Genomic DNA, 144,179 nt, shown 5'->3' with positions numbered 1-144,179 from the left:
CTACTACAGGACAGAGCATATTTTCCACATTTTATCAAGACCCAGATTCACAACTTCCTCTGTATGTAATAGGAGTTAAGCAAACTGAAAAACCTGTGGGAAGCCTGTAGGTTTTACTGGAAATTTTTTTTGGCTAAAACTGAGGTGCTGTCAACAGTAGATGTGATCTTCCACATGAAACTTGAATTTCAAGAACAGGCACCATGCAAAGGTGCAAAGACTAAAATGTTTCTATTGAGGAATAACAATAAGATGCAAAAGTATCCATAGTTGAATTCTGGTTGCATGAAGAGTGACTGAATATTTTTACCACTAACTGTATAAGCAGAGAATTGGCAGATGCCATCTCAGCTCAAGAAGTTACAAAGAAGTCCAAGTAACAACTTCCTCAAGTTTTAGTCAAGCAACTGTGAGGTGTCTGGCAAAATACTTCCCCAGTTTTCATATGATCTACACCAAAAAGTGGTTTGAATGTTTTGGCTGGATGGTTTAACTTGACTTCTTTCCTCGGGAGGTAATCAAGATATCATCATATAAGGTACTCAGTTTCTTACACTGCAGGTATCAAATTTATGTAAAAATCAAATGGAAAAGAAATTAAGGGCTGTAAGTACCTTACGGAATTTGCATTAACAACAACAACAAAAAATAAACATAAAACCCTCAACAAACCAAAACACACAGTAACTAAAATCTTGCTTAAATTCAAGAGGGTCCTTTTCCTCCACTTTTTATGATTTGGGACTCCAGAGTTTATGGGAAACTGAATGCTAAATCATTCCTACACACTAAGCAAGGCTCATGACTAATAGTCCAGCAGGGGATAATATCAGAATTAGATGAGTAGCTGTGTTCTTCCTTTTTCAAAACTAAAAAAAAGAGAAAAATTCTCACATCACACTAGGACAAAAAGATTATGTACATTTTCACAGGAGTTTAGATGTTTTTCATAAAAATGGAGTGAATCAAAGCAGAGACTTTTTATGCAACATTTGCTTAGCCCAGAAGACATAGGCAGAGCCAACGTTTAAGTCCTCCATCTGAATCAGGCAGGTTTTTTACATTGTATATGAATGTCCTGAACATTTTTCTCCAGTAATGTAATGTATTACTCTGTGTGACTTGAATTTTTTTTTAAAAACTGGCACACATTTCAAAGTTTCAAGTTCAGTATTTTTTTAAGACTAACAGTCCACCTGAAAACTTCTGATTAGTTCTAATGAATGTATTTTTTCTCTGAAAATTTTCAATCTCTTGGTTTGTGTTCAGTAATCTTAATATTGTTAATGCCCTTTCAGTAAGTATCTTGTTCAAGTTAAAGGATCCTGCTGATAAGTTACAGAACTTTACCCCTGTGCTCCAGTCCTTTCAATTGGCTTTTAGTCAAATTGAAAACATAGTTCTAGTCAGCAATAAATTGCTGTATCTAATTTGGCTTAAGCCTGTATGAGAACAAGTCCTGTCATAGTAAGCACAAAGATACTGTTTCACCAATCTTCTATTTTATCCTAAAATCACTTTTAACACACTTACTTTTCAGGACTGTGGAAGTACTAAGGGTCATTAGGCATTTGAATTAAGGGGTCTTATCATTCAATTAATTAACTTCTGCAGTGGGAGGCTGTATCTTCTGTTTATATTCAAGGAAATGAATGTCAAAGATTGCCATGTGTGTGGTGTAAATAAGAAAGGCCACCAGTGTAGAGCTTCCATTTTTGTGATGAGAACATAAAAGTCAGTTGCTTCTGTTCCAGTGGTGTTATTTTACTTAGACATCTGCTCTGTTTGCAGAAAGAAGGCAAAACATCTTTTGTTACTGATTTGCAGACTGAGAGGGTTTGGACATCAATTAAATGTAAGCCTTTTGAAAGTCCTATAAACCTTCATGTTTTACTGGTAGACTGAGAAGTTCTTTGTTAAATTAAAATTTACTTAAGAGACAGAGGAAGTAAAGCAAATAGAGGGTGAAATTTCACTTATCATGAAAAATTATTTCATATTATTTCACTCATCATGAAAATAATTGCACTACATCCCTGGACCATTTTGCTGCTCAATTTTCTTAGGCTGTAATTCTACTATGAAAATTTTGCCATGGGGAATTATAACATGCTCTCAAGAGTATTAACCATAAAAGAAAGTAATTTTTGTATATGTTCACTGATGGAAAAATACTGTGAGTCTGGCTGCTCAGAGTAGCCAAGGGTGATAGAATTTTATGGGAAATTATTTAAGGGATTTTGCATGATTCATTCCTCTTGACATCTTCAAAACAATATCCTTATTCTTTGCAACAAGTTTTGAATTAATAAAAGCAAGGCAAGAGTTGAATATTGGGATTTTTATTATAATTGTGTGGCTCAAGTAACTGGCAATAAAGACAAAAATGTTATATTTAGTTATTATATATTTACCCTACACCACCATCATGCAAATAATCTACAGAGTAAAGATTCTTTATGTAAAATCTATTTTAATCTCTGAACTTACATTTAGTGGCTAAATTGTCACGATTTACAAGGAAGTGGTAGACGCTTGTGTTCATTTGAACACAGACTTTCTAAAAAGTCCAAAAAGCAGTCATTTTTGCAAGAAACAGTTCACAAGAATACTTGAATTTCAGCACTTTGTTACACCAGTCATCAGGAGAATAAAAGCAACAAGCCAGATGGACTTTTTTCAGGACTGCAAGAATATTCTCTGCAACTGTACTTAACTCCACTGTCAGTATCAGGACCACAGGTAACTTCATTAACAATTGTTTAATTAGTATGTTCTCCATGTCCCTGCTACTAATTCTGCATGTATCACCGAGATCAGCCTTGCTCTTTCATTCTTGAATCTTTGAGCAGTGGCTCTAAGGTACTATGAAAATACAATTTTTATCCTAGCATAATCATTACCATTGAAGGGATGCAATTACGCAATGCATGATCCAGACTCAAGCTCTTTAAAATTTCCCTCTTTGCATTTGGTGCCATTTTTTATGTTGTTATGATTAAAAAAACCCAATCCATTACACTATAGAAAATTCAGAGAGTTGAAACAATTTGTAAAAGATTATTTAAGTCCCAGATATTTTATTCTGTTCATATCTCTTAATTTAAACAGTTCATTGAGGAAAGAAACACAAAATACAGAGAGAAGGCCCCTCAAAAAGAAAAGAAAAACAAGAAAAATCATTTGACTTTGCAAAAGGAGGACATGCTAGAATAAAAAATAAAATTAAGGTCCTGGGACAATGACTTTGGAGGCCTCAATTACTGTTTCCATTTTCTAATTTTGTGTGTATAAGCATAATGTGTGCCCCACTTGGTATTTTAATGCAAATCAATAAAAAATTGAAACGTGTAGTTTTATGCTGTGATGAACTTATAGCAATGTAATCTTGATAGGTAATTAGTAATACTTTCTGGTAAACTATCTCACCTAAACAAAGATGGCTATAAATGGCCTGCTGCAGTAAACGCACAACTATGTGTTTAAAATAGATGATGTGTTTGACATCTTTAAAAGTGATGAGTATTACTTAGTAAAAACAAAAAAGCTCAGCATGTCATGCTCAACAAGCATGTGGGAAACATTTTCATTGTCCTTTTGAGGCATTTTGTAGGCATTCTTCAAAAAGGAGAGCAGCAGAAAATTACTTTTGATTTCTTTAAAGAATAAAACTAATTTTGCTTTCAATTTGAATTAGATAGAAACAAGAAATAATTATTACATGGATAAAATTAATATTCTTCTGTTCATAAAGCTATCATACACACTTCCCCTTGAGAAATTCTCCTTTATGGAAAATTAAAGCTACCTGAATTTCCTCTTCAAAATAGTAGGTAGACTGAAGTGTTTGCATTGCACCTAAAATAGGTGGCAAATTCAAAAGGATTTTCAGAAATTCTCAAGAATTCTACTGGAGATTAAACCAGTATGGCCCTATAGTCCTATACGAAATATGTAAGTGGATAAATAGCCCTTTTTTCCCTATGCAACAATAACATGTAACTTAACGTCTAAGTACAGAGTGCATTATTATTAAAGACAGTGCAAGTGGCAGAATATTCCACTGTGAAGTTTTTTTACAATGTTGCAAATAAGGATAAATAGTTTAATTTGTGACCTAAGTTTAATATGGAAATTACTAGGAAAGAATTGGCAAATAATGTTTAAGACATTTTCATATTTTCCTATTTTCTCCTTTTCCACTTGAAAGTGCTCAGCTGAGTCTGAATTTGAACTTTAAATGTCAAAGTGGTTTCATAGTAGATGCTGCAACGAATGGACAGTTCATGAGCTAGTTTTGTAAAGCTTTAACATTAGGCTTGGTTCCTAAATTCTTGAACCAAACCAAAAGAGATTAAGAGTTGTGTTTCTCTTTCCAGCTTTTTAAAGTGGGTTAGGGGCCTTTTTCTACTTTGGAGCCATTTCTAGTTACTCTGTGTTATTACTGCAACATTAATACTGCTGAGGATTGGGTTCAACTGACATTCAAGTTCACAGTCCACATTGTGGTTGCTTGGAACTCTTTTTCCCTTCAAGGATTATTTTTATTTAATTGCTAAAAGCCCACAAACTAACCATTTCAAAGGATGAGATCTTTCTAATATGGAACAGTAAATTCCCCCATAAAAATGGAGTAAAAACAGCCTTATGTGTCCATAAGAACCTGAGAACAGTTTAGGACCAAAGTAACTCCCAGGCTTCACACTGCAATGTTTTGCTTTCTTCATGCAGAAGAAAGGGGAAAAGGTGCCATGAATTACAGAGTTACTGTGTCTCTGCACACTTACAAAGTGCAGGGAAAGGCAATTACCTAGAACGACCCAGAAATGTTTAGAGCATTTCATCTAAAGCACGACAGATCCTGAACACACCTAATACAGTACAACTTTATGTTTTACTCAAGAGTGAACTGTCTTACTCAGTCAGCTAGAGAAAATTAAACTGTTAGTACCTGGCGGAAAAAAAATGGTTTAGAGACTTTCAGCAGCGTCTACAGAGAGGGCAAAGTTCCCCCATCTGAATTATTCTGAAACCAGACAGCAAAGTGCTGTTTTACCAGCAAGACTGGTTTGCTGTGAACACAAGGACCAGCATGCTACCTGCTGCAAAATCACCAGCTGTTTATTTCTATGTTTAAAAGGTTTGGGGAATTTTTCAAAAAACTGTGAGTCCTGCCTTTCTACTCTGGCCTCAGAGAGTCTAGTGGCACAATTTGCCTAATTTACACAATTTACAGAAGTCATTCATGGGATAAGACGACTGAGTCCTAGGGGCTCAAATACATGCCCTAAAATAAACATAACTGTCACACTTAACATTTTCATTTAAATTTAAGTGAATGTTTTTGTTATGATGCTCATTTCCAAAACAATAAACCAGAAACTGTTCAAATATATTCGAAGTTGATTCTGAAGTTCATGTTTACACAGGTAAAAATTTGTATCTGTATTCTGTAAAAAAGTTGTTACATCTTATCATTACCCCTCATTGGGCAGCACATCTCACTCTTTTGAAACTTTTGAGTGAGACCACCATTTTTGTAGCTCTCACTATGACTAACTTGTGCTTAGCCAGGCAGAGTGTTTTAAGCACTCTAGTTCCCAAACCATCCATGAAATATAATGAGGAAGAGGAGAAAATAAAAAGCACAAGCTGCATGGTAGGAGTTTCCATATATTGTCTTTGTGAATGTACATTGATCTCAAATATTGAGGTCTGAGATGTTCCTTTCATGTGTAACACAGAAACTAAGCATCCTGTGAACTGAAAAATGAGGGTTCAGAGGAAAAATGTTAAATGGCTCTCAATGGATGTGGGTGCCTGCTTTTAATTCCATGAAGGCAGAAGAGAATATTAATGTTGTCTATATTGAAATAATTAAGAAAAAAAGATGTTATTATAGTTGGTCTTAAATGCAGCAACTCTAGCTTGAGTCTGCATTATTTCTGCGAGGCCCTGTAGTTGGAGTCCTGCTACTGGGAAATCTCCCAGCAGTTCGAATGGCTACTGTTTTACTTTGCTTGGCTCAAAAGAAAGGAAAAAAAGCTGTGTGGAAAAATCATGGATCGTAGGAGGAATTGCACTGCCTCTGCAAACTCATGAAATGTGGGGCAAGGTAATTACCTAGAAAGGCTGAGAAACATCAGCCAGTAAAGCAGAGCAGCTACTGGACATTCCCTTGTAGGAGCTCTGCTATACATACCACCAAGATATGTAGTGGGTGACTGCCACTTGAGGGAACAGGACACTTCGTTTCATGTCTTACAGAGTGGGACAAGAGCCTCTGATCACTGGTGGTTACCACCTGCAATGTCACAAAGAAGCCACCTGCTATGTGCAAGGTTTTCCAGGCACTTCAGACCTATGGGGTAACATACATCTGAGTATGTGTGAGTAGTGGCTTGTGTGTGTTTGGTTTAACAGTTCTCTGATCAGAAGACCTCTGGTAGCTGACTGTCACAAAGTGGATGGATTCTTACCATGAAACTGAATGAAGGGAAGTAAACATTTGAAACCAAAGCTTCAAAGCAGTTTAACGGTTACAGTCACATTTTTCTCAGACTTTAAGGCCATGCTGTTTTCAGATCCTGTCCAGATAAACATCCTTATCTCATAGTCAGGATTAACTGCTTTCAAACTTAATGTTCTTTTCATAGGAAAGTTATTAAAATTACTTAATAGTCAGCTAAATTTCCATTGTTTTGGTTAGAACTGGTTATCAAAGACCATGGCTAGATTTATGTCTCTTTGGTGTCTAAGGTTTCCTTTGTTGCAATCCGTAGATACTGTGAAGCATTTCAGGTTTCTTAAAGGGTAATTTCAGTGTGTATTTTTAACGTGTATGGCCCACTGTTAGACATAGTCATGACAAACATAGGCATGGACCTCATATGCATATTCAAGGAGCCTGCCAATATACCAATATACATATACCAATGTATATGATTTGTATTTTGAAACAAGATTAAGCTTTTATATAAATAGAGGCATAGATGGAGGAATATAAATGAGAGATTTTTCCCATATCCCTTTTAGTAAACCTCTATAGAGAACACCACGTTACATATAGTTCAAGTGTTTAGTATCTGTTTTAGCTCAACATGTTGAAAATATTTCTCATCCTCATTCGAAAAATTAGATTATTCCAGGAAAAGTGCACTTAAAAACTGCATCTCTCTAGCAGAATATCAGACACAAGTTCAAATCAACCTACTTCCCAAAAGCATGTCAGCAGAAGGGAGATTTTGTTTTCCGCAATAACACCATATAACACCTGCTGGCCTTCAGCTTTCCCAGTTGGGAAATGCTTATTGGTCAGCAGCAGCTAAAAGTAATTAAGAGCTGATGAACATGGCTTTAGCTTGTGTTGGAAGTAGTGTCAGCAAAAGCTTACACTGCTGGTGTGATGCTCCTTTAATTTGAAGACTACCACAGAAGGATTATGTGTTTTCAAGACACATACTGTTCTGTATTAGAAGACAAGGAAGGGAATTTTTCACAACTCTTTTCTTTGCCCAAAATGATTTGGTTACTGATCCAACAAAAGGATCAGAATATACTACTGATATATATAGTAGTATATATAATATACTACTCTAAGTAGTATATTTTCTTCCATTTATCTTTTTTATTGCTTTCACTATATTTTCAAAGACTATGAAACATACTCCCTATTCACTATATTTTCAAAGACTGTGAAACATACTCCTTATGCAAATCCTAAAAAAAAAAAAAAAAAGCCCAAATGAATTATTCATAGCAAAAAGTTCTGAGACATTAAGTGTTTTTCCCCCTTTCAAAATGTTTGCATAAAAAACCAAAGCAAAACTAACTCACAAAAAGCTCAGAACTCTTACAAAGCTTTTTAGTACAGCAAATCTCTCACCAGATTTAATGAGATGTCACTGTATGGTTTGCTTTGGATTAATTCAAAAGAGATAGTGCAGGCAAATCATAACCAAAGTAGATTCCCAAAGAACATCTTGATGGTATAGTCAAAATTCATCATAGTTGTGCATGCAACAGAATACACAAAAGTTTTGCCAGCCTGTGGGAAGAGTAAACACCTTCTCACACTGAGGTTTATGGCAAAGTCAGATACTTAGGAACACAGCACATTAACCACTGCTGTGCCAAATTAGTCAGTACCTTGCCTGCTCTGGAGCCCACTGTCCTAGCTTTGAGTGTCTGGGTTTCCTAAGCCATGCTTAAAATAAGAGAGAAGGATGTCTAATCATTGAACCAGCAATATCCACCATGCTGTACAGAGAATAGGACCTTCCATCATATTCTGCTAAAGATGCTCCAGTATCAGGTAGAACAATTAAACAAGACCTGAAGCCAAGGATGAAGCAAACAGAATTTCTCTGTCTTCTTGTAGCGTAAGAGACATATTGTTATGCCATTCCAAACTGCAAAGTTTCTCTAACCCAGGGACAGAGGGTGATGGAGATAAATGCAGGAAACCATCAAGAGGTACAACACAAGTAGACCAGTGCTCTGTAAAACAGGACGTGTCATACAAACTGCTCACTTCAGCTTAGTCTTGACAGAAATGAAACTGTCACATAAACTTAAGAAAAAGTTATAACGGAAAAATCACTGTAAAATAATAAAAGATATCTGTGACTTCATACAACATAAGATCTTATTTTCCCTCTAAATTTTCAGAATCTTAAGTGAAGGGAGAAGTAGTGAAATTGATACAAATGCTGAAGGAGAACTGATGGTACTAGGATGTCCTTATTCTAAAAAGTCCATGAGAAATTGGTTGGAAAACAGCTTGTTGACTTGTACAAAGTCAACTCAAGAAAAATTAAATTCGTGACCTACTAATGCTGATTCCTGCAATGATATCTGGTTGCATATGAAGAACAAGAATTTAACACACTACCTTTGATTTGAGAGGAAAGAGAAGTCTCTTTATGACTCAATAATACCATAAGTATTGTCTCACTTGTACCCAGGACCTACCACAGAATCTTTGACCAAGAATATCTCAGGCGATTTTTAGTGTAAGGGAACTCGTTTCTCAGAAAATTAGAAGTTAAAAATCCCATGCAATAGGATAGAATTTGTGTAGGAATTAAAATAATGGCTAAGATCTGTGTACAGGTAGTACAGAGAAATTAGTTTGCACTTCATAGCAGCTGCTGGATTCTGTTTTCAGTGATCAATATTTTCAACTCTAGATAAGATGTTGTAATAACTCATTTAGCTTTCTTTCTACTAGTAGGCATTTATGAGTCTCAGCCATCACATGTTTGAAAACAGAAGTTTTTTCTCCTCTTTGGGTTTTCTTCCTTCCTGTCAGCAGTAGAAAGGCTTGACTCATTTGCTGGTTCCTTACTTCAGTGTTGGCTAGTTTTTCTTCTGTGTTTTCCATGCCCACAGGGAGCAGCTGGTGTGGTCTGCACTGTGAGATATTGCAAAAACCTAAACATCCTTTCCAAGAGAAAATTTTGCATTATTTTTTTCTAAAATTTTTCTAAATTTTTTATCTAAAATTTTTTTCTTAAATTTTCTAAAATTTTTCTAAATTTTTTTCTAAAATTTTCTAAAGATTTTATAACTGTGAATTTTTTTCCTTGGAATTATCAAAATAAGATTTTATTCTCTCAGATCCTGAGCAGAGAATCTTTCATTTGAATACTTCACTTTTTTAGTCTCAGCCATATTGGAGAACAAAGTTTGCTAGATAGTCAAGGCATGCACTCGGTTCATGTCAATTAAGACCAAAGGGCTTGAAAAAACCTTGAGTTAGGAGGAGTGCTGCATTTAAGTTGAAGGGTTATCTAAGTTGAGTAGGTTTGAATAAAATTTTGTTTTCAGGGTGATATTTAGAATATTGTTAATGAGATTTTGCAAAAGCTTATTAATAAAAGGATAATGTTTGTCATGTATATTTAGATCATGCTGTTATACCTCTGAATGCATGAAGGTCACATATATTCAGATGAAAAATTCTGAGGAAATTATTAGGTTTTGCTTGTATATGACTCACTAGGTAACTTGCAGCTATTTGTGCATTCTCAAAGATTTCCATACTTTTTAAAGTCATTTTTGCTTAATGTGTAAAACTGTTTTGTTTGTGCAAAATAAACTAGACTTCTAAGCTGTTTCTTTCTAAGCTTATGCTTCTTAAGTAATCACTTGCCCCCGAAGCCAGAGCCCTGGAAAAATGTAAAGAGCAGAGGCAGAAGTGGTGGCTTAAAATCTGGGAACCAACTAATAAAGAGCATAGATCTTGCTGGTAGCAAACTCTTCTGTCTTGTGACTGATGGTAGCCATCTCGGTATGCATTTAGTCAGCCTGTAAAGGGATATGTTGTCTTTTTCATGTAATACTGCTTGCTGCCCAGCACCTCCTATGCCTCCTCCTGATGAGGTTTCTTGAGTATCTTTTCTGAATATAATTTCTCTGCTGAAAACATCACATTTTGGTAGCACCTATGCATAGCCCCCAAAGACTGTGACAAATTTCTTCACACTAGTATACTTCCATGGACATTTGTTAATTTACTATGCTTATGCAGGCTTTTAATTGTTGTCGGATGTTTTTCCAGTACTAATGATACTAAAAATTCTGTGGCTCTGTTCACAAATTTAAAGAGGGAGACAGAAGTGGTTTAATATTGCCTAATGATTTCAGCCTTCATTTCTTAGTCTATATTGTCCAGTCCACTCCCAATCTCTGCTATCCATATATCTTGCCCACATTTTTCAAACAATTTTCAAACAAAACTTTCTTTCGAGTTAAGCACATTCAATATTTGTAATAAAATAAACCAAATTTAAATGAAAAAAAATTTGAATCTTAGAATGCTTTTTTTAAGAAAGGATTTTTAACATAATCTAGCCCCAGCACCTCTGCCATGGCCAGAAACACCTTATACCAGATTACTCAGAGTCACATCCAGCCAAGTTCTTGAACACCTCCAGGAATGGTGACTCCACAACCTCTCTGGATGACCTGTTCCAGTGTCTGACCACACTCAAAGTAAAGAATTTCTTTCTAATATCTAATGTAATCTTGCCATCTTTCAGTTTGAAGCCATTACCCCTTGTTCTATCACTACATTTCTTAGTGAAAAGTGCCTCCCCAGCCTTTTTGCAGACCACTTATAGGTACTGAAAGGTCAAAATGAGGTTGAACAACACAGTCCCTCTGAGTCTGACTTCATAAGAGGGGTGTTCCAGGTCTCTGATCACCCTTGTGTCCTTCCTATGGAATTGGTCCCACAGGTCAAAAGCCTTCCTGTTCTGGGGTCCCTGGAGCTGGACACAGTACCCCAGATAGAATAGAGGGAGAATAGAGGGGAAGAATCACCTCCCTTGACCTGATGGCCACCCCTTTTGATGCAGCTCAGGATGCAGCTGCCCATCTGGGCTGCGTTGCTGGGTCATGTCACCATTCTTGTAAACCAACACTCCAAAGTCTTTCTCTGCATAGCTGCTCTCAATTCACTTCCTGTGCACACTGTATTGATGCTTGGGATTGCCCTGACACAGGGGCAGGACCCTGCACTTGGCTTTGTTGACCCTCATGAGATTTACACAGGCCCACTTCTCAAGCCTACTGAGGTCCCTCTGGATGGCACGGCTTCCCTGCAGCATGGCTGTATCACACAGCTTGGTGTTGTCAGCACCCTTGCTAAGGGTGCACCCAATCCCATTGTCTGTGTCACTGACAAAGTGGCTGAACAGTGCCTGTCCCAATACTGACCCTTGAGGACACCACTCATCATGGCTCTCCACTCTCTAGTCCTGGAGTGAGATCATCCATGTTCTTAACCATCAAATGGTCCATCCACCAATTCCGGGTCTTTCAATTTTAGAGAGGAGGACGTAATGTGAGAAAGTGCCCAGTGTTTTGCTCAAGGCCAGACAGATACTTGTTTCTCTTCCCTATTGCTCGCTTACTCTGTAACACCGTCATATGCAGCCTCCAAATTTGTCAGACATGATTTGCCCTTAGTGCATCCATGTTTGCTGTCACAAATCACAAATTCACATGCGTCTTGACATAGTTTCTGGGGGGATCTGCTCCATAGTCTTGCTCGACCTTAAGGTGAAACTGCCCAGCCTGCAGCTCTGCACGTCTTTTGTTCTTCCCTTTTGAAAATGGGTCTTAGTTTTCGTCTTTTTCAGTCAGTGAGAACTTCACTATACTGTTATGACTTCTCAAATATGATGGATAGTGACTAAGCCACTGCTTTGGCCAGCTCCCTCAGGACTCTCAGAAATATCTCATTGGGTCCTGTTGACTTGTGAAACTTTAGGTTTCTTAGATGTTTTTGAACCTGATCTTCTCCTAAAGCACACAGTTCTTCATTCTCCCACTCCCTGGGACTTGTCTTTCCATGACTTGAGCAATGCAACTGGTTTACTTGCCAGTGAATATTGAGGCAAAATAATCATTGAGTACATCAGTCTTATCAGTATCATGAGTAACCAGGTCTACTGTTTCCCTCTGGAGAGGAAACACATTTTCCCTAGTCTACATTTTATCACCAATGTGCCTATAGGAGCTTTACTTGTTCCCCTTGACATCCCTGGCCACATTTACTTTTATCAGAGTTTAAGCTTCCTAACCTGATCCTTGTCTGGAATTATTCCGGACAGTTTCTGTGCATTCCTCACACAATGCTTCCACTGTCTATAGGCTTCCTTTTTATATTTGATTTTGTCCAGGAGCTCTTCATTCATCCACACAGGTCCTTTAGCAATTTTACTTTATTTCCTCTTTGTTGGAATGCATTGCTCTTGAGCTTAGAGAAAATGATTGTTAGCAGCATCCAGCTCTCTTGGGCTCCTCTTACCTCCAAGGCTCAATCCCACAGGACTGTAGCAAGAAGGTCCTTCTAGAGGCCAAAGTCAGCTCTACTGAAATCCAGCAGAGTGAGCTCTCTGCCTGCACTCCTTGTTTCCCTAAGGATCTTGAACTCCACAGTTTCACAGTCACTGCAGCCCAGCCTGCCCTTGGGCTTTACATTTCGCACCAGGCCCTCCTTGAGTTGGTGAGAGTAAGGTCCAGCTTAGTGCCTCTCCTTGGCTCTTCTATCATTTGGAGAATGAAATTGCCATCAATTCATTCCAGAAACCTCCTGGACACAGCCTACACTCTGCTGTGTTCTCCCTCCTAACAGGGGCTTGAAGGCTCATGAAGATCAGGGTTTGCAGACATGAGGCTGCTCTTGTACATCTGTAGATGCCTCATCTACAGATCTGCCTCATCGGCTGTGTCCTTGGTCAGGCAGCCTGTAGTAGACTCCCTCAATAAAATCCCCAGCCCCTGTCCCCCCTTTAGCCAGAAGCTAAAGCTGTCAGTTACCTCATCCTCCATTCCCAGATGGAGCTGCAAGCACCCCAGACATTCATTGACAGTGGCTGACACCTCCTCTTCATCTCCCCATATGAGCCTACCAAGAGCAGCTTATCAGAGGGCAACAGGACTGCATTGATCCATACGGGAAGTAAACCCAGAATTCAGAGCTACAGCAAGGCAGGTAGGGTGGCAGCTTTTCAGGCAAGGGGTCAGAACAAGGGGAGCAGAGAAAGTCTGATTCTGGAAACCACATCAGCAATTAGTCCAATGATCCCTGAGCAAGTTTGCAGTGACAAGGAAGCAGGTCTCAAGTCAAACCCTGAAGAAAAGTCTGGACAGTGTCTGAAAAAGCAAAATACATGGCTGAGCCCTGGCACAGCTGCAGTGGAGTTCAATGATCAACAGCCTGAACTTATCTGCAGCTCCCAGGCAAAGTAGCCCCTGTGCTGCTTTTCACCACTTTTTCACAGGACTTTTTAAAACAACCTCAGCCCAGGCTACACAGAAAGGGTGTCAGAACCAGCCTTGAGCAGAGGCAGCCAAATATGTAACAGGGATAAAATAGCTAGGATACCAGGCCTCAGTAAAGCCTTTTGAAGGTGTGCTGGACTCCCATAGGGAAAGTTTGGGGGTTTTTCATTTAATTAATTTTGTAATTTGTTCACAGAGTTTATTCATCCCTATCTCCCACTTTGTCACTTTACAACAATGTAGCATGAACATATAAGAACTAGCAACTTAAAAGACTGATTTGAGATTCAGAACTGGAAAAGAGCAGAACTGACCACAGAGCAGTTCTGGCTCAGTACATTTTCAGTGGCTTACTTGGTTGTTTGAAGTGCAGATTTTATTTATCAGAACCAAGAGAAACAAAGGATCAGATGCTGCAGTGGAAAGGGAATTTACTTCTGGAGTTATCACATGGACAGGAGAAAGGAAAGGTTTCTTTTTGTACACTTACAAGGTTTTACTTCTTTCTACTTTTTGACTAAACCTCATCAGGTAGGAGGAAGGAAAATCAACACAGAAAAAACCCTGTGTCGGGCTGCCCCAAGGTAGGACAGCAATCCTCATGTCTGGGGAAAAAGAACATATTTCATATTTTCATAAGAGAGAAATCCTCAGGTTTATCTCTTCTCTCAGGATGCACAACTTGGATTTCTTCCATAGTTTTCTGAAGCTGGAGCACAGGTAGGAAAAGGTGGGATGAGCTAAGAACAGTTCTGTCCCTCACAGTGGTGTTTAAGATACCTAAATTTCAACCTTGCAACTAGGCCAGTAGAAAACCTGTGAATGGGACATTCTTTTCAAAGTGATGAGGAGCAGGTTCTGAGAATGTGTAACATTTGTTAGGATAATTGTTTTGCAAGTATGTAGAGAAATTCAGCAATGAAGAAGTCAGAAGTCTGTAGAAGTTATATTCAGTCTCAATTATTTTAATTTTTTCTCTTGAATAATAGCATTATTGTATTTCTGAAAATGTCAAAAACTTACTCAGTATATTACATGCCATCAGAAACATGGGGAACAAGATAGATATAAGCCTCAGGGTAATCTTACTTCAGTATTTCTACTGCCATGATAGCGGCTATCTCTGCAAATATAAACTAGTCTGCAGTGTGTAATTCTCTCCTTTGAAATGTCATTTATTTAAGTATTTCTCTGTGCTGTATCGACATACAGTTCTGTTCCGATAATATGAAGCAACTAGATGATCTACAATAGATAGAAGCACAAGCTAGAAATTTTGCTTGGCTTTAATGTAAAAGTGGAGTTCATCTGTCCCAAAACTTTATGACAAAAAGATTTTTGAATATCTTACAAGCATGGATAAGTAACTAGCACAGTGTCCTCCTCTCCCTCTCAATTTCTATGATATAATCACTCTACACTAACATTTTGCTGAGAAAAATTCAAACAGCCAGTTCAATAAACCAGGTGCAGTCATGGGATGTGACTATTCTTTGTTAGACACATTTCCAGAATAGTTTTTAAACCAGCCAATGAGACTGGAAACAGACCTGGATGCATAAAATGAAAAATTCAAAGCTGAGTCTATAAACAGCTCTGTGTTTTTTATTTAGCTAATTTAATTACATGAACTTAAAACAGACCAAACAGCAACATTCTTCTGTAACTTGATGTATTTTAGATGCTGTGAGTGTTTTCTTGTGGGAGAGAAAAGAGAGGCACAGAGAGCTCTCTCTGAAAGCAATTAAATGCTAATAACAGAGAGTGACATCATGCTGCATGACTTCTTCAATTAGAACACCAAGTCATTTCTGACTTAATCATTCCCACTTGTTAATTCGTTCTCTAGAAGTCTTAGCAGACCTGCTTCTTGTCTCAATTTATAATAGGATTTCTGATTCTTGCACCTTTTTAGCAGAATCCCAGTTGGATGCAGCCTTCTATTAAAACAGAATCTTGTATTTTTTCCTACAGCAGAACAGGGCATCAATAACTCACATGATAAACTAATAAAAAGTAAATAAATTTCCGTAAGTGCCTTCATTTGCTATTTAGCAAGAGTAGGGACTGAATCATCCTTTTACTGAGACTAAAAACAAGTTTTGCCATTGACTGCAGGAGAAAGCAAGTTTAGACCGGTTTATGTAAATTACTGTACACCTTCCCAAGGGCTCACCATACAGTTTGCAAGAAAATTGTGATTTTATGTCTAATCTTGTATTTAAAGTACTTGGGGAAAATAAGGAGAATTTGTAGCAATAAATATTTAAAGAATATTACCAAAGTAGGAATAATTAGGGATATTCCTGTTATTAGAAGACAGTAAGTATATGATTCGGGTCTCACTATGTATAATTAATTTTGGTTCTCTAATCTGAAGATATTTCCCATTCTGTATTCTTATATATAGTATCAACATGTTGTTGAACCCTTCAAATCTTTTGTGCTCTAAATCTAAATGGCTGACATTTCAACTACCTCTTTCAAAGTAGTACAGCAACAGCTTACTCCCTCTTTCCTTAAAAGTCATTAATAATTTTAGAAAGATAAATGTGAGAACAAACTCTTTCCATCCTCAAAGCAGGTTTGACTTATAGATAATTTTCCATTGAAGTCATTGTACACTATTGATTCCAACACCCTTTCTTATAATAAACAGGCCTCTCTAATAGTTATTACAGCTCTTAATCTTGCCTATGATTTTGACTGAATTGCCAGTGTTTGTCAGGGTAATTGTTTACAAGGCTGTCAGAACTATAACTGGGCCTGTGAGGTGTACTGATGATTGTCTGAGCTGAATGTGTCCTGGGCAGTGTACACAGAATGCAACACCATGTTGATATATGTAAAAAATTATAAATATTATTATTTTTTGCAAAACATGTACAGAGAGAGGGAAAACAAGAAAGGAGGGAAAATATAGGTGGTGAATAAACAACAAACATCAGCAAAAGAAAAAAAAATCAAGATCTGCAACAGTTTTGGAGGGAATAAAATATATCATTGCATTGGAAAGGGATGATATGATTTTAAATATCTTTTTTCATGAAATTTTACAAGCTCAGTATCTTTGAAATGAAATTCAGATAAATGCAAGTAAAACACTAGAATTTCAAGACCTCACCTGAACTGAAGCTTCTATCTACATTTTTAAGGACATGTTCATTTCTTTCCTCTGTGAAATACTTCAGAAATTTAAGCAAATAAACCCTCCATATAGCCCTGCAAAATATACAGTATCCCTGTTTTACAGGTGAAGAAAGACTAAGTAGCTTGGATTAGGCCACAGGAAAATTATGCTTCAGAGCTAAATTAGAGAGTTATAATTTCTAGTTTTGGGCTCCGACCATTAAATCACATCTCTCCATCCAGCCATGACTATTAACAAACTGACTTCCAAATTAACAATGAAACATGATCTTGCAGTCCTTCTGCAACATCCATCTTCTTGCTTCTTCCTTTTTCAGCAGAGTTTATTTCCCAGTGAAACTGAAATACTGGGACCTACTTGAGGTATGATATTAATGTGGAAAAGTCCCCATGTGACAAAAGTGATCCAGAGCTTTCTGCAGTGCAGAAGGTCGTGCATCTGGCATCTGCCCCTGGTGAAAAGCTATTCAAAAGAAAACAGTGGAGCCATTTTCCAACAGCTACATGTGTGCTTCCCACAGCGAGCTGCAGCTTCTGGCTCAGGATATGGACAGGAACTCTGTTACCACTCTGTGCTTTTTCAACAAGAGAAACTTGAAAACTAATAACAATTTAGGTGCCTCTTTGTTACTAAGTATATTGGCCTGCTGTACATCGCCTTTCCTCCCAGTAAACAATGGGCAAAAACCCTAGTAATCCTCTTCATTTATTACTTTTCATTTCCCAGCAGTGTGTGGGCATAGAAGTGAAAAACTTTCCAGTTAGATCAGTAAGTACCATATTTTTCAGATTACTAAAACCCAATAATTCGATGCACAGCTTCTAAAGACGTCACTAGATACTTGTTTCTTTCTTCTATTTTTCTCTATCTAATCACTTATTTTTGTGTAACCATTTTATTTCCATTTGACCAATGTGGGGTAAATCCTCATACCTTTGCTGTCAAAGGCAACAGTGAATATCTCCCTTTGCATCCAGATTTTACCATGCATGTGATACATGTGCAATGCACAGTATTAAAGCTTCTCACTGTTATAGAATATTCCAAATATACTGTCCTTCTACATGAGAGACACACATCTGTTATATAGTTCACAGCAGTAAATTTTCTAGGATAGATGGAGAAATAGGTCTTTATATAATTCCAGTGGAGTGATTAGGGTGACACACAACACAGCATCTGTTTCAGGAGCTGAGAGCCACCCTGCCAGGATGTGAAGATATAAAGACTATACCACAGGAAGAAAATTGACTTTTTTGACTCCTTTCCTAGGCTTGGTATATCCTGCTAGGAATATAGTTTGTGCATCACAACTGAATGTTACCATTTGGAAGAAAGTACAGTCTCACTGAGCAGAGATATACAAGGTACTGTAATGTGAGGATGATACAAATCCTGACATTTAAAAGCTCAGAATATAGGGGAGAGGAGTAGGGAAGGAGAGAGGTGTATAGACAGATAGATTGACTGTAATAAAAAATTACATTAGAGCCACTGTTTTGAAAGACTTTCTGTGAACCAAAAGTTGTTCTGACAAGTAGATGTCCTTGCAGAATATGGAGAAAATTTTTCTAGACAAACACCACTATTGGGCAGGTGAGGTGAAGTCAAGTATAGCCTACCTCCAAGCCTCAAGGTCCGGATCCTCTCCCACTCATCACAGCTGCTGCTGGATTGAGGAGAAAGAGAAGGGCAGGTATTTAATTCCTGTTAATATAGTACATTAGAAAAATTGGATCCAGCTTTGCTGCCAAGGCAGAACCACAAGAAGTTTGCCAGCTGTGCCAACTGGTTTCAGTCCCATCCTTCTCATCCTTAAGTTACAAGACAGTAAGATAGAGGACTGGGTTTGAAAAAGATATTGGAAAAGCCCGAATCACCCAGAGCTTTGCCTGAGTTTGAAGTGTGAGTGCTGCAGTCATGTTGAGCGCTACTGGGTGACACATCAGCTGACTTATCAGTTGATGCTATAGCACTGTTCCTCAGCCTAGCAGTGCACAGTGAAGGAGTGTATATGCGTATTTGCCTCGAGATTACCCTTGTCTTACCTTTGACATGACAAAATTTGGGAATCTAGAGTAGAGAGGAGGAACTGCCTTCAGAGTCACTGACGTGCTGGTGTCATGAAAAGACTTTTTGCCAAGTAGTGTGGGCTGTATGCTTACGTAATTTAAAATAAAATTATGATCTCTGAATTTCATCATATGCTTGTGTGCATTTTTTCTTCTGCTTTTGCACCTGAGGTGCTGCAGCAAAATACAGGCTGCAAAACATGACATCTTTGAGGGCTTTGTGGATGTGTATTGATTGGCAGTCTCTTCTGTATCCACAAACTTAGGGAAATTTTGTAGACAAGCCTTCTGAGGCTGGAAGGCATAAATATGTCAGCTTAACCAAAAACATTTTCAAGTACATCCAACAGCAGCCAGATTACTGAGGCTTTTGTGGCTTCCTGTGTGACACAGGGAATGTGCAAACCCTGATAGGGAAGGAAGGATAAGCTCTGCCCACCCTTACTAGATCAGGTAACTATTTTATTCACAGGCATGTAAGTTGCCAGTTGCAAGTAAAGAATGAGAGAACTTGTGAGTTGCAAACCTCATTAATGAAATAATGAATTAGTGAATTAATATATTGGACTAGTCTACAAAGGGGATAGAGCCCTTATTTAACATTTGTATGTTTCTTTCCAAGAAAAAATTCTAATTTATTAAACACCTTGTCCAGTAAATTTGAGATATTTGTGACAGTTCTTATGCTTTTCCATAACTGTTCATACAACTGTTCTATACATCTATGAAAATATTAGCTAAATTATTCAGAATAATAGAATCATACCACATCTCAAGTTCTAAGGAATCCTTAAGTATCATCAAGTCCAATACCCTATTCCTCACACCACTATCTAAAAGTGAATTGTATTATCAAAAACATTTTCCAGACTCTCCTTGAACTCTGATAGGCTTGGTGCCATGACCTCTTTCCTGGGGAGCTTGTTCCTACTATCTCTTCTTCAGGCACAGAATCTCTCCCTAATGTCCAGTCTAAATTTCCCCTGATTCAGCTTTGTTGCCGGCAGCAAGAGAGAGGAAATAATTTCCTCTTATTCCACTGCCCCTCTGAGGAAGCTTTACACTGTAATGGGATCACACCTCTGCCTTTTCCTCTCCAAGATGAACAATCCAAGTGACCTCAGCCGCTCCTCATAAGTCTTGGCTCTAGACTTTTGCAGCATCTCAGTCACCATCCTCTGGATATAGTTTTATTTCCCTATGTTGTGACACTCACAACTGCCCCTAGTACACGTGGTGAGGCTGCCCCAGCTCAGAGCAGAGCAGGACAATCCCCTCCCTGGCCCAACTGGTGATGCTGTGCCTGATGCCCCCCAGGACAGGGCTGGCCCTCCTGGCTGCCAGGGGACTGCTGGCTCATGTTCAACTTGCTATCAATCCTTGACCCAGGATCTCTTTCTCTGGGGCTTCCCTCTAGCCTCTGATCCCCTAATTTGTAAGTATAATGTAAATTCCCCCACTCCAAGTGGAGAATCCAACACTTGTTAAATTGCATTCAGTTAATTATTACACAGGCCTTTTTTCTATCCAGTTCTCTCTCTGCTCTCAATAGAGTGTACAGCTCCTCCTAATTTCCTGTCACTGGCAATCTTACTTAATGCACATACGACTCCTCTGTCCAGATCATCTATAAAAACACTGGGGAGCACTGCCCCTAAACTTGAGCTCTTGCAAACCCACAGGTGACTTATATATGAGACTATTAAAACCTCCTTCACTACAACAATTCTGACCAGACTCATTTACCAATTGTTCACCTATCCTGTTAGGGACTTGTCTAGTTTATGTACTTTGTGAGACAGTACCCAAATCTTTGCTGAAATCCCAAACCACCCATCTACCAGCTTCCCTTGGCCAGCTAGATGGGTGGCCTAGTCACAAGGAAATTTAGTTGGTTAAGTAAGACTTTCCCTTTGTGAGTTTGTGCTAGCTATGACCACTGAAGACTGCATTGTCTCTCAAATGTGTGTCTATAAATCCCAGGAAAACCTTCTCCGTAATTTTACCAGGCAATAAAGTGAAGCTGACAGGACTGTATTTACTAGGGCCTTCCTTCTTACATTTATACTTCCTTCTTGAAAATTGGGACACTTTATAGAATGATAGAATTGCAGAATGGTTTGGGTTGAAAGGGACCTAAGATCATCTAGTCCAAAATCCCTGTCATGGAAGGGGTATCTTCCGCTCAAGCAGGCTGCTCAAAGCACTATCCAGCCTGACGTTAAATACTTCTAGAGATGAGGCATCCACCACTTCTCTGGGTGACAAGTTCCATTGCTTCACCACCCCCACAACTACTTCACATTTGCCAGTTGACTCTTCAGACTGTTGGAAAGTAGTGGAGTCTTGTGATGACATCAGCCAGATCTTTCAGTACTCTGGGATAAGATCCATCAGGCTCCATAGACTTATGTGCATCCAGCTGGATCAGCAAGTCACAAACAAGTTCAGAGTTAACTGGAAGTTTGTATTTCCTCCAGTTACTATCTTCCAATTCTCCAGGCTCTGGGACCCAGGGACAATTAGTGCTATTAAGGACAGTCAAAGAAAGCGTTAAACCTCTCTGCTTTGTCCACATCCCAATTTGTGAGGTGACCAGCCAAATCAAGTAATGGGTCCGTATTATCTCTCCTTCTCTCACTGTTAACATATATTAAAAAGCTATTTTTGTTGTGCTTCACTGTGCCAGCCAGCTGGAACTCTAATTGTGCTTTGGCCACATGCATTTTCTCCCTACAGTGACAAACAACATCTCAGTAGTCCTCCCATGTTGCCTGTCCTGGTGTCCAGTGTCCATACACTTTCATTTTCCTCCGAAGTTCTAGAAGATCCCTCCTGGCCCAAGCCAGTCTCATGACCCACTTGTTTGACTTCTGACACTTTGGAATTGCCTGCTTCTGCTCTCTTAAGGGCTCTTAAAACTTACCAGCGCTCATGGACTCCAACACTTTCAGTCTTTGGTTATTGTGCAGTGCATTTTGTGTATCCTTTGACAGGGCAGGAAGAGTGTTTTGAACCAGTGTGGATCCTCATACCCAGTATGCCTGTACACTAGCCAGATCTGTAAAATGCAGGTGGAGTTTCCATTATCAGGGCTTACAATCTGTGTGGATCCCTCACACCATGCTCCGACAATCACAGAGTTGTTCATGTTAACAGCGAAGTTCCTATTGATGTTATCTGTGTCCAAGCATGTCCAGTCAAACCTACCTGGCTGGCATGGCATTTCACATAAGGTGTTGCCAGGAGTAGCCCAGTAGTGGTAGCCAGGACAAGACACAGCAGCAGATCTCCCAGCTAAATTTTCTGATCTTGAACTTAGTCATGGTGAAATCAGCTGCAACAGGTACCACTTCTCAGAGAATAGTGTGAGATGTTTGTCCTTCACCAAGGCATTATCTTTGCCAGAGCTGGCTAATTTGTTTCTTCTGTGGGGTCACCTGTCACAGATACAGACCTCAGGCAGAGCTCAAGCTGAGCATTTTTCTCTCCTCACATAAAATTCTCCTGAGTACATAAAAATATTGTTTTGCTGTACTTCCGAATATAGCATTACCTAGTAATTAATAAAAGACTGGTTTTCTTATGTTGGCCTTCAAACTGAGTGAGTGTTTCTCTCTCATTCTTTTACAAAAAGGAGTATTTTCTCAGCATTAAGTCAGACTCCAGACTGTGATTCATTTAGGGTTTTCAGAAGAAACCAGTGAGAAAAGACATATCTTAGAGTCACTGTAAATACATTTCCCAGATGTCTTACACTTCAATTGGGATTTGTACAAATGGCCTTTGAGACTAAATGAAACCCACTAATCTGCAGTGTTAAGCTGCCTCTATTGCATTTTCTGTTTGTTACCATAAGGAGTAGGATGACAGTTTGATGACATTTATGATGTTCAGGGAGCCAGGACTTCCCTTCTGTTACCAGAAGAAGAGAAATCACTTGCTTTGAAACAAAAGAGCCTGAAAGTTCATTTTTTGAGCCTTAAACAATAATTCTTAATGCATGTTTTATTTTAGAGATTAGAGGAAATTATTTCAGACTAAAGGTATGTGGTTATGCATTACCATGAAAAAAAGTGGTATTCCACACTAGCACACCATTCAAGGACTGCAGTCAAAACTGAAAGGAGTAAATGTCACTAAGCCATAATTTCTGTTCAAACTGCAGACTGATTGAAATGCGTGAAGTTCTTGAGCAAGTGAGAGTCAGCCTTTCTCCAGAGGACACAGCAAATCCAAGTAGTGGGACTCATACAGCATGTAATTCGAGTAAGCAGTAATGAACTTAAAAGGAAATGTAATTGAAATAATGGCTGCAATGTATTTTAAAATTAGAGTCTACCTTCACTGCAGTTTCAGAGCTCCCACTGAAGTATCTAAAGTAGGGAGTAAGTAACAGAAATATGGGCTTGATCTTCAAGTGACTGCTACAGAAGGGACAAAATCTCTAGCTAAATTCACAGTGAAATGAGTATGCTCAGCAGGACCTTTTCTGGAAAATGAATTAAGCACATAATTTTGTACTGATTTTAAGTGGTTAATCATAACAATTCTTTTGAATAGTCCTGCTTATTATTCAGATTAATAATTTTTGGTAAAAATAATTAGTTCTGCTGGAATCAAAACAAAAATTCTCTTCAGGAAAGTTAAGGCTGTGTCCATTATTAGCTTACTCCAGACAACCCCATTGATTTTATTTAGTATTTGCTGCCTCGTGTCAAAATTTCCTCATGTCTGTGAAAAGAGAGGCAAGACTTGGAATGGTTAGAAGGGACTTTGGAGGTGATAATCTTTATGAAGATTCTTGAATCTTTTCCACACTTAATAAATCCAACAGCATCATCTCATAATGTCTTTTACTTTATGTCTTTGAGGGTTTATCAAGAGACCCTGCTGTTCATGATGGATACACTCTTTGCAAACACACTAAAACTATATACATGTATTAAAGAGCAGCTAAATTATAACATAATTCCCAGAGCAGGTAAGGATTTATTTGGTAATGCCAGTGACATCTGTCCACTGATTTCCTCTCTTAATTTAATTCACAAAGTACTTCTTCCTTCAGAACTCATAAATGTGTGTTCAGCAGTCTGGTACTTATTTTATTAAGAAAAATAAGTTACTTTCAATTGTGATAAAGCTACCAATCTCAGAAAAAAGGCTCCCCTTACAATAAAATCCTTAAAACAACAATATGTTTTAAAACAATGTCTATTAACCCTGTTTTGCATTTGCTAGAGTAGAGAGGAGGAAAGAACATGCAAAGGCACATCAGTTTTACATTAAGCTAATTTTGGTTTCTACAGTCCTGGGTCACAGCTGGCTACTGGCTTAGGTGCAGAGAAGTATCAGTCATTCACAGGTGTCTTAGCAAATATAGACTTACAAATCTTAATGAAACAATACATAAAGCATTGTAAGAGAAAAAAAAGCTAAAAGTTTCCTGGAAATTGTGAGGCAATGTTGTTGCTTCTTCAGGCAAAACCAAAAAAGACCAATTGTTTATTGCATATTTTTGCATATATTTTTCATTGGAATCCCAAGTAACTAACTATTGCAAATCTACCTATTTCTGTCACTCAGAATTTAATTTCCACAGGTATTAATTATTTTGTTTCTTTGACTTATTTCCAAGCAAAAAGAAACAGGATCAAAATCATCATCACCTCCATGCGCAAATAATTGCCTCTGTTTTATATTTCAACTCTCTTTGTAGGTTAATAAATGGCATTTACTATTTCCAAGATCGTCTGTTTTAAAGATAACAAAGTATATGTCAATTTACTTAAGATTAAGCCAACAGATAATTTTCACCAGATCTAGTTATGGAAGTTAATGATGACTTCTCTCTCCCTTTTTTTTTTTTTTTTTTTTTTTTTTTTTTTTCTGTTTTATTCTAACATGTTTTGCCAGATTTTATGAAACCTGGCAAACATCAGCAGCCAAGCCACCAGCACCACTCACTCATTTCCCCATCAGCAGGGTCAGAGAGAGAACTGGAAGGGTGAAAGCCTTCATGGGCTGAGATAAATACAATTTAATGGGGAAAGCAATAGCCATGCAAACAAGCAAAGCAAAACAAGGAATTAATTACTGTTTCCCGTGGGCAAGCAGGTGTTCAGCCATCTCCAGGAGAGCAGGGCCCCATCACATATAATAGTGACTTGGTACAACAAATGCTATCACTCCAAAACCAGGCAGATGAACACCACCAATTTATGAAAACCTGGCCTATTAAATATGTGGTAGTGAAGGATTTGTGGTTATCATCAGTTACAACTGTTGTTTCTGTAATGAGTATTCAACCAGGAAATAAGAAAAATAGAAGGTTTAATATGTTTAAAGAAAAATGTTGTGCACACAAAATCCCATAATGATTTTTCTGTCCTGCAAAAGACATGCATTGCTTACTGAAATCAATGATTCCTGTGTTATTGCCATGCCATGTAAAAAAGATAGGTACTACAGTATCTCATCATAAATTGTGTCTATAATTTGGGTTATCATAATAAATTTTTTTATATGTCATCAACATAAATAATATTCAATAGAGTGGTGTAAAACTGTTGTCCTTATTGCAGAGTTTAAGTGTTTTTTTGCTTAATAGCCAAAACCAATGATAGTTGCCTTCTCTTTTCTAATTTTTTAAAATTTTATTTCAAGGTATTAAAATATTTTACAATATATATACTAACTGTGATCATTTGAGGGGTTTTTTTTGTTCAGCAATAAATCACACATTAAAGGCTGTGATGTTTTGCTGTCCTGATTAGTTTCAGCTAGTTCATACGACATTGTTGCTGGTCCCTTGACCATGCAGCAATATTTCTGACAAGAGCACTTAAATTTCCAAATTCAAACGTTCATCTCCATGAGTAGTTATGAATGGGACTTTTAAAGTTATGAATGTCTTTCAGACCAACGCAAGTTGGTTGAGTGATAATAGTAGGAAATAGAGATGAAGGGGAGATAATACAGACCTAAAGTAGGAGTTGCATGATTTTATATTTAACCATTTATTTCATTACTGTAGAACTATATGGCTATTTTCAAAATATTTGCTCCTTTTTCTTAGGATTGAAAACTCTATATAATGACAATCTGCAAAAAGGAGCAGTCAATCTGCAGTTTAGGAATATTGCCTAGAGCATGCAGAGTTGGTGCTATTCCCGGCTATGAGCCACAGTTCAGAGTTGGCTTGTGGAGTTGCAGCTGGCAAGAGGTGACAAGGAGAGATTCTATAACTACTTTATCAGTGCAAAAGTAAACTAGGAAAAAAATCTGGGTAAAGTCCTGTAAACTTGCTTTGGGCAGGCTAGACTGAATGTTCTCCAAAGGCCCCTTATAACCTGAATGAATCTGTGATGCTGTGAATGTGCAAACCAAACAGCAGTAGCCTTCCTCAAAACTGTTCTAGGCAATTTTACAACAAAACATTCTTCGTTCCAAACTGCTTTTGTCAAACAGGGAGGTTTTGTTCTTTGAAAACTTTTTGTGTTTGAAGTTGCCTTTTTAGCCAAATTCAACTTTTTGCTTTTGCAAACTCCATTCCTTGTAGACATCACGAGTAACCCTCTTGAAGGGTGAAACATTCTTAAAAGCATCCTCAGAAATGTTCCTAATTAGAGCATGCAGCAAATAACTTGAACATGTATATTATAATCTCACTAAATTTTAAACGTGAATAATCAACAGAAAAGTTCAGAAAGTGAAAGTTAAAATCATATTTAGGTGTTAGTTTGGATTATAGTTCAGGAAGACAAAGGGAAACAGCATCATTGGTCCCCCTTTGAGTCTAAGGAATTGCAGTCTTTATTGTAAGGTAAGCAGTTTGTGTAGTCTTAATACCTGAACGTTTGATAGTCACAGACTAGAAGTCCACAAAATGTTTGGAGGAACTTCTGCAAGGTTCTCCAAACAAGATACAATTCCTTGCTATCGAAGGTTATGGGCTTTCAGAAAATTAGGCATGAAAGTGCTTTAGGAACCTTGTTGGATGTTTTAAGTGAAAGAAAAAATCAGATGTGAAATTTACACTGCTAATACAAAATATAAGTTTACAGTGTCTTAGGACAAGAATGAATGGTTCCCAGGAAACTAAATGAAAAAGGCCAAAAGAAGATATAACTCCTCAGTCAATCCTTAAAATTTGAACAAATAAGATTAAGCCTGTGAGAAACCTTATCTGGAATCATTCAGCTCACATTCCTATAGTGGTACAGAAACTGATTCAGAGACCTGAAGTAATATTTTGGAGAATATAGCATATCAAAAACCCCAACTCAGCCTTCCTCAAGAGAAAAGGTATGTGTGGGACAAACTGCCATTCTCACAAAGTATTATTGTTTATCAGACTATCAAATTGTCTAAAAAGAACACGGCTATCGAGAAATCAACAGTGTTGTAAGCAGTTAATCCCAGCAGATCCCAAATTGCTCTTATGTCAGAAAGAGTAGAACTGTGATAGGGATTTAACAGTTTCTGCTCAACTTCCTGAACATTTTTGAGTTCTAAAAGCTGATAACACTTCAGTAGGGATGGATTTGGTCACTGAATATGTAAGATGAAATGTCTGTCTGTCCATCTTCAGTCCTAGACTACAGGGAAAGTTAGACACTATATTGTAGGAGGAAATCTAGGATAGACTCTTGAATCTTTATAAACATTTTTTTCACTTATAGACATACCAACAATTTCTTTAGTTTAATCTCCCACTTTTACATGAATAAAGCAAAATAGAAAGGAGAAGAAAAATAACAATTTCAGCTCATATACCATCCATATGGCAAAAACCCATCTGGCATTTATCTTTGTTATTAATTGACTTCACAGCTAAAGACTTCAAAGAGGAGTTGTGTGGGAACTGTAATAATGTTATTTCAAAGTTTGTTTTCATTTAAACTCAAATCAATGTGCTATATTTAGAAATTTCCTATAAAATGGATTTTAATAAATAATTTCATTCATGTAGTAATACTTTAAAAGGCTATCAAAATATTCCTTCTTAATTTTGATAAGTTTTTTCTGTTTTCTTGCTTAGTTGTTGGAGTTTTTTACAAATGGACTTGCAAGATTCTATTAAAAGAAAGAAATTCTAGTATTATCTTCAGACCTTTGAAATATTTCATACTGGTTTATTCCATTCTGCTTTCCCAGTCATTACATTCCCCATGTTTCAGTGCAGACTGAAAGCCACCCTCTTTCAGTGAAAAATTTTGTGAGATCTGTCTACAAGGAGTCAGCTTTCTAGAAGATACTGTCAAACAATCTCCAGAAAAATAAAGAGAAAGTCTACAGATATTTGTGCTGACTGCCTCTCAACATTATTGGTTGACATTACCACAATTTCTTGTCCATGTACTATGAATGCTTCATCTGATCTGTGCTCCTGCCTGCTCAGTTATATCTTCCTTAGGCACAAGTGATTCTATCCTGCAAGTTTCTGGAGCTTTTCTTTGAAACTGGTTGTACACTATCTACAAAATTCACTTTATTTTGTAAGGTGCTCACAAGATGATGGTACATGTATAGCTTGCCTTTGTAAGCTTGCCTGTACTAAAGTAAGCTAGTACTGCTTGTTTTCAATTGCTTTTGTCCCATTTTGTTTCAAAAAGTCAAAACATGCAACTGTAATAGTAACAACTATCATTTCCAAACCTTAAATTTTAGAAGAAATATGTTTTAGTTTTATTAGTTTTATTTAGAAATTTAGTTTTTACAAGGAAAGAAAAAAATCATCTTCAGGGAAAGCACAAAAAGTTTCCATGTCATAGCTTTACTGGAAGTTACAGCATGCAAAATTGCATTAGAAGTTACCATGCATTTCTAACCTTAGTGGCAGCTTTGCATTACAACTGCAAAATTCAAACATTTTATATGATATGTAGTCATTATATAGTAGTTTTGATTTTTTCACTTTACAGATTTGAAATGAAAAAATATTAGAATCCAGTTTGTTCCCATGACAAGAATTACTCACAGAGCTTGTGGAAGTGTATTCCGCGTGTGACTGTGATGCATTCCAGAAACAGTAAATGAATGTCATTAATGATGGCTCTGTTGTTATCTACAGTTACAGACACAAGAGGATGCTTTTGAAAGTTTGTGAAGGGCATACTTAGTGCTAAAGTTCTGTTTTAGCTAGAAGGAAAAGAGTAATAAATAGGTAACCCATAGGGATTTTAAACAAGTGACTGGGATGTAAACATAAGCTGGCATTCAGAAAAAAAACTTCAAAGGATTGCAGCATGTAGAGTAGCTGCTGCCAATACTGTGGTGCATGTATACAAACAAACACTGATATACAAACCTAGATTTTCAAGAGAATATTTAAGCTTGGGATCACATTTTTTTAATGTCATCTGACCCCAACTGTGGGTGAAAATGTGGCCTGTTGGCATGCAGACAGCGCACACACCACTCTGCATTTAAATGCAGCTTCCAGATTAATTGATAGTGAAGTGTTTGGTTTGTAATTATGCAGATCACACTCATTTTTAGCAAAGGTTAAGAAAAAGGCACTAGAAAAATCCAGCTGAGTCCCAGTGAATGTCTGAGACCAGTGTTCACAGCAAATGTGGGTGGGCAGTCCTGAGCTGTTTATACATGCTGGCCAAGAGACAGCACCAGGAATGCCAGCCGTTGGAAACAAGATGAGAAGGCATAGCCAGCTTAGTGGTACAGGGAGTGTTTTATCTGAAGAAAGCATTACAAGAAAAAGCTACAGGTCGAAGTCCCATCATATGAAACATTTTGAGACCTTTCCTGACCATTTGATTGCTTTCAAAAAGTGTGATTTGTTCAAAACTGTAGTTACTAACAAAGAAATTACAGCGCAGCTTGGCACAAAAGTAGAATAATTGGGGACTGAGGAAAGTCTCCCATTATTTTAAAATGTGCTCATAAAAATTTAAAGCAGAAAGGATAAAGGAGTTTGTTCTGGGACTAACACATTTCACAGTGTTTTCGAGTTGATAACTTTTCTCATATACGCCTTCAAAGAAAAAGGGGAGGGGCAGAAAATCTCATTGAAACTGTGTATTTCTTCACAAAAAGCAAATAACAAAACTTTTCTCAGAATTCACATGAAACCAACTCCTATTGGGTATCTTTGAAAATTTCTTCTCTGGCTAATTAGGCATGAAGAAAGGAAGTGAGCCAGCACTCTTTTGTTGATAGCATACCCACGCCAATGAGACTTTGCCACAGCCCCCCATCAAAGGCAGCTCTCTGGAAAGAGGACTCACAGGAGGGGACAAAGAATAAGGGATGGGTAGGAATTTACTCTGTCACAGTACTGACACACTGGTATTTAGGTTCTGACACAGAAAAAGTTTAACTTTCTAGAGAGCAGGAGAGACAAAAGAAAATCCATCTCCAGGACATTAAGATGGCAGTCATAATTGGATTTATTATCTGACAGGAGAATGAAGTTTCTTTCTTTCTTTTCTTTTTTTCTTTTCTTTTCTTTGCTGTGGGAAGATGTTGAATGGATAAGGAGTAAAAATCAGAAAGGGAGATATATTCGTGGAATCAAACTCTGGCCTCCCTGAGACAGGAGCAGCCACCAGAAATGGAATGACTTTCTCAGAAGACAGGGGAAGGATTACAGATATCACTTATCCAGACTTCTGTAAAGCCTTTTACATGGGTGCCCACAACATCCTTCTTTGCAAATCAAAGAGAGATGGACTTGATGGGTAGACTCTTGGATGGATAAGGAATTAGGTGAATGGTTACATCCAGAGGGTAATGGTCAACAGCTCAGACTCCTCATGGACACCAGTGACAAGTGGTGTCCCCCAGGGGTCTGTAATGGAATCAGTGGCATTTAATATCTTCATTAATGACAGACAAAGGGATCAAGTGCCCCTCAGCAAATCTGCAAGTTGAGTGGTGCTTTAGACACACCCAAAGGACAGAATGCCATCCAGAGGGACATGAAAAAGCTTGACAAGCAGGCCCATGGAAATCTCATGAGGTTTTGCAAGACCAAAGGCAAGATGCTGGGCCTGGGCTGGGGCAACCCCCAGTACCAGCACAGGCTGGGGCTGAAGAGGTCAAGAGCAGCCCTGGGGACAAGGACTTGGGAGTACTGGTGGGTGAGAGGCTGGACATGACCCAGCCATGGGCACTCTCAGCCCAGAAAGCCAAACGTGTCCTGGGCTGCATCCAAAGCAGCGTGGGCAGCAGGGGAGGGAGGGGATTCTGCCCCTCTGCTCTGCTCTGGTGAGACCCCAGCTGGAACCCTGCATCCAACTCTGGGGTCCCAGCACAGGAAGGAAATGGAACTGTTGGAGTGAGTCCAGAGGAGGGTCACAAATGTGATTAGAGGGATGGAGCACCTCTCCTGTAGGGAAAGGCTGAGAGAGTTGGGTTTGTTCAACCCAGAAAAAGAGAAGGTTTTGGTGTGAATTAATTGTAGCCTTACAGTTCCTAAAGGGAGCCTACAAGAAAGATGAAGGAGCACTACTTACAGGGTGTGCAGTGACAAGACAAGGAGCAATGGCTTCAAACTGAGAGTAGATTTACACTAGATATTAGGGTGAAATTCTGTTCTGTGGGAATGCTCAGACACTGGAATGAGTTGGTGAGAGAAGTTGTGGGTGCCTCATCCCTGGAAGTGTTTGAAGCCAGGCTGTATGGAGTTCTGAGACACCTGGTCTAGTGGAAGGTGTCTCTGTTCACACCAGTGGGGTTGGAACTAGATGATCTTTAAGGTCCTTCCAACCCAAGCCATTCTATGATCTTAAGTTCAACAAACTTTTAGAATGACTGTAAATTGTCCAGTTTGATGCCTTAAAAGAAAAATTTACCTCATGACTGGAAAAGAAAAAAGCATTTCAGCTGCCCTCAGAAGAATAGAACAACAGGAAGTTAGAAAGGAGGTCCGACAATTCAACTGAGAAAGGTGTCTGTGGGTATTGGAAAAGCGGTTTTAGTCAAAGCTCTGGAGAGAGAAGGGCCCCTGCAGTTTGTCCTCTCTTGCATATTGTCTTATAAATATCTGATTTACAATTCACTATACCCTCCCTTGGGTCAGTTTGTTTCTAAAGCATGGTAAGCACAAAATAATATACTGTAGTTATCCTTTCTGTGAGGGAAGGGAAGGGAAGGGAAGGGAAGGGAAGGGAAGGGAAGGGAAGGGAAGGGAAGGGAAGGGAAGGGAAGGGAAGGGAAGGGAAGGGAAGGGAAGGGAAGGGAAGGGAAGGGAAGGGAAGGGAAGGGAAGGGAAGGGAAGGGAAGGGAAGGGAAGGGAAGGGAAGGGAAGGGAAGGGAAGGGAAGGGAAGGGAAGGGAAGGGAAGGGAAGGGAAGGGAAGGGAAGGAAGGGAAGGGAAGGGAAGGGAAGGGAAGGGAAGGGAAGGGAAGGGAAGGGAAGGGAAGGGAAGGGAAGGAAGGGAAGGGAAGGGAAGGGAAGGGAAGGGAAGGGAAGGGAAGGGAAGGGAAGGGAAGGGAAGGGAAGGGAAGGGAAGGGAAGGGAAGGGAAGGGAAGGGAAGGGAAGGGAAGGGAAGGGAAGGGAAGGGAAGGGAAGGGAAGGGAAGGGAAGGGAAGGGAAGGGAGGGGAGGGGAGGGGAGGGGAGGGGAGGGGAGGGAGGGGAGGGGGAGGGGAGGGGAGGGGGGGGGAGGGGAGGGGAGGGGGGGGGGGGGGGGGGGGAGGATTCTCTGTTACTTTGAAATATCTCTTACAAAATTACTCTAATTAATTAAAAGGGGAATATCGTGTATAAGTGTCTGTCTATATATATATATATAGAGAGAGAGGAATAAATTTAAGGTAAACCGAAAATGTGTTATATAATTAACAATGAAAAAGGCCAGACAGCATGCCATTCTTAGAGAGGATATCTTTTTCACAGGTGATTAGTGACTATATTGGATCTATATCAGTATACATTTAGGCCAAGATCATACTAGTAGTCTCTGTCTTCAGACTCACTTGAAACTATTCCTCAGCTCCTCTCTCTTTGCCTTTAAAAGTAATAATTCGTAACAAAAAACTCTACTTGCAGAACCTGGGCTCCTGTGCTGACTGAAATTCAGTGCCAGATGGCTGGCTTGGCCAATGCATGATCAAAACAGATGACTTAGCTATGTTGATGCTGCAGTGGTAATTGCAGTAAAATGAAAAAGGTAAAAGTTTCCTCAAAAAAAGCAAATATGTATTTCCTGAAGCACTTACTAGAAAAGCAGATTTGTTAAATTAAGAAGATTTTTACTTTTTAATTTCAGAAGGCTCCTTAATTTCTGCATTTCTGCAGCCATATTTTGCTCATTTTAAAGAAATATTGTAATCAAAAAAGCCAACCAATATTTAAGAATTTGTAGGGAGACAGAACTCCACAATTCTGAACACAAAAAGGCTGATGTGGATTTCTACTCCAGGCAAGAGTAGAACCATCCTGTATCACCAAAATGTGTGTCAACAGCTACTTTTCAGAGAACTACTTTCTCAAAATTAACCTGCCTTTTAAGTGCTTTGGTTAGCCATCTTAGACTAATGAGCTGCATTGCAATAAAAAGGTAGTTTAAAATTATGAGGCATGCTACGATTTTGTGTGGTGCAAAAAAAAGTGATGAAAGAGGAAAGATGCTGTGAAGAGGACCATAGCAGGGTGTTAATCATCTATTGTAGTGGCAGCTCACTCTCAGTCTAATGGAAGTCTAATGGCGGCCACCAAGTGGAGAGGGGAAAAAAAGGTTTGTGATGAAAACTTAATGGAAATGATAGAAATTATATTTAATTTATAGAGCTAAGAAGATAAATTGAAATACATATATTTACTACTTAACTTTTGTAAACAGCAATAAAACATCACAACAGGGGTTTGACAAAGCCTACATATTTTGGTTTTGCCTTTCAAAAGGGTAGATTAATTTCAACATTTATTTTTATTTTCTTTTGTTGAAAAAGGCTTTAACAAGTGGCAGACTTTAAGCTCCCATAATTCTGGAACCAAGACATTCTTTGATAAGAAGCAAGTGTTCCCCCTCTTAATATTCTAATTCTTTAAAAATATGGCAAAAAACCTAATTGTAGCAGAATATGCAATGACCCTGATAAAAAAAAAGAGGCTAGAGGGGAAAGAGATCTCTCAATCATTCTGTTTCTTCAGTCTTAAAAAGAAATACTTAGCTTATGAACACCAGGTAGGAAGACTAGCCCAAATCCGTTACATAGAAGCCATCTTCCTAGAATCTTCAAGGAACACTGACTTCTGAAGAAATGTCAAGCTTCCAGCAAAAGTCGCGTACTTGTTTCATCACAAAACTCAAAAAGAATATCTAATTGGTGGCAAATAGCAAGCCCCCTCATAGTCTCTTACACCATGGGAATAATTCAGGCTCTGGAATCTGGAATCACACTACAGCTGCTGACTAAGCATCTAACCATAGATGCTGCAAGCTCATCTTTGCTAGTGATGCAGTTGTGCAGGCAAAATGTGTTGTTGAAACCAAGAGTGAAACATAAGATGAATGTTCTTATGCCAAAGGCTAACAAGAGGATAAGCTGAGCTGAGGGAAGACCATGGAAAGCTGAATGATGGCTTTTAGGATGAGAAGGGTATGTTAAGGCTGGAATTCATTGAGTGGTCTTTAAAAAGGAGTTGCCCCTCTCATGTGGAAAGTTATCCCCTGACTCAGACCTCTCTCTTGCAGCAGAAGTAATTAATTAACTTTTAAAGACTCAGAATTAATCCAAATTGTTCTTTCACTGCTCTTCATAACCTGCTACAATCTGCTACAATTCTTACCCTTAAATTCACAATGCCCTGATTCATTGGAAGAATGCACTTCAGAATTATGTCCTTCTGCTCCTTTATTTTTTTAAATAGAAGTTTTTTAAAAAAACTGTCTGTCTTCTAGAGTCTTCCCATGGAGACCGGGGGCTTACAGTCCTCATGGAACAGTTGTCTATACCTGCATCATACAGCAGAATCTACTTCTGTTGGATCTGCCAAAAGTATATGGTGTTTGCATCAGTCTTTCTGTTCCAGAAAAATAACGAAATCTAACCACGCTCTTATCATGGTGCCAGGGTTTTGCTTATTTTCAATAATAATGTCCAGGACAAAGTAGCTTTTAATAGCTTAATACTTCTATGCTGGGTGAAAGATATTGAAGTATTAAATATAAAGTGTATATGAGACTAGAGTACTAGCAGCATTTTGGTAATTGTTCTAAGCTCCAGATTTTTCTAATGTCCTTGATATTATATGCATATTTATGCACGATTCTGTATTGATTAAAAGCAGCACTACATATATCAGGGTGTCGTTTTCTTTCCTCTCCTCTTTAGATTTTCTCAATAGAGACTTCGATGAATTAAAAGTTCAAAGCCACTTTAAATGCATAGCCATATATGTAATTTCCTGTCTCCTGAGTAATTATCTATTGCAGCACCTCCCTTTCATAATTTTACATTAGACAGTATATTGTAATTATTTAGCTAAAAGTTAAAATCACTGCCAAGATGATGTTAGTGTCGTACATTACTTCCACATCTCTCTGCTGATATTGCTCTCACAAGGACAGTGTTTGGACCAAGCCTGTCCAACCCAAACATATGAATCTGTTTAACAATGTGAGCAGAAGCCAGGCTTCAACCACTTACTAAACAATTAGATGGATCACTATTTCATGCAGTGGCACAAAGGTAGTGTAGATTATCCTAGTAATTCAGTGCAATTCAAACCTCAGAAACACTAATGTAGTCTACAATCCAAGTACTAATTCAGTTCTGAAATAGTAATATTAAAGAAAAAAATATTATAATCTCACAATAAGATGAAGGTGCTTCCAAGGAAAAAGTCTGTTTAGAAATAGATATATCATAAAAGATGATAGGCAGATAATTATTTCAAAGGACCACAAAATCTAAGTTTCAGATTAAGCACAAGCCTAATTTCCTATCTAACAATTATCTCACTGTGATGGTTTAAGCAAAGAGTATTCCCTCTTTAACTAAATATCAAGCTGTGTTAACCCATCACACTCACCCGAAGCTGACTTAATAGCCTTAAAATATATAGCGTATGCATCTCATACAAGGGATACCACGCCTCATATATAGTCGTACCACATATATTCAAGCATATATTCAAGCATATATGAATATTTTTATACCACAAACCAATTTTGCAAAACTATTCTATCATAGTTTTCTTTAAGTTTGTTTTTATGTTATAATAATAAGGTCCCAGAGTCTCACCTTTAATTTGCACTGCAAGTTAAATGTTGGTTAAAAAGATGATACAATGAAAAGAGATATAAATCTACAGTTGCAAAAATCTAAACATTAATTCAGCGAAGAAAAAATGCATTTTCGGGATCAGAGACAGCTTTGAATGTACAGTAGTTCATCTGTTAATGAATGCAGAATAGCCAGGAAATAAGAGACCTGTTTCATTATGGCTGCCCCACAGTTACTCTAACCCTTATACTGCAAGAGCATGAAGAGAATAAAAACTCCTTAAGCTGGTTGTCCTTTACTCTGAGACAGGATAATCTTTGAGAAACATTTTACGGTGCACCTTTTGAAGAAAAGTGCATTAGTCTTACTGAAAAACATTGGTTGACCTTGAAAATAAAGCATTCATGAGAAGTATGAGCAGAAGTTTTCATTATTCCTTAAGCCCTTCCTTCAGAGAGACAAAAAATTCCTCCCTCCATTGCAGCGCCACAATACCCAGTTGCCAAGCAACTGATCTTTTATGGTGGATCTCCATGGCAACTGATGTAACAAAATCATAAATCCCATTACCTAAGTAATACTAAGGCTATGCTATAAAAGGAGAAATAATCATGCCGAAATTTAAAGACATAATATATGAGTGACAATGAGATATTAAAAAAAAAAAAAAAAAAAAAAGTGTTGCTGATATTACTGGTAATATAATATGGTCTTAACTAACTTTTTTTTTCTTTTTTTTTTTCATTTTCTGAAAGCCATTCCAAATAAATTTTCTCCTAATTTAATAAATGCATTTTCAACTTAATTATATTGCATGAGGAAACTACTACACTTAATTATATTTCATGAGGAAACTACTACATTTGACAAGTAAACCTGCAGTCACCATTAAGATCAGCCTATGCATGGAAGAATTGTGCTAACATTGTTATAGTGAATTGAAGAGCCTTTAGGTAGATAGAGCTGAAGTTGGTAAACTAGGGTGGATGAGCAGGCTCCACATTCTAGCCTATGAGAAAGTCAAAATAGAAGTTACAGCCCAAAGTTCATCTTTGCTGCCTGTGAGAAATTCAGGCTGGTCAGAACCAAGTCAGAATGGAACACAAGCTCATAGACTCCTGCAGATTCTCCCATAATTATTTTTTTTTTTTGCCACATTTTTAAAGAATAAGAATATTAAGAGGGGGAAAGTTGCTTCTTATCAAAGAAGATCTTGCAGCTATGACAAAGACCTGAACTGTGGCATGTGGTGTTTTCTTTAACAAAGTGGTTGTAGGTCTAACACCCATTTGGACACCCTCATGAATAAGTCATTTCAGCAGAGCCCTTTAAAGATTGAAACAATTAAATTTTGCATATTTGAGTGGAAATAAGCTTCATCTGCATTTATTTGTTCTACTTGGCCTCTATGTGTTTCCCTGTATGTGACAGACAGCAAACATCTGGGGCTTTTCTCTTCTTAAATACCTCCTTCTGGATACACTCTGTCTTTTAAATATCAATTTGGTATGTGCATCCACAATTTTCCCTAAGACGGCATCTAGTTAGATCACTGTCTTGGTTTGGAAAGACAGGCCTCTGCCAGGGAAAATCTGGAGATTCCCTTGGAACGGAGAATGTAAATGCCTTCCCTCCAAATTATTATAGTTGTGCAATTAAGGGCCTTCAGGCAAAGATTTGGGAGAAATAACAGTTCTTTACTAGGAAAATTTAAAAATAATACAAATGTAGTACAGCAAACAAACGATCAAAAAATCCTGGAAGCACTGACAGTCAGAATACGACCTGACAGTAGTATTCTGACCAAAGACACCCTGTTGGTTAGGGTGTTGGGAGCAGTCCAAATAAGTCCTCCTGGAGAGACAGATGTGGTTCAGTTGGAGTAGAGATGATCCTGTAGAAGGATCCAGTGTTGGTGAGATGGGTGTGGACTTTCTTCTGGGAATCCAGTGGAAAACAGGCTGTTCTGCTGTGCTGAATTTCAGTTTTTATCTAGGAAGGAATGCTTGGCTCCTCCCACTGGGTGGAGCATCTCACAATGGGATTATGTAATTTTATCAGTCATGTGCTGAGCCTTAATAGCCCACTAACAAAAGATATCTCTCTGGAGGGAGGATGGGTCACAGAAGGAATAAGGAACATTGCTCCACCGGGTTTTTACAGCTGGCCCATTACCAGAAGGCACCCACCCCTCCCCCCTGGAGTTAAGAGGAAAAAAACACCTCTTCAACTGGTTTCAACAGATTTGGAATAGAATACATGCTTTTGATTATATATTGCAACCCAAGACAATCACTGTGCTTTTTGTTACAAGTCATGCATTTAAAAAGTGATATAGCTGGCATTTTTGTGACTGATTCTACTTTAAAATGTGATCAGCTTGCAATACTTCCAAATACAACAAATCAACATACAAACAGATCTCTGTATTCTCTTTTAAATCTGACCATAACATTCTTTTCTTGAGCAGTGTGTGTTCAAGTTATGCATCCAAGAGGGTAAGAAATTTTTGTACCCAAAATATACATCACGATTTTCTTACCTGAATTTATAGTGCAGATGGACTAATCAATATTAGAAACAAGTATATTATTTGTGTTATATATTTAACAATTTTGTAAGTATACAGAAGTTAAAACTCACTGCTGCAAACTTATAATAGTGGCAAGGGTGTTACTGTTTTGAGTACATACAATTACTCTAAAATACTGACTATGCCTCATGAACATCTGTAGTCCTTGCAAAACTATATACATTAAAGGATTTTGCATGGAACCAGAAACAAAAGAAGGAAAATCATCATTTATGGACATCTTGACTGGAAAAGCTTGTGTATTTCTTCTGTCCATTATCAGCTCAAGGCAGTATCTTTTAAAATGGATTACTGAAAGATGCAGCAAGGACTGAAGAATCCACATGTTGAGCCTTAGGTGTGTACATTCCAGATCAAACAACATACTTTTCAGATACATGTTACTGTGCTATGGCATTCCACAACTCAATTGGACTAACCAGCATATTTCTTTTAGAAAAAAGGTTAAGTAGCTGTCATTCAACATTTCTTTTAGAGAGAAAAGCCTGTTAAGAATGTTTAGTGAAATTCACAATAGTCCTTGATGATAGCAACTCTCTAGCCTCTAAAAACTTGTTTTGGTAGAAAGATAGATGTACCAGAATTCCTCCAAGTACCTCTCTAGATCTGCCTATATGAAGAATCCAGGTCTTTTGTAAGAGTGTTGTGGGGTTTGTGTGGTCTCTTTTTCTCAGTTAAATTACTCTGTAATTGCTTTACAAATACACTTTGAGTTAGAAAAGGATTGGAACAGCAAATCCTTAGAATCATAGAAAAATAGGATCACAAAATCATAGAATCAGAGAATGGTTTGTGTTCAAGGGAACTTTAAAGATCATGTAGTTTCAATGCTCCTGCCATGGGCAGGGACACCTCCTACTTGACTAGGTTGTTGAAAGTCCTGTCCAGCCCAGCCCTGAGCACCTCCAATGATGGGGAGTCCACAACTTCCTTGAATAACCTGTTGCAATGCCTCACTACCCTCATAATAAGGAATTTCTTCCTAAGATAAATCTAAAACTGCCTTCTTTCAGCCTTAGGCCACTCCCCTTTGCCTTCTCACTGCATGCTCTTGTGAAAAATCCCTCTCCAGCCACCTTCTAGGACCCTTTTAGGTTTTGGAAGGCCGCCATAAAGGTCTCCCTGGAGCCCTCTCTTCTCCAGGTTCTCAACCTGTCTTCGCTGTCCAAGTGGAGAGCAGTGACAAGTGGTGTCATCAGAGGTCAGCATTGGGACTGGGACTGTTCCACATCTCTCTTGGTGGCACGGACAGTGGGGTTGAGTGTGCTTTCAGCAAGTCTGCTGATGACACCAAGCTGAGTGGTGCATTCAACACACTCAAGGGAAAGGATGTCATCCAGAGGAACCTTGACAGGCTTGAGAAGTGGGCCCATGCAAACCTCATGAGGTTCAGTAAGGCTCAGTTCAGGGCTCTGCACCTGTACTCTGTACCTGTACGAAGCCCAGGCTGCGAAGAGAATGGATCGAGCATCATTCCTGGTGCTGTTTGTAGAGGAAAGGCTCAAAATAATTTGCACATATGCATTTGCAGCCCAGAAAGCCAGTTGTATCCTGGGATGCCTCCAAAGCAGTGTGGTCAGCAGTGTGACGGAGGGGATTCTTTCCCTCTGCTCTGCTCTGGCGAAACCCCACTTGCAGTGCTGTGTCCAGTATAGGGGCCCTCAAAGCAAGAATGACAAGAACCTGTTGGTAAGGAGTCCAGAGGAGGTCACTAAGTTGATCAGAGTGTAGGAGCACCTCTCCTATGGAGACAGACAGAGAGTTGTGATTGTTTAGCCTGGAGAGGAGCAGATTACATGGAGACCTTACAGCAACCTTACAGTTGACTGCAAACCTTTGAATATGATCATCCAGCAAATTCCTAATTGACCAAGTGGTCCACATAACACTTCTACATTTTTTTAGAATTTTAAAGGATGTTTAAAGGATGAAATGTGAGACACTGCCCAGCGCTTAGCGTGAGGCCAGGTAGATGACATCTGTGTTGCTCTTCTTTCTTCCATCATTGGTGTAACCCTGTCATAGAATGCCACCAAATTTGTCAGGATATGTTGGCTGCCACTCCTTATTTTTCATGTGTTCTTGTCGCTTTTTTTAATGGGACTTATATTTCCCCCTTTTAAAGTCAATGTACACTTCATCAAACCACTGTGACTCTTCAACTATAATGAGCAGTAGCTTAGCTACTTCTAGAGCCAGTCCCCTCAGGACCCTCAGATGCATCTTATCAGGACCCAGAGACTTGTGCACCTTCAGGGTCCTTAGATGTTCTTGAGCCTGATATTCTCCTCTGCAGGGCAGTTCATTTTCCTAGTCCCTGCTCTTCCCTTCTGCATCTCAGGAGGTTTGGCTGGAGCGCTTGCTGCTGAAGACTGTGGCTAAAAGTCATTGAGGACTTCAGCCTCCCCCATATCCTGGGTAACCAGGTTTCCCATGTCCTTACTGAGAAGAGCTGCATTTCCCCCAGCCTTTCTTTCATTGCTCATATGTCTAAATAATCTTTTTTTGTTATCCTTGATTTCCTTGGCCAGATTTACATCTGCCAGTGGTTTGGCTTTCCTAACCATCTCCCTGTCTGTTCAGACAATTTTTTTGTATTACTCCCAGGCTACCTTGCCTGCTTTCATCCTCAGTAATCTACCTGTTTGTGTTTAAATTTGTGCAGGGTCTCCTTGTTCATCCATGAAGATCTTCAGGCCTTCTACCTGATTGTCTCTTCGTATGAGGGTTGCGCTGCTCTTGAGCTTGGAAGAGACAATCCTCTGATATCATCCAGCTCTCTTGGGCCCCTCTTGCCTTCCAGGTTCTGTTCCACAGCACTCTACCAAGGAAATCCATCAAGAGGCCAGAGTCAACACTCCTGAAATTCAGCATATTCATCTTGCTTCTTTCCCTCCTCATTGCCCCAGGAATCTCAAACTCCACAGTTTCATGGTCACTGCAGCCCAGCTGCCCTTGGGCTTCACATTCCCCACCAGGCCCTCTTTGTTGGTGAGCATAAGGTTCAGCTTAGTGCTTCTTCTCCTGGTTCCTCTGTCACTTGGAGAAGAAAATAGCCATCAGCACATTCCAGGAACCTCTTGGATTGCCTATGCTCTGCTGTGCTCTCCGTCCGACAGGGGTTGGGGTGGTTGAAGCCCCTTATGAGGACCAGGGCTTATGAATGTGAATCTGCTTCTATCCATCCATGGAGGGCCCCAATACCTCTGCCTCCCTGGTCAGGCAGCCTATAGCAGACCTCTACATAAAATCACCTGTCCCTGCCCTCCCTTCGCTCCTGAGCCATAAACTCTCAGTCAGCTCCTCATCCATCCCCGGGTGGAGGTCCGTGCACTCCAGATGATGCTCCATGCACTCTAGATAGTATCTGCTCACTCTACCTGGCTTTATAACCACAGCTGTGATGGATGAAGATTTTTCTGGCATTATGTAAAGAACCTTCCTCCTTTATAATCAAGAAGAAGAATTATAATAAATGGTATTTGGTCCTGTAGAGGAAATAGCCAAATACTTATGTTTCTGCTTGTCTTCATACTGTTTGGATGAGAATAATAATAAAGGCACAGAGCACCAATTGACAGTTCCCTACATTAAAACACCACAGAACTTGGCAAAATACAAGTTTCTGCTTCTGTGTGAGCCAGGACTGGAAATACATTGGTGCTCTAGATTACATATTTAACAGCAGACTGGGGTGCAACAAATGGCTATCCTTTTGCAGACTGGCCAGAACAAACGGATTACACCTTAAAGTAAGTGTGACATTCTACTAGTATTTTGAAAGGCAACAAATAGTTAGTTAGAGGTCTCTCAGCACTAAATTTAGGTTAGTGTTACACTCTAAACCAGCTTCTAGATAAATTAGAATATCTAGGAATGGAGTACTTGTATCAGTACCTCTGTACATCTCACCTATGCTGATGCACATGAATTAACAGAAGAGTAGGACAGGAGCTGGAAGATGTTATCTAAACAATGACAGGTTCAGAAGTGTTTAGAAATGTATGCCTTAGGTGGACAACCTCAGCATTAAAAACTTGGAAGGCCTTACCATTTTCAAAATTACGAATTACTGTTCTTCATAAAAAGGAGAAGTACGTTTGTTATTTTGGTTGACTCAGACTGCAGTCAGGAATGTCTTGATTTCTTCATATTTAGGACCTTATTGCATATGTCTGCTCATTTAATTGGTAAAAATACTGACTTCATATGAAGGATGCTTGAAGGAGGTTGTCACCTTTCTTGCTATTATCCCCTCCACCAAGAGAGATCATTGGATCCTATGAACAGGTGAGAAAGTAATATAGTGGCAGATCCTCCTGCCTTGCTGTAAGATCAAACCATGCCCTGCTAGCCACTCCCAAAGAACTCTTCCCGTTGGTAAACAGCACCCAGATTGCAACATAACAAAGAGCACCCATGTTCCCTAGGGACATTCACTGAAATTGCATGTGCTAATTCTTTTGGCAGATATAACTTTGTAAAACCCAAACCAAAACATGAAATATTTCAGCCTTCCAGCCGCACTGCAAAAGGCTGAGAAGGACAGTTAGGCTTTCTGCAGACGTGAATGGCTCAAGCCTTGTATGACTCCTGTGTGCTCAAGTGCAGACCTCACAGGCAGGCATGTGTGTGTGTGTGTGTGTGTGTGTGTGGTGTGTGTATTGAAGATTCAGAGGATTACACAACTTGACATCTGCACCTCAAACCTGGCTGTACCACTGCAAATATTTATGAAAACCCTAAATAAATAGCTTGCCTTCCAGAGAAGCCCCAGGTTCACCCCTGAAAATACAATGCACGTACAAGCATTTCCTTGCAACAAGCCAGCTCATCAGAAAATCCCACATGACCAACCAGAGACCAAATGAGCAAAAAATATTTGTAATAAATATTACTAAATAGTAATCTGTAATAAAGATTAAATTAACTAATACCCTTTGACTTGTTTATTGTACTTTCTCAAACTTTGTGTTTAAAATTGTTGTCAAAGTAATTTTAAAAGCTGAAATTATTTTTGTCTTTTTAATCAGTTCAGTCATATCAGAAATAAATTTTATAAGCACTGTTTATAGACAGATTTAAATTATAATGGTAAGCTCAATTACCAAATGCAACATGATCGACACCTGTATGTGATCATCCAACTTCCTGGATTTCAAGAAAGAGTTGAATTCTATTTTTAATCTTATGGTTAAATCAGCTTTGCTGCAGGTATGGAGCTTCTGCCTGCAAGTGTAACTATGGTCAGTAGCAGAAATACCATATTAAAAACAGTTAACTTCACACACTGTCTTCACAAAGCTTAAAAAACTCTCAACTTTTAATTCAGTATAGAGACTGTATATCTGTAGGGCATCACAAAATACAGTTTAGACTATCTCTGCAGGATTAATTGTGCCTCTCCAATGCGGTAGAATAGACTGCTTATTTTAATTTGTTGTTGTATGACATCAAGCTTACCTCTAGAAAATTTCCCCCTAGTGCCTTCTAAGAGCTTTCTTAATGCTCTTAAGTCTTTCCAAGTGTTGTTCCCCCTTTTAACATGGGCATTAGATGGAAATGGATGGAAATCCTTATGCTCTGTTATTGATCACACAGAACATGTGTTCTTTTATACTCAAATTGCAGTATCTATTATGACCAGTCTAGAGAACAAACACTTCCTTTATAAATATTAGATCCTATCTTTTATGTCTCAGAGATGGACAGAAGAGGGAGTGGTTTTCCATCATCCTTTTGTTTTCAAGAGATTTTTGCCTATTCTCAAAGAGTCCTTTTAGCAATGAGGTAAAGGTGCTTTTGATCACTCTTTCCTACAAAGCTCAAGAAAACAGAAAGTAAGGTAAAAGGAACGGACAAAATTCACAGGCCAATGTTTAATTCCAGAAATGAACCAACATGTGTCTGAAATTTACAGCATACAGGCAAGCTCTCAAATACTACTGAATTCATATGAGAAGAATATGGAGGGTATAGCACAGCCTAAAGGTGATTGTCACAGAGCAAGCATTAATCTCTAGAGAAATATATCACGTCTACCACCCAAATAAAACATGCAGACACAAAATAAATCCACATGGTTCCCTGTCAAGTGAGGTGAAAATAGGATGTGTTTCTTCCAGCACTTCAAGTGATTTGATGGAAAGGAGGTGGGCTATCTAACTAAGATGAATAACAGTGAATACTGGTAACAACCACATAAAATTAAGAAAACATTTTTCATTATCATAATTCAACTCCAGTCACTCAAAGGAGCTGTTCCAGTTTTTCTGGAAAATGGCACCTGTTCAGTAGAGGTATTGATTTTGTGGCGCTTCACAACCTTCCTGTTTCTCTTTCCCTGCTGTACAAGCATTAGCATATTTTTCCCTCCTTTCCAATGTATCACTCTACTATCTTATTTTCTGTCTGTGTTTGGTTCAAGCATCTTGCTCAGTGTTGTTCACAGCCCTTCTTGCTCAGGTACTATAATCAAGCAGCATTACCACAGTTAAATAAAAATTACACTGATTTTAATTTAGGGTAGACTTCCCTGCTTCTTCTCAGACTTCCTGGAGGTATACTGCTATGCTTTGTCTAGATTTTCCACCTGTAGCATGTCATCTAGCAAGATAAGACCATTTCCTATAGTGTTCCATGAAGAAAGTCTCTCTCTGTGCCAAGAACGAACAAAGTATATTGACTAGACTCATCTTAAACACATACAGCTCATATCAACATTTTCAAATGTAAAATTTTTTTACGTTTAAGAGAGAAGGCCTAAATAACTGACTAATTCAGTATATTATACCCCTGTATTTACTGTCAGATGCTTTTAAGGGCAAGAATTTTGCTTCTCTGTCCCTCCTGCACAACTGCATAGTTTCTTGGTGGTGGGAGGAATGTTTGGATATGGCAGAATACCAATTGAGTGTAAGGCTAAGAGCTTAGCAGGATTTAAGAAAGGGTTATACATTTATATGGATAATCAGACCATCCAAAGTTATTTTAAACAATGTAAAAATTAAAGGAATATATATTCATTTTAATTTCTGACAGCAACCGCTACCTATTTAGGGCCTATGTAAAGATTTTTGCCTGTAAGTAGCTTACAGCAGAGTTATGTGACTAGTGTGCTGTTGCAGTAATACAATTCCTATATTCCATTATTGATGTGCAATCAGGCCTGGTTTAGTTGCGCCAGTTCTGGATTGCAGTTTGCCACATAAAAAAATAGATACAATTCTATCTTGAAGAACTTTATACTTTGGAACTACTAAAACAGTAATGTTTTCTGCAGAAAAAGTGGCAAAATGGATGTGATAAGTATACTGAAAATATAACAATACTTGCATTTTATAAACGAGTCCTGACATTTTTGCAGTGCTAAATTCTAAAAGCATCCTGTTCTCTTCTGTAAAATGGCAGGTTAGAAATAACATAAAAAATAAAACAAGCAACAGAGTTAAGAGAAATTCATCATGGAAAAGAATTGTACTGTTTATTGGAGTCATAAATAACAAGAAATGTTTGATTTTGTTTTCAAAGATAGTTCAGCATCAAAGCTGTCATGTGATTTCTGACTGTTGAAACAAAATTAGATTACAAAATCTTTTTTCTTTTTCTGTACTCCCTCTCTAAAGAATAGGGAAACTGAACAAACGAAAACATGTCTCAAACACCTCCAGGAAATGCTTGCATAAGGCTTATTTATCTTTTAACTAACATTTATTAACCATGGATTAGTGGAGCAGCCTCTTGTAATTATGGTTGCTGTTCCATTTGTGGCTATCTTCATGAGGCCAGTAAATCTTTAAATTACAGTCTGACCACCCGGGAGCACAAGTATTGAGTCAGCCACCTCTCCATAGCCATCACATTTGGATGATTATCCCAAAAGATGATATGCTAACACACACATACACAACAAAGAAGGTTTATGCTCACAGCTTCAGAGTCACTTCAGTTGCTGTAGTGGCTTTGAGTTCAATAAAACCAGGGTGGCCCCTGACATAATGTGTTCCAATTTAGTATGGGGGAAATCTCTGTTGAAGACAGTCTTTGTTAAACACCAGTCATTCTGACAGCTACCACACCATCCGTCGGCTATAACTCAGACACTGAGCTGCAATAGGAGCTAGGAAGCCAGACCAAAGAAAAGAGGTTTGGTTTTCCTAAAGGTTCTTGTATACATTTGGTTTCCTGTATATTTGAAAGAGACATACATTTATGTTTCATGTATACACTTGTAGATACACACATACACCTACACACAAACATATATACAAGTGTATCAATTAGGAAGAGAAATAGACATGTTTTTTGTTCCTAGGAGTTCATGTAGTCAAAGAACAAACACAAACAAATGTGTGTTTGTTGTTTTCTTTATCAATAACTCAGAATCTACCATTCAAATCACCACTTCCAAGATAAAGGACTTCATGGTCTTTACTGCATGAAAATTCATCTTTCAGCCTTAATCTGTAGTCCCTTAGGATCAGATCACAGATCTAATCTCAAAAATCCAAGTCCAAAGAAATTCAGTCAGTCAGCAAAGAACTTAGAAAGACTATGCTGAACCAGCCTTCCTTTGCCTCCTATCTCCAAAGAGTTGTGCTGGCATCAGAGATGCACCCAGATGTTGTCTGAAGGACTTATAAAGAAAGTTATTCCATCTTAAACTGAAACGCATGGTAGCCATTTTATAAATACACACAAATTCTTTACTAAAGGCTTTCTGCAAGCCTTACAGCAGATCTGGATACTTTGCTGTTGCCCAGGGAATAATTACAGGCAGATAAGCAACACCATTCAAAACCAGCTCTCTTCTTCCAGAAAATTTGCTCTCATATATCCATTGTCCTATAAATAATTCTTTTTAAAATAAAATGTCAGAAAGAGACCCAGCATACTTCAAAAATCCCACCCTGTGTAATCTGAGTCAAGGAATCAGGCTTTTACTTAGTTTTTCTGTTCTTGTATACTGTTTAAATTATATGTGTGTAATATATGCACATTTATAGATGTATTTTGATGGCATCTAGGAATTCAAAGAGGATTTGGCTTCCCCTTGTACAGGTCATCATATAAACACTCTTTTATAAGGTAGTCCCTTCCCCAGAGGCCTTACGACATAATCTTAATGCTATGCCAATGGATGCTTCACTGTCAGTGCAAAGTCAGTTATGAAACAATTGTCAAATTACATGCAAGCAATGCACATCTGAACCAAAAATGTTTCAGTGTGGAGAGCTACGGGTAGAAAGTGTAGACCTGCTGTTATTTTGCAACTGCAGTGTGTGTCCCAAATTGCCTCTGGAATGAGTAAAATTTGTCTGCTGAGCTTTAAACAGAGTCCTCTGTACTGTGAGTGTGGATTTGACTCTTTGTTTATATAGTGTTTCTTCTGTTGAAGGGGAGAGGAAGGAGACCCTTTTTGCTATACTGTACAAAAATTGCCACAAGAACTTAAAACATAGAGGTACTATACATAGTGTAGAGTAGGTCACCCACGGTCATAGGGTAAACCTTGCCCAAAGCACACCTCCTGTTTGCCTCCTAACTCTGCATCAACTTGGGATCTGAGTGCATTAATACCACACAGTGCTCATTGGCTCTCTTTGGAATGAAATCCTAGATGGGAAACAGCCCTAGTTCATCTCAGTGAACCTCAGTGCTCTGGTTTGACCAGAGCTGGGACTGAGGAGCACTAGAGGATCATCCCTTCCCTGCCGCAAGGACATGGCCCAAGGCAGTAGTAGGTACCCCAGAGTCCTTTTTTTCAGCAGTAGCCCTGAGGGGACGAAGACTGGAGCCACGTGGGCGTGTCTGGGTTGTTATTTATACCCCTTCACATCACTTCTGGGGGGCAGCAGTACAGGATTCCCAGTTCCTGGAGGAAGGTGACATGGCCTTGAGGTAGGGAAAAAGGTATGGTGGCTGGAAGGCCTATCCACCATTTTTTTTTCCATTGTCCTGGGCTTCAGTAAGCAGTTTGCAATGTAATCATCCTCTCTATGAATAGTTTTATTATTCAGCATTATTGCTGTTACTTTTTGCTTTCTCATCTCATTGCTGATTGCAGCAAATTGTTCTTATTTCAGCCAGTAATCTCTGCCTGTTTTTTCCCTCACTAAAGGCCAGGAGGGGAGTACTCATGGTTTTCCTTTTAGTGGTAGTAATAAATTTGAGAATACCATCAGTAAAACAGGACAGCCTTAATTGGGGCCCAATGTGGCTCACAAAGGTTTAAGGTAACACAGATCTGCCCAGAGCAGGTTGGAAACAATTTTGATCTAAGGATTTGTTGATTTAGGTGCAGAGCCACTGGCCACAATGTTGCTTCTCTGTTCATGTGGGTGTGGAACAAACCCAGTACATGTTCCCATATGTGCTCCTCACAGTGGTCTTTTTCACATTTTCTTTTTGCAGAATTGCTTTGCTGGTATACTCTGTGATATTAGCTTATGACATGATAACATCAAGGGTAATGAGTCCAGAGTGACAAAAGATACTTCTAGGAAGGCCATTCAGAGATATGCCATGAGGGTGGATAGTCATGAGTGGCATGGAATGTGGAGAAAACGGGCCAGGTTTTAGGAAATTTTCTGTTCTAGTTGTTTGGAAGTTCACTCCTGAGTAACTACAGGACCCTGCTAAAGAATATTTTCATGGATAATGCTTTAGCAACTCCAGACAGGAGCAACTTACTGCAGTGTGTTGGACCACAGCTACTTCTTAATGGACACTGCTCATTGTAAGACAGACCTCACAGGAGTAGAAGAGGAAGCAGACCAACAGGCACCTGAGCAGCCAAACTGCAGCTGAACCAGAGGAACAACCCATCCCAGTAGTGGTCACACCTACACAGAAGAAATCCAAGAACAAATCAATTTGCTAATGAGGGATGAAGAGAAAGCAGGGCCTCAGAACAGGAGGAAGAGACAGGGCCAGAGATAATTACACTATTTCTATCTCTGGGTGACCTGTGAGATATGTTAATAGGTTTCACCTTCCAGTCAGATGAGATCCCAGTGACTGCTCTGATGCTGGATTCCTTACATTTTGGGATGGCTGCTGTGGAGACAGAGCAAATTGGAGAGCTGAATACCTTGCCTGGTCTCTCAGAGGACCCTTCTGCTGTGGGGCTGCTGAGGGGTCGAAGAAGAACACGTACTGATTGCTACCACATCACTGCACTGTCAGTGAAACTGCACCAGCTGGGACCCTGTGGTCCCCACCATGATGATTTGTGAGCTAGAGACCCAGGGAGTGGTCAGCAAGTCTCAGTCACACTTTAACAGCCCTATATGGCCAGTGTGTAAGTCCAGTGGAGAATGGAAACTGGCAGTGGACTGTCATGACCTGAATGAAGCCACGCCACCTTTGAGCACTTCTGTGCTGGATGTGCTGGCGCTTCAGTATGGTCTGGAGTCCAAGGCAGCAAAGTGGTGCTACCACGGACACGGCTAATGTGTTTTTCTCCATTCCTTTAGCAGCAGAGGTTTAGTCATGCCACAGTTCATTTTCAGCTGGAGGGGTGTGAACTTGGAATTGACTCAGGCACAGAAACACAGCCCCACTATTTGCCACGGATTGATCCAGGCTGCACCGAAAGAGGGTGAGGCTGCAGAACATTTGCAGTACACTGATGGCATCACAGTATGGGGCAACACAGCAGAGGAAGTTTTTGAGAAAGGGGAGAAAACAATCCAGAAGTCTGATTTTGCCATGAAACAAGGTCAAGAGACCTTCCTAGAAAATTCAATATTTAAGGGTAAAATGGCAAGTTGTACATTGAGATTCCAATGGGTATGGTCAACAAAATTGCAACCCCACCAACCAGCAAGAAGGAAACGCAAGCTTTCCTAGGCATTGTAGGTTTTTAGAGGATGTGTATTTCAGCCTACAGTCAAATTGTACACCTTCTCTGTCCTGTGATATGGAAGAAGAATGAAGGGGCCCAGTAGCCCCTGGGCCAGTCAGGACAGGACAAAGATGAGGAAAAATATGCTCTGCACTGTATATGGGGGAGGATAGTCCTTCCTGGAGCTGCTGGCAAAAATTACCTGGGGAGACTGAGGGGCAACTCCCAGGATTCTGGAGCTGGGGATAAAATGGGTCCAAGGCCTGCTGCACCCCAACTGAAAAAGAGATACAGTTTATGATCTCCTCCAGAAGTGAGTGACACCCAAGCACAGCTCCTACTGGCATCCTGACTGCCAGTGTTAGGCTGGATGCTCAAAGAGAAAGTCCCCTCCACACAACCATGACACTGATGCTCTGGGGAGTAAGTGATCACCCTGATCACACAGCAGCTCAATAGGAAAACCTGAATCACCCAGGATCTGTAAATCATCACTAACTGGCCTGAAGGTGAACATTTCAAACCATCATCAGAGGAGAAGGAGGAGAAAGAGAAGGAAAAAGGTGACATTCCTGAGGCAGCTCCCACCATACAGCCAGCTACCTGAAAATGAAAAGTGATACACTTCCTTCACTGCAGTTCCTGCCATATTGTAGGGATACATCGAAAATGGAAAGCAGCTGTATGGAGCCATGCACAGAGAGTCCCAGAAGTACTGAGGGGCAAGGCTCTGCTCATGTTGCAGAGCTAAAGCTGCCCAGCTGGCTTTAGACATCACTGAATGAGAGAAGTGGCCAGCACTGTATCTGTCCACTGACTCATGGATGATGTCAAGTGCTCTGTGGAGGTGGCTGGAATGACTGAAAAAAGACCAATTGAAAGTGCAGAGACAAATCCACCCAAGCTGCTGAACTGAGGCAAGATGTCATTGCCTGGATAGAGAAGTTGGCTGTAAAGGTAGATGGTGAGATGCACGTGTGCCCAAGAGTTGGGCTGCTGAAGAATATTGCAACCCAGGGACGGGTGGATTGAGCTGCCAAGATTAAACACCTCAGGAGGATCTGTACTGGCAACATAAGGGTGAATTATTTTTGGTCTGGTGGGCCCATGACACCTCTAGTCATCAGGAAGGCGATGCAACACCCAGATGGGCTTGTGACCTAGGGATGGGCTTAGCCATGGACTCGATATCCCAGGTTATCCATAACCGTGAAACATGTGCTGGGATCCAGCAGGGCCAAGTAAAGCCTCTGTGGTATGGTAGACAATGGTCAAGCAGCAATAAGGGGAAGGCCTGCCAGGGCAAGTGCCTATGTGCACTGGATAGCTGGAGAAGTATCCTGTGCCTCCCACCACTGCCTGGAACACCATCCTGGGCCTTGGAAAGCAAGTCCTGTGGCAAACCTGCCACCCCTGAAAGAACAGAGACAGAAAACAGGACTCTATTCCAAAACACCTCCTAGACAACCAGGCCAGGGAACAGAGTATTAAGTGGCTGTATCATATTCCCTATCACTCACACTAGATTCTGGGAAGAATCGAACAGTACAATGGACTGTTAAAAAACACATTGAAAGCAATGTGGTGGGATCTTCTTAGCTATCAGGCTCTACAGTTATCTAAGGCTGCCTGGTTAGTTAACACCCCAGGCTCTACCAGTAGATCTGTCCCTGCCCAACCAAAACCCCCATGTACTGTAGAACGGGATAAAGCCCCCAAAATTCATACAAGAAAAGGTTGTAGGGAATACAGTTTGGATTAGTCCTGCCTCAAACGAAGGTAAACTCATCCTGGATTATTTTTGCTCCTGGACCCAAGCCCCCTTGGTGGGTAATGCAGAGGGGACCAAGAAATGTGATGTGGTACCTCAAGGGGATTGAGTTTGAGGTGAGAAGAGTCTGTAATGTTGAATTGTATAATATTAGTTGCTGAATGACACTGCAGTGTATGCCAGAACTACCATGGACATGAGTATGGACTGCTCCAGCCGTCATGAGCTCCTTGCTGCAAGACTGGCAACCCCAAAGGTACAGCCACAATGGAGGACATCTAGGATGGGTAGAACTCACAGTTATGGACTAAATGAACTCAACAGACAACTTAGAGGGATGGCCCTTGACTATGGAAAGGATTTCTGTTCTCACTTGTGTGTATATAAATATTTGAAAGGTGTGTGTCTGGGTATAGAATAAAGGGTGAATAATGTCCTGATTTTCAGCCAGGACAAGTTAATTTTCATGATAGCTGTGACGGAGGAGAGCCTGGAGCCATGCATGTGTGTCCATGCATCTGAGTTGTTATTCTATACCACCTCAGGTCATTGCTGGGGGCAGAAGTATGAGACTCTTGCTTCCAGGAAGAAGGTGACTTGTGGTCACAAAAAAGTGTAGCTGCCAGAGGGCCTCTCTGCTATTGTTTTTCAACAATGTTTTCAGCATTGTTTTCATTGTACCAGGCTTTGGTGAGCATTTGCGCATGTAAATCCCCCTCTCTCTGAACATTTTTTAATTAGTATTATGTTATTATTACATTTCTGTTACTATTACCTTTCTTATATCATAGCTGTTTCCAGTAAATTGACCTTATTTCAACCCATAATCTCTGCCTTCATAGCAAGGAGGAGAGCAGCTCCCTGGTTTTCTCTCTAGTGCCAGAACTAATTTGAGAACACCATTCCTAAACCACAACACCCAGGACCTTCAGGAGAGTAGCAGAATTTATCATGGTTATTTAGCAGATTACAGCCAACGTTTTACTCACTGGCTGTTTTTCTAAGGGCAGCTGGGATGCAATGAGCAGCAATGAGCATTTGGTTCTCTGGAAGAATTGGATTCTCTGGGTTTCTCCCCTTCTCCCTTTGAGTAGTCTGTGAAAGCATTCCTGTGAAATGTCACTGCCTGCTCCATCATCTCATGTCAAGGATGCAAATAGATACAAAACAGTATTTCTCCTAACTTTTCCTCTGCTACCATTACAGTTGCATACCACCTGCCTGCTTTTCTGAACTGGGTCTGAGTTCAGGTGCAGTCATTCACACCAAATCATATTTCAATCCTACATGACCTTCCTGTAGAACTGATTTTCCTTGTTGGCAGTTAGTAAACAAAATATTGAGGGCTTGCAACTTCATCCTATTTATTCCTTGGTCTGTGTAGCCACAAGCATATTTATCTAGCAAGATTTTACTCCTTAGACTGTTTCACCTCTGGCAACAAAATGCTGTGTATGGAGAATGGCTCATTCTATTGTTTCCCTATCCAAAATAATTTGGGGAGGGATAAAAGACAAGGAACAGTTACAAGATGAGACAGTCACAGTTCTAATTATGCAGCAGTCTTTAAAGGCTAGTGTAATATTTAAAAGTAGTTTGCTTTGGATAACAAAATGGTTGAAAAACATTATCAAGGCATGATTTATGCCAAAAAATTACTTCTGTCTAAAAGGAGAAAGTAACAAGGGCCAAAACTAAGACTGCAGTAAGAGACAGAGGGAAGTTCATCGTATCAGTGGATGAGAAATTAAATTAACAACTGCCCCATTTATAAAATTGCATTTGAGTGTGTTGTTGGTTGATATGGTCAAAAATATCTCTTAACATAATTCAAAGGCAATTTATCTATCTTTTTGTCATGTGAGAGTGCACAAATGTATTAGTTTCACAGATTCACCCATACTACAGCTTCAGTTTGGATTATAGCCAAAGACCTAGGAAAAAAAGTCCACATTACAGTATTCCTGTGTTGTTGTTGTAGATATTTTGTCAGATGACTGAAAACCTAGGCTAACATCCATCTGCCATAAAAAGTAGCAGAAGGAGCTGCATCCTATTAACTTTTCATGTGGATTGGAATGGACCATTACATATGGTAAAATATGAAAAATCTGTATTATCTGTAATATGTAGTATCTAGCCTTGGCTCAGGGAGTCTCAAGAGCCTTTGTAGAGTGTAGTCCTGTGTCTCAGTGAGGTAGTGGTGTAGGCAAGCAGGACAGCAACTCTTTGTAGAAGCATATTTTTTGCTCTGCTTTTTCCCCATTTTGTAACTGAGAGAAGGATGGTTTGAGTGTCAGCAACTGGCAACTTCTCTGAAGTTGAAGCTTGAACTAAAATTAATCTTAGAACCACAAACTGTTCATAACATCTTTCATAATAACAAAATTTATTGCCTTATGATGCGAAGTCATTCCCTGTTTCTTCAGTCTGAAAAACCTCTGTTGTACTGGTTTCTTCCTGTTTCATTGAAGGGAACAGCTTGTATGAATCAATGACGAACCACTCTCCAGAGTTATGAATACCCAGACTATCAGTCTCTGTCTTGACTGTCCAGAAAGGCCAGAGCTGCATCTTCAATATCACACAGAATCACACAGAACACTAGGTTGGAAGAGACCCTCAAGATCACCGAGTCCAACCCAACCCTAACACCTCAACAAAACTGTGACACCAAGTGCCACCTCCAATCTTTTCTGACCCATCCAGGGAGGGTGACTCCACCACCTCCCCAGGCGAACCATTCCTGTACTTTATCACCTTCTGTAAAAAACTTTTCCCTAATATCCAACCCATATTTGCCTTGGTGCAGCTTAAGGACTGTGTCCTCTTGTTCTGTCAGTTGCTGCCTGGAGGAAGGGACCAACTCCCAGCTGGCTGCAACCACATTTCAGGAGGTTGTAGAGAGAGATGTCACCTCTGAGTTTCCTGTTCTCCAGGCTAAACAGCTCCCTCAGTCATTTCTCATAGCTTGTGTTCTAAGCTTTCCATTCTTCCACTCTTTTCCTTCTGTGTAAGGGAGACATGGCTGAAACCAGGGTATTAGCTAAGCTTGTATGCAATGGAGATTCACGCCTCCTAATGGAGGCCTGAATATGTCACAAACTGACAACACGTAGTTGTCAGTTTGTGTTCTATATTCTTTTAAAAAGCCATTTCTGCTTATGATGTTTTTAATTCTTTTAAAAGATATTTGAATTGAAAACTGAATTTTAAAGAAACTTCAAAGAAAATTTGATTTCCCATTGAATATGGTATAGTTGAGACACCCTTACCCATCATGGGATTTTTCACTGAAACTTCAAGGGTCATCTGAAGATACAGTTAAATCTTGCAATACACAAACATCAAAGATATGAAATTACATCTCAAGAAACAAGTGGAATGAGTAAGCTGATAGCAATTTTTTTCTCACTTATGAGTTACCAGTCTTTTAAGAGATTACTCAGTCTGTTTTCAGACTTTCTGGTTCATAAGTACTCTGGAAAATTTTGCCTGGATTAACAATGTTCCTAAATTCTTCAGTTCCTTCTTTGGTGGTGCAGACCTAGACCTCTTTGGCTCTTCTGATACTGAAAGAGCTAGTGAGTGAACCTTATCGCATAGCATAAATATGCAATTTAGAGCACATTTAAAAAAATGTAACTCATTACTAACATCACTTTTCCACTCAAACCAAAGTAAAACAAATAATGTTAAAGGGCGGATATGACAAGTTCATCTACAGAGTTTTCATAGTTGTTTACAGCCTAATGCTAAGAGCAAAGCATTTGTTATGGCAGCGCTGGGACACTGTAGGGTTTCCTTGTGAATCTGTGAGAGAATGACTGTTCAGCACTTGGATGGAGTACACAGCCAACTCAGATTACCACATGAGAAAACATGAGACATGAGAGAATATTGTTTTCCTGACCATGAAAAGACCACACAGAGAGTCCATGTGGAATGCACACTGGACTATCTTCAAAAACATAGAAGTTGCATTCTTTGTTATGCTCACAGACTGGTTTAATTAAATATAGGCATTAGCAGTAAATGTGTTGGCAGTTTCACACTGAAATGCTGCTGTTCTACAAGTGCTGTTCTACTTCCTCACTGTAGTTTATAATTTTAAAATACTACCATATTTTTTCATTCTTTCATTCTGATTAAGACTGTAGAGATTTGAAAGAGAATATATTTCTATAAATCAGAATATTTAAAAACACAACATGAAAATAATTAATTTGTTAATTTAATTAATAAATGTTTTAAAATGTAATTAAAAACATAGCTGTTTACAAGGCTTGAGCTTCAGAAGAGTTATGGGTCATATTATAAATTCAAGTGTTTATTGTTTTGTATTTCAACAATTAATTTTTCTGAGGGCAGTGTTTACTCTTTAATGCTATTACTTTTATATATACTTACATATTTATCTATATACTTACATAAATATCATCTATATTTTATTCAGCTTACAGTGTCAAAGCTAGACTGTGCCTAAATAACTTAGGTTAAATGTCTGTGAACAAAATGTAGCTAAATAAAATTTAATTGTTGAGCTTTAGGAACACAAACCTGAGCTACTTTACAGTGCATGAGTTTTTTAGTCTTTTTTTTTTAGTACTTTTTCTCGTTGTGAGTTAGATATCTGCCTAGCACAGCCCTATAAAGTCATGATCTATACAGCTTGTTGACTTGTATAGCTGCAAGCTTAAAATTATGTCAACCGTCTGTTTTGGCATAAGCATTTAGAAGTGACTATGAAGGTCATCTTCTCCATTTCTTCCCCTTAAAAAGCAGGAGATGCAAAATTGGCTGATGTTGTGTAGACTAAAGCCATAGCCCACTGGCTGGGTTTCCCATTGAAACAATGCCTTGACTTGAGAATCTCTAAATTCTCCTTGTTGAAGCTGCAGGCTATGTATGTAACCTCCTCATCAGTTAAGCTCACAGATTCTATTAAGATCAATAAAGATATATCTGGCTCAGACTCAGGAAGCAGGAAATTTGGTCTGGAAAAGATACTGATTCTTGTTGAAAAAACTTTGAATAAACTCTTTTATTCCTGTTTTAACCTGCCTGTGAAGATTGAATGGGCTTTATTTTATGGGTGCATATTAGCATGACCTAGCCAACAACACACTGTAGTGAGATGTAGGCACCAGGAAAGTGATTATGGACAAGAAAAGATTTGACATGAGCAAGGATGGAAGACTTTCGGGGCCCAGAATCGGTTTATAATCTCTGTAATGTAGGTAGCACCTGCTGGGCTGTGGAGTAGGACAAATCATAATTTCTTCTACCGTTTCTTCACCTTTGCCATTTGTAGCCCAAGAGTTTTTCTGTGAGTTGAAGTAATGAGAGGAGAGCTCTTCCCTAGTTATGTGTTCTTCTGATAGCAAATTTCATTACATCTTCTCTTTCAATATTTTCCTTTGGAAACAAAACCTCTGAATTTGGGTCAGGTCTTGATAGTAACCTGAACAAACAGTTAGCAGACGTCAGCTTCTAGAAGCAGCATTTACAGAAGGTGGTTTAGCTTGTTGTTGAGGTTGTAAGCATTTTGTAAGGGATGTGACTTGGGAGGGCGGGAATTGGTTATGTGTTATTTGCATTGTTCTGACTTTATTAGCTCTACTGTGGTTTTAAAAACTCAGAATAAAATTCCCCTAAATTCACTCTTTTGAAGCTGCTTCTTGGAGACAATTCCTATGAATTCCATATGGTTGCCAAACCGCATCCAATATCAATGTGCCTTCACTTAGAATGCCTACCTCTCTAAGACTTCCTGCTAGCATTATTGTATATATGAAGTGGCATTCTGGGGGACTGGTGTCCCTTCTACGGGCTGAACCCCCCCTTAGTGTATCCCAGAGATCCTGAACCTGTCATGAAAGACAGCACTGTGCCTAATAACTTATTTCCAGGCCACACTGGTAGATAAAGACATTGACCAGTTTGTGTGTGATTCTGTAGCTAGGTACCAGTTCTGGTCTGAAAGAGACATTCACCTTCCGTAGTAACTGTGGATATACATCACTGTGTAAATAAGTACTCCTTAGGAGGGACAGCACTGTTTGCTCCTGCTTTGAGAAAAAAGGTTATTTAAATGATGACACAGAGGGAGCCAAAATACTTTGAGGAATTGGATGACTATTTCAGTCTTTACAAGTTGCACCTCTCCTGGAGAACACTGACCATAGTTTGCATAGTCCTTGAGTTATGGTGTCCACTGCTTTTTTGTGATGTACAGGGACAGGGCCATTGAATAAGCAGCTTTTTTTCACAATTTGACAGCAATATATTTTTTCTGTTTTGAGCCTGCATCCCCGCACATCTCAAGTCAGCATTTAGTATTGAAAACATATGTTGTTCTAATCTGCTTTATGTCTTGTATCAGTAATAACAGCAGCAATATAACCCATTTATTTTGCCTAAATGAAAGAAGCCAAAAGCCACTCTTTTAATGATTTTTCCATTCCTGCTGTTTATATTTTTATAGTGCCTATTAATTGGAAACTATTAGTAAAACAATACTGTGCACACTGTTTAGGAGCCACTTTTAAAAAGAACTCATTAGCTGACAAGTTGTTACATAGAAATACTTTGGAGTTTAAAATAAATAAGTCAGTGCACTCCAGCCCAGTCTTCAGGGGCTGGCATTGAAAGGATTTCCCCCGTTTTCTGAAAGCCCTTCCATGGGCGAGAGTGAGCTTACTTCCTAAGGAAATTACTCTAGAGGTGTCTGTTAGAGAAAACCAGACACCACTTTGCAGCTCTACAATTGCAATGAGAGTAATCATGAATGAACACTGAGCCAAAAGAGTGATGCATGTTTACATTATGCTTACTATATTAAGCCTGCAAATGCATAAAAATGTAGCTGCCATGAACGACTGCCATGTATAGCACTTAGTACTCAGGAAAGCATTTGGTTCTGAGTATGGGCCTCTGTGTTGACCTTCTGCTTTAAAAAATCATCCTCCAGTCACTTTCAGGCTTGGAGAGGTGAATGATCTGGAATGTAATGTACGCGGCAGAAGAGGAGCAGTGCCTGTGGTGCGTTTCATTTAAAGAAACCCCACTGGCTCTTACACTGGGGCTTCAAACGGAGTCAACTTTGCTTCATGCCAGGCAGTTGTTTTGCCCTGCACCAGTGGCACCCGTGGACAGAGAGCAGGGGAGCCAACAGACTGCATATGTGTTTCCCTTGGCATCTGGAGAGGTTCCTCCTCCTCCTCCCTCTGGCCTCATCTGGCACAGGTTATGCTGATACTACTTTTTTGTGGTACTATATGAGTGAAATGAGTCAATGACTGTGTCAAGTTGAAAATTACACTTTAAAAAATCGGAAACAAAACAGTGGTTTTAACCTGGATGTATTACCTGATTATTTTATCTTATGGCTCCATGAGCACTCGAACTGACACCACTAAAAGAACAGAAAAATGAGCAAGTGGAAGATGCTTCCAAGATCTGGCCACTGAGAAACAGACATACGCATAGTGTGGAAAAGAAAATCAACCCACAGGTATTTGTGATTTTTTTTTGGGACCAGTTAATGTTTGGGGGTTTTATATCTTTAATTATCTTATTCTTTCTAGCAAGACATTCCAAGAGTGATAAAAGAACCATTGAAAGTTGGTTTAGGTGATGGCTAAAGAACCAAACATATTTATAATTCCTTTCAAAGTTAACAAATCAGCCTTGTAAGGTTGAAACTTGTGTTACCATAGGAATATGAAAGACTATTAAAAGCAGATGAGTTTTGAAGGAATTTTTTTAAATTATTTTTATTTTTTGCATAGCTCTGAAAAAATATAGTGTCTTCATTAGTTGATCTTGGAGAAAAAATATTTTCAGGATCAATTCCTTCATATTCACTTCTTGATTAGTGTATTAGTGTTCTAACAGTCATTACAGAGAATGTGCTGTGAGTGACTCCATGAAAAGCACCAGAAATACATTAAAGATGAAATTATTTTGAATTGCCTGACAAGAAAATATGTGTTATGAAAGGGTGGTGAAATGAAATTATTCAAGTAGTGCTGCATTCACAATTTAGTTCCTCGGGCCTGCCTATTTCCTTTGGACTTACTTTTAAAACTTTTCCAATTTCCCATCTGGGCTGATAGAGAACAAGTTTTCCTGATTGTGAAAATAGATGGCACTCAATCACACCTGTAAATTCTGGCACAGGTAGTACACCTACTATGAACATATGTGGTCAGACAAATAGGTGTCTGCAGGCAAACAGGAGTTCAGTAAGTGCTGTGCCAAATTTCTGTAATCATTGTGCAACTTGAGTAGCCAAATGTAACAGCATCTTGTGCCACTGCACAAATTTCTCCATCCACTGATGGCAGTGTGATGGAGGGAAAGGAAAAGCAAAAGAAATAACAGCTTCTACCAGCACCAAAACCTAACTAAACACCTGGTACCTGAAGCTTGGTTATGTTATACCATATTCCCAAGGAAACTTCAACTTTTCAAATACTCTGTATTTGTATCTTGTAGCTAATTGTAGCTAATAGCTAAATACCTGGGTCAAGTGGTTTTCAAATATTAGTGTTTTGCATCTAGCTGATCTGTATGATTTCAGCAGCTATCACTGACTAACCTCCTCTGTGTAGAAATTCAGAAAGAAATCATTGTAAGTTCTTTGCTGTCAACTCTCCTCACCATTTTAAACAATTTGTCCTGAGGATTTTGACTGACAGTACATTCAAAAAAATCTTCGTTTCAAGTTCAGTCTTGCACTTGGTACTGTATTTTATACTGTATGTTCCAGGCTGACATATCAATGATCAAGTTGTGAATCCAGTAAGCGTAACAGAAAGCCTGGTGGTATCAAGCTCCCTGTTTCCTTGGTCACATTCAGTGAATTAATGTGCCAGAGAAATTAGTGGATTGATGAAAACCTGCAGTTCATCAACAGATGATGATGTTCTCATCAGAGAAATTTTAGGAGCAGATAACTTTTTAAGTCTCACTTTGAGACAATAGGCAGAAAGAAAATAGTCAGGAGGTGTAAAGAGAAAAGGATCAACAAAGGTTTAGACAGCCTCAGATACTGAAGCTGACAGGCTGCATTAATTGCAAAAGGCAAGACAGGGAAGGAAGGATGAAATATATTGTTTATAGCTGTAATCTGCAATGTTCCTTGAAAGACAGACTGGTTAGAGATTTTCCTGCCAAACATTCAAGTCTGGATTCTCTTACATCTACATGGAATGTTGTAAGTGCCAGGTCTAGAGCTTGACAATTCAGCTCAGTGTTCACTTTCAGCCTTTTAGAGGTCCAGGATACCAGCTCTGAAAATCAAGTACATGGAAGCAAGGAACACTGAGGCAGTTTTCACATAAAAATGTGTGAAATCACTTTAGAGCAATCTGGTCAAAGAGCTATACTTGAAAGATTTAGTACTGAGGATTTTCCTAAACACAAAATCAGAACCAAAAAAGATTTTCAGCTATGAATGTGTGAGTTTTAACAGAGAGACAGCTTGGAAGAAATCTCAATATCATCATATTTTATTTTATTTTTTAACCATATCTTCCATATTTACTTCACAACAATGAGTCATGTTGCTCCACAAAACCTTCCGTCTGCTAACTAGAATTTTTCAGCTCACACTGTGTAGAGAAGAGCTGATCATGGAAAAAAATAATAGGCTATGACTCAGGCAAGACGGGGCTACTTTTGTCCACTTCATTATTTGGATGAGAAGTCATCAACACAGCCTTAGTTGTTCAGGAAGACAGATAGAGCCTTCTGCAATAAGGCAGCTTGTGAACAGAGAGCCATCCAGAAACTGAATGAACTATCTTCTGTGGCAAGGACTGCACTTGGGAGTTGTGCAAGTTGTGTAAAATCTAGTTCTGTCCATTAAACCACAGTGAGACCTGTGGTTACCACATCATGCACATACCAGTCCCATTTGCCACCTGTGGCTTGCTACCAGAGTCCACAGTGATATTGAGGATAGTAAGCCCAAAGAAACCAGGAGACTGGGAACAAATATCCAGAGGCCTTCAGTGCTGGCACACAGCAGTTCCAAACACCTGTGAATCCCCATTGGCAGAAGCAGCCACACAGTAAAATAATTCAGCTTTTCAGTGTGTGTAACTCTTTTTTCGTGTGTTTGTTATTGACTAATGCACCTCACACACCTCAGTAATCTACAGCTCAGGTACTGGAGAAGATGGTCTCAGTGAGTAGCAGTACTTCTGACTGTACAGATTGACCACAAAGGACAAACAACCATCCTGAGGCATCTTGTTGAATAACACAGAGCTTTTGCAGCTAAGGGGAAATGAATGCAAGAAGGATTAGTAAAATTTTGTGCAAACAATTGATCTACTAATTAGTCTTGTCAGAGACCAAACCACACAAAAACTAATGCTGTATCTGCAAAGCATTCTTCAATCCTGTCTCTTAAGGAAGATGACTACATGATTTTAATTTGGTTCTCTGAGGAAATTGGAAGAACAGAATTGTATGGCCTAGCTGTTCACTGATTTAACCAGATTTAAGCTTTACTGAGTTTTGCTAAAGAGTGGAATATGTCTGGAAAACCAAGATTCATTAGTACTCAATTGAATAGAGCAGACTGTTTATTTCCATATTCAAAGGCATGGCATTTGTCATCCAACTGATACAGTCAGAATGGAGAAGTTTTGATTCTCAGCTGTAGAGTGAGGCTCTGAAAAAGTATAGGGAAGGCAAGATAGCCTTTGCACAGGCTACACTACCCTTTCCATGATGGCAAATAAATAGAGTTTATCTAACTTAATTTTAATGGGCACTATGAACATGTATGTAACTGGTTGTTCTGATAAATGACACAGAAGCACCTGCAAAGTTTCTTGTTGAACTTAAGTTGCTTTTTCTACAGGAGAATTCTCCTCACTGTGTTCTGTCTACATGGTCTCCCACTTTCTTGTGTTAGAGTGAAACACTGTTGATTTTCACATAAAATACAATGCACTATAGCATTTAATAACAGTATAGTGCACTAACTTCTGGGTGACATTTGAAGTGCAGAATTAATATAAATGAATAAGTCATAAATCACAGAAAAGAAATTACTCAATTCTAAACTACACTACAGGTGAAGTAATACTAGGGGATACTGATGTTCTTAATTATTGACCTGAGAATGAGTCCTTAGAGGAAAATGATGGTTGGTTTATGAAGTCTTGGTATTTAAAATAGTAGAATTTCATGCAGTTCTTTTGCTGTTTCTAGACACAATCCACATGATCAGATGGTCTACACTGAAAACTACACCATTTCAAGGGCAACAGGATTGGCTCATTTCTTTACAATAGATTATGAAGGCCATGTTTCTTTCTCCTCTGACTTCATATCAGCCTTCCAGATATTTAGATATGTAGCCACTCATCATCACCATGCAGGCTTCTGGTCTGGGCTGGTTTTAGTGGGCCATTCTATTGCTTCTTCCTTGCTCTGGACCATTTGTTGTGCCAGTTCTCATGCTAATAGAGGTACACAGTAAAATAGCTTACAAAACTGATCTGACTGAGAGGTAATTGTAGCGAGAAGAAAAACTGGTTATGAGTCCTCAAGAAAAACTGGTTATGAGTCCTCAAGAACTTTACTTTGTCTGGCTTGCTGTCATCAGTTCTAAGACCTTACTTGGTTCAAAAGCTAAGCAGTTTTATCACAGGAACACATGCCTGCTTACTTTGCTGTAAGCCATGCACTGCAATCAGATAGTGGCCTTGGACTGACCTTCATATTATGGGACTGCAAGAGATGCAATGGTTAGTCCCATAAACTTTTGTTATCTTCCCAACACGTCTTATTCAATGTTTCCTTTTGAACATAACTTCTTGTAGTCATAGCTTTCCTTCAGTCCACTGAAGCACTGAAAATTGACTTTCCCCCAAATGCTTTTTGAGAGGAAGAAACCAATTACAGAGATGTGGATACATATTTTATTATTTCTGCTTTGCTCTATTCTATGAGGCAGAATATTTTCTAAAATCCCATTTTAGTAGGATGGGTCTTCTTATTGTAGACAAGCTACAGCAAACTCAGTATTTGCTTAATTTTAGAATTCAGGAAATATTAGAATACAGGAAAATAAGATGCTCAAGCTGCTGTATGAATGAAAAAAGAAATACAACTTTGAAACTATATTTAAGAACTCTACTGTAACATTAAGAAATGCCAAATTAAATGTAAATTTTTAACCTTCATTGCTGATTTTAGAAATGCATGATTTAAGTGTAGGTTCATTATTCATATAATCAAGCAAAATATTTAACAATATTTTGTAATTCCAAGTAAAATTAGTATACTATGATAATGAATGATATTTGAATAGCGTATTGTATATATCACAATCTGCACTGTAACTGTAAAAGGGTACAGTGTGACAAATACTATCTTACACAATTCTGAATTACAGCCACTATCGATAGAAGCTAGTCTGAGGTTTCACCCCAAATTTGCCATCTAAAGCTTTGAAACTGATAGTCATCCCCATATTAACTACAGCTTAGCTGGAAGACCAGAACAGTCAGAGGTTTTTTGTGGGTACCACTGTCTGACCCACATGCTTCTGTCAGTGTTACATACACAAAACCTTCCTCTCTGAAAGAACATTGTCATAAACTTAAGTAAAATGTCTATTTGATTATTTTAGAGGAAATCTCTAGCAAGAATCAAGAAAGCTAAAACTGAATGAGCTAAAAATTTCAACAGTCAGAACTTTCTATTTCTTTTAGATTCAGAAGAAATTTGTCATATTAAACTTAGCCTGCGTGCTGTCAGTTTAACTGGATAAGTTCTAACTCAACTGATGTTTTATAACGTGTAGAAGGGGAACAGAGTTTTTTTATTTAAAAATAAATTAAATACTCAGATTATTCAATGATTACATGTTTTTAAAATGTTTCCCTTAATGTTTAACAATCATAGCTGGAAGTATTTCCCATAGTTTTAAAAGTGCTAAACACACAGAGCTGGGCAGTCACAGCATTAAATTCAATGATCAGGCTGAAGGAACTGCAGAAAGCTCAAATCTTTGAAAGTACAGAATTTGGTCTAGCTTTGTAGGTATAGATTTAAATGCCAAGTTAAAGATATAACAATCTGATCTCTATGTAACAGCATGCAAGCTATAAGCAATCTTGAGAACACATTTAATAGAACATCTAATGCTTGACCGTGCAACAAAAGGCCTTTCCAAAATGGACTTTAGTATGGAATTTTTACTAAGACAACAGGTCTTTGACGCTAAAGAGTAAAAAACCCCATTACTTGCTACACTGTACATCACAAACACTTTTTCCTTATGACTGACTACAGTTGAAGTGCCAGTATTCCTATATAGGAGCTTCTTAGCACATAGAAAAATACTTTTTCCTTTTCAAAGATAAGCTCCTTCAAGTAACATCTTAGAACAGTTTTTAAAATGTTCCAGGAGTCCTCAATTTATGGTAAAGAACCCTTCCTTCTGTAGTACTGTGTATTTTCTGTCTGTTATTTAAAATTACAAAGCTGCATCTCAGTTTCATGAAGCACAAAGCAGAAGCAACCATTGAAAACCACTCAACCAGTGCTTGCCAAATATAACCATTGATCAGTCGTATTTGACACTTAAATTTAGGACCTAATCCCTAATGTGATGGCTAAGAAACCTCTACTTCTTTTTGGTGGGTTTTGCCCTTGAAATGTATTTCCTTCTTCACCACAGAAAACAATTGATGACTCTCCCGCTCCCCTTCAGTTGTGTCACACCCAAAATTGTAAGCAGAGCTGGAGCTCAGAACAAATACAATCTCAAATCGAGCATTGCTGGCAGTTTGAAAGACTGCAATTGCTCTATTCCATAGTTTATTTTGTTTTTGTTGTTGGTTTTTTTGAGTTTTTTGGGGTTGTTGTTGGAGGTGGGTTTTTTGTTTCTTTGTTCATTTGTTTGGGGTTTTGTTTGTTTGCTTGTTTGTTTGTTTCCCCCAGTGCTGTATGCTCTGATTATTGCGGAGGCTGTAACGGGAAATCGGGAAAAGACTAGAAGAAACCTGTTTACAGAGAATTGTTCATCTACTCATCTACTTCATCTACTCAGAAGCACCAGAAATCTCATGAGGACCCTGGCACATATCAGTTTTTTCACCCAGTTTTACCAACTGAAGGGCATTGTCAACATTTCAGATTAACATTCACATATCAATGTATTATTATTTTTATTCATTCATTTATTCTGTGAAAAGATTAAGAGATCCCACAAGGTTAGATAAACTGCAGAAGAGTCTATTTCAACCTTTAGATGAGCAATTGGCTTCAATATGGTTGTAATATGTTCATTTATTTATATTGCAATAGCTTAAAATTGTAGCAGGACTGTATCACTCCTAAAAAAGATACAAGAAAAAAGCTTGATTAGAGGTAAAGTAGGAAAGCTGTCCCCGAATAGATTCCAACTCTTTGTCAAGCTGTGTTATATAGCATCTTAATTCATCCTGAAAATGTGTAAGCTAAAAGAGAGGAAGGTCCATTTGCTCTCCAGTGAGATTATGCATAGCTGAAATAAGCCAGAAAAAGCTGAAATGCCATAAACTCACATCCTTTCATCTGAATTCACTTTCAAGTGTTATCAAATACCTATAGCTAGTCCCTATCCTACACTTCAATTTAGTACCTAAACACAAAGATGTTTGTTCAAACCAGTGTCTAAAAACTAAAGATTCTTCACTTAACCACTATTTGCCCATCAGGTTACCACAAGTCTTGAATTCCTTCCCCAAGATATAGATCTACAGAATGTCCTCTGAAGACTTACATTCCACATTGAGTTCAGCCTTAATATTGTAGCATTTATATTTCTTAAGTATTGTGGAGGAAAAATAAGGAGTACTATAGATTTGCATTTCTTTTTCTTCATAACCAACTAACATTAGAAAATACAAGTTCAGAACAGTTTCCTTTTGGTCTCATACAAGTGTCAGGGTGATTCAACCAGCCACAGCAGCTGGTGCCTCCTGCAGCAGCTAAGAATGAAATAACAGGAATTCTAGATTTGAGTGCATTTTAGTTGGTGTATTTGCTACTTTTCCTTTTCACACAAGAAAAGACTGTTCCATATACAAAAGTTAACAATTACTCCCTAGTGATACATATGTAACATCCATGACAGCTTTGCTCAGTTTATCAGTCAACAGCTTATTCCTTAATGAAAGCAGAAAAAAACAGAGTTGCTGTTATGACGCAGGTGCTGAAATCTTGGTAACAGTTCCAGAGCAATATGAAACCCCTGCAAATCATTACTGCCTCACAAGGCAACCAAGGCAAAGAATTTCCCAAACTACTCTTATTTTGCTAAGAGTGTCATCTTGTGGAATTCTTGGAACATTCTTCGGCCCTGATTGGCAGCTGAAGAGGAGGATTAGTTTTCCTCCTGGTGGAGTAATCCATTATAGTTGAAGGTGATTACTTTTAAGAAAGCAATGTGTCAACAAAGCCAAAGAAAATGTGGTTCCCTGACATCTACCACTAATGAGACACCATTCTTTTGTTTGCTTTCCTGTGGCATTTCCTAATGACAAAGTCAGGAGTAGTAGGAGTGGGGAGAATAGAGAGGCGTTTGGTTTCTTTAAGCTACAGCAACTGCACAGACTTTGATATCAAGCCATTGTAATCTCAACTCAAAAGACACTTAGCACCACAGAACTGTACAGACTTCATTATACCTGGTGGGTCAGATTCCCCCATTCCCACTCTGACAGTTATTCTCCCCTACAAAGCCCTACAGTGCTGATAGCAATTACCTTAATCCAAGCATAAGCTTTCCTCTTGATGTCATACTACAAAGGGTGTTTCTTTCGATTGTCTAATTTTATCAACATTTCTCTGATGGTTGATGGTATTTTAGGCTATGGTACTTTCCAGTTACCAGCTGAATTTAAAAAAAATCCAACAAACTAAATTCTGAGAATGAAGTTTATTTCCTGTAACCAAAGCTATGACCTGTGGCAGTATGCCAAAAGGCATTTACATTTCTCTTAAATTATTTAAAGCAATTCACATTCTAAAAAATTCTTTTGAAGTAATATGCCAAGAAAATATGGTTTATAAGCTTTAATGATTTTAAGTAGGTCAGCAGACAAAGAGAGTTTTCAAAGTACAGTTCAGCACAATGCATTGCCCAAAATCACAAACATTGTGTTTGAAAAGAGAATATAAGTCACAGGTCATCAGTGAACCAGAAGAGCTGCTATCACTGCTACCAGTACAAGCTGGAAATAGCCATTTGCAAAGCTCTAGCCACCTGTCCAGAGAACAAAATCATGTTTTTTTCAGAATAAAGCACAATGGCACTAGTAGCAATAAAGACAAGAGGAGTAAACATTAAATATAGACTAGGAAACACGCATGAGTGTGTCTTTGAGTCACGAATGCTAGACTGTTTGCCCAAACAATTTGTTAATGATGAGTACAGAATTCTCAATAACACATCCCTGAATGTCACTAATACAGATGCTTTTATGAAGTTTCACATCTTGAGAAAAGGTTTACTTGATATAATAGCATAGTAAATGCTAAGACTTCGTTTACACATTTACTTTATAGTAAATAATGTCATTAATAAAGAAAACAAAACTGATAAAACAAATGTAAAAAAATGTATTGTGATGCATGATTCTTGGAGGAAGAGGGAAAGAATTGGTCTGTACATTCCTTCCCTGCTTTGCAAAAAATAGGGAAAGTTTTTCCATTGTTATTTAGGAGGAAATATACTCATCCGTAAGAGTGTCTAAGGTTGCAATTTACAATGCAATATTTTTTACCCAGCTTCATTAAATATAAGGGAGAAGGCCAGCTGGCTGCTCCTCCCCCAGTGGAACATGAAAGTGCTTGACAAAGCAAAAAGGGAAAGAAACCATACAAAACACAGCTTCATCATGATACTGAGGCATGTGGCTGGCATTTGTCCGGGGAGAAAACTCTATAGCAAACCTAGCTAAGATGAAATGTCAAGAGCAATCTAAAAATTCTTACATGTCAGGACTTAAATGTATCAGCAAAGGACAAGAGAAATTTCTGTCCTGACATCTACAGAAAAACAAGTCAAAACCTAAAGAGCAGAATGTTAGGCCTCCTGATGAGCAGTTTGGACACCAAACTTCCTTGTAGTTGAGCTGCTAGTTTGTTAGAATGGGAAGATGCAAAGGCAGAGATGGTATATTTTTTATTAGCCCAACTTGCACAGTTGGAGAACAAATGATAGCTTTTGGGTGCACAAGTCCCTCAGTTATTAAAAACTCCCTTCAAATTATGCACTTGGGAGCTGAAATTCATGAAAAGGGAAGACATTAGAAATCTTAGATTCTTTAACAGCTTTAGAGCATACTTAAGTGTGTATATAGGGTGCATAAAAACCCTCTTCCATTTTCTCCTTCAGCTCCTTCAAAAACCTCTGTGTGCTCCCTAGGCAATAAATTCCTGTTTCTCAGCTATAAAAGAAGATAATCCTTCTTAACTCCTCTCTATTTCAGAGGTGCAAATACCTTTCCTCTGATTTCTAATTAAACTCAGCATAATTAAATTCATGGGCACTGTTCCTAACATGCATGTAACTTTGAACTTCATTGTTCCTTTCAGAGCTGAAGAAAGATTAGTGTACCAATGACTTTGCCTAGATCCCCAACTATTCCATCTCTTCCAATTTATTTTAAAAAAATCACTATAACTTACTAAACCACCCTTGGGCATATTTTTACCACATGTGACCCCAACATCTCAAAACAACCCTCACTCCGTTTTAAAAGTGGAGTCAAATATGGTTAGTAGCAAGTGATGGCATAGGAAATCATCTGAGTCCTGGTGACCACTAGTGTTCCAGGAAGCATTACAGGGAGAAGAGCAGATAGTTTAGCCCTTATATAACACTTCTTCATGTGGCAGACATGTAGGAATCACTTGTCAGCAAAACCATAGCTGAGTTTCAAGGTCACCAGTGTTCATGTTCCCAGGGGATTTTTCACCAGATTCCAAGAATTTCTTGGATGAGATGTCACTCTCTCCCCCAACAGAGAGGTATAGAACTGGGAAACACTGCAGTAGAAACAGGATGTTTATAGACTGGTATACACTCCAATGCCTCCCCCTAAGCATGAATCCTCCCATTAATCACCACAGCTTCAGAAGGTAGAAGGTGTGATTCTGTTTCTTAGATCCAGATAAATTCCTGTCAAGTACTCAGACATGTGATGCTGCTTCCGTAACATTTCTGCACCACATGAAGTCTTTAGTCCCTTGGAGATATTTTGCATCATGTTTAGGATGATGTGTAAGATCAACAAAAGGTCACATACAGTGGCACACATACGTGAAATTTGATAGCTCCAGCTTTGAGACTGATGGAGAAGAAACCATACGGAGGATCTGCTTCTCTTTTGCCTTCTGGCCCTTGCATTCTCTCTATATTTCTGTATGAACAACCAAAACCCATGTGCTGGGTTAATTATACCAATAAGCATGAGAAACTTCCTAGGCCAGGAATGGCCATTAGCCCAGGGATAACCTAAGAGGTTTCTCAGGATTATCAAGCTCATATCAAGTCAGGGATGGCCTGAGAACACAGCTTAAAGACCCACTGATTTATTTTCTTCAGAGTTCTCTTCAGCTCTACTTTTTTGTTGGTATGGTAGGAATCCTTGGTGTGTCATTTAGTCTTATACCCTTGATGTAACTTTCTGAACTAAACAGTCAGTCTCAGTCAATGAATTAGCCATGTAAATCATATACTGTTAAGTCTTACAAAAGATGGGCTAATTTCTAGCAGTGGAGCTCTGATGCTTATTAATCTTTGAAAAACTTTTAATCAAAAATTTCTTAGCAGTATCTTTTAATTAAGTCAATGAATTTTGAGTTCACTTGCAAGATTAACAAGTTTTGTTTTGGGTGGTGTTTTTGGTTTGGTTTGTGTTTTTTTGTTTTTGTTGGTTTTTTTGGGTTTTTTGGGGTTTTAGGGGGGTTTTTTTGTTGTTGTTCATTTTTTCCTCCCTTAAAAGGCGCAATAGAGTTATGGTGTTAATGTGCTCATTAATGATGACCAAATTTTTACTGGAATGCTTATTTTATTGGACAATGGTATCAAAGAAAAGCAGATATGAAAATAATGACATTTCATGGCAGCTGAATATCATACATAAAAGTGTAATAGAAGTGTTTTCGAGTGACATACAGACATGCTTAAAGGGAAGACTTCAGGGAAGGACAATGCAGAAATGAATCTGGTGATTATAGTGACTTCTATCTTGAGCACAAGCAAAAAAAATGCCACCATGACATTGGAACCAGCTGTGGAGGATCATGGAAAGACTGGTAAGACTCATTAGGGCTTTAGAAAATATGCCAGTGGAGAAAGGTAGAATGAATTGCCTGGAGAGTAAAGATTGAAGAAAGACATGGATAATCTAACTATCTTTTTTTTACTTAAGGAGAAAGGAAATATATTTTATGATCAATGGAAAAGAAGCAATATGTCTAAACTACAGAAATGGAAATTTTGGGTTAGATATTGAGAAAATACTAATACGTTTCCAACAGCCAGAACCACACTCCCTACTGTTTGAGCAGAAAAGTTGTGAAAGGAGATTTTAAAGGCCAGACTGGGCAATCATCCTCCAGGAATATCATAGGAACCAATCCTATCTTCAGAAAAAAGGACAGAGGAAATAATCCAACACTTCTGGTATTAGGGTTTTCTGGAGAACTTTTTGACATTTGAACATCTCTTTTTGCGGGGTTTCTGGTGTAGCTAGACATCAGTGAGATATGCGTGATACAAGTAGCAAAGAACTATCAGATTTGTATCCATGGCTGCGCTTCCTCTCCTTAACAAATGAAAACAAACACTCAGTGTCTCCGTTGTCCTTCAGAGATGAACTTGTTCACCTCTGAAAACCACGTGACTTTTAAGGCGCTGGGCGATGAGGACATGACACTCATTTTCTTGAGGGTGAGGACTGGAGTAACAGAACAGTAAAAAGAGTATCACAGGAAAGACCATATATACCATCTTTTTATACAAAACAAGCAAAACTCAGAAACTTGTTTTTCTTTAGATCAGATATGCAGATCTGCTTTGTACAAGATTCAGTTGTCCAAGCATGAGGCTGTCTGGCCTGGCCAAGACTATTAGACAGTTCTCTTAATCTTAGCTAGCTGTCTGCCTAATTGTGTCTCAAACAGAGGTGCAACACATGGTTATTGACAAGATGACCTTGTCACATGCTCAGAGCGCTTTTCTTGGCAGAATCGCCCATAGGTACAGCCAAAATAGCTTTAGCTGAAGACCTTCAACAGTGGCTTCAGAAGGAAAATACAGAATTGGATTGAAATATGTCCATACAGAAGCAAAAGGGAATAAAACAGGACAAAACTGAAGCGCTGAAGGATAGCACTGCTTGTTTTCAGCAGCAAAGTCTTGGGCTTAGTTTTCTCAGTTTCCCATCCCTCCCATTCCCTCCCATGTTTTTCAGGTATTTTTGAAAAATCCCATAAAATGTCTTTTCCCATACTCTTCCAAGTCTTTGCCATTGACACAAGCCTCTGTCATGTAAAAATAAGTTCTGTAGGGGAAAAATAAAGTCCATCTTACTCATTCTTTTGATACCCAGCCTGATTTTATACCTAGAAGATCATATATAAGGAGAATAGGCTGCTTAATGAAAGCAGATTGTAAGAGGTTTCATAAGAGTTTTTTTGTATACAATGTTCTTATATTGTTGATAATGAACACATGGCTGTAACATGTACATTATTTTTTATTAGTGGAATTCTCTAACAATAGAGTGTTATAAAATATGGCTAAGGAATATATTAAAAAATCATGTGAATCACTGAACCCAATCATCAAGCACATTTTCAAAACAAAACACAAACAGAATTATCTGGGCAACTTGGACACAGGTCTGCAGCAATATAGAATGTATTTTATTCTCAAAAATATGTTCTAGAGATTCCAAATCTAATAGCAAATCAAATGTGACTGACTAGAGATAAAATGTCATCCATAAACAATGAGTGACAAGTCTTCCAAGACAGGCCATTTATTCCTTACAACGTGCTCTAATTCAGGAACAACTTGACAACACTCATCTCAGATCCAAGCTCCAAAAAAGTAGTATTTCTGCTTGTATATCCTGCTTGTAACTATTCAAGAAAGTGTTGCTTTTAAAAAGAAAATCGCTGTGGTCTTCCCCAATAACGTCCAGGAGTTATTCACTGGTGGCAATTTCTTCCATGGCACTGCTTCACCTGATAGATGCCTTTCCAGTGGATTCTAGCAAAAATGAGGAGGACGGGCATGAAGGGTTTAGAAACAAACATACAAAATCAGGTGCAGTCTGGGGTGCTCAGCAGCCAGAAGGAAACTCTTTCTCTCTCCTCTCTGTACCCATCTAACTATGTGTTTCTTCTGACAAGGAAACCCCATTCCACCTACCTGGTACCTTCCACACTCTTCCTCCCCTCGACACCCCAGGTGGGAGCAGGGAGAGGAGACAGAGGCTGATGGAAACCCGCTTGCTCTGGTGTGCTGTGCAGCTAGGGGTAGCAGCAGAGTGGGGTCAGCGGTGCGGGGCTCTCCCATCCTTCCTTCCTCCGCTTTTTTTCCTAAAGTTTATTGTAAAGGGGAAACGTTCAAGGGTCTGTCACGTGACCCTGACAGGTCCTGCCTATTGAAAGCCAGACCACCCACATAGAGGACGATGGAGCTGCTTAATAGAAACAGGCATGGAATTGTGAGGCTTTCCAGCACTCGGCAGAATGTCTGCAACATAGGAAGGTTGTTTTTTTACATTTTCAGTTCCATTGGCTTAAAGGGGAAGGAAGGAAAGAGAAGAGAAGAGAAGAGAAGAGAAGAGAAGAGAAGAGAAGAGAAGAGAAGAGAAGAGAAGAGAAGAGAAGAGAAGAGAAGAGAAGAGAAGAGAAGAGAAGAGAAGAGAAGAGAAGAGAAGAGAAGAGAAGAGAAGAGAAGAGAAGAGAAGAGAAGAGAAGAAAAGAAAAGAAAAGAAAGAAAAGAAAAGAAAAGAAAAGAAAAGAAAAGAAAAGAAAAGAAAAGAAAAGAAAAGAAAAGAAAAGAAAAGAAAAGAAAAGAAAAGAAAAGAAAAGAAAAGAAAAGAGAAAAGGAAAAGAAAAGATACATTGATGTTCCGTTTAAGCCGTCAGTTCCAGTGAATGAGGGCGCACCCAGACCTCCAGCACGGCTCTCCCCGAGCGGCTCCTGCAAAGGCAGTGATGGTAGGTGCCTCCCCTTCGGCGGGGCGGCAGCGGGCCGGGGCCGCGGGACGTGGCGGACAGGGCCCGGGCCCGAGGCGGTGTTGGAGGGGCTACACGGGCCTTCGCCGGGGCCCGGAGCTGACTCAGGGGGCGGGGGGAGTCTCCCTCCCACCGTGGGGGGCCGGAGCTACAGACCGAGCACCGGGTGCGGCCCGAGCGGGGCACAGCGGGCGGGTGTGGCGGGGGCTCGGCCTGGAGCAGGGGCGGCGGGGCTCCCCCGGGGCCGGGCGCTGCTCCCACTCGCCCAGCTGGGCGGTGAGGCGGCTCTGAGCTGCCATAGGGATGCGTGGGGGGTACACGCCGCTGATGGGAGGTGGATCCTGGGGTGACTCCAGCGCCGCAGAGGACGGCGAACGAGTCCCCGGTCTCTGCATTTAGCACCTGTTTGAGCTCTGGTCCGAACAAGCTGCCTTGTGGGGAGCAGAAACTTCTCTGGGGCTGGGCTCTACAGGACAGGGGCCGCCTGAGGTTGAAGTAAACATCGGCTTCAGCCTCCGGCTTCAGGATTGGATTCCTCGCGTGGCTGGTACCGGGCACCATCAGGACCGGCACAGCGCTGCTGTCATCGGTCTCGTGCTTGCTGTCTCACTGCTCCCAGGCACTGGAGACCGGGGGGATATTCGGTGACAGATCTCACCCTCCCCGCTGCCTTATCCCCACTACGGGGGGTAGACCTGGAGGAGGCAAAAGCATAGAGGGGAGTGGGGAGACATCTAGTATCGTCGGGTGGTTTTAAATGAAGTATTGGAGCCAAGGTGGATATTTTGCAGCTCCTAACCAGATAGTCTTTAACAACTGTGGTTAGAATCTCACCTTGTTTCAGGACCAGTCTCATAGGTTTATCTAGTTTGTGCTTAGGGCTACTAAAGGCATTGTGTATTTGAATTATAATATGCCATTGTATTTGGACAGCAGGTAGGTTGTTTAGAAATAATCAGGGCAGAGGAGGGAGGGGGAGGAGAAGGAATCTTTTAAAATCTGTTTGATTTTAAAAGCTTGTAGATATAAAACTGGCAGCCCACACTGAATTAAAACGTCTTAGGCTTCTCTGGTTTTATCCTTATTTCCCACACACATGCACACACACTCACACATGCACCTTTTATTTTGTTCTGCCTTTGCCACAGTGTATAAAGCCCTATTGAGACATGTAGGCGTGATGTGTAAACCGGATTAGCAGTATGAAAGAAAGACATACAACGAGACTGAATTGTTTTACTTCCTTTTCATTTCTCACGCCTATATCTCTAATAAATTTGTTGCTCCAGCAGTGGGTCAAAGAGATTGTGTCGCTCAGCTTTTTTTTTTTTTTCTGCAAGGCTCGATGGCAGAGATCATGAAAGTAAATGCCCTGCTTTCTGGCACATGCAAAACTTGAGCTCTATCTTTACACAGACCCGATGCTGTCCAGACTGGCTAAAAAGGGTTTAGTGTAACTTTCCCCTCTCAATGCACATTAATGTCCTGCAAGTGGTGGGGCATTTTGCCAGGAAAAGAATCTGATTTGAAGACTACTTGGATTTATAGAGGTAAAGCCCCTCGTGGAATATGACACGGTGTGCTAGGGCTAGGATGTCCTCTTGGTTTTGGACGGAGCGGGCTGTGGCTCCATCCGCTGTCTTCCGCATCTTCCCGTGCGCTCTTGTCTTCTGGGAGTCTGCTGCTGTGCGGGAGGAGCCCAGAAGCCTCGGAGACTCCTCTGGAGGTACATTTCCCCGCAGCCCTCCGCAGAAGAAAATGCCAGCGCTCCTGGGTTGGTGCTGTAGATCCCTCATTTGCTCCTTTGTGGCGTGCAGAGCAGCTTTCCATTAAAGGAGATCAGGGGTAATTAGCCGCATTATTTTGACAAGTTGGCTGGAGCAGTTCCCTTTCTTCCAGGGCTGGGGAGGGGGAGAGGCCGCCCGCCTCCTTCCCCGGGCGCGGGCGCTGAGCGGCGGCGCTGCCCTGCGGAGCGGTTCCCCGCCGTGCGCCGCCGCCCCCCGACGGCAACCCCCGCCGGCCCGGTGGCCAACACCGCACTGCGGTGGAAAAGGAGAGGGAGGCTCAGGCTGCCCTGCAAAACACAGTGACTGTGATCTTACGTCAAAGCCAGAATCAGGTGTGCGGGTGGAGTACAGGGCCGAGGCAGACCTGTGCACTCGGGCGATGCAAGCTTGTGTGAGAGACAAAAATTCGAGGGAATAGAAAAAAATCTAATTATTTTCCCACAAATCGGTCTTCTCCCATGGTCAGCTCTCCCATAAACCGTACTAAAGGAACCCAAAGTGCCTGTGCTTCCTTTCTGTCTTTTCTTTATTAGGGTAATGAGGTGTTCCAGCAGTGCAAATGCTCTTGGTGGGTGTCTGCAGGTGAAGAGCAACCTGAAAAAAATGTGCTAAAAGTAAAATCACTGTAAATATCTGTAATATCTGTCACCCATGGTTAACCTCTGTTGGATTGATCCCTTACCTGGCTGGAGGAAGTGTGGAGCTCTTCCTGCTCTTCTGCAATATTGGAGTTTATGAACACAAAGGGAGTGTAAGTAGGAAGCAGAACGTTACAAAACTAAGCCACTACGACTGAAACTCTCCTATGCCAGCCTGGCCTGTCTAGGCATTGAAAAGAACAGGTATGAATGGTTGTAGACTGCAGTCGCTCTGCATAAGGAGACAACTTCCCAGGCCTTCACCATAGAGGATGTCCTAGATAAGAAATCTGGGAGATCCCTTCGCGTTGCTGAAAATGGAGGTAGCCTTGGTGTGGAGGAGCAGTTGCACACTCAAGTCATGCATATCACAGTCAGCAGTGCTTACAAATGTAAATAAGGGCAGATTGATTAGGAACAACATTATTGCCAGGAATGTAGCAAGCAGGCATCAGCTATGTGGCAGACTGGGGGCAGCCACTGCTCTGACCACCCAAGTGGAGACTTTTACACTGACATTTCTTCCTTGAGGGGAAAAAAAAAAAACAAACCAAAAAACACCCAACATACATACGCACACTCATCCCAGAAACAAGACCAATGAGATCTCTGCAGTTATGAATCTCTTGTGTATGCTCATACATATATATATATATTTTTATATATATATCATACATATATATATATATTTATATATATATGTATATCCTTCCAGACCATAGGGAGAGAGGGGAGATTAAGACAATGCTTGTTAAATTTGAGTCTTCAGATAGAGTTTTGGAACTAACAGTGAGAAGGGGCTTTAGGTTACTGTGTGAAGGCTAGCAGGCAGGAGGAATGTAGGACAGCGCTGGGGATTCCAGGTGCTTGAAGAGACGCTCTTGGTTTAGGAGCGTACTAGGAGGATAAGCTAAAATGCTTCTGCACCCATCCCTTCTTTCACCATTCCCCTGCCCTGCTACTCGATCAGACACGGTGAGGTTGAGCACTTGAAGTAGTGTTACATAACTTCCTACTAGATGGATGGTGACTTTGTCAAGTGGAAACTTGAATTGGAGGTGGCCGATTGCACCCCAGGTGCAGGTTTCAGCCTCAAACAGAAAACAGTCTTCAGCTGCATCCGCTTCAGGTTTCCTTCTCCCATACCTACACACCTACGTGTGCGTGCATGACAGCTTGCTGCTTCTAGCAGCTTTCCCGGAGACAGTCCTGTGCGGAGCAGGGCAGGGCCTTCAAATAGACCAGTTTCCCAGGGTGGGAAAAGACGGAGTTGGGACGAAATCATAGGGAAAAGGGATCCCATGCCGGGGGGCATGGCCCTTGAAAGGCCCGGACCGTTGGTGCCTTTCGGCAGTCTCACGGAGAGAGCGGTGCGATGCGCAGCTCGCTCCCGCCGGTGGCCCCGTCTCCCGGGATGCTGCCAGCCCGCGTTGCTGGCGCCGGGATGGCCCCGCTAAGGGTGGTCACCAGCCCTCCGAGGGGAGGAGGACGCTTGTAGTGGCCAGGAGCTCAGGGGTTTTGCTCAGGACCACTGCCCCAGGTACACGCACGGCGGGGCTGAAGGGAGAGGTAGGCAGTGCCGGCGGGTTTGTCGAGCCGGACACCGCACCGCGCAGGGGCCGCACGGGGTGTTCTTCCCACCTCGGGTCCCCATGCCCCTCTCTTCGTCGCTGCATTTCTCCCACGCCCCCTCCAGCTCCCGAACTCTTTACATCCGCACTCCTCCGCAGGCGTGCAGCAGCCGTCCTACAGGAGGGCAGCCCCCCAGAGCGCCTCCCCGGCCTGGGCCGGGGACGGAGGGGCGGGCTCTCCACTCTTCCCCGCGCCGGTGCGCACGGGTGCCCGCCACGGCCCGGAGCTGCCTCCGCGGGGAGCCGCGCTGCGGGACGGGGCCCGAGCCTGGGGCTAGGGCGACGCGCGCAGCTCTAGAGGCTGCAATTGATGGCTGATTCTCAATGAAGAGAGATGCGAAGAAGCGGTGCCAAAAATTTAAACAATCCCGTGTAGTTCAAGAAATGTTTAGCGCGGCCAGGCAGAGTGCATTTCATGGGCTTTTACACTAAAAACATTAGAATTTCCTCAGTTTCAGTTAAATAATGAGCCCTAAGTTGAAACAGCTAGCTACCGCGCGGCTTTACATCCCTTAAGTGTTAACTTTTCATTGTGTTTTTCTAACTGGACGGAGTCATTTTTTTGCAAGGAACGAAGTCTCCTCTTTAGTTAAAATGAGAGGGAGAAAAATCTGGCACTTTCTACCGCAGTATCCACCACCCTGTCATTATTCCTGCAAGCCTGGGAATTCGGCTCGGACCTCCCAGTATTTTTTGCAGCTCGAGGCCAAGGTGCCTCTAAAAGGATTTTCTTTTAGGGCCTTTAGAAATCTTTTAATGCTGCTTTTTCCTCGTTTTCCTCTCTTTTTCATAAAAGAGAAAAATGTATTTCTGTATGTCCCTGACGAGTAAGTTCCGCGCGTGTATTTATTTGCAAGCATCCCGGACGGGGGCCGGGTAAGGGGGGTAAGTGCGGGTGTGTGTGTGTGTGTGTGTGTGTGTGTGTGTGTGTGTAACGCTGTTGAAAAGAAAACGAAGAAGAAAGGGGGAGAAGGCATTCTTTAATGGAAGTATTGCATGCAAAGAAGACTGGATCTCTTTAAGGCTCCCCCTGAAGCTGGAGATGCACACACAAGGGTTGCCGGCCTGGGTGGTCTCTCTACTTTGGTGAGCTGTTGCTAAGCAGCTAATAATAGTCATGTTTGCTGAGTAATTTCTGCCCTCCCCGAGCCAATCACCTCGCAGAAACCCAAGCCATCTGACAGCCCCGGGGGCGGGCTCTCAGCCCCCTTTTTTTTTTTTTTTCCTCCCTCTCTCGCTCTCTCTCCACTCATACTCCCCCCACCCTCCCCCCCTCCTCCTCTTTATCCAAATGGAGAGAGTCCTTTTTTTCTTCTTCATCTCATCTCTGGAGCCGAGGGGCTGCAGCTCGGTGCTGCCGCGCACACACCGGGGGAGAGCGCCAGGCAGCCGCCCGCCCGCCGCCGCGGCGGGGCCAACCGCGGAACCCCGCCGGCCCCGCGGCCCGCGGGAAGCACCCCGGCGCTGAAGAAGGATGGTGCAGCGCGGTGAGGCAGCCCAGCAGCAGCAGGAGCAGCCGCGGCCCGCCGCGCCGCCGCCCCGCCGCCGTCGCTGAGCGCCGCCGCGGACAGCGGCTTCCCGGAGGCAGCGGCGGCCGGCCGGAGTAGGCGATTTCAACGGGAGCAGAGGATAGCGCGGCGGCGGCCGGGGAATCCCGGGGGTCGCGGCCGCCCGTCCGCCCGCCCTCGCCGGGCGCGGGGAGCGGCCGCCTGCAGCTCGGGGTCCGCGCGCGATGTGGCAATGGGAGGCGCGGGGAGCGACTCGGCCGGAGCGGCCGCGGCGGCAGCCGCCGCCCCGCGCCCCGCGTGAGGCGGCCGCGCCGCAGCAGCCCCAGCAACAGCCCCAGCCCCGGCGGCGGCGGCGGCAGCAGCCCCCGCAGCAGCAGCAGCATCAGCCCGCGGCCCGCAGCGCCGCCAGTCCCCCGCGGCCCCGCCGCGCCCCCGGGGCCCCGGGCCCCGCCGCGGCAGCGCCAGCGGCAGCTCTCCCGTCCCGCCGGCGGCGGCAACATGGCCTCGGCCGGTAACGCGTCGGAGCCGGAGACCAGCAGCAGCGCGGGCGGCGGAGGCCACCCCGGCCGGGCGGCGAGGAACGGCGGCGGGAGGCGGCGAAGGACTGGAGGGAATCGGCGCGCCGCGGCGCCCGACCGGGAGTATCTGCAGCGGCCAAGCTACTGCGATGCAGCTTTCGCCTTGGAGCAGATTTCAAAGGTGCATTCAATGTCTCACTCTTTTTTCCAGAGATACACGCTAGTAAGTGGTAGTGCTGCTTTTTCCGCGGGGGAGGAGAAGGGAGGTGGTGTGTTTTCTCGCGGGGGTGGAAGGAGGAGATGGAAGCGAAACGGCCACCAATAAAATGCTGGGAAAAAGAGAGGGACGTCTGTGACTCTTCAGTGCGGGAGAGAGTGCCCTCCTTCCCTCTCTGCTCGCCTGTGCCTGCCCTGGTGCGTGCCTGTGCTGCCGAGCAGTTCTCCTCCTAAACTTCCCGAAATAGCCCCGGCTCGGTCACGGCCTCCCAATGGCTAGCCCCAGGCCCGCTCCCCCCAACTCTCTCTCTCTCTGCTTCCTTTCTGCTTCTCTGTCCTTTCGTAGCTCCCTGCGACCTCGGCAACACCCGCTCCCGGCCGGAACAGGGGAGAAACCGGCCGGCCGGTTTCTTGGCAGAAGTTGGGCTTTTGTAAAGTTTTCCGCCGAGTGCCGAAACGGCGACTACCCTCGGAGAACGCGGTTGCCCAGCAAAGAAGGCAGCGGATTTCTCCCTCGCCTGGCGGTCGGAGGGGGAGCGAGGGTCGTAAACAAATTGGCACCTTAACCCTGCCGCGCCGGTCCCCGCGGAGGACTGGAGGTGCCGGCGCGGGCGGGGCGGGGGGACGGCCCCGGCCGCCAGTCTCCGCTGGCCAAAAAATGTTCAAAGTAAACAATCTCCAAAAGCTGCATTGCTGCAGGGATGGTTTCACTTCAGAGAGCGGATTTCTAGGCTTTGTAAGAAGAGGGAAAGGAGGAGGAAAAAAAATTCCATGTGGCTGCCCTCTTCCGTTCACAAATATTGTCGTAACTTACAGATGGCTGCTCTACTTCCTAATTCAGATCACACAGCGTCTTTAAACTCTATGGAAATGAATTACTGCAGATCTTAGAGTGCTGTTCACCACGTGGGTCTTGCCTCAGTACCAAGCCCCTGCTAGGAGCTGGGAATGGGGGAAACGGCCACTGCTACCCACTATCTGTCACACAATCCTCTCGCTTCTCACCAACCATTCTGGGGTTCTAAAGAGAACAGGAAAAGGGACTTTTCTTTCTTGTGGCTGTTGAGGTTCATCGGAAGTAGATCCTTCTACCCTGGAGCCACAGGTCCAGCTAGCGTGAATGCTTTGAGCCAGCCTGAGCTGGTGGCGATGCCTCGGGAAAGAGAAGAGTATGGTGGTGGGCAGCACAGGCGAGAGCCCGGGGGCCGACTCAGTGTTGTCACCCCCAAACCCGTCTGTTGGTCTGGGGGAGGGATGGCCGCCAGCAGGTACATCTTGTCCTGTATGCGTGCTCGAAGGTGGCTGCTCGGCAGGGCCGCGGGGCAAACGGCTCTGCTGGAAGGATGCCTGTTTGAGCTGTTGACGGCGCTCCATCCTTCCTCCGGGGACTGCGCCCCGAGGGACAGGAGCTGTCCCGCTCGTGGGAGGGATGGGGGCTCCCCCCCACTTCTGGCGGCTGCCGCAGCCCCCAACTACTGACCTCTTCTTGCTTTGCAGGGGAAGGCGACGGGACGGAAAGCGCCGCTGTGGCTTCGAGCAAAGTTTCAGAGACTGTTGTTTAAACTGGGCTGTTACATTCAGAAAAACTGCGGGAAGTTTTTGGTTGTCGGCCTCCTGATATTTGGGGCTTTCGCTGTAGGATTAAAGGCAGCTAATCTCGAGACCAACGTGGAGGAGCTGTGGGTGGAAGGTAAGTCAAGGGGGCTAGCCCCTGTTTTCTGTTGCCATCCCTGCCCGCCTGGCCGGCCGGGTAGAGCTGCGCGGGGCCGCTCGGCGTGCCCGGCAGAAGCGGCCGCCGGCGCGGGGGGCGGGAGGCGGGCACTGCCTCTGGGGCGCGCAGCCCCGGGCGGCGCGTACCACTTCTCCGCCTGCGGGGGGCCGAGGCGGCCGGGCCGTGCACTCGGCGGAGGGCCGCCGGGACAGCCCGTCTCCAGCAACCCGTGCCCTCGCCTCTGCCCGGTTTGGCAGTGCGGGCGAGCCGCGGGCGACGGGTTTCCGCGTCCCCGCCGGCGGTGGGAAGCGGCCGCACTGCCGGGAGGCGTCCCCTCCGCCATTTTGGGAGTGCGCGCGGCCGCGGCGGGGGAGGGGCGGGCGGCGCGGCGGGGCGGGAGCCTGTGTGTGGTCCTGGGCTTGGACAGCTTTCAGCTGGGGGGAGCGCGGGGGCTCACCGCTAAAAAAAAGGAAAATAGAAAAGGGGAGTGAGAGAACGAGGAAAAGAACCCTACAAAACCCCAAACCAAACACACACCACCCCCCACCCCCCCACCCCCCCTTCCCCAACCCAAGAACCCACGAAAGAAAGGCAGCTGAGGGGAAGCGGAGCCTGGAGTGGGGCAGCCAGTCGGGCGGGGCGCCCCGCGCTGAGAGGCATGGCTCCAAGCTGCCGCGGGTTTGGGCTTTAGGTGTAGCTCTTGGTGGGTCTTTTTCCTTATTTTTTAATTTTCCTCGTTCCCCCGCCCCCTCTTTTTTTTTTTTTTTAAATTTCTTTTTGGTTTGGTTTTTTTTTTTTTATTTTTTTTTTTTTTTGTTTTTTTGGGGGTTTTTTGGGTTTCTTGTGGGGGTTTTTTTGTTTGTTTTGTTTTTTCTTGGAGGGGGAAATACTGTTTATTAAGGATCACGTTGCCCCATTAGCTGCTTGGTCGACGTGGAAAACAGTTCCTTGACTGCAGCAATTACTACTCTAGGTTTGTGTCAAAGTAGCCTTGCAGCAGAATTTGACTTATAAAAGTTAATATGGGAGGCTGTAATCGTTACTAAATAGCTCTCTGTCCGTGTATGTGTGGAAAAGCTAGTGCTGCGTGCAAACAAAGTCGGTGCCTGTTCTGAAGATGGTCTGTCTGCCCGAAGTGAATTAGAGCGTGTAGGGTCGGGAGTCTGTCCTTGCAGATGACAGTCGTATGGGGGTTAAGATGGGATTCGCGGCTCATTTAGTAAGTGTTGGGTTTTTCTGTTGTGGAGAATAATGGTCTTTTTTAGTCCAGATTGTGTAGTCCAGGAGCTCAAAAACTGCTGCCATCAGTTTTGCTTGAGAAACAGAACAAGACACTGGTGGGTCCCGTCTGTGGCAGAGATGTGCAGTCAGAGTTTGCACTGGGGTCACTACTTAAATACTAGTGAAAATGACTGAATCTTGTTTTTCTTCACTGTTAATTTTCTTCCCAAACTCACTGTGATGTTGTTGAGGAGAAGTTTCTTTTGTAATTTTTGGCTCTTAGGTATTTTGTCTTTGCTATTTGTATTAGGTAAATTAATAAGTGATTGCAGCTCCATCCCACATGCTCCGCTGACATTTATTATCCTGGTGTTACTGGTGTTCACTTGCTTGGAATGGTGATACTATTCAATTAATGCCATCTGCTTTTTGTAGCCTTGTAATACCAAGAAACTACTTACTGATGATACCTTACTGACTGGCCTGGCAGTAAAGATGCAATTCTCAAGGAAAAGAAACAGGATTTGCAAAGTAGTTGCTTGGTTAAGTTACTGCATTGGCCTCTTTTCGTGTCATTACTGTCATGGGGAAGTCCCTAGTATAGAATCTAGTGGAAATTGATCTGAGATTTTATGGCCAAGATAAATTCATAATGCAGCTAGTTTGACAGAGTTAACCTTTGTAATTTCACATCTATCTAGTTTAGTTTCTTAATTAAAAAGAAATTGAAACTCTGTGTTTAGAAACCCTTGCATTTCAAAATTAACCATCAGAGTCTAGCAGATTGAGATAAAATAAAAAATTCTGGATTAAGTTTAAATGAATTTCTAGTTTTCCCATTCTAGCACTACGTGACCATTCACAGAAAAGAGCTTGCTAAAATGTGCTTTCTTGGTAGAGGCTCTGTAAATGTTCTGCTCACCAACCAGGGTGTTGTACAATTAAACCAAACAGATACCAGTTGCATATTTTTGTTGCTAAACTACAAACAGGAGTACGGATTGAGAGTTTGAGATGGAACAGAGACAGGAAGTGATAACATGAAAAATGCCATTCTTTCTATGCAGAAGTCCAAAGCAGCACCGAACTTGTTCTGTGCTTGCATGCACCTGGTCCTAGCAGCTTTAAAGTACACTCCGTGGAGGTTGGTACAGTAAGGGACTTTTTAGATCAAGGTTTCTTAGAACAGACACAGTGGCTGAATTGTCCTGTTAATTAAAACAGCTGTCTCACTTCACGTTTTACCTTTTGTTTACTAAGAGTTTGGATGAACTAGGTAGTACTGGCCAGATAGAATCACAGAATTGTTTAGATTGGAAAAGATTTGTAATACCGTCAAATCCAACTGCTAACCCAGTGCCATTGTGTTCACCACTGAACCAGGTCCTTAAATGTCATGTCTAAGCACCTTTTAAATACCTCCAGGGATCATAATTCAGGGATGCCTTTTCCAAAGCTTAACAGTCCTTTCTGTGAAGAAATTTTTTTACTCTCCAATCTAAACCTCCCTTGGAGCAGCTTGATACCATTACCTCTTATCCTGTCACTTGTTGCCTACATCCTCCATTTGGATAGCTTTCTAAAGGGATAAGGTTATCCCAACGGTGCTCTTCTCCAGGCTAAATTACCCCAGCACCCTCAGCCACTCCTCATAGGATTTGTGCTCCATTGGACTTCTCTGGACACACTCCAGCCCCTCAGTGTCTTTCTTGTAGCGAGGGGCCCAAAACTGAACACAGCATTCGAGGCATGTCCTCACCAGTGCTGAGTACAGGGGTACAGTGACTGCCCTGTTCCTGCTGGCCACAGTATTGCTGGATAGGATGCCATTTGCGTTCTTGGCCACCTGGACACAGCTGGCTCATGCTCAGCACCCCCAGGTCCTTTTCCTGGGGTAGCTTTTGAGCCACTCTTCCCCTAGTCTGCAGTCCTGCAAGGAGTTGTTGTGACGCAAGGGCAAGACCTGGCACTTTATGTTGCTGAACATGGTATGAACCTCATACAATTGGCCTTGACCCATTGATCCAGCCTGTCCAGATCCCTCTGCAGAGCTTTCCTGCGTTTCAGCACTCCCACCCAGCTGGGTGATATCTGGGAACTGACTGAGGGGCACTTAAACCCCTCATCTGAATAATTAATAAACATATTAAACAGGACTTGTCCTATCACTGTGCCCTGGGGAGCCCCTCTAGTAATGGGCCACCAACTGGATGTAACTCTGGGCCCAGCCATCCAGCTAGTTTTTAACCCAGCAAACAATGCACCTACCCAAACCATGAGCAGCCAGTATCTTTGGGAAAGTGCTGTAGGAAACAGTGTTAAAGGCAATATTAAAGTTTAGGTAGACAATATCCAAAGCCTTTCCCTCATCTACTAAGTCATAGAAGAAGTTAAGATTCATCAACCAGCACCTGCCTTATACAACCCCATTCTGGCTAGGACTGATCCCTGGACTGTCTTGTATGTGCTGTGTAGATTCATAGGTTACTTCAAATACACTTGAAGTAACAGTTTTGATTTGCTGCTGAAACTTTTTTACAGTTATTACTGCTGAAAAAATTGGCGGTATTTACTTAAAGAGCCAAATTTGATATGGTGTGTTGCTGAATACCATGGAATATAATACAGCACTGAAGTTTGCTGGAAGTAAATGGTTGCTTTAAAACCATAACAGAGTTAATTAACAAATAGTGAAGTGAACTTGGAATGAGTTTTAAGACCATGCACATTCCAAGTTAAATGATTAGTAGTCAGAGCCTACAGCTGTTAATGGCTGAAATATTTACATAAATTTAGAAGCTCACCTGGTAGGCAAACTTTCTAAGATAAATCTTCAAAACATCATTATTTCAGATTTCCTGTAGCAGTCTTCCTCCTTCAGAATTTATGCTAGCATTCTTGGCCTTCTCTGAGCCTTCTGATAACAAAGTGGTTTTCCTCTCAGTTTGTTTTTTGGCACTAAGTGTTGTAGAGTAGCTTTTTGTTTTTTGGGGTTTCTTTTAAACATAGTCATCTTCTGGCCGCTGTTCAGAGTATTTCAGTTGTTGCTCTGTGTCCCACAGTGGCTTTATCCCTATTGCTGTCTTGTAGACTTGCTCTCAGTTGTCTTTGCCTGGGACATACACATTCTCAGCACATGAACAGCATACCTTGCTGCTGCAGAGGGGTTATCTGCCAGGGCAGAGAAATTCTGGACTGGCATTTTAATGGCAGTTCTGTTATTCTGGTTGAACTGCTATATGTGGATGTCCACGCCTCTTGGAATTGTGGAGACTGTTTAGAATCTTTATACATTGTACACAGAAAGAGAGAAAAAAAGGCCTTGCATTGATTTCTTTGGTGACCGAATTTTGTTGGACACATGAGCTTTTAGAATCATCCATTCATAGCCATAGAGTTCTCTGGATGGAAAAGAAATCATGCTCATTACTGGTTATGTTTATTTGCTACCACTCTTAATAGGCAGTCTTAATAGTCTTAAGACCCAGTGTCAACAGCAGTCACACATGTAACACACATCTGCGGCCTCTGCTCCTGAAAAAAAAGTAGTTTTGTGGCTCCAGAGAAGGTTATGTTAAACGAAGCTTGAAATTTGGCTACTGCAATGCCTTAAATAGTGTTAATTGGGGCAGCTTATAATGGGAGAGATGGTGTAGTCTTGTGTTGCGATAATCCATTTCATGTTACCATTGTCTTGGGATTTTTTTTCTCCTCACTTTTTTCATTAGTTTTTTTCCTTAGGTGGTCAAAGATCATGCTGTTCTTTCCTTCCTTTTTGTTTTCTTCACTTTTTGCACTAGCTGAAGGTCAGTCAAATTATTCCCTTTTTAAGTAGCCCTCTTCACAAAGCTCTGTGAGCTTGAACCGAGCCCTAACATGCAGACCTCCTTCTTTAAGCCAATTTGAAGGAAGAGGGTGGATGATACAAATCAGTGGAACATCCTGCAGGGAATGCCTCAGAAGCTGCACAGTTCAGTTCAGGTATGTGGAGCCAAGTGACTGTGTTCTAATTGTAAGTGAATGAGGACTGAGTGTGTGCACAGAAATACTTTGTAAGTCAAGATTTGAGCTATGGGTAGTAGTATTTCTTTTCTCTCTTAAGGGACCAAAATCAGGTTGCTCTATTGTACTTATGGCTGACCCTTCTTAAAATATGTTAATCTACCCATGCAACTTACGAATGAGGTGAAAATGAGGAAAGTATGTGAGTGATGCAGGAACTAGTATTATTTCCTTAGATTCTCAGTTTTCTTAACCCAGCAATATTAAGTGCAGGTGGAGAGAAAAGTTGTTCTTAAGTTCTGCCTAAAGGCACCAGTTAACTTTACACTAGTATTCTTTGGAGAAACAAAAAAGAACCGTAACGGAACAGATCTGTGTGAATTTGTTTTTTCAAGGAGACAAATTTATGTGAGTGGGCTGAAGGCACATGTTTGGTTTGAGTACAGTTAGCAGGACTTGACCCAGTCAAGTATAATTCCTTTCTCCCACAAATATATGGATTTGTGGACAGCAGCAGGGAAGTACTGTTTTAGATGTGCTTGCTCCTGCATCACCACATTGGCATGTATAGTTGACACGAGTTACTCTGCTCTTCAGTCCGTGACACTGGGTGTTGGCAGGCTCTGGGGCAGTCAAGACGTTGTCTCTGATCACATCACCAAATTCACTAATTTCCTGTGAATCAGGTGACACAAGAGCTTACTTATTCTTGAATGCTGTCTTACACTGTGTTGCATTCATCAACGCATATTGAAGGTTCCTTGGAAGGTGTTTATCTGGAAAATTTCCAAGCCACTGTTTTGTCTGATTTCAGTATGATTATTTATTACATGTCTTTTTTTCTGCTTGATAGCCGAAGGTTGGTGATCTGACCAACATGCTTATTTTAATGTTTACTGATAAAGTGCTAAAGTATTTTAGTCCATGCTACTGTTTTGAAAAAGAACATCAAATTCTAATATTTACATTATATTTTTGGGTAAAAACATCTGGGCACTGTGTGTTATGTTCCTTTGAATTTGAACTCCCTCTCTTTCTGTGTATTGAAAATAGTTAGGAAAAAATGTTTAAAGGTTTTGTTGATATGTATATTTATTTGTCATCTTTCAAGAACCTGCTATTAAATTCAAAATCACTGGAGACTTCTGTTAAGGTCCTTCCATCTTGGCAGACATTCACATCATTGCTTGGAGTTGGTGCTCCTTGATGAAAAGCTTGTACATAAAAAAATCCCAGCAAATTCAGTACATAAAATTCCTCTTTTAAAACTCTAAGAGTTTTAATGAATGTATTGCCTGTGACCATTTTGGTCATTAAAAAGGTAGAGGGTGAAATCCCTAATTCACTGAATGTGGTGGCAGAACTTGGGATAACTTTAGTGTGAGCAAGCCTTATCCATGTACAGAGCCAGAGCAGACTAACAGTAGGCCCATGTGTTAACCTCTTCAGGGAAGGGAAAGAGAAGTTCCTCCTGTAGAACTGGCACCCCTCTAAAATGTTGCATGGTTTCTTCTGCCTTTCAGACTTCAGAGGCATTCAATTTAATCAAGGCTGGAAAAAATTAATCTTCATTGTTATTTCCAAACTTAACAGTGCTGCCAATGCCCTGCCAGAATGTGCCCTACAGATCATTTTTTGGAAGGGTCTGTTTCTTTCTCTGATGGAATGTGTATTTAAATAGGGGGGTGCCTTGGCTATGCCATTGTCCTCCTCTTCTGAGCTTTGTCATCTTGTGCTCTGGGGATTTTGCTGCCTATGGGCATGGTTTGAAGGCATTTCTGTAGTTCTGGAGAGCTTGCAGATTTTGGTACAGAAGTCTTGGAGAGAAACAGAATAGTTGAAAGCAGCGTTGCTTTGTTGTTGCTCCGCATGCTGCTGTTGCTGAGCAGGAGCAAGGGAGGTGTAGGTAAGCAAGAGAGCTAACTCAGCTGTAGGGCTGGCTGCTGCTGAAGTTGTGTTGATGTGGTGGTGAGTGGATTGGAGCCTTTGGAGCCTACTTACTACCAGCTCTTGCTGCCTGCTAAGTGGCCTGGTTTTATGTTTATTTGCTTGTTTTTGTAGAGAACTGGCCTTCCTTCCTCATTATTCATCAGCAGCCAGTGGGTTCAGAAAAGAATGAACTCTAAAAGCCATGGGTGCTCAAGCTTGCTTTCAGCATAGAATGCATTAAGGGAAATCTGAGCTGCTCACCCTGAATCTGTCCATTTTTATGTGTGGGTTTTTTTTTTTTTTTTTTTTTTTTTTTTTTTTTTTTTTTTTTTTTTTTTTTTTTTCCTTTCCCCAAGCCCTGTGATTACATAATATTTTTGGTGGTTCCCCAGAAAGTCATAATATGGTGTAGTATATGCATGTGACAGTTCTTGACCACTCAAGAAATTTAAAGGCTGCTGCATCCAAGTGACTGTTGCACTTACACATAACTGTTGGGAGGCTCCGAAGTATGACAGCTTCCAGATGTATGAACCGACTGATCCCTTTGTTTTGATTATGCACCACAGCTGATGCCTAGATTAGTGCTGGCTGGACAAAGCTATTGGAGATTTGTCTGGTTTCCACAATGCCATGTTTATATTTCAGTTGGATTTTTCCTTCAAAACTGACCTCCCTATGACCTATTGGAGCTGTGTCCACTAGGATTCTGGTTTTAATGTGTCTGCAACTGCTTTCTTTTTGGTGTCTAATGGAACATGTTCTCATTTTCATACTCTTGGACTATTATGCATAATCTTTTTAACTTAACCTGCCTCAGCCTGTAAGTACTCAGGTAAAACCTTGCATGTAAAGTTCTTTGCCCCACAGCTAGCTTTTTTTCTGTTAAAACAGCCTTTTGATTATAGATCTTGCTGGGCTGTTACTTGTCAGGTGTTTTCCTCTGTATATAGAATAAAGTTCAGTCCTTTACACAGTGCTTTTTCTGTCTACAGATGATGGTGTGTATATATGTGGCTCTAGCTGCTCTGTTTTGGAGTTCAGCAGGATCTGGAGTGTAGAATTTCATCAAGTTCATTCTTCTTTGTGTATGCTATACAGTTATATGCATTTTCTCAGCCTTCCTTATTTATCTTCAGTATTTGACTTACTTTTCTTCAGTATTTCAGCCTTTGGTTCTTTTAATTTCTCTGATCTCTGCAGCCTTGTAGTATGCAGGAAGTCTTGCCCCAGTTATGTTTGTGAGTTACTCTTCCTGGGAAAACCTGGAGAAATCAGTAAAACATCTTAAGGTTTGCATGACAGTTCTATAATAAGAAGGTATTTACCTATCAGAGTTCAGAAAGATAGAGACATGCAACATTCATTGGCACTTAAGAAACCATAGAGTTTTCTACTGTTGATGCTTTGCTGGAGTGGCAGATTCCCAAGACAGTGCTTCATGACAGAAAACTCAGTGCTTTAAAATGTCATATCTGTTCTGAGAATGTATACCATATTATAACGGCCACTTCATTTCTGTGCTCGTGAATTAAGGAGAATGGAAAAATATTTTACTCCAGTTTTGCATAATCTGTGATATTTTATCATCCACTCAGATTGTGTCAAATATGACTGATGAATACTATGTACAATAAATTATGTTTACTCTTGCTGTTAATTGAGTGACTTTTTCCTTGGAGTAGTTTTTCATTGTACAGTACAGTAAAAATAGATGGAATGGAATTGAAAGGAGTAGGTTTTAATTCAGAATTTAAAAATAAAATGTTTTTCTCGTTTCTTTTTTTACTGTGTAAACTTAGTTTAATATCTGTAAATTCAATTGACTTGTTCTTGGGTTTGCTCTGTTATTTTCATTTACTATCACCTCAGTTACCATAAACAGACTGATTTTGGCAGCAGTAGTAGTTTTATGAGGTAGAAAGTTCTTTATGGAAACTGCTGACCATATACATGTTTTGATGTATGGAAAATTTTAATTTTGGTTTTTAGAATTAATGTCTTGGCTTTAACTTCAGGTTAGTTTTGGGAAACTCTAGTTATTTCAGTGCTTGAGCAAAATATACAAGAGGTAAGGGAATGAAGAGAAACATAATCTGACTCTTTCTGCAAAGGTGCTGCTTCTTTAGAGAATTGTATTGAACTTAGTTCCAGCTTCAAATATACAAGTAATCATTGTGTATTTGAAACATCTGTATTTTGCTCATGTGTAAGCACATGTTCAGTGTCGTACACCCGTATACCTGAAGCTGGAACTCAGTCCTTTGACTGTAATACAGTCTTCTTTTGTTAACAGTGAGATAAATTAAAAGAAACAGTCTTCTCTTGTTTACCAGTATGATGCATTTCTGCTTTTCAGTCAGTAATCAAAAGTTAAGTGCAGCAAACTAGAAATGAGCACTGTTGAGTCAAGTTGTATGATTTTTTTCCCCTGTTAAATCATTGCTTAAGGGCTTCTGGCCCCTACTCAGGAATTCTGCCCAAAAATGCCAGATGTATTACACAGTCAAGTATTGCAATGTAAATAGTGTTCTGTGCCATGAGAGCAGGGTGGTCCAGCTCCAGTCCAAAAAAAAAAAAAAAAGAAAAAAAAAAAGGCAGGACAGGGGAAAGTCCACATGCTCTGAAATAAACAGTAGTTGTAGTGTTATTTCTGGTTTTGGCTGCACAACCAGTGTTTTGGAGCTGAAAGAACACAGATAAATTAGTGCTTGGGACTAGCAGAGAACTGAAACTGAGATGCTAGAAAGCAAGATGTGTCTTGGCTGAGGGTCTATAATGTAGTCAAGCAGACAGTGTAATGAGTAAAATATTAAAATAAAGGCTATTGCTGACAGGCAAAACGTGTTACTTTACCTTATTGTGAGCAGCAATCTCATGCACATGGAAGCAGAGTGGACAAAGGATGGGAAATTAGGGAGGCACAGACATGGGGATCTTCTTGTCCTCATGCTGTGACTGGGTATGTTAGTGGATCTTCTGAGCATAAACATTGCTGAGCTGTCCATGTTTTTAATTAAATCCATTGGCTGTATATTAATTATGATTTACCTTCTAGTGTGCTTATCTTATTCAGATGCAGTAGTGGATATAGAAGGTTTATTTGCACATTTTTCTATTTTGTGTACGAACATACTATTTCATAACATTTGAAACTAGTTGAAAAAAGATTCCACAAATCTAACCCGAAAGGAAATTGCCAAGGGTGATGCCATAATCAGATTTCCATTTTGGTTATCTGACCAATCTGTGAACTGCCATAGCTTCCTTGGGTGTGTGCAGAGGAGAAGGGGATTATAGGAGCTTACTTGTGTGATAACCTGTATTTAAATAGCTACAGGAATGTAATCCTAATGCTAAGATCTTGGTGTAGTCTTCTCAGTGTGGTACGCAGAAGGATGAGCTTTAGGGACTCAATTAAACATCTCCCTTCCTACTGACACTAAGCATTAAAAATGCCCTTTTTCTTTACAACTTGGGGTTTTTTTTTGTTTGTTTGTTTTTTTTGTTTTGTTTTTTTTTTTTTCCTTTTCTTTCTAAGTTACCTTTTCTGTAATGTAACCTAGAGAAGAAACTTTATTACACTAGTTCTTCTGGTGACTATTTCCTGGACATTTTTCTTATTTGCCTCTCAACATGGGCTTCATTCTGATTTCATTTACACCAGTCTTCACTGACTTTTCAAAGGGTTCCCCTAGCCAGAAGAGAAGAGAAGCCCTAGCTGTTTAGACGCTGATGCTGTTTAAGCAGTAGATTATAGAAAATGCAATATTCTAATAGAAGTTATTAAAATCAAGAAACAAAACCTAAAACATGTTTAGTATGACTTCCAACTGTAGATAAAAGGTAGCAACTTGAGAGAATTGTGAGCAGGTGTAAATATCTATTAAACTGCTCCTTCTAGTGATTTGGGGAAATAGGATGACCTTTTTCTTTTTTTCTGTCCTTTTTTTTTTTTTTTTTTTTTTTTTTTTTTTTTTTTTTAATAGGCTACAGTTTCACATGGCTTGCAAAAGAAATCTTTCTCCCTTTTTGTTTCCCACACCAATTGATTTATCATTTTGCTTGCAAGCAGACTTAGAATGTTAGGGCAGGAACACACTCACTTTTTTCTCGTAACTTTTTTGTTGCGGACCGAAACCAGTTGACTTGAATAAATTTTTCTGCGGTCTGAATGAAGCCAGCAACGTGGAAAAATCTTGCCATTCAGAGCCGTCTGAATGTACATTTCAGCCACACAGTAAGCTGTATTGGTAGGCAGTGGACTGCTAAATACAACCATTTTTCGCAGCAGAGAGTTAGACAGGTGATTAGCATAATTAGCACAGAGTAGGCTATACATATGGTAATGTTAAGTGTGTAAATGCCAGCTGCGGTGTAAAATTTATGTCAGGGGTCGACAGGGCTGTGCGAAAGTATTGTGTTACAGCTGCAGGTCAAAGCCTCCATTGCTTTAGCCCCTTTTCTCTTGTCGGTGAATGCGCTAAACAGAAGAGAAAGACAGAAATATAACAGATAAGGCTTTGATTGAACAGCCTGGTTCTGTGCAAGAGGGACTTCTCTTAAGCCCACTCCCCCCTCCCGCCTCCCCCCCCCCCCCCCCGCCAATTCCCCCAAAACTACACATGCAACACAAAAGTCCCACTCTTTCATTATAGATTTTATTTTGCATCATGCTAGCTATAAAAGTGTTGCAGTCTTTGAGTGATGTCATTACGATGAGATGAGGGGAATCTTGCTGGGGGGGAGGTGGTGGAAGTACGAGGTGGATAATTATGCTTTAAAGAGCAAAAACAAACAAAAAAACCCTTTAATTCACCTTCTCCTTTCTCCAATCCAGCCCTGTTTTTTTAAATGTCTCTTCTTACTTACTCCACTTAAGGGGGTAGGAATTAAATAGTCTTGAAGGTGACAGCGTTAAATGTAATAAAATCTCAACAGTGCAACAATCTTGGACCTGCATGACTGGTTTTAGACTAAGTGCCAGAAGTTCCTCTGTGGTTTTGTGTGTGGGTTGCTACACTTATTCCCCAGGTTCCTCCCACCTCCTAAACCACTAAATTCTTTATAAATTGAAAATTACTAATACAGGTTTCCTGTTTTAGAGGAAGGCAGCATAGAAGGGTACACATCTTTTTAAGCATTTGAGGGGGAAATCCGTAAATCTTTTTGTTGCTGTAAACTGTTCATTCATAGATTTCACTTGCAATTTCCTCCCCCCGCCCCCCTTTGTATTTTTTGTAGCCGGCCATAAGGAGTGGTGGTGTTGACAGAATATAGTTCACACCACACTGACCTTGTGATGAAACTTCCTCACAGCCGCAGGGGGTCCTTATGAATCGGCCCCTAATCCAGCTAATCCCGCTCGCAACAAAATCGTGAAAGTGGCTCCCAGCGAAGTGTGTTTCCCTGCGCAGATGCCGCGGGAAGGAGCGGCGTTGGGAGCGCAGCAGCGCCTCGGGGCCTTTTGTGCGCGGCGCCCCGGGCCGGCGGCTCTCCGCAGCGCTGGGGCTGGCGGGGCCGGCTGCTGGCGGGGCTCCAGCTGCCACCCCGCCGTGTGCCCCGCGGGGCTGCCGGGCCCGCTCGGCCTCCTCCCGGCCAGAGGGAGCGCCGACCCCCGCGATGGGCTCCCTAGTGGAAAAACCACCGGCATGGTCACAGTGGCCCAAAGCAGAAAATGAAAGCTGCGCTGAAGGGCGTGCTTGGCCCTTTGTTTGGCTTTTTTCCCCGACCTTTCCCGCTTCAGCGTAAACCTGGCCATATGGTGGCACGCTCGGCGTCTGACAGGACCCTCTGAGTGCATCCCGCACAAAGTGGGACGTGCTCTGTCCCGCTCGGTGTGAATAGCGGGCTAGCGGTGAAAAATGGGCCTCCTGACAGATGCAGCGCAGCCTCGGGAGCTGGTGGCCAGTAAGAAATGTCGAGATGGGGGGAGCTGTGACAGGCAGCAGGTTCGGTGCTGGGGGTAGCGCTGACCTGACCTGATTGTGTCCAACAGTGAGAGCAGTTCTGCTTCAGTGCAAAGCCATTCAGAAGGAAGCTGCTTAGGCAACAACAGATGGTACAGCCAGCAGCTGGTAGGGAATACTTGAAAGGAGCTGTACCCTGTGTTGTAACATTCCTTTCATTTTTTAACGTTAGTTTTGCCATCTCCTAAAAGTGCTATTTAGGAAATTATATTCTCTGAAAGCTTCTGGATGCTGTTTGCATCTGTTTGTGCTGCTGTTTGCTGTTCTTTAAAAAAAAATTACATTCAAATTTTGTGCTACTCCATGTACAGATGAAATTTGTGCTATCCCAGGAGTACAGATGAAAAGACCTAAAAATGCTGCTTTTAACCACACAGGAAAACAATTACATATTTGAGGAAAGGGCACTGAGAGGTTAAATGCAAAGTTTGGCCTAGAGGAAAGCTGACTGCTGTGGAGCAGCACAGCAAATTGTTTGTAACATATTACTCAGCAGAAGCTCTTATTCAACCTAAAGTAACTTAAAGAAATTATATTCAGCTGTTTTGAAATCCTTAGCTTTAGACCTTGAAGCCCCTTACATACCCTTCTCAGCAGAACTCCTCTAAACCCTTCCACTTTATGTAAAATTGAGGATTTTTGTCTCTTATGAAGTGTGCTCGGGTTTTATCTTAAATTAGTGAAGAATAAAAATTCAGCTTGCTCCTCATGGGGTATGTAATGTTATGTGACCATAAACTGTTGGGAGAATTGCAATAATCTGTATTAGCTGTTGAAGGCAGTCTCCTTGATATCTGGGAAAAGCAGAGTCTAAGACACTTTTGCTACTACTCCTTTGCTACTTGGGTCACAAAATTCACTGATAGGGGTTCTCCACTGAAAGTGGTGGTTTTGTTGTGGCTTGAAGGGACCAGGTCTTTGGAAGGAAGGATAGTTTCCTCTCCTTGCCCATTCATTCCTCAGTTTCTTTTTTGGGTTGGTCAAGAAGGATGCCCGTTGTGACAGTGCTGTCACAATTCTGTAATGTGGACACCTGCCCCATAGAAAATGGACTGAGACCACCAACTCATTTCATACAAGTTAGCAAACAGCTGTCAAATGGTAAACAACTTGTGGTCACTATTGTTCCTGGCTGGATTAGGAACGGTGACCCAGAGGTGAACAGCTCATATCCTGTTACCAAGGACATGTGTCACAGCTCAGTAGCAGGCACTGCATTTTATGTTTAATTGAAAAGTTTGAATTGCATATACCACTTTGGTACAATGTTGTATGTTTCAAAGCTGGTTTCATGTTGGTTTTGCTTTTTTTCCTTAAGTTGATAATGTTTAATTTGTTCATTTTGGTTCGCAGTTTTTTTCTTGCTTTTTCAACCTGGATGGACACCAAGCAAGAAATCAAAATGTCTCATTTTCTTTAGCAATTTATCTGTTTTACCCAATCAGAAAGAATATTTTTTTTGCCTATAGGCAATACAGATGTATACATGTAAAACTGGCTTTTAGCTGATTTTTAGAAAGAAAAGGTTTTAACTCCCAAAATTGCAGGGAAGGTTTTCCCCACTACAGTGGCAGCTGTTGTTGGGCTGTCTTCCTGTGTATGCAGACAGCTTTGTGTCCTTGTCACAGCTCTAAACCTAATCATACTGTGACAGAATTAAAAGGCAACTTTGATGTGTGTTTTTATTTTTGCTCTTCTAGGCATGTCAGCATTAACAAAATTTGTAACAACAACACTGGAGTCATCCCCAGCATGTGTAAGGAATAACTTAACTTGTATCATATGGTGGCTTGAGAGATAGAAAGCAGCCTTTTGAGGTGCTTTGTTGTTGGACATACTTTTTTTTTTTTTTTTTTTTTTTTTTTTTTTTTTTTTTTTTTTTTTTTTTTTTTTTTTTTTTTTTTTTTTTCCCCTCTCCATACTACTTTTACATTACCCTGAAGTCTTAGGCACTAAAGAGATATTGATATAGGTTATATCTTCTCATTGGGATGTGATGATGTTCTAGATGGTGTCCTTTTGTTGGGGAGAAGGGCAATAGTCCACCTGTGTTGGGAAGGGAGATGGTAGGGTGCAGGCTGTTTTAATCTGGGCAGGCTCAACAGCTGCTCCATGTGTGCTGTACAGCTGAAGAAATGTGTATACAGCAAATGCTGTGCAAGAAAACCTAGATAGACACAGCATGCAATTTCTGACTGCCTGTAGAGCAGTGTTGGCACAGATGATGTCTAGTTACATGATTAATATGATATTTTTTTACTGAGCTGCTGCACAGCCCACTGAATGACCATGTAATCTCTTTAAGACGCTGATTGTTAACCACTGTGTTCTAGCTCTTGTAAGCTCACCATTTCTCAACAGATTTTTTGGTAGCTCAGTTTCATTCACTTTCTGTGAAGTCTTTATTTTGCATTATGTTTTTATAATGTAATCCTGATAATTTATGAGAGCCATCCTTAGCATCATTAGATGCATAATAGATAGTATCTCATAGTAGTTAATTCAGACATCAACCATGTAAACCAACAGCAATTGTGACTCTACAAGCAGAAGGCATTTTAAAAGTTTAAAGAAGCAGACATTCCAGCCAGTCCCTTTTCTGCTACTGACTAGACTTGGACTTCCAGAACATATTTTGCACTTTTTCCCAGCAAATGATTTTGCCTGTCCGGCCTAGAGAATGATAATTCTGAGGAAGGTGCTCTCTTCTCTGCTTTTCTGTCAGGATGCTGACTAAAACTGTCTGTGTGCAGAAAAACTATGTTCTGTTGCTGACAAAGAGCAGCACCAGACAAGCTCAAACATCTAAGAGAACATGAAGATGGAACTCCCTAGAGAGCAACAGGAAGCTTTAAATCAAAAGGCCATTATTTTTCTGTGCCCGGTAAGAGTCAGGATAGTCTTTGTGTCTGCCATAGAACTTCAACTCTTTAAATCAGTTTCTTTATAGGAGTTTTCAATCCTGCGAGAGTAGCAATTGGCTGCTATGTTTTTTTCTCATGTTCCTTATCAGTAAAAATGGAGATTGTTACTAGTGCCATTAGGTACTGCTTTCTGCTCTGCAGCAGGTGCGAGTGCTTGTGATTCTGTTAGGATCGAGAGGCAGAACTGTGTCTCACTGGGTCATCTGCGTACCATTGTGATACCTTCATACATGTGTTACAGAGGTGCACATGGGAACAGCACTCCACGAGGAAGCGGAGTAGAAGACAGTGCATAATGGCAGTTAAAGCTGAGGGAGATGAGCTGTGCAGGGTGTCAGGGAGAGAGGTATGAAGTCCCATCCTGGCAGAGAGAGGGAGCTGAAGGGTGAGGAAGCAGGGTGGAGGTGGGATGTCTGTTCTCCATCTAAGTCTGGCATATTTCTCTGTACCCTGCTGCTTTTTGAGTTGATTGGTGAAGGCTGAGACCCAGGTAAACAAGTTGCAATGTTATTCAGTCTTTGTATGTGGTCACTGAGGTGTAAAGAGATTTTATCTCCTATACCTCCTGTTGAAGTGCTGACAGGTATTGCAAATTGTAAGAGGTTCCCTGGCTTGGCTATTGCTCAGGCCATAAATTAAGCACTGCATGGGATACTTAGACATACACCTGATTTATCAAAAAGGTCAGCATCTTTCAAAGACATAAAATAAAAACATTGTTTGTGTGAGATGTCCATGACTATTAGAGGTATGATTCTATTGCTTTGAATTGTCACTGCCAAAAGGTTGCTGAATTGCTCTAATGCTACACACTTACTGTCCTAAAAAAAAATTAAAAAAGATGGTGCTGCTCAAACAAAGCAGAACTATGTCTACGCCTCATGTGCTCAAATTCAAGGTGTGAAACACCTTGAGGCCCATAGTCTTCAGATGTGGGGTTCTCCAGAAAATTCTGTTCATGTACCTAAAATTTGTCCAAGAGCTTAGGCTCCAAAACCAGTAGTTATTTGTGGAGAACTTGGCTTTGGTTTCTCAAAACTGGTAGGCAAACATTTTTTTCCCAGATGTTTGTCTCTCAGGAATGTTCTTTTTTAGAGAGAGTTTGCTGTCTACTAAGCTAGTGGTTGCATGGTTGCGCACAAGGTAACTATTGAATGGTTAATAGAGGTAGTGTTCATGTCCAAGAAAAATAAAGAAACCTCTGGCTATGTGATGCAATTCCAGTAACCTGAAAGGAAACATTGTAAGACACTCTGAAAAATAGGTGTTTTCATGCCTTTAGAGCCACTGGTCAGTAAATTAATAAGCAGTGACTTCTGGCTACCACTCATGGCTTGATCTAGCATTGATCTCTATGTGTGACAGAGGTCAAATTTACTCCTCAGACTACTTAGTGTGGAAGGGACTGCAGTGATGAGTTCCAGACTTCTTTGTAAATATGTTAATGTAATGCTATGTAAATTTTGACTTTGGTTGTCAGAAAGGTGTATGTAAGACTGACATTCTCAGTGGAAATGAGCACATGAGCTGAATGACACAGGAACTTCAAAATGGATACTAACTCAATGGAAGGAAATGTGTCAAAAATTGTGCCAATGAAAACAAATGCAATCTCATTCTTATGACATTATAAGGTGCATCAGTGTTGTGTACTAGTCTTAGTGCATATGTACACCAGAGACAAATTTTGTTTTCTGTATGCTTCTCTCTTAAGGTGTACTGAAACATTTTAGTGTGTAATGACTGAAACACTAGGATTGTGATCTCAGTGTTGGGATCTAGAGCCTTTCACCTGCAGGTCATGGATTCAGGTCTGCCTCAAGCTGAGGATGACTAAAACTTGTTACCACCTGATGCCCCTTTGGGGAGGGAGAAGCTGATCCTTACATGGTTCTTAGCAACCCAACATCCACAGTAGCAATTGCTGCTGACTTCAGGCCCCTCAAAAGAGCAAAGAATTGCCTTGACCAGCTTCTGTTCCAGTTGGTGGGGAGGCTCAGGAGGAGTAGCAGTGTGTTTCATGGTGTGGGATGCTGACTTATTCAAGGCAGATCTGGAGTGTTCTGTCAAGGAGCTAAGAGGAAAGCCTGTAGATATCAGAGAGGATGGAGAGGAGGAGGACACTTTTCCTCTTCTGTGGAAAAACGAGCTTTTAAACAATAACTAATCCTCAGCAATAGAGCTGCTGTCAATTACAATATTTCATGTTGAGCAATGGCCTTCAAATACATCCTTGAGAATTAGAAACTGATACATTAAATGTGAAATAGTGCCAGGACACTGGTGTGTTACTACTTCGTTGGGTTTTTTTTTTTTTCCTTCAAAAAAAATGTAGCTAAATCATACAGATGACATGGTATCTCATTTTTAGTAGGCAGGCACCCATCACACTGCTGGAAGGATGGTGTATAAGCCACTGCACTGTGTTACCACCAGCAGTGAGACACTGCATTGACCTGTCACTTTCCTGTTAGTGGAAATTTTGTCACTAACTCAGCCATCTAGGTACTTAATCATAAGGAATCATGTAGTAAAAAACTAAAATGCCATTAAGTGGCTTTTGGTATATCAAAAAGGGACAGTGATATGTGGATTCTTTTTTCATCAGAATATAAAAGTGAGATGGTTCTGTCTGTCTTCGATATGAAATATAATTGGAGTTATGTATGCCATACATACAATTTATGTTAGTAACATTTTGAGTGTAAAATGTTGTCACTAAGCAGAAGAAAATGAAATCCGTAAAGGAAAACCACGAAATATCAGCATTTTGTTCACTCATCATATTTTCCCTTATATTGTTCATCCTGTGGATGGCTTTCTGCAGAATATGTGGGTCATGCAAGTAGTGTGTATTTCCATCACTGTGAGGCCAGAGGCTTCAGGTGCATTTCTGTGACATTTTTAGTGGTTTCTCTTCTAGGTTTTTGCACTACTTGTGGAAAGAAAAATAAATAAAGCACCAAGAGGCTTGATTTTAAAATAATGCATGTTCATGTAATTGTGCTGATTGTGTAGGTTGAAGATATGTGAGTATGGCAGCCTCCAGTGATCTGTGCGAATTTTAATTGAAATAAATTGAAGCAAAACTGGTACAAACTTCCTTTTTGCTCTCTTTTACTTCTAATATGTTGAAAGACCACTGATGTGTCCACTTGCTTCTGGTCTGTCCATATGTTTTAACATAACTTGGCTTTGCAGAGGAAAATTCTGTTAAATGTATGGTTATGATTTTTTTGTACCTGACTGCTACATTGTATAAAATATTTGCAATATTTGGAGTTGCTTCTACTATGTTTGGCTAAAGAAATGTACATAATGGACCCATCAAAGCAATAGTTAAATGATGTAATGCCTTAAGAAGAATGTGAAGCAGATCTGCTCTGGGTTCTGGAATCTGTGCCCAGCTTCTTGGGTGGTTTTGCTACTCCTGGTTGAAATGTTAGAAAGCGAAAACTGCTTCTGTTCTGATGACTGACTTGCATGATGAAGTTTTGATTAGCTAGTTCTGCCTTGTTCTGTGAAGCTAACATGGCTTGACAGGACCTTGATTAGGAAGCGATCATCTCTGTTGACAGTAAACAGTTGGTCACTTTCAGCAGAGATGGGAATGATGCCCTTTGTCTTGTACAAAGGAAGATATATTGGTTCAAGTTCTGCTTAAATTCAAAAGGAAAGTGTGGGTGGAATGGGAGAGAATATAGTACCAGGAGTAGGAGTTTATGGTAGACTCTGCAGTCCTCATAACACTGGGGCTTTATTGTCTTGACTGGTATTGAGAGACAAAAGAGAGAGAGAGTCATTTTGTCTTTGACGCACTTGCAGTGTAAAGGGTTGTGAAAGAAAGGTCTGGTTACAAGACATACAGATTAGGATAACTGTGCTCCCTTATTCCTGTAAGATGAAGTAAAATTCAAGTATCAAGGCTTCTGGTTGGTGAAATACTGTGGAAGGACAACAGTGAGCATAAATATGGGGCTGATGAGCTCAAGTATTTTTAGAGTTTTAATCTTGATAAGAATTAGCAATAGCTTTTTGTTACCATCCAAAGATAGTCTCAATGACAGTATGTCCTATCCTGTCACTGTAGTAAGAATGATGTTAAAAAGTTGTAAAGGAGCTCTAGGTAAAAGGTTGTACTTTGATTGTGCGGTTTTTTCGTTGTTGGTTGGTTGGTTTTTTGTTTTGTTTTGCATACTGTGTGCTAGTCTCTGTTCCATGGTATAAAGGAGGTAATCCCACATGTGACAGGCTGAAAAAAAATTGGATGTGTTGTGGAAACACTTATTTCTTCAAAGAATTCTTGAACAAGAAATTAGGCAATGCTTCGTGCCAGAATGTCTGTATGGTTTAATTGTTGAGGGTCTCATTCTGACAGCTTTATGCATGCAGGGGCCCAGCTTCTTGCCTGGTGGTCGTTTTAGCCCCAGGGGTGTTACGGGTGGGTTGAGGGCCCAAGTGATTGAAAAAGTATGTCCCTGTTCGGTCTCAGGAATCTCATCTCCAACTCTGCCAACTGGTTATGGATGAGTCTTCTGTTATATGACCTAGGAAGAAATAAATATATGTGCCTAATTTCTGTTCACATTGTTGCAGAACTAAACTTTGGCAGTAATTCAGATCACCAGTGTCAAGCTTATACTAGGACTGAGAAAAAAATGTAACAAATTAGACCAGATCTGTAGCTTGGATTTACATTCTTGTTCCTTCTCATCTGGATGTGGTCTTGATTCAGCTAATAGGCTGAATTAATTGACATTGCCTCCCACGTGCATTGGCCAGAGAGACTACAGGGGAGGTTACAGAAAGTATATAAACTCTAGCTGACTGGGGTTTTCGTAGAAGGGAAGACAGTTTTCTATTCTTGTGCAATGTTTTCTGGCAAGGCAAATTGTGTATGGCTCCCTCTAGAGCCTGTCGACTCTGCAGTCTCTCTGTATTTTTTTCCATCCCCCTCCCCAACATGTTTTCATATGGAGCACATCGTTCGGCTCTTGTCGGTTTGGAAACAGATGTTGCGCTTGAACAATCTCCTGCATCATAGCATGTTAAGCCAGGTACTGGGCCACCGGGGTAAATTAGCTGTAGACAGACCTTCCTGCTGCATTCAAAGTGCCTCTCTTTATATGAACTTGGCTTGCTTTTTTTTTTTTTTTTTTTTTTAAGCCAAAGAGGAACATTTACCTTTTATCTTTGCCAAATTATTTAGTAGAAGAGTGTAAATTAAAGCCATTTATCTTGAAATATGCTTTTGGAGCAGACTGTTTATACAAGTGTAAGAAATTGTAGCGTAGTATTTCTTCTGGTCTGCCAGGTAAAGTTTTTCCTTTTTTCTTCCTCTTTTTTGATTTTTACACATGAGATACTGGTTATAATGTAGAAAAAACAGAGGCTCCAGTTTGTGCATCGATGTTTCAGTACAGTAGCGGTAAAGATATTGTAATGAGGAATGTGGGGTTTTTTTCAGAGATACTAGAAGCTGTTCTTAGTTTTAGAGTTACACTGTGGTCAGTTTGATAAAGAATAGACCCTGCACACAAATCAGGGTTTTCTGACTGTAGAGTGTTCATCAAGAGAATGCAGAATAAGCAGTTATTGGCTAATACAAAGTTCTTAATATTTATCCATCAGTTGGTGGACGAGTGAGTCGGGAGTTAAATTACACACGGCAGAAGATTGGAGAAGAAGCCATGTTCAACCCCCAGCTCATGATCCAGACTCCACAGGAAGATGGTGCTAATGTACTAACAACAGAAGCACTCCGACAGCACCTTGAGTCTGCGCTTCAGGCCAGCAGAGTACATGTCTATATGTACAACAGGTGAGGGGAAACACAAAAGTTCTCTTGATCATATGTAGTAGCTGAAAAACTGGCGTGTGCTTTTCTCAGTGTGTTTTTAAATGGTTAGTACTTCTTAGACTTTCTCTTAGGGCTATGTTTTAATTTGGCTGTCACTGGTTTCTGATAGCTTGACACTGTGGCATGATAGCAGGGATAAAGTAGCATTTAACAAGATGGGGTAAAGTGGTGTTGGAAGTGATTCTGAGAGAGTACCCATGTGAGACATGCTGCAGCATGCAGCATTTCTTTAGGTAAAGGAATGATGTCTGTGGTCTTAAACATAGAACATAATGGACAGGATTTCTAACATTGAAAATCCTTCCATATTAAGTTGAATTCACTTGCCAGAATGATAATGGGGTACATAATGCCTGTGAACAATGGCACAGACTTCCAGAGTGTGTTCTTCCAACAGTTTGGCTGTAAAGGGAAATGCAGGTGTGTTGGAAATGTCAGCAGGTGGAATAAGAGCTGTTTCATATCATAGACAGCAGAGTATGCCTTAAAGAATGTCTGTGGCCCCAAACTGATGGTTGGCAGTTGTGTGTTGTACAACAGAAAAATACTAATGGTGCACCTAAGGAAGGTACCAACATGGGGCTAGGATGTCTCCCTGAGAAATTGTGCTTTCAGGGTTACTGTTTACACAGTGATGTGCCTAAGAGTCCTGCCTGTGAGGCACAAAGCTCCCTGTCTTTCAGCAGATCTTTCCAGCATACACAGCTGGTTCTTCCATGAGCTACTGCTGAGGCTCAAATTATCTTTTACGCAGCTCCTGCCCTGTCTTAAGTCATTAGAAGCCATGGTAGTGGAAGTTGTAATACAGCTGAAATAGAAAGGCAGGAATCTTAATGGCTTATTTTCTTCTGCATGTCTTGGTCAGCTGGCTGTATTTGGGTCTTCTGAGTGGGAGGTGGCTTTATTTGTGTCAGTAAGTAATACCTTAAGTCACAAGCAGTCTCATGTAAATGAGACTGACAAAAATACAAAATGTATTTTTGTCCCATTAACATATATTGACTAGCTTATACAGACAGAAGCACCTCCCTTCCTCTGAATGAGTTTTACAGAGAATATGGAAACAACTGAAATAAAGGTCTACCTCATAATGACAAAAAGGCGCTTTTTTTTGGTGAGGTCTAGTATATCTATTTTTAATAATGTTTGCCTTACTCAGTGGCTTGCTGCTTGAGGCCTGTGTGTGCATATAAGAGTCACAGTTTTAAATGTTTGTTACATTTTCAAAATAGCTTCACAGTGATTGTGCAAGAAGAAAATATTTGTCCTTCGTATTTCTTACAGACAGTGGAAATTGGAACATTTGTGTTACAAATCAGGAGAACTCATCACAGAAGCAGGTTACATGGACCAGGTATGTTAAGCAGGCATTTAATTACCAGGTTTGTGTATTTTCATGCTTCAGCTTGTGCTGCTTTCATTATATTCCAGTGTGACTGTGTTTTTCCTCTTTCTGATTTTGACAGATCATAGAATATCTTTATCCTTGCTTAATTATCACTCCTTTGGACTGCTTCTGGGAGGGAGCAAAGCTACAGTCAGGAACTGCCTATCTATTGTAAGGATTTTTTTTATAACTTTCTGGTCTGACTGTTTTTAATTGTATAACTGTGTACAACTTTTCAGTTGCATTTCCATTGTTTATTCAGATTCTGACTTAACAGGAAAAAGAAAATACAAAGTGTAGTGTCTCTACGTAAAAAATACACATGGATTTTTTTTCACTTAACACAAGGTTTACCTGTTTCTATCAGATTATTTGTAAACCTCAATTTAGATCCTCTGTTATTTTTCCTGTGCTGCTAGCGTGCAAAATTAAAATGTAAATTCTGAACTGAGTCCTTAAGAATTTATGCTTTGCCTTTTTTTCCCCTGGAACAAAGTTGTTTCTGGTGGGTTTTTTTCCCCCATAAAATACAAAAGCATTGGTTGGCTGGGAATTTTAGACCTAAGAAAATGTCTTGGGTTAATTCCCAAGTCTTCCTGAGGAATAAAGAACAACTCCTTTGCTTCAGAGACAGTTAAAGAAACCATATAGTATCTTTTATGGGTGGTTTCTCACAGTTTACAAGTATGTGATACTAGATGCCCTGAATTCTTGTAAGAGTTAATTGTTAATCTGTGCAGGCATTTTCTGTTAATTATGCAAGAGTTAGCATTTGAGTTATTGTTTCTGTCCTGGTTTGCATGTCTCTGCAAAAGCAATTTGCAATGGCCATCTCCTAACCTTTAGTGTACCGTTTTAGATGGGGAAATAAGGGGGTTTATGTTTTCTGGTTGGGAGATTCAGAATAATGACTTAAGCCTGGTTAAGCAGATACAGTGTGGTTTTAACCACAGAATAAGGCAGTCAAAAGCCTTTCTGGTCTGTCAACATCACAAATTCAGAAGTGGGGGTGGGAGATGTGACAGTGATAGTGGTGACAGCCGTGGTAGCAGGAAGGCTTGATGGTTGATAGTCAAGCTGCCAGGGCATTTGAAGGAACACAGTATTGTTACAGATAAACAAAGATTGGTTATATTGATTGATTACATTTGCAAGATGATTATTAGACTAGCAAGAAGTAATCTGATACTATGAGAAAGGCTTTCTTTTCTCAGCCCCTTCTCTTCTGTCCCTCTCCCCTCCCCCCTAATTCTTTGAAGCAGCAGTTGGCTGCTTTTTTGTTATTTAGGTACTTGATAATTTGTTTTGCTTTGATGTAAGTGAAAGTACATTTAATCGGTTTTATAAGATAGCTTTGTAAGAATCAAGTATTTTTGTTGAAATTATAGCTGGGCTCCAAGAAAAGTACATAAACAGATTTAATTAAAACATACCTTACATTTTATGAAACAGCCTTACCAGAAAAAGTTTTAACTTGTAGCAGAAAATAACTCAGTTATTTGTCCAAATATGAGTTTTAAAGTTTGTTCATCTTACGAATGTTAAAAAAATCTTTGTCTTTTTTCTATGTGTCTTTTTCTCCTGGTTGCTCTTGCAGAGGGAAGCCTCCTTTGCAGTGGATCAACTTTGACCCCTTAGAATTCTTGGAAGAGTTAAAGAAAATAAACTACCAAGTGGAGAGCTGGGAAGAAATGCTGAATAAAGCAGAGGTTGGTCATGGTTATATGGATCGACCCTGCCTGAATCCTGCTGATCCCGATTGCCCAATCACAGCTCCCAATAAAAATTCCACCAAAGTAAGTTTGCTTGTCCTTGTGCATGTCTTTTCAAGGGAGGCTGGGGGGTGGTGAAGGTTGGAGGGAAGGTCAAACAGAATAGAAGAAAGTACCATTTTCTTCCAAGCAATATATAGATTGTATTCGTGCATGATGTCATTTTTCTGTTCCTGTTACCGCTGTTAGCTCATGGACATGGATTTTGCCTTGTTGTGTGATGCAATGCTTAATCCTGTGTATTTGGAGTGAAAGTACAATTGTCAGCTGTGGCTGTGGCACTACAGTGATGTGGCATTTCAGCAAACTGGTGCCTCAGACAGACAATAGCCACTGCTGGAACACAGCTACTGCTGCACCCCTATGCCATGCAGAAAAGACTTTCCTCAAGTAGTCCCAGTTTTGTTGATTTTTGTGATGAATTTGAAATCAAGGGCCTTGAATTTATATATCCCTTTATCAGTCACAATAGACTTTGGAGAAGCTGTCATCTGGTCAACAAGCGTCTGGGTAGTTTCTTAAGTTGATTTGTTGAATGCCTTTCTTTTAGTAGACTACACAGATGGTCTTTAACATCCATGATTCTAGTTCATGGATGCGTAATTGAGGTATGAATTTGTCTAAAGTCATGAAACCTATTAACTGCTTCTTTATAACTTTTTCTAGCCTCTTGATGTAGCCCTTGTTTTGAGTGGTGGATGCTATGGACTATCAAGAAAATACATGCATTGGCAGGAGGAGCTGATTATTGGTGGTACAGTCAAAAACGGTTCTGGTAAACTTGTCAGGTAAAAAAAAAAAAATTAAAGAAAATGTCAGTTTTAATTTCATTTTCCAGGTCACAGTAGGAGAATGATGCAAACTCTATTGCCCTTCTCGTGTATTATAAATTTCACTTTAGGGTGCTACATCTCAGAGAGCAGAATTTTAAAAGAATGCTTTGGCTGTTGTTTAAACTTAAGGTGGTGTCATCATATTCTGCTTCTAACCTCAGAGTGATGCTGTATGTTGTTCAGAAAGAAAGCTTTTTACTGGCAGCTTTGTTGTTTAGAATGTTTGTATAAAGCATTAAAGAGTGTGTAAAGCACTGAGCACCTTTGATCACATTTTGGAATATGATCAAAGGAAAAAGGAAGAAAAATAATGCAAGTAATGTACTCACTCGTTTGACTTCTCTCAGAATTCCAAAATATTCTTTGAATCTTTTATTCAGGGTCAATACAGAGAATAGTCTATTTTCATGTCGCTGTATTGTTAATACAGCTTTGAGTGGTAAAACAAACTCAACCCCTTTGTTTTAGACTTCTGAACAAAGACTTTAGTGAGGGAATAAAATTGCATCATTTACTGTTCTGAAAAATGCAGGCCATACTAAATAAAACGAAGCATTATTTTTCCAGAGAACTTTTAATCTTTTTAACATTCACCCAATACGTTGCTCTCAAGAAAGAGCCAAGTAAGGCACTTCTATTGAAAAAGAAAATGGTTCCTTCTAGTTATATAAGAGCTCCTGAAATTGTTGGATGGAGTTGCATACTGGGGAAATTCAAGATGGATTGCCTTTGTGTACTCCACACAGCTTATTAGGCATGCAGTTTAATCTACCACTTCTCTCCAAGGGGTGAAAGAGACCAAGGTCTTCTAATGACATTTTGTCAGCATTTACAAGACCTTGTAGAAATAACTGTTTCTGTGGCATCCTCACAGCAATCTGTCTTATCAAGCATGATCTTTATAACAGATTTGTAGGGTTATATTCTCTTCTCTTGAAACTAATCATACTGAAAATAATGACAAAACTCTTATTAACTTCAGTGAAAACAGATTTAGCCTCAATACTTGCATGGAGCAGTCAGTACAGCTGCACCAGATACACAGTAGAATAATTATACTCTGTTCAATCTTAATACAAGCATGTGCCCTGTAAAATCAAGAACTCAAGCGAGCTCCTGTTAGAATTGCATTTGGGACTTCATGCCATGAAAATATTTTCCTGAAAAGGCTCAGTTTCTGCTTCTTCCTCCTCTCTTTTCTCTCCATGTCACAGTGCCCAGGCTTTGCAAACAATGTTTCAGTTAATGACCCCTAAGCAAATGTATGAGCATTTCAAGGGGTATGAATATGTTTCACATATCAACTGGAACGAGGACAAGGCAGCAGCAATTCTGGAAGCCTGGCAGAGGATGTATGTTGAGGTAAAATTGAAAGTAACTTGGATACTGTACTATAAAGTCCTACTAAGATCCACTGCCTTCTGTCACAGTTTTTTACAGTATTTCCTTAAGGAAGATGCTTAAACCAGAACTGAGTCATTGCCTCCCTAATTTTAAGGGTTCTTTTGGGTTTGTTTTGGTTGTTTGGTTGGGGTTTTTTTGTGGGTTTTGTTTGGGTTTGGGTTTTTTGGGGTTTTTTTTCCAGTAAGAAGCTGCTTGGTTATTCCCATATGAGAAGCCATAAAGGTTTTACTTCTTGCTGCCTAGGACTATTTTGCTTAGCTGGGCCTGAAAAGAAACTGAAGAGCTAGCTGGAGTTTAAAAGCTTTTGGTTGGCATGGCTATTCTAAAGGTGCCTGGAAAACATTAGCCAGCCATGGGCTGCTCTCTCAGCAGCAGCCCGGGTGGGGAGGCTGTGTGACAATGCTTGCCCTCTGTGTCCCAAACCGTGCCCTCCACTGCCTCTGCAAATGGCCAGGCTGGGAGGGGCAAAGAGATGGCTGGCTTGGGGTTAAATGCAGAACTGTTGCTGGTATTATGGAGTTACAGGAAGGGGTTCAAATTAGGTGTTTGTAGTGTTCTGGGCATGCAGTAGGCTTTCCTGAAGGGTGCTAATTCTGTCTCATAATCAGCAGTTTTCCAGAAAAAATGCACAAAACACACTTGTGTTGCATCAGAGTACATGTCTGGGTAGAGCATGGGCTTTCGCAGGGACATTAAGGCAAAAGGATTTGATTTCAGGTGTGTGCTGTAGAAGAGGGTAAGGACTTCTTTTGACTAAATGACTAAAATAAAAGGAAAAATTCTTCATTCACATAAAGTTTTATTTTTCTTTTCATAGGTTGTTCATCAAAGTGTTGCACAAAACTCTACTCAGAAGGTGCTTTCCTTTACTACGACCACCCTGGATGACATCTTGAAGTCATTTTCTGATGTCAGTGCTATCCGAGTAGCTAGTGGCTACTTACTAATGGTAATAAAATAAATCTTTTTAATTTTCTTTGGTAGTCGAGCAAGGCTTAAAAATATACTTTATTGTTCCCACTTTGCAGTCCAGAATATTCTACAAATGTTGAAAATAAAAACTGCAACTATGGTTTGTAAACTTTATCTCAGGCTTCTCACCTATTCCATTTTGTAACCTCTGTGACATGTCTATTCTGATTAAAAATTGTGTAAGGACCTGTAGGTGGGTGGGGAGGCACAGCTGTTAGAGAAGGATCCATTCTAATATTTTGGTTTTTTCCCCCCAAATTCCCCTCCCTGCTCCTCTCCTTAGCTTGCCTATGCCTGTTTAACGATGCTGCGATGGGACTGTGCCAAGTCTCAGGGTGCTGTGGGGCTGGCAGGAGTCTTGTTGGTTGCACTCTCTGTGGCTGCAGGATTGGGCCTGTGCTCACTGATTGGAATTTCCTTTAATGCTGCCACAACTCAGGTATTTAGAACACACAAGTCTGCTGTTAAATTGCAAGTACTCTGTTAATTAATGAACACAAGTGAATCTTTGAGCAATACAATGCTGAAAATACATTTTGTCTTTCGATTTTTACCTGTGCTGTTTTCCTATTTCATAGCTTATGCTGTGATAAATTAAATTATTGTGCTGTCAAGTGATAGTGAAGAAAAAACAGGTATTATGTAGTCTGTATAATTCTGTGTTGTTGGGTTTTTCTGTGTCCCAATACAAGTGGAGGCATCCTAAGTACCTGAGGACCTGCAGCTTTATTTTTACATATGAATATACCAGGATGTTCAAGTTCTGAAAATATTTTGAATGTAACTTGAACTATTATCAAATATTTGTCTGTCCAAAACTTGAATTACTTCTGGTGAGAATTTGTACCTGTAAATGGTATGTTTTAAGTTCCTCAGCTGCATTCTAGAATGAAAGTTAATACCTGTATTGCACCCTTTCCATTTTCATTTTACCCTTGGATTTGTGTAGAGTGTAATGTAAAAGTTGCTTTAATTAGCCATTTAATAGCTAGCTTCATGGCAGATCATATCACAACCTATTTGGGTTTTGTTTTGTTTCTTCACCAAGGTTTTGCCTTTTCTTGCTCTTGGAGTTGGTGTAGATGATGTTTTCCTTCTGGCACATGCATTTAGTGAAACAGGACAGAATAAGAGAATTCCATTTGAGGTAAGGACAAAACGGAGATTTTGGGAAAATAAAACAAAAAGTTTCGTGTAGGAACAGATAATCATATCCGGAATTAATCAGTGGAGGTTTTTTTTTCTCAATAGCTTTTCGTAGAGTGTGGAAATTACTATTTCTGTCAAAATAGGAAATGATATCAATCCGTATGGTCCTAGGACATTTTGGAATGTTCACATTCTTGTTTATTTTGTTTTTTCTCCTTTTTTTTTTTTTTTTTTTTTTTGTTTTGTAGTGTCTTAGGTTTATTTTCTCTTGAAATTTTAATTTATAAACTGTTACATAAAGACTAACTTCTATAATCCAAATTCTGCCAAAAATTTCAGTGAAAATTAACGCAAATTTAGGAACAAACTCAAATAGGAATCTTGACAATTAAATAAAATTATTTTTATAAAAAACCACACAAGATATAAGGGGAAAAGAGAGGGCTTTACTCATACTATATGGTCCTAAAATTGAGTTATTTTCTATATTTTTCTCTTGGTTTTATTTTTTGAAGTTTATAATTGATCATAACATTTTAAAGCATAATATATAACTCATAGGAAGTCTAAGGTGCCATCATTGGTATGATCCTTTACTTTTATTAGTCTTTTTATTCTTAGCCCAAAGTTTCACATCCAAAGTGCATCCCATTTAAAACTATTGTATATTTCCTGATTTTGTTTTTTATAATCTCTGTCTGCTTTATAGTAGCTCCTTGAGTTAGGAAAGGGTCATGTATTTATCTTGATTTCTTCATGGGTTTTGTGTGTGACCACCTAGACTTGGTGGTGTTCTTTTTGTTTGCTTTGTTGCATATTTTTTCAAGATGTGTAGCTATGTTATGCCTTTATGCTGTTAGTACATGCTTATTTTGTCTGAAAAACGAAAACACCAAGTGGTTCTACTGGTAAAAATTAAATCCTTCTCAACTGCAAACGTGTGTGATATATTGTTAGTACCCACTTAGTTTTGTGTTCTGAAGCTAGAATCAACTCCAGTCATGTTTTCCGCCTCAAAAAACTTGAGCACTTCATCTGTGTTACTACTGAGCAGTAAACTTAGTATATAGTTTTCTCATATGCTCTCAAATGCAAAATTATATTCAGAATTTAATTGTAACAATTTTTCACTGTTACTCTGTTGTATCTGTAGCAGGACCCCTTGGTTTGCAGGACATCACCTTATTTGCTTGACTTTTAAGATACATCGTTTGTTTTGCAGGACAGAACAGGTGAATGTCTGAAGCGAACAGGAGCAAGTGTAGCCCTTACATCTATCAGCAATGTAACTGCTTTCTTTATGGCTGCCTTAATTCCTATTCCAGCTTTAAGAGCATTTTCACTCCAAGTAAGTTTATATCCTATTTTGTTAGCTCTTTTTAGCAGCACTGTTTACTGCCTTATTCCCAGTAATTTTAGCAAGCTTAGAGAAAACTTCAAGAATTTTGTGTTCCAGATGATTAGAGAGAAAATGTGAATTTTATGTGCTGAACCATGCATCACTTGTTCACCCTGTGTCTGTCTTTTTGTATTTGTTTGTATTTGTATTTGTGGTAATATACCTTCAGAAATATGAAATATGATACTGGAGAAGGATTTCTTCTAAAAGTGAAGACTGAAGAAAGCTTTTGGTAGTTTCTCCCCTGACATAAGCAATTTATAACACTATAAAGCACAGTATTATTTCAGTAGTTTTTTCTTCTCTAGCCTGATTATCCATTGTTTTTTATTCTCATTGGGTCCTTGGCTACCCAGAGGAAGCAGGGCTGCAATTTTTCCTAATACATGTGGCAATTATTGCTGTTCTCAGAGATTTAAGTATGCCTGCATTAAACTGTAAACTTTGTGATTGCATTCATGTTACTAATAAGCATTAATTATTTGTTTACATTTCCTTCTCAATAGCCAGTTGGGTAGAGAATAATAGAGAATATAAAGGCCTTACTGGTTTTCTTTATCATTTAGCAGATGCCTGTGGCAACTAAACCTAGATATTTAGTCTTGAATGGTTAGTAGTGTCTAGAAAAACCTAGATGACTCTTCTTACAGATCATGTAATAGTGAATTGTTTTATTTTATAGAATCACAGAATAGCTTGAGTTGTAACAGACGTTTTGAAGGTCATCTAGTCCTACCCCATCCACTACCCCCTGAGCAGGGACATCTTCAACTAGACTTTTCTGGGTGACTTGTTGCAGTGTCTTCCTATCAAAATTTTAAAACCCACTTCTTTCTTACATAAAAAACACTTCTTTGTTACATCTAATCTAAATCGACCCTCTTTCAGTTTAAAGTCATTCCCCTAATTTTGTCACTACATGGCTTTGTGGAAAGCCCCACTCCAGCCTCCCTGTAGCCCCCTTTTAGGTACTGGGATGCTGCTGTAAAGTGCCCTCAGAAATTTCTGCAGGCTGAGCAATCCAAATTCTCTGAGCCTTTTAGCTCAATGTCCTTCCTGTGCTGGGACCTCAGAGCTGGATGCAGGGTTCCAGCTGGGGTCTCACCAGAGCAGAGCAGAGGGGCAGAATCCCCTCCCTCCCCTGCTGCCCACGCTGCTTTGGATGCAGCCCAGGACATGTTTGGCTTTCTGGGCTGAGAGTGCCCATGGCTGGGTCATGTCCAGCCTCTCACGCACCAGCACTCCCAAGTCCTTCTCCCCAGGGCTCCTCTTGCTCTGTTATCCCCAGCTTGTGCTGATGCCAGGTATCAGGTACAAGTGCAGGTGCAGGACCATGCACTTGACTTTGCTGAATCTCATGAGATTTGCATGGTAAAGACTAGGCTAGCTGTGTGACATACTTTTGGTAATATATCACTTCTTCCACTGGAAGAAGGTTATTTATGTCTCCTAAGCCTGTTTATGGCCTGATTTCAAACATTTAACAGGTACCTGTAGCAGCTAACAGGATACTGGAGGTCATCAGACTCTGTAGTATCTGCTTTACAGAAGTTACATCAGCCTAAATGCATTTCATACAGAAGTATTCAACACAATTGGACCATTTTGTTGTAATCATGCTGCTGAGCTATGAGCCACCAATATTAATTCTCTTGTATCTGATCAAATTTTGCTCATTTTGTTTCTTGTTTTCGCTGTTCAGCATCGGAATATGACAGGTTGCCATTGGAACATATGTGGAGACAGCAGCAATGATGTAGTCAGTTAATTTACCTATGCCTATCTTAAAGTAATTTATTTTTGCTTACTGCCATGCTACAGTCTGAGTCACTGAGCGTTTAAAACACAGTCTGCATAGCAGAATGACAAGCAAAAGTTTTCCAGTGAGATTTCAACATATTATATTATTGTATGAACAGATTGATATTATTCAGAATAAAAACATCAAAGTCTTCTTTAAGGCAGTGATTAATATGGAATTTATGTGTAGGAACCCACATGAGTGTCCAGAAATTAGGGTTTGAATTGCTCAGACTTTTCTCACTTGGTAATTTGCCTTTGCTGGAACACAGTACCCCCGTATGTAAGTATATAAGAGGTGAAACATGCAAAAAAGGAGCAGTGGGAGACTTACACTGGGTATTCATTGATGTCAGAGCTACATATATGACTGATGCACTTATAAGTTAGCAACCACTAAAATGAAATCCTTTGTTTTTAGAAAGGAACATCTATTAGTTGCTTTGCCTAGCTTCACCAGGTAAAATCAAAATCAGGTGATACTTTGATCTCAGTACTTGGAATCAGGGAACCATGGCAGTTTTGGTGGGTGGTCTGTATTTATGTATGGATTTCTTTATTTACAGTCTCCTTCCTCTCTCTCCCTCTTACTCAGACTTGTTTGAACAAGAAGTCTTTTCCATCATTGATGGTTTCCTAGAAAATCTTTAAAAGCAATAAAATACTGCTGCATTTACTTTTCACAGATAGTGAAAACAACTACAACCGTCTTCCATCTTCTCATCTAGATAGTAAATTTCTACAGAGGGGGCTTAAAAAGAAGGATTGCTCTTGACCTTGTTTTGCTCTTCATTCACTTTTCTTAATACATTACACGATAATTTGTCAACCTTTCATAATTTTGAGGCCCCGTATTGGTAAAACGACCTGGCTGCAGAGGGAGAATAAACTGTTTCCTGCATCTGAAGGACAAACTTCTGGTTAGAAATTCAAGTTTTGCACATCGTGGCCTTCTCCTGTCTCAGCTTCTATCATATTCTGCCACCTAAAGCAGTTCATTGATACCTATGAGTTAGTTATTTACTTTATGGAACTTAAACACTTCCAGTCTGATGCTGTCTTAGGACAGCATTTTTAAATTTAGGAGAGCAAATTAAAAAATGGAATTTAGTTCTTTTGAAGGTGAGATCTTTGAAATTAAATACATGCAAAAGTAGGGACTGTTTTAGCTCTTTCGCTGTTCTGATTTTCTTTTTTCATTTGTTGATCTTATTAGCCCCCTATTTAAGCAGTTTTAGGCTTTGAGATTGCTGAATATGACCCAATTACTCAGTCATAAGGATCCTCTCTAAGAGTAGTCAGGACTCTGAAATTTCAGATGTGTTTTGTTTCTTAAAATGGTGGTAAAGGCAGAGGTTATTGGAGAAATCCACTGAAAGTTTTGAAGCTTACAGTAGGAGTGTCTTAAACATAGCCCTTTGTTTTGAATATAAGTGCAGGAAGTCAAGGCTGAGTGTAATTACCTCTGGGCTGTATTATTTCCTAAGACAGTCTGTTCAGAGATTGTCACACAGTAAATTCTGCCCAGGAAAGATAAGATAAAATAATATTATCAACCTCTTCTTTCTTACGTCAGAAACTTCCTTTCCTAACAGCAGAGAAGTGGTGTGGATCCACTAATGAGTAGAGGTGGAACTTTTCCCAATAAGTGTTAGAAATAACTTTTTCCCTCCCCACAAGAATTAAGTTTTTTTTCCTAAATGTAGAAGTGCATTACCAGGTCGCAGTGGTGGGTTTCTGGAGGGAAAGAATGTATGTTTTTAAGTTCATTCCATTATCTTGGTCTGCTGAAGTGGTTCGTCCCCTCCCTTTATCCACATCATTTACCTTTCCCTGCCCCGACACAAGAATTTAACAAGCAAAATTAAAGCCTAAGGGAAAAGGGGGCAGGGGACAAGGATCTGACCCTGTACCATGTCAGGAGGGAGCTGCAGATAGAGAGCAGTAGGGTGGAAGTTTTCCTGACAGACCTCCTCATCTGTTCATCACCTCTGGCTATACAGCACACCCGGTCTCCCTGGGTGGGCTGCCAGGAATGGCACATAGCAGCACATACTTCAGCGGGGCCCCAGCACATACCTGCCAGCCTGTCTCCCTGCTCCCTTGCTTGCCTCCAGCACAGACTGCTATTCTTCTGTCTCTGTTAACAGTTGCAGCAGCAGTAATATTTTTAGGCTGTGCATTATGAAAAGATGCAAAAACTGTAGCATGTTTCTCAGGAAGTGACCAACATAATTTTTTCTGATTAATGGAAATTTTACTGCTCTCTGATCTCATTTCACTGAATACCTTCATTTTACACCCTTGAGTAGGTCTCATTTTATTCCGTCTGGACTAATCTTACCTTTGTTGATTCCCCAAGGAGAAGGTCTGAGGCCTTTTTCTCTCCCATTTGACCATTGGTCTCTGAAGGTGTGAGAGAAGATGCCCTGTTCTCAGAAATCCTAAGCATGCTTTCATCCTGGGTGCTGCCTGTACTCGGGAAGCTCTGCTGCCACAGTTCCTTGTTGCTTTTACCGTCTGTGGCTATTGTCACAATCTCAGTTCTCATACTTTGCCATTCCACAACACTGTATGAATGAATGGCATTGGGAGGGAAGCAATGGCAGATACATGGGGTCGGAGACTGAATCACTCCTCAGTACTTTCTCCTTCCCTCTCCTTACCAAGTCACAGTGTGGGTTTTTTTTTTTTGATGAGACAACAAATTAAAATTCATACAAGAATTTATTTAGTTGTGAAAACTGACAACTGTTAATCCTTGTAGCACTGGATTAAGGTGGGTGAGAGAGAGTGTGTGATAGATATATAGGAAGTGCAATATAAAGCTCTGGGAATCTATTTAAATTAAAATCAGTGTAGAGGTTGCATGGAAATATTTTACTTGCAGGGTGGTTAGTACATCAACACTAGGCTGCCACGGTGGAAAATCTAGTGCTAAAAAGAGGTGTAAGTAGGCTGATTCACTGTGTGTTGTTGGATTAGTTTTGATGCTTCTTAAAAAAATCAAATGCCAGTATAACTATTATTATTTATTGGCATCTCTACCACACAGTTAAGTATTAGTTTTCAGATGTAGTAATAGAGATTCAAGGACGTTCATGTCTAGAGAGGGAACTGATATGGCTTGAAGTATTTGCAGTTCATAGAGCAGAAACAGAGGACTTCTGTTAGTTTTTCAGCTATGCTGAGAGGAGTAAGAATTATTGAGTCAGACCTCAGCTATTTTTTCTAAATCTCAGTAAACCTTAGCTGATCCTTGATACAAGATCTTGGTTAGGCACAACTAATTATTCATGTTATATGGATGATTCAACCTTTTTTTGGTTTAGCACCAGCAAAGAAAGCAGTTGTAAGAATGAGGTCCAACAAACACCTTTCTTTCAACAGCAGCTATTTGTTTTCCTGACAGATTGAATCAATTCTAGAGCAGATCAAAAGCTAATCACTTAATTTTAAAGTCTTGGCTATGACCTTGCATACCTTTCATTGTGAATATTTATAAATCATTAAATAATCATTGGATCTTTTCTCACAAAGATGACTAAATACTAATTTGGCTTCAAGTAGCAGGAGAATTCTGTTCTAGTAGCCATGTGTACAGACAACCAGCAGTACTAAAATCTTGCTTTAAACAGGCTGGTGACCAGAAAAGAGAAACAGCAACAAAACTAGCTTTTGTATGCAGTATATTTATGCTTGAATTACTAGAAAATGTTTACATGACCAGTTGATTCTCTCATTTTCAGAACTGTAAAAACAATATCTAAGCTTTTTATTTTATTCTGACTATTGCAAGACTGTAAAAATTATTCAGTGTTTATTACTTTGATTTTTGCAGATAAATTTAAGCAATTTATGTAATATAATTGAAAAGCAACTCAAGAATTTTTAGAACATGGATTTTGGATATCACATTGTTTGTACTGCCAGTTTTGAGGTCTGATCTCTCAAGATCAAAAGAAACTATATATTTCTTCTGGAAAAAAAGACATCACATTTATGTTGGGTCATTTTTGTAGCCCAACTTTTGTTCTTTTTTAAGACTGTATTAACCCATGCAGTCATTATTTCAGAAGTTACTATTTCAGAAGGTGGAAGCACTTGATAGTTTATATATGGATTGCTTAACATGAAACTGGGCTACTATTGAGATGGCTACTTCTTACCAAATGGGTAAAACATAACGCTTTCAAAGGGTTTTTTCTTTTCATTGGTTGGTGGCTGAACAGTTTTTTCCCCAGTGTTTTCCTACTCTTACAACTGTCTTCCAGTTCCCAATGCTCAGCTTTCCCTTTGTGATGGCTAGGGCTCCTAACAATTCTGCATTACAAATAAATGCTATCAATAATAGTGATAGATGCTGCACCACATATGTTTATGGAAATTCTCTGGGAATCTCTGTGTGGGAAAGGGTTTGGAGTATGGTTTGAAAGGGGGTGGGCGGGGAGGTTGTTTTTTTCATTATGTGATACTTGCTTTACAAATTAAATCAAGTATTCTTGTTCCAATTTAAGACTCATTTTGCTAGACTGGCTCATAAATCAAGCTCTGTTAAACACAGGCATATTAATACATGTATTTGCTTTGTGGTGTTGGTTTAATTCTGATTCTCCTTTAAAAATAATCCCTGATACTCAAAATATTGCTCTTTCTTGGCTAACCTTTTAAGTAAGATGATCAAGTGCATAGCATTTCACTAAACTCATCTGGTTTTTTAAAATTTATTGAAATCTTCTTTTCTGATTTAATAGCATGCTTTAGTATTATTGTGATACTTAAATTGCTTCAGATCCCATAGATGTAAGCTCTTCAGTTCTAGTTTCAGGTTTGTTTCAATTTTATTTTGACATGAGACTATAAATATGTCAGAATTTCATGTAAAAAGATGATTTGCCTGATTTTTCAGGCAAAAGCTTGAAAGCATCAGACAGATTGCAGTGGTAAATGGGGATGAGAATTGAAAGGGAATTTTTATACTTTGTAAAGCTGATGCCCTACATGAAGTTTAGCAGCATTACTTATCCTATGATTGTCTCTAGGCAGCTGTTGTGGTGGTGTTCAATTTTGCTATGGTTCTCCTGATTTTTCCTGCTATCCTGAGCATGGACCTTTATCGTCGGGAAGACAGGAGACTGGACATATTTTGCTGTTTTACGAGGTGAGAGTGAGCAGTAGCTTTGTCCTTTCTGTGGTCACCAATCAGTGCATCCATTCCTTGTCATGTGTGGGAGTTCTTCATTAAAGTGGCATGTTATTGTTATGATTTTATTGCAAGTGACTGGCTTATGTTTGCTACCTTGTTTTTCACCTGCCTGAAGGGAAAAACTGAAATACATCTGTCTCCCTCTTTAGCCTCACATCCCCTCTTCCCTACCACACTTTTTCCTTCATTCCTGCATTTGTTGATTTTGACTGTTGGAGAACAACTTCCTAAAAGTAGATGAAGGATCCACTATTTAGGAATATTTTGAAGTATTTTTATAATGTTATGAGTTACTGCAAGGTGTCCAGTGCCAGTAATGGCTAATCTTGTAAGCTGTACATAACTCAGGATACTGAGAAACCTGACTTACCATAAATCATTATGTGTTAATTTTTATGCTTTTATGCCTTTAAACCTAAATAAACAACTGAAAATTTCTTCCCCTTAGGTGAGTTTTTCATAGAACTATAAGGAATGATCACTACCACTACAAGATAACAATTGATAAAGTGTCTCCTTTTTGCTGCAGTAGTAATATGGAGTGGTAATACTGCCATTCTAAAGCATGTGCAAACTGCCACGTGGTAAATGGTAATACTGCCATTCTAAAGTGTGTACTCTCACCTGATACACAGCCAACTCTGAGCCTAGAGTGGGGGTTTAGAGTCTGCTATCATCAGTGGAGACACTACTTGGAAATGAAACATCTTTTCTACCTTAGTTTTTGCTTTCACTGCAGTGAAGAGAATGGGTTACATTTCTACACATGTACTCCTACTGTCATAACCAGGATGTGGAGAATCTGCATTGGGATGTCTTAGCCATTTACATGCATCCAGGGGCTGATAGTTGAATATTTTAAAGTCAAAGGAAGAAAGCATTTTACTAAATTTGTTTCTGAGGGAATGGTTAAAACAGGAGTAGATCCCAAGCTATTTCTTACTCAGTCATAGTTTCAGAGAACAGCTGAATATATTAGAGTTTTGGAGCCCTGATTCTCAGGAATTCAGGGCACTCAGACCTTCCATTTATTCCCTCATCTAAAGCTGCACCAAATGTGCATCAGAATTCAGCCCCTTTGCATATGAAGTAATGCAGTTAGTGAAAAACTTGTTTTGATTAGGTAGGCAACATTCTAAATTCCTCTTGTTTTTGTAGGCTTTGTGCATGTGGTGAAAAATATCTGATACTGTTTACTGTCATCCATTTGTCATTTCTCATGTACAGGAATAGGTTTGTCTCCGATAATTATAGGGTTTTTTATATTAACAAGGTATCTGTTAGGGTCTTGAATAGACTGAAATAAAAGGAATACTTAATTACTTCCATGATTTTGTCTCTTCATATAGCCCACCCTTACTAGGGAAGAATACTTTCATTTCAATATTTCCGTCCTAGGAATGAATCTTTTCATTCATACTTTGATATTTTCCTGATTTATAAAATATTCAGTCAGTGTATGGCAAGTGGTTTCAACCTGCCTCCCAAAAGTCTGAGATCTTATCCAGAAGACCCAGATATTATTTAACAGTTACTTCATTTGTTCTCAACAGAAGAATTAACTATGCCATGCATTTGTCTCTTCATCTAAATATCTTAGTTCTCAGCATGGGTACATAGATGCAAACTCATAGACTTACTGTGCATTTAGACTGTGTACAACTACCTGATGAGCATGTGTAATTAATGTAATGATGCATGCATAAGTCAATGTCTTCAGACAGATGCTGTTTCCTTCTTCCTGGAAGACAAGAAATTTGCATGTATTCTCTATGAACCATGTCTGAGAAATGCTTTCTAAATGCACAGAATGAAATTAACCTCTAATCATTACACGTAATTAGTGTAAGCAGTCCAATAGAAGTAGAAGTGATCTCAGATGTTGTCCTATCTAGCCTGATTAAAATAAGGCTCTGTCTCAATACCATCAGATGTTTTTCTCTTCTCTTACAGCCCGTGTGTCACTAGAGTGATTCAGGTTGAGCCTCAAGCATATGGAGAAAATGACAATACTTGCTACAGTCCTCCACCCCCATACAGCAGCCACAGTTTTGCACATGAAACTCAGATTACAATGCAGTCCACAGTGCAGCTGCGCACAGAATATGATCCTCACACGCAGGTGTACTACACCACAGCAGAGCCTCGGTCAGAAATATCTGTGCAGCCAGTGACAGTGACACAAGATAACCTGAGCTGCCAGAGCCCAGAAAGCACAAGCTCGACGAGGGATTTACTTTCCCAATTCTCAGACTCCAGTATACATTGCCTTGAGCAACCCTGTACGAAGTGGACACTCTCATCTTTTGCAGAGAAACATTATGCTCCATTCCTCCTAAAACCAAAAGCTAAGGTAATTGGGGAACTATTAACCTGTTTTTCAAAATTAGACTTCTGTCTTGCCCAGTTATAAAATGATCCTGGCAGTGGTATAAAATATAAGGAATAAATACAACTCTCGTGAAATAACAGTTTTTAATAATTTTATAGCTGATTTCTTATTTTAAAAATTTTATCTTGCAAGTGCTGTGGAGACATACTTCAGATGCATATTATGAGTGAGGGTTCTGGTGACTTTTTGTAATAGAAGCTTGTGAACAATGAAGTTAAAGTCACTTGTAAACTTTGCTACAGTATAAATTTTTCGTCTGTGATGCAGAGCCCCTTCAAGGAAGAACAAATTACCTTAGTGTTGTAGTATGTATATGCATTAAAAAACCCTAAAAAAACAAAAGCTTGAAAGTACTGATGGATGTTAATTTTGGGCTTTGTAATATGACATTATGAATTGTTAGTTCCTTTATAAACCCCAAACCAAACAAGTTTCTGTCTTCTGTTTCAGATTGTGGTTATTTTTCTTTTTCTGGGTTTACTTGGGCTCAGCCTTTATGGAACTACCCGGGTGAGAGATGGACTAGATCTCACAGACATTGTACCACGGGAAACACGGGAATATGACTTTATTGCTGCACAGTTCAAATACTTTTCATTCTACAACATGTATATTGTGACACAGAAGGCAGACTATCCAAATGTCCAGCACTTACTTTATGAACTTCATAGAAGTTTCAGCAATGTGGCGTATGTTTTGTTGGAAGAGGATAAGCAGCTCCCCAAAATGTGGTTGCACTACTTTCGAGACTGGCTGCAAGGTAAGAGAGTATTACAGAAACTTTTCTTAGTTTGTCAGAAAGAACAATTGTTAACAGTGGTATTTCTGTCTTCTTCAAATGCAGTCACACAGTTAAAGGCTCTGAGAGCAGGGAGAACACCTAGGTGGTGCTTTAAACCCGTGTGTGGACTCACTCTTTTTCCCCTAAATTCTTGTGTTTAAGTTTACTCCCCAGTAAGACAGTTTTGAAGCTTTTAGTGATTATATCCATGCCATTCATGTCTAAGCAGCTGAAGAGGCTGTTAAGCATTATGGCCAAATATGGCCCTATGTCTTGGGTAAATAAATATTTGGTGAGTGTTTACAGAGCAGTAAATGAAAAATCCCTGTCTGGTGAGGTATTCTGACACAGACTTAACTTTCAGCTCTTGAGTGATCTTGTTGGCTTCAACTGGGACTGCTGGCATGAGGAAAATTCACTGTGGCTTATGTGTTTTACTGGTTTAGGAACTTACTGCATAGTCTAGGTTTCCAATCAGCTATGCTCACCCTTTCTATGGTGCTGCTTTTCTCTGCTGAAGTGTAACAGGATGGGGAAAGACAAGAGAAGGCATGGCCTTATGATATTAATATCATAATACTATGATATTAATTATATTGAAATTAAGTAATTGAAGATATTGAAGATACTATAATTGCACATGTTGAGACAAATAACTGGTTTGTATTTAAAATAAGGAGTACTGTTACATCTTAGCAAATTTAGCAGCAAGCTTACACAGCTGAGAATTACTTTGGTCCTACCTATGCCTTTCTATTGGGAGAATTTCTAGGAAGCTTTTGAAGGGGAAAAAAGTTGTGCTGACCTGGTGAGACTGTGAATTTTAAATTTAATTGTGTACAGATGACCACTGCAGCCAGGGATTCTTAGAGAACATATAGGTAACTGTCAATATCTGATGTATTTTATTCCTTCTGAAAATATGTTGAACAATATTAGGAAAGCAGATGCATGTAAGTGACAAATCTACACAAAGTGAGGTCTCCCATATGTTTAATGCATTGCTAAATAATGCAAAGCAGTAGTTCAGCTATTAGCTTTGAGGGTTTTTAATGGTTTTTAAATACATTGGATCCATTCATTGCAGTCTACTTACTGGAAATTTTATTTAAAATATTTTGCTCACATAAGCATATTGAGCTGTAAGGGAAGGCCTTACTGGCAGGAAGAAAATTCAGCATAGCTTAGATGTTTGCTGGATTGGAACATTACTGTACTTTCTAGAATTCTAAGCAATCCTCCTTCTACATGCTTTTCCAAACTCTCTTAAACCTCTCCTGATTACTTTGTTTCTTTTGTGGTTATTTTTTGCTGCTCTTCCAAAGCAGTAGGAAAAAATGTATCTGGTGTCCCCCCTTTCTCTGTTTCCCCCTCCCCCGTGAGGGAGATGGAAATCTGAGATTGTGTTCAGGAGGCTTTATTAGTGCTCAACCTCAGCACAGTCTGCCAACGATAAAGTCAGGAGGAGGTGCCCTTGCGTCTGCTCCCTTGCAGTCTGCTCAAAGTGAAATGCTGGAGGCTAGCCCACTTGGTGTTACTTCCAGGAGAACTCCCATTCCCAGTGCCCTTCTATCAGGCACACCACATACTTTCCCAACCCTCTTTCACTTTGAGTGTCTCCCCATCCTCTTTGTGTCCCTCTTGTGCTAAGGACTATTTGTGTGGCCAAGGGCCTGCATGTCCCTTCATGCTGCATGTCCATGTGTGTTCTTTCCAGATGTGGTCTTCTCACAGGGGTGTTCTACTCTGTACTTGGTTCAGCAGATAGTTACTTTTCCCTTCCAGTCCACATCAGCCAGCCTATCCTTATTTGTCCTCTGCTTTTCTTCCACTAGAGGAGCTGTGTGTATTCCTGTTGCCTGGGGTATACTGGCAGGCTGCATGGAGCTAAAATGGTATAGTAGAATGGTCAGGGAGACTCCAGGAAGCAGTAGTATAGTATAAATAGTATAAATATTCTCCTTTAGTAAAGGAGAATATTGAGATATATCAATAGAAAGATGTTATGTTTTCAAGTGGTACAGGGCATGGTTACAGGAGGGAGCTAGACTGTTGTACTAAAAGCTGCCATGCCTGTCATAGTTGGGGAATTATCTAAAGGTCCAGTCTAGCAGGCAGAATTAAACCTGATTGTTACCAGCTCTGGGTGGTGCCAAAGGAGTCAAAGGAAGGGAAGATGGAGATAGAGTTTACAAAGAAGGTACAGGTTTAGGGTGGATTTAGGGAGAATCCTCTACTGAAATGGAGCAGTTCTACTGACATAGTTTTATGTGCTGGAAGAACTGGATAATAAAGCAGGAACAGCTTTGACCTAATTCCTGCCAACTTGACTGTGAATCCGGTGCCAGAGGTTAATGGCTCAAGATGGCCTTCTGACACACACATATTTGTCCAGCAGAAGGAAGGATGCAACAAAGTGTGAACAAAACTGTTTTTTACCAAGAAGGCATCCTTGGTTTAGCTGTACATTCTTCCTCATTAGTAGCAGTGGACTATGTCTTCTGCCTTGTGCACGTCTCTTTTCAGAGATCTCTCATATTTTGCTTTCTAGTGTTGCTTATGTTGCCCTATTTTCTGTTAGTGAAAATGCAACAGAAGAAAAGTTAACACTAATCATTTATTTTAGACTGTAAATGTTAACATGGTTTTTTGTTAGTGGCTGAATGTAAATGAGGTAGCTTGGATTCCCTGATGGCTTCTAATTAGGCTTGTTTTTACAAAGGGAAATCTTATCTGGTGTTTCATGGTGGCAGCTGCTCACAGGAATTAGTAGGAATTCCTTCCTCATCCCTACTCCCACATAATTTTCTATGTTGTCGCTTTCTTCCGAAGCACTAAGTCAAAGTGACTGCTGATGTGAAAAAATCCTATATATAGTTTTTTAAATTCCCTTAATTTCTATAACTTTTCTGCAGAAAGATGACAGCAAGATACTTTCATCTTTCAGCCCAGAAATGTGTAATTATACCCATTTATGATAGATTTAATGTCTTTTAAAATAATTGTTACAAACATGTTTGCTTTGAAAGCAGCAAAGTCTACTACAAATTTCAAAGTATAGTGGCAAATCTTACTTATTGGAAGTTTGAAATTCTTCAGATATTAAGAACCATGGTTTCTTAATATTCTTTCTATAGACGTTCAGTTTTAGCTGGGTATGTAATAAAATGACCTGAAACGTAAGCTGGCTGAAGACTAAAGGTGTAAAAGGGAGCAGGGTTTGAAGGATAACCAAACTTGTGAGAACAGGGGAGTAGGGGGAGATGTAAGAGAGCCAAGTTTTCACCCACTGCAGTAATGTTTCAAAGTACATGCCCTTTTTTGCAGCCTCAAACTGGTAATGTCACATGCCAATGGATTAATTTGTTATTGTGTCTGTGGAGCCTCCTGACAGGGGTGGGATGTTTATGTGAAAGGTCTGCCCTGATGTGCTGTCTATCAGAGCAATTTGTGTGCTCCTCCTGTGGAAGAGAGACACATTTGCTGGAAGTTACACTGTTCTTAGGTCATCTCCTCCTTTTCCATGTGTTTTTTTGACAACATTCTCTTAACTTTCTGAAGTCCCTTGTGTTTCTTGTCACTGATTCGATAGCCCAAATACTCTCACCTTGGCCACTTTGTTAGAAACTGACGTGGAGCTGAACTTGGCACAGAAAGAATGGATTGATATTTTTGCATGCTCTAATGTTTCCTCTCTCTGTGGTGTCAGCAAACAGTGCTTTTTTCAAAGGGCACCTCAAAGTCCTTTGGTGATGTCAAAAAACCTGATGGCAAATTGTCCTCATCCTGGACCAGTGCTAGAGGACTACATGCAGATATCTGGCAGGCTTCTTTCATCATCTGGTTATCATCCTGTTGGATTCACATGATTTGACATGGTTTAGTGAGACAGCAGGGGAGGCAGCTTCCTAAGGAAGAGAGGACGAGCTTATCAATGGGAATGGGTAGTCTCCCGGAGGCGATGTCAGCCGAGTGCATTTTCTCTTGCAGTGCTCTTATATCAGTACAGCTGTAGCTAACCTATCCAGTCTGCAGCAATGGTTTTCATTTACGGCTCCTCAGCCCAGCTGTGAGGTGGGTCGATGGTTTCCTCCACCGCCACTCCCCCAGCCTTTTTTCCCCTTCCCTGGACATGCGGTTTGTCATCTGCTTGCACAGAGCCTCCTTGTACTGGGCTGTGGCTTCCTGTATTAAATCTGATCCAAATTTCTACTGTGAGGTATTCCCTCTCCCTTGAAGGGTGGCAAGGAGGAAAATAACAGTTGAGAGTGAATAGGTGTTGGCTGTAATCTTTACATGTGCTGGCAGCAGATCCCATGACTTGTATTAGCTGCACAAGTTGAACAGATGGAACAAATTGACAAAATCGTGTTCGCTCACGCTGTGCTTGAGGAGCAGTTGAGTTGCTATTTGAAGTTGAAAGTTTGAGTGTTTTTCTCCCCCCTTGTAGTGGAATTTCTGGTTATAGTGTAGAAGCTATTGCTCCAGTGCTCTGCAGTAGCCCAAAACAGTAATGAGAGTGGTGTGTGTCCTTCTCTGTGGCTCAGTGCACTTCGCCAGGGTTTTGGTGAGGCAGAGGTGAATAAGGAGAATATTTCCCTTCTAGGTAACAGTCTTATGCCTCCTCTAGTTGTAAGGTGGCGAAGTTGGATGAGGGCTGAGCTCAGCCCTTTTCTGTTCTAGACAAGATTATAACTCTTTCCCATACACTTCTCCAAGTGGAATGCTTGGAGAAGATAATCAATTTCCCTTGAGGGAAAGCCGTTTATGCCAGTGCACAATGCATCTGCAGCTTACTAGCTCAGTTTTGCTGGTATACACAACCTAGGGACTCCTGGGGCTTCTTCCTTGCATTTTCTTGCTTCTCCTGCCTTTCTTTGGGCAAAATACTGGACATGCAGCTGATACTTCCCACTTACTGATGGTGTGGAGCCCCAAATTTAGGAGGCACCAGGTCGATAATTTTCATCATGATTCAGCTATGAAAAAGCATCATTATTCTTTCTCCTTCTGAAATTTGTTTGTAAGAGCGATTATTCACCTGTGTGTTCTGTCTTCCCCTTGCCTCTATTAACTCCTCAGGACTTCAGGATGCATTTGACCGCGACTGGGAAACTGGGAAGATCACATACAACAACTATAAAAATGGTTCTGACGATGCTGTTCTGGCTTATAAACTATTGGTACAAACAGGCAACCATGCAAAGCCCATTGACATCAGCCAGGTAGTGTATCAGAGTCCATGCTGGTTTACACAGCAATGCATAAGTCATCAGGAGTGAGGAGAGGTGCAAAGTCTACAAAGGTTTTAGTATCTTTTCTCCAGCTCAAGGAGCTGAATGTCTGAATTATGCCTTCTGAATTATGGGCTTGCTGACTTTGCTGAATCCACTCCTCAGATGTAGTTTGTCATACTACAAACACATATATTGCAAAGTGCTCAAATCAACATGGCAAATGCCAGTCCTTGATTGTTACTGGGTGATGTGCATTTTGTGCTCCCATGCCAGACATGTTCAGTTTACATGGAGATTGTTGTGAAAAATACCTCTCTGCATCCATAGGTTTATGGAGTTTAGTCCTGTGCCAGACATTTGCAATTATTTGGTTTGTTCCTAAAAATTTGTGCAAAGTAGAACATTTTAAAAAAGATATTGATGAATTATAGAGGAAGGAGACTGAAATTATTACATGCAGTATCATATTCTTGTACCACCATCACTAAATACATCTAAACTGCTGTAGAACTACAAATGGCAGTTGTTAGAGCTGATTAAATAAAATATGCCTGAGGTTACCCAAGCATATGACTGCATTTGCTGTAGCCATTTGTAAATGGAAATACATTAGGAATGACTATTTACACTAAAATCAGATTTCAAATGCTGAAGAAGAAATTCTTCAATAACATACCTTCCCCTCTCTGAGAGTCATCATCAACTTACTCTGCTTTCAGGCAGAAAAATAGTGTTTTTAATGAGCTTCTTGGCAGTTCTGCTTATTGTCTTTTTTTCTTCCTGGCATTAAAGGTGACAGATTTACAGAGCACATTGTTCAAAGTTACTGTAGTGTGTGAAACACACTGCTGTATAGCAACATGCAGCATGCTGTCAGGTCTGAATGAAGCTTCAGCAATGAATTAGGCAAAGAAAGGGAGTTGCAGAGAAAACCTTCAGTGAGATTTTGTTTAGCAGAGTGTACCAGGTACGCTGTGGAACAAATGCAATTGGACTGCAGCTGCTGATATAATTTCCTGTGCCTGGGAGGGAGAAAAGTGTGGTGCACCCACAGGGGTTGAGCGCTGTACTGTGCAGTTCCAGAGACAGCTTGAAGACATACAGTTGTTGCATATCCTGTGGACTAATTGAATCCAGATCCTTGGAATCAAACTTTTTTCTTTTTTTTTTAACTGCTGTCACTGTTGTTTTTCATTTCATTTAAAAGACCTGGAACTGGAGCTGAGCCAGAATTTTAAATAAACAAAACAAAAAGCCCCAGTAATACTTTTCACCCATGGAGTCCTCTGTCAGAGCTCTAGCTGTGCAGGATTTGGCTAACAGACCCTTGGAAGTATACCACTGCTGTTTACCCCACAGATGCATTTGCCCACAGTGACCCAAGTGACACAGGGCAGTCATCTGCTTTTTTGAGGCTGGGCGTTTTCAGAATACAGAGGTCATTGGAGGCAAGTGTTAGCAAAATTTATACAGATGTTGTTTTATTTTTATAGCTCTCCTCCATTTACTGGGTGGCATTTCCTTCAGTGTTAACAACAGAGGTTAACTGCACACAGACATGTGTAGGGACTCTTGCCAGGTTTTCTTTCTGTGTCTTTAGATATGTTTCTCCAACTTGGTTGTTTTTCATTCTTGGCTGCAGTCTTTCAGAATTTGGATTTAATTGGTTCAGTGTATTCAGGAACCATCTGTTGATTTAGTGGTTATTGTAAATATTATATGAGTACTAATTTATAAATAACCACTGTCACTGGATTTTCTTAGATTTTGTTTTTGTTGTCGAACAATAGTTTGCTGATAAGTCCCTTCAAGGGAACGTTTATGGTCTCTTGCTTTTACTCTCCTATATGTGTGTAGCATCTCCAGGCCATTTGTTGAAAGCATTATGGCAAGAGCCCTGTAAGCAAAACTTTTTTTGAAAAGCTTCTAATTTTTTTCCATTTCGCAGTTGACTAAACAGCGTCTGGTGGATGCGGATGGAATCATTAACCCAAATGCTTTCTACATCTACCTGACAGCCTGGGTTAGCAACGACCCCGTGGCCTACGCTGCCTCGCAGGCCAACATCCGCCCGCACCGCCCCGAGTGGGTCCATGACAAAGCAGACTACATGCCAGAAACACGGCTGCGGAGTGAGTAGCATTTCATCTTAACCCCCTACAGTTTACATGAGTGCCCACACTCCTTCCTTCAGTAGCCCCTGATGCTGCACAGGGCTCAGAAGAACAAGCAGGAGAATACATTGTGTTGCGCTGTAGTTATAGGAGATCCAAGCAGCACTGCAACTGTGACACCTTTGCAGGATTTTATCATGTTGAATAATGAGTTATAAATAGCAGTTTAAAGCCCTAAAAATTTAGAGTAAGCACTGCTTTTTTAAAGTGTTACCTGATAGTTCTGTCTTTGTGTGAAACCTGGGCATTTAATGAAATTCCCTAAGTTATTTCGAAATTTCATTACTGAAGTTCTATCATGGTTGTTCTCAATTCTTAATACCTAAGAAATTTTTACCAAAGTAACTCATACACTAAGCTACTGCGCTGATACAGTACAAGAGCTAGAGGGACCAGGGGAAAAGTCCCACTTCACACCATTCACTGTTTTCCTGGCACCAGTACCAGCTGGCTTTGCTTCAGCTTTCAATTGATTGGGAGGATTGCTAGTTGGACACCAGTGGGGAAGGGGAGAGGGCATATAGGGAGCAACTGGTGCACTTGAAAATGTGGTTGGATAACCATGCCTCAGTGTATCCAAACCCTAGAGCTTTGTGGCATTCAGCCAAGTTTTGTCTTAACGAAAATTTACAGTTGAGATTATAATAGGGCAAATGATGTTAAGAAGTCAACTGAATGAAGCTGCAGGGTTTGGAGCATACAATGGCAGTAACCAAAAGCTTGTTGTAGAAGCCTTTTCTTTTCTAGTCATGGAGTAGACCTTGCATTACACTCAAAAGAAGGTATGGGAAGTGTTGGTTTGTCAAATTATTCAAGGATAAAAAGTTTCGTATTTCCTCAGTAAGCCATTACTTTTATATTATGGGACTTTTTCCCTCCACTAATTTCCATCAGAATGTGGATTTCTACTTCTGAATTTCCAAATACTTGATGGAAATCTTAAAGAGAGCCTGCTCAAGCTAAATTTTTCTCTAGTTTTGTGTCAGTGAATCTCAGTTAATCTCAGGAAAATGACCTTTGATTTTGAAGAAACTCCATGAAAGAGGAGCATTTGGATAAAATTTATAAATTATGTGATTTTCTCCTCCTGTGTTGCAGTTAGGGACTTTTGACTAGCTATTCAGTAAAAAGCGATTAAATACATGGATTGAAAAATAACTGTTAAATTATATATAACTGTTAGGGAACTTGGTGTAGGCTGTGTTCATCCCATTACACTGCATGATAAAATAGCGTAATCTCAAGTACTATTTCCAGTTTCTATTTACTGGAGAGTTTTAACACCACAATTTATTCCAAACAAGTAAAATTTGAATTCACCACCTTTTATGCATTTTGCTGTGAAGAAAAAAATGTTTTGGTAACCCTGATCTCTGTATATCATCTTCTTTCCCAAACCACATTTTAACACTGCTGTCGTTTTCCTAGTTCCAGCAGCCGAGCCCATAGAATATGCTCAGTTTCCTTTCTACCTCAATGGATTGCGAGAAACTTCTGACTTTGTGGAGGCTATCGAGAAAGTGAGAGCTATCTGTAATAACTACACCAGTCTGGGGATCTCCAGCTACCCAAATGGTTACCCATTTCTGTTCTGGGAGCAGTACATTGGACTTCGTCACTGGCTCCTCTTATCCATTAGTGTGGTTTTAGCTTGCACGTTTCTGGTGTGTGCCCTCTTCCTCCTAAACCCCTGGACAGCTGGGATCATTGTAAGTTTATTATAAGGGTCTTTGTTGAAGTCAAATTCCTTTCAGCATAGCTCTTGCTGTAGTCGGGAAGGTTTTGTTTATGTCTGGGCCTCTGGTGGAGTATGTATATTGCATCATTCATTATATATTTATTCAAGTTGAGGGAGTAGGGTTCGTGCTGAAGGTACAAGCCTTAGTAACCCTAATCTTCTGGCCACCTTTTTTGCAGGTTTAAAGGTTTCTTAGAAAGGTATATAAACTTTTACCCTTGCTCAAATGCACACTAACATAAGAAATAAAGAAACAGAGGAAAATGAAGAGCTTTATTAAAATAATTTCTAATTCTGTATTCCTTCTCTTCTTTTCTCACACATAGTTATTTTTCAAGGCAGTTGCTTATGACTAGCTTGTCCATAAATTTTCCCAGCCATTTCTGAATGCAATCTTTCAGGAAAAAACTGAAATGCTTATGTTCTATGGTATGCACTGTGGAAAACCTGTAACTGAGCTGTCGAGAGGAAGGAGCATAAAACTGCAGAGAATACTTCTCCATGCTTTCTGAAAGGCACCATAAGCCTCTCAGTAAACATTCAAGTTAAACTGAATGATGATGTTCCTATGTTTAAATTCCATAAACTATCATATGGTTTATAAAATGCCAGAAGTAGAAAAGCATAAAACAGTTACTAGTTTTTGTAATGTACATTTATTTGACAGGTATGTTAAAAGGTAAATGTTTAGTCTAGAATGTTTTTCATAGCACCTTATCAAGCAATTTATGTTATTATGCTTGATTCATTAGCTTATAAAATCATTTATTGTAGTGCATACTTTTTTCCTTTGGAAAAGGCATTTATTTTCAGAGTCCACCATTGCTTTTATAAGTGTGTGTATTTTTTTTTCCTGCTTGGCTTTAGCTACTTTTAAAGTTGGTTCTCCAGATTTCCTCCCCTCCCTTTTCCTCAGGTTTTTTTTTACAAGGTAGATGAAAGAAAAATAAAAGCCTCCTCTTATATTTAACTGTTTGTTTTGTCCATGTCAATTCCCCCAAATACCTTAAAAGCTCAGAGGCCCTCTGTAACCTGAGACTCATCAGCTGATTATGGCATTTACTTTCTTCTGTGCTTTAGACATCCTCACTTATATTTGCAGCTCTACAAAAGATAGTTCAAGTGCAGGTAGTTGAAAGATACTTTTTCTGGAAGGATTGTCTGAAAGATGGGTAAAAACCAAAAATGTACCTGTTGGGAGTATTCATGATAAGGAGGAGCAAATGGTTTTTCAGATCACTGATGGAGTATAGCCAATACAAAGTTGGTGCTTCATGTGTTAACTGGTTCTTAGAGTGTAATTTACACTGGCTATTCAGCATTCATTGCCATTGAGAAAAATGAAACAAGTAAAAGCAGCTTGTCTTTGGGAATATAGGATGGCCTTGAGGAATATGTCCTATGGTAACCCTGTTATTTTGAAATGTCTTTCTCCTCACTGTATGGAGTATAAGAAGATACTAACAGATGTTTGAAATCATCTAGGTGGTGGTGCTGGCTCTGATGACTGTGGAGCTGTTTGGCATGATGGGTCTGATTGGAATAAAGCTGAGTGCAGTGCCTGTGGTTATCCTGATTGCTTCTGTTGGCATTGGTGTGGAATTCACTGTTCATGTTGCTTTGGTACGTAAAATCAAGAAGCATTTTAAAAACATTTTAAAATAAAATTATGGCAATGCTCAGATCACAAATCCTTACTGTTTCTTGTCAGTGACTTGATTCTCAGAAGGAAAATGATCACAGTTTTATGTAGCTTTCCATTTGTGTCAGTGGAACAGAGCTGATCTTGATAAGGCAGTTCCTAACTATTGAGTCAGTCTCCCAGAAGACAAGAGAGGATACATTAGCTGTGATACCTTTTTCTCTGATTGATGCAATTTTATAGAGAAAACAGAGATCTTACATCATCTTGCTTCAGTCCACACTCTCATTATCCTTGTCTGAACCCCCATCATTGTTGCATCAGTGTTACACAGCTTTTTGTTACCTCTTGCATGTAGATTCTCTATCTTGCAAAAGGGAATTTTTCAGAGGAGTTTTTCAAAATCAGATATTGTGTCATTTGGTTTTTCTGGATTTCTCAAACGTGAACATGTTTGAATTAGTGTTCTGTTTTAAAAACTGCATCTTCTTTTCAGAAGCCATTGGCTAATAATAGTGGGCACAAACATGCAGTCCGTAGGAAAATATTTTTCTGCTGTTTATCTAGTGGTTTAGATGGTGTTAGGGCACATGAAGTCACCCTAAATTAAAAGAATCATTTTGAGAAAAACCACAGTGGAAGTAGGGTAAGGTTAAAGTGGAGCAATTCTATCCCTCAAGTGATGACATCCTTTTTCCTCCCACTGCTACAGATAGGCGGTAAATAAGTTTGCTAGGACTTGGAACAGTTTGGGAAGTGTTAGAAATTAATGGTGTAGAAGAGGAAGAAAGAAATTACAGCTTTTTAGTATTGAAGATTTAAAACAGGAAAAAGGGAATAAAAAAGGACCAAACAGTTATTTCTAGATGGATAGTAACTTATTTAATTTACAGGACTTCACGGGTCACCTGTACCTGAAGATAAAATGCCAAGCAAACTGAAAATAGTGGTTTTCTCACAGTGACACTAGAGATAAAAACTTCAGAACATATAAATAGTCAAATCAGTGTTGTATAAACAAAAAAGGCAGTGCTGAAACTTTTAATGCAGAATTTAATTGAGTTGAAGAGTGATTCGCAATCCACTTGTGGATCAGTTATGTGCTATTGCTTGTGAATTGTGACCTTGATTTTTTTCTAATTCTAGAGAAGAAAGACTTAAATTCCAGGACTGTGAGGAAGATAGCTGCTTCAGCACATATCTTAATAGCCATTAGGGAATTAACCAAAGAGAGCCCTTACAAATCATAGTAAGATTATCAGCCAGGTTCTTGTTTTCTTAAACCATTAAGTCATACACAGAGTAGACTAATTCATAACAAACACATTTACATATTCTTGGTAGAGCTTATTCATAGGAAGTTGTAGGGATGGATGACGGCGGTTCACTAGTGATATTGTTGCTCAGGCACTACCATGTTAAGCACTGTTCCCAGGATAATTTTGTATGTATAGAACTGCTAGCTTTGAAGTACTAAGTTTCAAAAACTTTGTTTTTGAGTGAAATGGAAATGTTAAAAAAGTCATGGAAGCCATGAACCCACAAGAATGAGAAGACTAGCCCTGCAATTTTGATACCTGAACTGCTTTCGCCATTACATGAATTCTTTCCAAGTGGAAATAGACAAATCTAGAGATAAAAGGCTAGTGTTGCAAGTGGCTATTGCTTCCAGAATTGTTATGGTCTGACTCTGTCATCAGTGCTTAATCTGGTTGTGTGACTTCAGCAGCTGTTGTATGATACAACTGCAGGATCAGGCCTTCTATCAAGGATTATCCAGCTACAAAGATAACTTCGATAAACTGTAGTTTGGAATAATTAACTGATGGAAAACTGTATATGCTAGGAGAGAGGCTGTTTGGAAGGTTGTATACATCTGCCTAAGCAAATGAACTTCTTTGTTTTACAGGCATTTTTAACTGCCATAGGAGACAGGAACCATAGGGCTGTCCTTGCATTGGAACATATGTTTGCACCAGTGCTGGATGGGGCCGTGTCCACTCTGCTTGGGGTGTTAATGCTTGCAGGATCAGAGTTTGATTTTATTGTCAGGTAAAGCATTTTTGTATTTTGACTTTCTTTCAAAAATAAAAATAAGTGTGCTTTTAATTTTTATTCACTTCAGTGAATCTGTCATTTTATTACTATGCATGGTGTGTCAAGTATGCTTACATCATGGTCCTGCTTTCCCTCTGTTTTATTAACTCCTTGTTACTTGCTAGACATGGTAGTGTTTCCATTGCTGACATTAAAATCTGTTCCAGGAAAATCTGATACTTGGCGTGAAGGAGCACAAAAATGTTGCTGTTTAGAAAGTTTGCTAATTCTGGGTTTGAAGTAGTTCAAAGCGTCTTGTATTGTCCAGTATTGCTGCATCTGACCTTTAGCCTTGAGGTCCTCCAGACTTCTTGTATGCACAAGAATTTATATGCAAAGGACACGTGAACCTACAAACATTCAGCTGTGCTGCAAGTGACTCTGTCAGGGCCTTCCCCTTTTATCCTTATGTGGGTTTTGCATAATGAGGAAAAAGGGTGGGAGTATGTGGCAGGGAGAAAGCCCTGTCTGGGAGCTGGGGAATCATAAATATGAACACAGAACTTCATACTAAAATTTTTGTACAGAAAAGCCTAAAGGCCCTTCTGTTTAGAACTAAAAGCAGGCTGTTTCTTGAGAATATAATTAAGAATGTGAGTTCCTTAAGTATAGAGGAAAGCAAGTCTTTTCTTCAGGGGAATTTGAGAAGTGCAATGAAACAGATCCTCTTCTATTCCAAACAACCTGTGGAGCTCTGCAAAGTGGCTAATCTTAGAAGTAACACAGGCTCTTTGTGGCAAACTACAGCACACACACACAAAATAATCCAAGCCCTAAAATGGAACTGAGGTTGAATTGGGCCAAATAAAAAATACTCTGTAAGATGGCTTAACTGCTTAGGTAGACATAAGCTGGATAGATGATTAGACTTAACTGACATCCATTTGACAACAAGAACAACAAAATGTCAGGGGCAGGAACTGAGAGAATGACTGCTAAATCTCATCAGGCTTTTTGTTTATGTATGAAAGATATTTGAAGAAAGCAGGCAGTTTGCAGTTAGATTGCATGGAACCTATATGAAGATTATTACTATATAGGTACTCCATGTCCTGAAATAGAATTTTTTCCCCAAAAATCACTATTTTTTAGTTTATTGTATTGGTATTGAAGAAGTAGAATTATTCTTTTAGGACCTGGTTTTGTAAGGGTTGGAATTTTTCAGCGTACAGGTTACTGACAGATTTAACCTAAATTTACAGAGGCACATTTTTGGTGTGCTACTCTCCTACTTAACAGATGAGATTTTGGCTCATATTTTTGCATCATAGCAAATGGAAGATTGTAGCAGTCCTTTCACACCAAATTTGGATTGGATGTGCTCTCAGTTTATAAAATGAGCCTTTCAACTTTTCAACTTACGTTATTTTACTTTTCTGTTATTTTATAGCACAATCTCACTTCAGTTTGCTGTGTTTAAAAAACAGAGTAAAATAAACTCTGGGGAGCCTGAGCATTGTTAAGAGTGGGAGAAGTTCCTAAACTTCCGGAAAGCGACAGATTAGTCCAGCAATGTGGAAGATTAAGTAAATTACCAGACACTGTATACACCAACTGGTCAAAGCTATAATCCTTGTGTTTATTCTAACATTAGATGGATGAGATGCAAATGTTTTTAATGCCTGTTGTTGATCTGTGTCCCAGTTTAAAGTTCTGATGGTTTATGTTAGTAGAGTAGATTGGCTTGCTGATTTTTGTTAATGCAGGTCAGAAATTCCCAAATGTTTACAATAGCAGGATATTTATAGTTTTACAGGAGTCTGATATATTTGATCAGATGTGGAAGCAGGGAGGCAGTAAAGTTTGTTGCCAGCTAGACAATGTAATCAGCAGACCCATTAGTAGCAAACTTACCCTCTGTTCTTCTCCTTTGCCTTCTCCTCAAGGAATTTACCAAGACTGAGTCCTTGAAATCATTAGTTACAATGCAGCCTTAAGTTTAGTCTGAGCCCCAGCTGTGCGAATACCAACTAGCAAGACTTTCCTTTTACTGACAGGTTTACCTTGGTATTCATGAAGGATCCCAGACCGTAGCCCTCAGTGGTGGGAAAGGACAACTACTTGTGCACTTTTCTCTTCTTCCATAGTATTTCAGCCTTTATGTTTGAATTGGCTGACGCAAAACAAGAGTATTCAGAGATGCTAAATTGTTCAACAAAAGATTAGCCTGCAATGCAGCTCTGCCATTGTGGAATGCTCTTACTCAGTACAATGCTGAAGCTTACTACAGAATGGGCATTTTCTTTGCAGAAAGCGGGTTCCTGTGTTGTAAAAGAGTTGCAATTCAAGCTATTTGGTAAAACTGGAACTTACAGAATTCTAGGCGTTAAGTTTGATTAATGAACAGCAAGGAAAACCCTTACCTGATATACTGTAGGTTTAATTAGACATTCTGCTGTAAGTTGCAGAAGCATTTCACAGTGGATTAGCTGCTGGGAGAAGAGGGCTTCTTTTCCTTCTACACTAAATTGTTTAAATTCTACACCCTTCACTTCATTTGTTTGCTTCTGCTGGGTTTTCACTAATGGGGGCCCCTTTTCATTGTATTTGTGCTTTCAGTCCATTCAGCCGTTCCCTGCACATTCCATATTTTTGTGTTTGTGTAACACATTCATAAATAACATTACATGCTTCCAGATTCTCGGAAATTAACAAATGTAATTTCTTTCTTTCCTTTCTCAACTAACACTTTGGGGGATGTAGCTTCTCTAATTCAAAAGGTAAAAAACCCTATATCTTATATGGAAAGTGATATAATTGTTTCCTTTGATGTTAGTAATATGTTACAGTGATTTTAGTATCTGTATTATTTTAATATATGCAGGAGTAATTTGTAATCCCTTGTTTCTAACAATAGCTTTTCTCTCCCCCAAACCATTTAAACTGTACTTCAGGTATTTCTTTGCTGTTTTGGCAATCCTAACCATTCTGGGAGTTCTCAATGGATTGGTGCTGCTTCCTGTTCTTCTCTCATTCTTTGGACCATACCCTGAGGTCAGTAAAATTAATGGTGACAGAAAAAATAATACTATGTCTGCATTGCTGTCCCCCTCAATTCTCCCCTGCCCCCATTTTTAGAAAGTATTTTTAAAATTTTCTTTGATTAAGTTTCTTGCTCTCAGGCTTTTTTATAAATTTTTATTATGAGTGCTGTTCATTACCTAGCTGATACTACTCTATTTTTAAACGTTTTTTTAAAAAAGTATCATTTTAGAGGTTGCAATAGGCAAATCTGATAGTGTTATTTATACTACTCACATAATGTGATAAGCAAAGAAGTAAAATAAAGATTTCCCTCAATATTTTGCAAAAGATAGTTTTTTTTAATACACATACTTTCTACTTTCCTACCTCATTGGCTCTGTTGTGTTCCTCAAAGTGTCTAACTGAGCAGACCACCAGGAAGGCCTGTGTGGACCAACACACACAGTGGTGGTCCACAGACCATGCCTTGATAACCATAATTGGTCTGCCAGAAGATCCCCGCTGTCCAGTCACCTCTCCCTGTGGCATTCTTCTGCCTCAAGTGGGATTTTTGACGCGGGGAAGGCTTCACTTAGACATTGGTGACTTTACAGTACAAAGTCCAAGTCTGGAATCAAGGAGTCACAGATACCAACTTTATATTTGGTGGCTGATCATTTATTACCTGCTCTGTATTTAATACAATTACTGTGTTACATGGGGTTATCTTTATCCTGTGTCAGTAAAATCAGCGTGCTATGTTTCACATGTATATATATATTACATTATACATTTTATATATATATATATTGAGTGTGTGCATAAGAATAAAACACAAGCTTTGCATACAGCGCTGGTATATTTCAGAAGTGTTTGGGCTCTTTTAATATTAGTAAAACAATTTTGACAACAGTGTGTAATCTCTTAATTCCTAACAGTATGCATGACCTGTCTCTTACTCAAAGTGTATGTGTGTGTTATATATTGCTGTGATGTGTGTATCCATCTCTCTTTGCAAATAAACACCTAGTAACACTGTCCCAACCCACTAGAGGTGGTTTTACGAAATCACTGCTAAAGCTTGCTGAAAGGGGAGGGGAGCCCACATATTATTTTTATTTTTATATTTATATTTACAAGTGCAAGTGCATGCACATACACACATACATGCTCTTCCTGAGACAGTGATACCCAGAAGAATCTGTTTTATCCTGTTTACATACATATCTGCAAATGGAGGTCATGTCTTTTATACTTCCACTAATTTTTTTCACTGTCTGTGTTAATCAGAAAACTGCTGCTAAGGTTGTTGTGGAATTGCAGGGTGTATTTGGCAGAACATTGTTTGTGTCAAGCACTAGTGTTTAGAAGGGTAAACCTAGCTGAATGTAAACGAAAGCATTGCTGTCATCAGGTTTCTCCAGCCAACGGACAGGACAGATTGCCCACACCATCTCCTGAGCCACCCCCTGGCACTGTGAGGTTTGCACTGCCAGCTGGACACACTTCGGATTCCTCTGACTCTGAGTACAGCTCTCAAACCACAGTGTCTGGCATCAGTGAGGAGCTGCATCAGTACGAGGCCACGCGAGGCCCTGGGGCACCCATCCATCAAGTTATAGTAGAAGCAACTGAGAATCCTCTCTTTGCAAGATCCACTGTAAGTAGCTTTCACATGGACTAGCATGAGGGCAAGAACAAGTTTTATGATGTGTTTTGGGTTTGGAGGTTTTATTATTTATTTTTTATTTGTTTGTTTATTTTCATGGAAAATGTCTTCTGACTGATTGTGCTTTGTGACTTTGTGCCAAAGCATGTTAGCAGGGAGTGAAGGTTTTCCTCATTCTCTCCTTTAGAACTGAGTTGAGGGTAAAGTGGTGGTACAAAAGCAGGACTTTTGGCATGGGTAATTGCTTTTACATCCCATTAGCACCAGCTGCAAGAGCTCTCTGTCCGTTTGATGACTGTCTTCAGAGAGAGAAGGAGGAGAGATGACGAGACCCCAACCTCTTTCACACAGCTCCTTATGGATTATTGTCATATACCTCTCTGTGGCAGCACATTTTGGGGAGAAAGCCAGAAGAAAGTAGTTTAAGTGTTGTACCAAATCATGGGCCTTGTTTCATCTTGCTACTAGGTTGGCATAATTGTGATTTCAAAAGAAAGTGAAATCCTACCCCTGCTGATATTGCATGCTGAGCTGCAGTGCGGATCTGGTTTTGTTCAGCAGAGGCCTAGAAATAGGTACAAGCACAGCCACATTTGAAGTTGGTCACGGTTTATTGACTGATGTAGCTGCTGTGCTTCATGCTCTTTATGGAAATCAGAGAACAGATTCCTACAGTCTATACAAACTACCCTACTAACATCCTGTGTATGTTCCCTGCATGGTATAGCCTTTTCCAAATGCCTGCAATTCTGCTTGTTGAGTTAAGATCAAGTGCTTGTCACCCATCCCTTTGAAAAGATGGACCAGCATGTAGGAAGCTTACAATAATGTTTTCAGCTGTCATCGTGTGTTTTTCTGAAGATATGCTTTCCAGGTTTTAATAACTTCAGACAAAAACCATGGAAAAATCAATTATCAGTTTCCATAACATTCCCTTTGTAGAGTCAGAGCATCATTATAGTTATTCTCCGCATAAAATATAAGCAAGCATAGTATTTGTTTGCTTTGCTTTGTCGGCGGTGTAATGGTGCGTGTCTCTCTCAGGTGGTTCCGCCGGAAGGAAGGCATCAGCCGAGTCCTAGGGTGCAGTTAAATCCAGAGCCCAGCACGCAGCAGCAGCCGTGGCATCAGGGCAGACAACCCAAACGGGAAGCGAGGGAAGGGCCGCGACCACCTCCTTACCTCCCTCGCAGGGATGCTTTTGAAATTTCCACTGAAGGGCACTCGGGACCCAGCAGCAGGGATCGCTTGGGCAACAAGGCTCATTCCCACAGTGCGAGAAGCCCGGCGTTCGGGGCCGCGGGCCCCACAGGAACAGCCTACTGCCAGCCTATCACTACTGTGACTGCCTCGGCCTCAGTCACTGTCGCTGTCCACCCTGCCCTGCACGGCCACAGCTCCCGGGGAGCCAGCTTTCCATCCTATGAGGGACACCATGAAGCTGGCCGTGCACCATTTGAGGACCCCCACGTACCTTTTAATGTGCGATGTGAGAGAAGAAATTCTAAAGTAGAGGTTATAGAACTGCAAGATGTTGAATGTGAGGAAAGGATACCTGGCAACAGCTCAGCTCACAATAAGGTAGGTCTGTCTCATGTAACTGCATGCTTTGGGTTTTGTCAGACAATGTTGTGATCAAAAGAAAGAGGTAAATCTGCTTAAATCTGCTAACTATGAACATAGTACATTTTGCACTAAACATGAGGTTGGCTAAAATAGTGCTCTCCAACACTAGAAGTCATACTGCATTCAAATATGAACTACTTCAAAGAGCTTTGCAAAATGGATAAGTACATCATACAGTCCCAGTTTACCAGATGAGGAAAATAAAGCAGAGATGCTGGTTAACATCTTCAGAACTGTGCAGCTGCATTTACCATTGTGTAAATCCTGTCTTCTGATCCCTGAATCAGGCATGCTCTAAAATGTTATATAAAATGACATTGCCCAGGAGAGTGTAAAATTGCCAGCTACTTCAGGAATTGTCATCTCTTGAATAAAATAGTTGGTGAAAGGATATGAAGTCCATAATAAGGACTGAGTCCCTCTGGAAGATGAGGCAAGTGCAAAGTGGGCTTCTTAAGCTTTTTCAAGCTGAAGTACATAGTAATATGAGACTCTTAAATAAACTCAGTATTCAATGTAGCACACTTCTCTTTCAATTGTTCATTGATGTTGACTGAATTTGTCACAGCTATCTAAAACTGGGAACTTAGAATTTAAAGCATCTACATTTTTAAAATTGGTATCAGTATTTCTTCTCCAGGAAATTAATGACTGATATGAAAGCAGAGCCAGCATTTCCTGATTGTTAACTCTAACCACAAGAATCATGAAATTAGTCGGCCTAGTTTGATTTGTTTGTTTTTCTTGACATTTAGTGAATGTCTGCCCTTTTTTTTTTTTCTGTCCTTATTTGTACAGGGTAATAACTGAAGCAAAGAAGAGGCCAAAGATGGAAAACTGTATTCCAGAAGTGCTTGAAGAGAAGAACTGCTTGAAGTTGTAGAAAAGGACATGCTGCATCAGGACAACAGTTTACTGTTACTGTAACCTATTGTATTATTTTGTTAAATATTTCCTTTAAGTATTTAAAAGATGTACACATATGTAATATACAAAAGAGTGATGTAAAGTAGTATAATCTGGAGTAATTTGCCTTTGGGCAATAGAATGGGGACAAAATTGTGTGCTCTTTGTACTTTTTGTACATTGATATCTGTGCCACAACTAAGCTTAATCTAGTTCTAATTTTCAGCATAAGTTGCTGCTGCTTAAATATTTTATAATTTACTTGTATAATTCTATGCAAATGTTGCTTATGTAATAGGATTTTTAAAGGTACATGTCTTTTTAAAATATTTTAAATTTGCGTATCACAACCCTGTGGTAGTATGAAATGTTACTGTTAACTTTCAAACACGCTATGCGTGGTAA

The 144,179-nt window shown here is 40.2% G+C and overlaps 2 protein-coding genes across 3 annotated transcripts; both read left to right on the top strand.

The window, feature by feature from the left end:
* The first annotated feature begins 79,983 nt into the window (after nucleotides 1-79,983).
* PTCH1 (patched 1) lies at nucleotides 79,984-110,454 on the top strand. 2 transcript variants are annotated; one of them, XM_066338828.1, is made up of 8 exons: nucleotides 79,984-80,975; nucleotides 82,508-82,700; nucleotides 104,398-104,587; nucleotides 105,911-105,980; nucleotides 106,093-106,184; nucleotides 107,611-107,809; nucleotides 108,452-108,573; nucleotides 109,833-110,454. In XM_066338828.1, exons 1-8 carry the CDS (start codon nucleotides 80,775-80,777, stop codon nucleotides 110,080-110,082), a joined length of 1,317 nt encoding a protein of 438 aa, XP_066194925.1. In that variant the 5' UTR covers nucleotides 79,984-80,774; the 3' UTR covers nucleotides 110,083-110,454. The 2 variants fall into 2 exon arrangements, with proteins under 2 accessions (XP_066194925.1, XP_066194926.1); XM_066338829.1 differs by lacking the exons at nucleotides 107,611-107,809; nucleotides 108,452-108,573; nucleotides 109,833-110,454 and having other exon boundaries at nucleotides 106,093-106,188.
* Nucleotides 110,455-123,444: 12,990 nt separating this feature from the next.
* LOC136374256 (protein patched homolog 1-like) lies at nucleotides 123,445-143,678 on the top strand. The gene is made up of 9 exons (XM_066339559.1): nucleotides 123,445-123,700; nucleotides 130,907-131,090; nucleotides 132,561-132,841; nucleotides 134,356-134,493; nucleotides 136,422-136,564; nucleotides 139,504-139,603; nucleotides 140,988-141,233; nucleotides 142,287-142,823; nucleotides 143,667-143,678. The coding sequence occupies exons 1-9, from the start codon at nucleotides 123,581-123,583 to the stop codon at nucleotides 143,676-143,678; spliced, it is 1,761 nt and encodes a 586-aa protein (XP_066195656.1). The 5' UTR covers nucleotides 123,445-123,580.
* Nucleotides 143,679-144,179: the final 501 nt, after the last annotated feature.

The sequence above is a fragment of the Sylvia atricapilla genome, chromosome Z, assembly GCF_009819655.1.
Source record: "Sylvia atricapilla isolate bSylAtr1 chromosome Z, bSylAtr1.pri, whole genome shotgun sequence".
In the NCBI taxonomy this organism is placed as follows: Eukaryota; Metazoa; Chordata; class Aves; order Passeriformes; family Sylviidae; genus Sylvia; species Sylvia atricapilla.
This window is presented reverse-complemented; position numbering and strand designations above follow the sequence as displayed.

Bases quoted from the DNA above. Each gene is read 5' to 3' on its own strand.
- PTCH1 (XM_066338828.1), top strand. From the start codon at position 80,775: ATGGCCTCGGCCGGTAACGCGTCGGAGCCGGAGACCAGCAGCAGCGCG. The intron at 105,981-106,092 runs GTATGTTAAGCA...TGATTTTGACAG, and splicing joins AAGCAGGTTACATGGACCAG to ATCATAGAATATCTTTATCC. The intron at 106,185-107,610 runs GTAAGGATTTTT...TTGCTCTTGCAG, and splicing joins TCAGGAACTGCCTATCTATT to AGGGAAGCCTCCTTTGCAGT.
- LOC136374256 (XM_066339559.1), top strand. From the start codon at position 123,581: ATGTCCAGCACTTACTTTATGAACTTCATAGAAGTTTCAGCAATGTGG. The intron at 132,842-134,355 runs GTAAGTTTATTA...GAAATCATCTAG, and splicing joins CCTGGACAGCTGGGATCATT to GTGGTGGTGCTGGCTCTGAT. The intron at 141,234-142,286 runs GTAAGTAGCTTT...TGTCTCTCTCAG, and splicing joins CTCTCTTTGCAAGATCCACT to GTGGTTCCGCCGGAAGGAAG.